General features: G+C 39.9%; 3 protein-coding genes across 8 annotated transcripts; 1 reads left to right on the forward strand and 2 right to left on the reverse strand.

Annotated features, from left to right (window-relative positions):
• Window positions 1-847: 847 nt before the first annotated feature.
• ubr2 (ubiquitin protein ligase E3 component n-recognin 2) lies at window positions 848-91,455 on the forward strand. Of its 6 annotated transcripts, none has more exons than XM_052011090.1 (47): window positions 848-943; window positions 5,535-5,794; window positions 9,584-9,662; window positions 11,010-11,120; window positions 14,358-14,488; window positions 15,625-15,763; window positions 16,821-16,883; window positions 16,991-17,111; window positions 18,177-18,284; window positions 29,356-29,444; window positions 30,721-30,819; window positions 36,327-36,493; window positions 37,786-37,885; window positions 41,459-41,587; window positions 42,582-42,765; window positions 45,590-45,651; window positions 48,368-48,478; window positions 50,054-50,119; window positions 50,730-50,852; window positions 51,021-51,084; window positions 51,383-51,507; window positions 52,753-52,805; window positions 52,897-52,999; window positions 53,405-53,453; window positions 55,773-55,927; window positions 57,798-57,900; window positions 58,611-58,720; window positions 60,600-60,680; window positions 61,501-61,682; window positions 64,048-64,247; window positions 64,595-64,688; window positions 65,765-65,926; window positions 67,518-67,627; window positions 69,250-69,319; window positions 69,856-70,004; window positions 70,445-70,500; window positions 71,777-71,873; window positions 74,007-74,077; window positions 74,942-75,077; window positions 75,294-75,384; window positions 82,149-82,279; window positions 84,054-84,162; window positions 84,639-84,695; window positions 84,836-84,913; window positions 86,345-86,515; window positions 86,843-86,944; window positions 87,433-91,455. In XM_052011090.1, exons 1-47 carry the CDS (start codon window positions 866-868, stop codon window positions 87,572-87,574), a joined length of 5,271 nt encoding a protein of 1,756 aa, XP_051867050.1. In that variant the 5' UTR covers window positions 848-865; the 3' UTR covers window positions 87,575-91,455. The 6 variants fall into 6 exon arrangements, 4 of the variants coding, with proteins under 4 accessions (XP_051867050.1, XP_051867049.1, XP_051867051.1 ...); XM_052011089.1 differs by lacking the exon at window positions 30,721-30,819 and adding an exon at window positions 30,890-30,988; XR_007955957.1 differs by lacking the exons at window positions 30,721-30,819; window positions 86,843-86,944; window positions 87,433-91,455 and adding exons at window positions 30,890-30,988; window positions 85,090-85,147 and having other exon boundaries at window positions 86,345-86,429.
• Window positions 91,456-97,895: 6,440 nt separating this feature from the next.
• Window positions 97,896-107,488, reverse strand: LOC127568006 (peripherin-2-like). The gene is made up of 3 exons (XM_052011252.1): window positions 106,908-107,488; window positions 106,467-106,713; window positions 97,896-98,123 (listed from the first exon to the last, which is right to left on the reverse strand). The coding sequence occupies exons 1-3, from the start codon at window positions 107,486-107,488 to the stop codon at window positions 97,896-97,898; spliced, it is 1,056 nt and encodes a 351-aa protein (XP_051867212.1).
• Window positions 107,489-110,188: 2,700 nt separating this feature from the next.
• Window positions 110,189-112,854, reverse strand: tbcc (tubulin folding cofactor C). The gene is made up of 2 exons (XM_052011934.1): window positions 111,763-112,854; window positions 110,189-110,527 (listed from the first exon to the last, which is right to left on the reverse strand). The coding sequence occupies exon 1, from the start codon at window positions 112,809-112,811 to the stop codon at window positions 111,774-111,776; it is 1,038 nt and encodes a 345-aa protein (XP_051867894.1). The 5' UTR covers window positions 112,812-112,854; the 3' UTR covers window positions 110,189-110,527; window positions 111,763-111,773.
• Window positions 112,855-119,388: the final 6,534 nt, after the last annotated feature.

A 119,388-nucleotide genomic window follows, 5' to 3' on the forward strand; every position in this document is an offset into this window, starting at 1 on the left:
CTGAAAGCATTGTGAGAAGAATTGAATGCAATATTCCAGCTAAGGCCTAACCCGTACAGAGTCAGTGACTGATGCTGGGTCTCAACCCAAAACATTGACAATTCCTTTCTCTCCACAGCTGCAGCTCGACTCGATCAGTTCTCCAGCAGTTTGTTTTTAGCTCTGTCTGCAGTCTCTTGTGTCTCGGGTATCTGTGAAGAGAGTGCTTTTTATCAGTTTTCCTCTTGATTCCTATAAACTTAATTTTGCTAGTTCCCCTTAATAAAACAGTTAAATGTTGCTTTGATGTCAAGAATAGCCACTCTTACCTCACGTGCAGATTACTCTCTCGACTATGCTTATATGAAGGCTGTAATGAGGTCTTTAACGCTGTAAGGCTGTAACTCAGAGTTAGCAAGAGAATTTATTGGTGAGGAAGTGCCACAATTGCACTTTCGGTGCCATCTTCCATCACTTTGATTGAGATTATATCATAGAAGTAGTAACTAGCCAAAAAATTAGTGCTGGGAATATTCAGCATATCAGGCAGCATCTGTGGAGATGGAAACAAAACTCGCGTTTCAAGTGAAACAAGAACAATAACATAGAGATTGATCTATTAGTAAAGGTGCAATCAACTGAAAAAGCAACCTCATCAAAACGATACACTCAACAAAACAAATCAGTGAACAAGAGAATTCTTTTGCAAGTAAGACATTTTGAAAAATATGAAAGAAAGTAGTTTCGTGCAGGGTGGTGGTATGAGAGTGTAACTGGGGCAGAGAGAGGAGCAGATGTTGGACGAAGCGCCTGGGTCGGTGGAGCGGATGTTTGGCCTTGGTGACGATCATTTCCGGCGCTGCCGGCCTTGGGCCTAGGATCCAAGATGGCTGCCACTGAGTCGGAAGAGGTTCCGTCTATCTCGAAGTTTTTAATGGACTGTTCGCCGAAGGACATCGCCTTGGTACGAAACTTAATATGCGTTGTATTTATCTGTCTCGATCCGACACCCTCGAATCCAGTGTTTCCTCTGTTTTTCCCTCCTGGTCGGCGGTATTTGTCGGACCGGGCAAGGTTGCTAAGTTCAGACCTATCCCGGGCCTGCAGCGCTGCCCTCGGATTTGCTGGGAGATGCTGCCCGCTGCGGCTCAACTATCCGTTGGTGAAAATCCGGGCAGCTCTCCAGCGCTTTCCTGTGTGGACCCGTATAACTCCTAAGGATGACCATTATTAATTTTAACTACATGTTTCAGCAGAAGGGCCTTCGTGTTATTAACTTGCCGGCCTCAGCACTTCCTGCTATTGACGTTAAGTTACAATTAATTTGTTGACATCAATCTCATTAAATATAATTAGTTCACGAATCCCGGGGGTGAAGAAGAGGTTACTTCTCAGCCAAAGACCGTTGGAAGTCACAATGTTAATGAAGAAATGTCATCTTGTAGATTTCGTGTCAGTTGGCTGCACTCCAAATATCCTTAAGTTGTAATCATCTTAAGGCATTCCCTGGGGATCGAGGATGACATAAGTTGTGGCAGTTTGGTGATGTGCAAGATGATTCTCTTCCCCGTTTCAATAGCTACAAACTTCATTCATGAAGTAGAGTTTATTTTTGAGGTACAGTTCATGAGCATTTCAATAGATTCAGGCCTGCTGTAAAATTCTGTCAGCTATCTAAATTACACAAAGTATGTTTCATGGGAAAGGGGAAATTTTAATATGTTCATTAAATTCATCGTGTTTATTTGCTGAATTCTCACTCCAAAGAAGGAAGAAAAAACAGACAATTTGCTATAGTTGGCTGATGGACAAATGTTGGACAGGAAATGGTCTGCTTTAAAGCAGGTATTAGTTTCCCATATGTCGGTTTCTATATTTTCTATGTGTCGTTTAAGGGGGCCATTTGGCCCATCAAACCTGTGGTGACTCGCAGTGCAATCCCATTCCCTCCCTAATTTTCCCTGTAAACTATTCTCCCCGCCCGTCCATCTACTCCCCCGAGTTTCAACTGTTCACTTGTGCACTAGAGATTAATTTACCTACCAACCTGCACATCTTTGGGATGTGGGAGGAAACCGAATGATTCAGAGAAACCCATATGGTCACAGCAAATGTGCAAACACCACTCAGTCAGCACCTCGGGTCAGGATTGAACCTAGGTCACTGGTGCCATGAGAAGATATCAGAAGGTTAATGAAAATACTTTCCAAAATGGAATTACTGTTGTAATGCAGGAAACTGTTGCAGTGAGTTGCTTGAAGGGGTTTAAGGTTTGGTCCAAAAGACAGTACCCCTGATGCCTTATTACTCCTACAGAGGTTTAGTGCTTAGCTTTGGAGTGGGATTTGTATCTTCAACTTTTCAGATGTAAAAGTGCTACAGAGGTAGGATCTGAGTTTAAGTACTCATCCAAAAGACAACAACTCTGGTAACTAGAAATGCTTCCTCGAGAACAGTTCTGGCAGTCAAGATTGTCAAAAGTTTCATTAATGGAACGTTTAATTTTGAGCTGTCATATGTTATGCTCAGGATTACTGAGACTTGTCAAATGCAACATAAATATCCCTGAATAAAAGTAGAAAAAGTTGGAGGTATTAAGCAAGTGAGATGCGATTTGTGTTAAAATAATAGTTTGGGTAGGTGGAGGGGTGATGGTTTCAGGTCAGTGTCTGGAAGAGAAAACATCTGATCTTGAGATTCATGGTTAATGTGTGTACAAGATTGGCATGACTGATGTGGTTGTTCATTTGAACTGTTCGTGATCCTAGATAGAATTTGAAGGCAAATTCCTGTAAACCTGTTTCAGTGGTCAATAGCCAGGTTACTGGGAGCCAGATCAATTGTTGCTAAATTAGTTTTGTGGGCAACTATCAAATCGGATATAATACATAATATCCTGGAAATAGTTGCAGGAAGATGCTTTTCAGACTTCCATCATCTGCCTGCTTTGCCTTTGTTTTAGAAATATATCTTACAATTTCCAGCAGAAGTAAACTAGTGGAAAGGTTGTGTAAGGCAGTATTTAAATGCATTCTGAAAGATTTTCTTAACACAATCTAATTTTTATTCCATGGAATCGTATCTTTGTCGCCCCAATTGATGTGTAAGGTAAATAAAAAGTGTTTAAAGATAAGGGAATGATTTTCACAGGCTGGCCCTTTATTTTGTAGTAGTAAGCATACATACAACATGCCAGAGTTATTTTTTATGCTTGGAAGAGTCCCTAAACCAGAGAAGGGAAAATTCAATCAAGGGCCCAACTATTAGCCAATATACAAGTAGTCTTGTAGGGTGCAGACATCTGTTGTCAGAAAACAAGGTTATGAGAAACTATCATGTTTACCCTTCTGATACTCATGGTCTTGTTTTCATCCTGAGTAAAATGTTTGTGTGTATAAGGTATTGAATGCCAGAAAGTGAAAATTTAAAAACAAAACTGCAGAAGCTGGAAATCTAAACCAAAAACAAACAATGCTGGATATACTCAGCAGGTCATGGTGTCATCTGTGGGAAAGGAAACATTGTCAATGTTTTGGGTAACTGAAACGGGGACAAAAGAAACTTGTAAAGCTGCAGGGGATTGGTGGTGGAGATGGCTCTGATTGGGTAAACCTGGGGTGACCATGGAGCTAAGCTGCAAACGAGGTTATCTGGACAATGAGTGAATGGGAGCAGGTAGAGAGTGAGGACATAGACAAAAGAATCTAGGAAAAATAAAACGTGGGAACTGCAAAATGCAGAGCCAGAGGACGTGCCCAGATGGTCAGCAGGGCATGTCCTTCACTCCCAGAGATAAAAAGAGGAAGGAAACAAAAAAAAAACAAACTGAGCTAATATTAAAGATGGGTTCATAGGATCCAAATGTCCAAGGACAAGTTAGCCCGTTTTTATCATCATATAAATCCTATATGTGACACATGTAATTCGAAGGTGGCTTCCCTGACACATATGTTTTGGGCCTGTCCCCTTTAGGAAAAATATTGGAAAGACATTTTTAACATTATTTTATCTGTATTGAATATTGATTTACAACCTCATCCTATTACTGCAATTTTTGGGTTACCAATGATGGAATCTCGCCATTTATCTGCTTCTGCTTGTCGTATGATCGCCTTTGTCACATTAATGGCCAAGCGATCCATTTTGTTCAAATGGAAGGATCCAATACCTCCCACCACTTTTCAGTGGTTTTCTCAAACTATAGCATGTGTAAACTTAGAAAAAATTAGGGGTGGCACTGTTGATTCTTCACTTAAATTTGAGGAAGTTTGGAGTCCATTTATTCAATATGTCCATATGATATAAGCTGACTTTTTTCAGATCCCTTTCAATAACCCTTGAATACAGAGGAGTGGAATTGACGACATAATAATGTTTTTTTTCTTTTTAATTGAAGAAATATCAGTCCAGTTTTTTTGAAGTTTTTGTTTTTTTTTTGGTTTATTATCTTTTTTTTGATTTGGGGGTTCTTTCATATAATTAAATTTCATTTCTTTTCAATCTTTCCTTTTGTATTTGTTCACTTAATAAGAGAACGGGAGGTCTAGATTACTCTTTTTTAACTCCTTGTGATTATATATATTAACTGTTATGATTGTTATCCTGATCTCTTTGCACCATATGTATAATTACTAATATATATATATTATTTTGTACTAATTTGAAAATTAATAAAAAGATTGAAAAAGAAGTAAAGATGGATGACCGACACAGACCAAGAAATCAATTTACCTGAAGTTGTAGAATTCAATATTGAGTCTTTTGGGTTATTTTTGTCTCTGTTTTCACTCTCCAACTGCTCCCATTCACTCATTGAGCAGATAACCCAGTTAAGCTTGCTTAAATATTTTTAATTGTTTAATAATGTTGACATTTGCAGTCTTAATTTGTTTTAGTATTTAATAATTCATTTACTTTTTAATAATTTTTAAGCATTGGTGACAAAAATATTCAGTCCTTTGTAGATTTGATAGTTGGCTGAGCTTGGGTGTGACTTTGACAGTTGCAAAAGATGTTACATTGGCAGAGCTTGTCCTGGACTTGAGGAAAGAATGACAATTTAGAATGCATTTCCTTAATAGGACTGATGTATGCAAAATAGTCTTCAAAAGATAATTGGCCAAATAATTGAAGGAGAAAAGTTGTAGGGATTTGAGGAGAGAGCGGGGTATTGAAGCTATCTATCTATGTTGGTATTCAGAAGTAGTTGTACAAGCTCAGTGGCCGAACGGACTTGTGCTCAATGATTAACGATTCTGCGATTTGATCGAATGCCTTCAACTCAGAAAAAGCTTATTCACAAAGATGTAATTAGCGAAATCAATTCAAGGATTGGGCAAGTATTCTTATTGCAGGCAAGCACCATGCTGTTTTGACCTTTCCACTAGAGCTGATCTTAAATTGACTTTGGTTGTATAATCAGTGCATTTGTGTCAAAAGTTGTAAACACGGGTCTCTTCATTATTGATCATGTTACCTTTGAAAATAATATTGTATATAGATATTTTTAAATGTTTTCTGCCAAAATCAACTATTTTTGATATCTTTCTTCTTAGAACTGGCTTCAAGCAACAGATTTGACCAAGGATGTGTACCATCACCTTGCCTGTAATGTACCAAAGATTTATTGCAGAGACTCTAACCCTAATCCACTTAATGAAGAAATGTTAGCTCAGCATATTCTGTTGGGACCAATGGAATGGTACCTGTGTGGAGAGGATCCAGCTGTGGGAATGACCAAACTTGAAAAGGCAAATAAATCATCACAGCTCTGTGGACGTGTTTTCAAAATTGGGGAGCCTACTTACTCTTGCAGGTACCAAAATTGTGACAAGTTAAATTCTGTGAATTCTGCTTGTGCCCGCTTGGCCATCGTCATTAATTTCTTTGAACAGGAATCGCACTCAAGTAGCAATGTTGTTTAATTTTGGCTGCATGATCACCCGAGAAGGAATGGGCTCTGTTGACAGCTGCTCTGTTGTTTTTGAGGCAGAGACTTGCTGTTTCCAGTTATCAGATCCAGCTTGATGCTCTCAAGATTTGAGGTGCATGTGACCAGGGAAAGAAACAACAAGGATTTTCAAATGATCAGATTGATGAATTGTTACTGAGGCGTACTGAGTGTAAACTAGGATATTTGAATAATATACAGAAAGGTTAATTGGGATTGGGAAAGAAAGCAAAGGTGGAGTTGGACAGAAAAATTAATTAATTGTCATCCTTGGGTATGCAACACAAATTAGATTCTGAAGGAATGAGACTCCATGCATAAAATGGCATTTTCATGGTTACACATGTTTGGTAGCATGGAAACAGTGGTCGAATTTATCAGACCAGTTGTCCAAAAGCTCCAACTAACAATCCACAGAACTAATTCAATTCCTAATTTGGCATTATTGTAAAAAAAAATGCAAGTCAAGAGTAATAAAGGCCCATTAAGCATCCAAACTCTTATTTTAAAAGAAAAAACAAATGATTCATTAATATCCTTCATAGGAGGAAATCTGGTCTATGTGTAATTCTAGCAACATTAGTACTGTTGACACTTAAATGTCTTCTGAAATGGCTGAACAAGCCACAAAGTTTAAGAGTAATAAATGCTGCTGTATCTGGTGATTCCCAGTTCCTTAAAAGTGAATTTAAAAAACAAAAATTATGACTGATGCCATTAAAATTCGTTTGCCCTTCAGTATGCCGGTGACGATATTGATTTCAGTGTGGGGTCATTGTCAAGGTACAGTTGTGGAATAGCTTGTAGAGATGGTGAGCATCTTCAACTACAATTTTTGGGTTTCTATGGTTAATTGTACATAAATGGAGCAGCAACTTCCATTATATGCTTATCAAATATTAAATTATTCTCCCTATATTCCCTATTGATGGTGGGGGCCACTGAATCCAAAGGTGGGTAGTTAGATTCTCTGTTGTTGTACATAGTCGTTGCTGGACACTTTTGTGGTGAGAATGTTACTTGATGTTTATCAACACATGCCTGGATGTCGACTAGCTCTTGCTGCACACAGGTATAGATTGCTTCACCTGCTAAGGAGTTGCAAATGAAATTGAATGCCGCAGTCATTCACAAGCTTCTTCACTTGAATCCTTATGATGAAAGGTAGGTCATTAAAGCAGCTGAAGGTGGTTGGATCTCGGTCAGGATACTGAGGAACTCCTGCTGTGTTGTCCTGGGGCTGGGATGATTGACCTTGAACAACCACAGCTGTTTGCAAGACATGTCTCCAGCCACTGGAGCGTTTTCTCTTTGATATCCATTGACCAGTTTAACAGAGTGCCTTCATATTAAGGGAATTCACACTTGTTTCACTCTGCAGTTCAGCTCTTTGGTCCATGTTTTTACCAAGACTGTGACAAGGTTTCAAGTCAGGTGGTTGCTGTGCAAGTTGATAGGGTGGTTAAGTAGGTGCATGGTGTGCTGGCCTTCATTAATCGTGAGGTTGAGTTCAAGAGCTGTGAGGTAATGTTGCAGCTCTATAAAACTCTGGTTAGGCCACACTTTATTGTGTTCAGTTCTGGTCACCATTATAGGAAGGATGTGGAAGCTTTAGAGAGGGTGCGGAGGAGATTTACCAGGATGCCGCCTGGATTAGAGAATGTCTTATGAGGAAAGGTTGAGTGAGGTAGGGCTTTTCTCTTTGGAGCGATGCACGATGAGAGGTGACTTGATGGAGGTGTATAAGATTATGAGGGGCATAGATAGAGTGGACAGTCAGCACCTTTACCCCAGGGCGGCAATGGCCAATACCAGAGGGCATCATTTTAAGGTCAGAGGAAGAAAGTTTAGGGGAGATGTCAGAGGAAGGTTTCTTTTTTATACAGAGAGTGGTGGGTGCCTGGAACGCTGATACAATAGGGACATTTAAAAGACTCTTAGATAGGCACGTGGATATAAGGAAAATGGAGGGTTATGGGTTGTGTCGGAGGGAAGGCTTAGGTTGATCGTGGAGCCGGTGTTTACACTGGTCGCCACACATCAAGGGCCGAAGGGCCCGTGCTGTACTGTTCTGTGAAACCCAAACGGGAGATCAGCAAGTTGATTATTGGTAAATAACTGCTGCTTGACAGCACTGATAATGACAGCTTCATCACTTTGGTGATGATTTTCAGAAAACACTGGTAATTGTGACAAAATAGTCAGGCATATTTCGTCAGGTATCCAGTCCTGATGTAGGATTTTGACTCGAAAACATTGACAATTCCTTCTCCCCTCCCTCCCATCCATAGATGCTGCTCAACCTGCTGAGTTTCTTTCTCCAGCAGATTGTTTGTTGAGGCATATTTCATAATTTGCTGTTGATTGTTATATTTTGAGCAATTTTGCATATGCTTTTCCTTTTGTGAACAGTTTTGCTGTGTTGCGTATTTCTCCTACCCAGATATGTGATGTGCTAAAGCTAAATATGCAATGAGAAGTCTGCTCATGTGCAGTACACCTAATTCCAAAGATATACAAGTTCTGATAAGCTATGCCTAGTTTTTTCCCTAAGTTTTCTGCAAACTACTTTTTATGAATTAAAGAAAAAAACAATTGAGCAAATCTCAAAAGCTTTACTGCAGAATTTTTTTTTGAAAGGCAGTTGGTTTGTTTTCTATAAACTAGAAATGTGGAGGTGGGTATTGGTGAGGTGCAGGACCAAGAGACATATTGTGTTAATTTTCTCCTCTGATCAACTTCTTCTAACTTATTTTCTGACAATTATTGAAATTGTTTGTGATGAAAGTTAAGAAATAAATTGGTGGCTAGTCTCACTTAATAAATGATGATATGTGATGTCAACAACAATGCAATAATTCAGTCTAGATCTGTGCTCAAGTGGGACTTGAGAATCACACATTCTTGATGCATTAAAATTATTCTCTGCTTGTGTGAAAGATCATAAAATGCTCTGCAATATGACTTGTCCTTTTGATTTCTCCAACTGATGAATTGGTATCAAGGAATCATAGTCCTAGTATCAGCATGTAAGGGACAAGGTCAGGAGCATTTTTTCAGAGGGCTGCAAATAATTGCAGGTGAAAACTTCATCCGTCTATCCACACTAGCCCACATTGCCACAATATCTTGTGTATCACAGTATGCTCCCCCCATCTCATCCAAAATCATGCAGTCCCTGGCAGATTTGTTAAATCAGCTGTGCATGAGCAGGATTAAATTTATTTTGCCTGATATTAAAGTGTTAATTACAACAAAATAATAAAATAGGACAAATTGACGTCGGAACCACATCGATGAGATGGTTAGTGGCTTCCGGAGGGAGAGTCAAGAAAATGCAGAATATTATACTCGTTAGGAATCTCTACCTGGTATGACTGCAGGAAAATTGATCTTCATGTTGCAAACGTTGGAACCACCTTTTGGAATTTTTTTTAAAATGTTTTTTCCACCAACTAGAAGAGTGGCATTTTCAATCGTATATGATCTGTGATTTATTTCAAAAAGGTGTGTTAAAATAGAGTGAAGGATTTGGTAACAATCCTCCTCCTGTCCTGATTGTTCTGAGTCTTATTCTGGAAGAGAAAGCTCTTTTTGTATAAAATGTCTATGATGCCCAAGCATAACACGACTGTTTTTGCCTTTTTATTGAAGGGACTGTGCGGTAGATCCAACCTGTGTGCTATGCATGGAGTGCTTCTTGGCCAGTGTGCACAGAGAACATAGATATAGGGTAGGTTGTTCTATTTTGGCCTCACTATAATTATTTTACTGTAACCTTAATTGAAGTAATACATTAAAATTTTGCATTTAACAACATATAGATATCATATAAACCCATTTATGCATTAAAAAACTGTTATAGATGAATAAGAAGCCATTAATTGAGGAAGGGTTTTGCATTTGATTGCTGAATTGTTTGACATCGTAGCTTGAGTGAAGCAGCCAATATGATTTTGTTCTGGAGCACAGAGAGCCCGATCTCTTCATGATCGGGGATTGCACAGCTAAGTAGATTGCAAAGAATGAACATTGGAATGAAGTATTTGAAGGGTTGTGATTTCAAGAGCATAACTCATTGCCATTCTCCTTATTGCTTTCTCCATTTTTCTAGCACACTGTTATTTGCCCTCAAAATCTCCGTTCTCATAATTTCCAGAAAATCTAGCACTCTGCAAACTGTGTTCTTTTTTCACAAAGTCGTTTGCACATGGCTTGTGTATGTGTCCAAGCCTAGATCCGCGCATCAGTTTCAATTCCTTATTTTTTCCTTGCGTACATTCTTCTATGACTCATCCGCTCTGCATCCCTGCACTTGCAGTTTGCTTAGAGTTCCCCAGCCTTACTACCAGTAATCCAAGCTTTGACTTTATTTTTTTAAGAGTTGAAAAACTGCAGGTGAAAATATAAAATTAGAATAGAAAATACTGGAAATATTAAGCAGATCAGGCAGCAGCTGTGGCAAGGAAACTGAGCTAATGTTTCAGGTCGGGGATCTTTCTTAGAATTATTAATAACTATGTACAAAAATTATGTTCATGATGTTTCAAAATGGCCTTGATGAAAATGACGGTAAGAAAATTTCGGCTTGTTAGCATTTACAAAATGGGATTCTGATGAGAGATCATTGACCTGATACATTAAGACTTTTTCTCTCCACAAAGCTGTCTTTATCTGTTTTCTATATGTTCTGTTTTCATTTCCTCGATTAATCTCTCGAGGTTTGTTCCTTTTTCTCACCACCTATAAAAGCCTCGAAGATCCTTTTGGAGATGTAGGTTTTGTGCTTTCTCTTCTAATCTCCTCATGTGAGGTTCACAGGGTGGTAGATTAATTACTCAAAATAATGAATGAATTTGAGACATTTTGTTAAAAGTGGCAACATAAATATTTGTGGCAAAGCAGTGTATAAAGTTGGGTTGTGTTGCTTCTCCTGCCAAACTGCATGCTCATTTAATAAGTGATGACTATTAATGAGAACAAAAATAGCATAATTGTGATGCTTCAACTTGGTCAGGAGTGATGGTAGGAATTTCTACTTGCTTCCTATTTCCTAATTTCTAACTGCTTTTTGATCCAGATGACGACATCAAGTGGAGGGGGTTTCTGTGACTGTGGAGACACTGAAGCGTGGAAACAAGGTCCATATTGTCTAAAACATGAACCTTCTGGCTCTGACGCACTGGAGGAGGTATAAAGCATTTTCATGATCAGTTATTTAAAATGACAATACATTTTAATGTATAAAATAAAGTATTTTTTTCAAAGTATTATTTGGAATATGGGTGCTTTTGGCCTTGATCCCACAGCTTGCTGGGCCATTTCAGAGGTCAGTTGAGCTTGACGGTTGAGAGAATAGTCAAACACATTGGTGTGGAATTTGTCACAAATTGGCCAAATTGAGAAGGGCAGCATTTTCCTTCTCACGATGGTTTTCAAGAACCAGCTGAATTTTTACACCAGTCAAATGGGTTCATGATTTCTTGCACTCTTAGTTTTTATTATCAGCTGGTTTATAAACTGAATTGAAATGATCAAAGTGGCAGGGAGAGAATTGGACTTGTAGATTTTTGTTAATGAACTGGATTACTAGTCCAAGAATTTGCTCTCCAAAACTGTTGGCATCATAGTATTTCCCTGTTGCATTCAAAGGTCTTTTGGAATGAAACAAAATCACGTGGTACAAGTTGGTGAGATGTATACTGATATTTCACTGCCACACAGATTGTTACTCTGATTCCTGCTGTTGGAACTTTCCTTCACACACACATGTAAGCTACTGGAATAACGTGTTTTTGAAAGGAACAATTTTCAAGTTTTATTCACATATAAATGTATCCATAAGGGTGTAATACATTTTCTACTAAGATCATATAGTTCACAAGACCACAGAAGCAGTCCCATGAATTGCATATGTTAGTTCTTCATGTCTAATCTCAATGCTTTGCAGTTTTTTTGTCTTTATTTCAAATATTTATCCAATTTCCTTTTATTGTAGTCTTAAATAACTACATGTGATTTGTGATTTCAATTTTTGCTTTTCATCCTTTCAGTAATGATTCAGAAATAAATGCCAGTATTATATTTTGTCTCAGAGCCATTCATAATCTTGCAATTTATTCGATCATCCTTACTTCACTCTTGTGCAAATATCCCAGTTTTTCAGCCCATGTAGTGCCCACTTAAATTGCACAATGTACTCCCAGTTTTTGCTGAATCAGTTTATTGTATAAATTCAAAAGTCTTGTTTTGCTTGTGTGAAAAAAAAAGTAATTCTATTTGCTGCTTATAATGTTGACAACTTGTAAGATCCACTTGTGCGTTCCCATGTTCTTCATAATGCGTTTAGCATTTACTTCCTGTCACTTTTTCCCAGAATTAACGTACTCAAATTTTTTGGCATTGACATGCACTTGGCACTTATCTGTCTACTTATTAACTGACTTTTATCTTTCTTCTGCATTCTTCTTGCAGAATCCCCTATTTCAGTATCAAGAAGTTTCACTATATACAGTGACCCTTTGTTGAAATTGTTTTATGTAAATAGAAAATGCAAGGTTCCATTACAGATCCCTGAAGTACTGAATTACTCACAATTGTTGTTGATCTCTTTCTCATGGTCGTGACTTTACACTCTGGCACCAGTTACATGTAATCAGTCTTGTAAGGCATCAGATGTCTTGTAAATTTATATTATCATGACAAAGATACTGTGATCTTGAATATTTTTGTAAAAATGTTCATGCTAATCTGCCCATTACAGATTCCTGCAGACTATGTCTGATATGCCGGAATTAGAAAGATGCGAGCTAATATCCCATGGTGCACATTCTAGGAAGCTACCCACAAATGTAGTGAGATTAATTGGCCAAAACTCCCTGGTATTTCCCTATCTATTTCTTGAATGGGATATAAAGTTTTCCACTACAGAAGATTCTAAATTCCTAGTTTTCCTGTCAGGAACTGCTGTGGATCTTACACTGAAGATGTTTCCAGTGGTAATTTGGGTATGCAAGTGGAGAATATTTCCTCACTTTTTGTAATTCATTTAAACTTAAGGTGGATGTCAAGATTTGTGAGGTAAACCACTTGTTACAGATAATCTCGGTTCTTCCCTCTCTCCCAGGCACATTATCTGTTTGATTAATTTACTATTAATTTATTAAGTTGTTTCAGTTAAGATTCTGTATAGTGATGCCCCTCGAGATGTTATTTGAAATTCAGGGATGAGTAGACTTGTTGGAAATTATTAGCTATCACATGACCAGGTCTTGCTATTGGTAGAGATCAATATAAGTGGGTGATTGATGGTTGCTGCGTTCTTGGTGAGCCAAAGAGCCTGTTTCTGTGCTCTGATTCTATGACTTAACAAAACCACACAATGTCATTACCTTGAATTTATTATAAATGGACATGGAATTGGAGAATTATAATTCATTGCTTTGCTCCTGGCCATGTAATGTCAGGAAGATCATTGAGGGAGCAATCAATGGGGTTTTCCCCTGCTCTGCCATTAGATTGTGGCAATATTCTGCTGCTGGAAGGTACCTCAAAAGATGGCTTGATTGGAAATCAACTACACTTGTTAGCTGTTGTTGTGAGAAGAAGAACAGCTCATATCCCAACTGGGTGGTCTGCAATCCAATGGTATGAACATTGAATTTTCCAATTTTGGGTAACCCTTACCTCCTGTGTTTTTTTTTCCCCACCCCTTGCAATCCAGCTCCAGTTCTCCCATTTTTGTTCCTTTTCCCATACCCACATCCAGCTCCCCTCCCCTCCCCCATCTGGTTCCATCTACCCTTCACCTCTCCTGCATGGTGGTTTCCATTATCACCTTCCTTATTTATCAGATTCCAACACTTGTAGCCTTTGTGACCCCCATATATCACCTTCCAGCAGCTGTCTCCACCAACACCCTCCCCTCCTCCTGCATGGCTCTGTCTGCTGTTTTTTCCTTGTCTGCCCCCACCTATTGCCCATCTGCTTCTGTTTCCCACCTCCACCCCTCCCCATTCCCCACCTGGCTCCTGTGCCCATTATCCTCCACCTTTCCTCGGTCCCTCCCTCCCCATCTCCTCTTTATACTGGCTACCTTCCCTCTCCACTCTCAGTCCTGATGCAGGGTCTTGATCAGAAACATCGACGATTCGTTTCCCCCATTAGATGCTGCTTGGCCCACTGAGTTCCTCCAGCAGTTTATTTTTTGCTCCAGATTCCAGCATCTGTGGTCTCTTATGTCTTTACTTGTAAGCTTCTGTGACAAATAGGTTGTCCTTGGAGTCAAAAATGAGTTGTAAATCAAATTTTTCAGCCACTGTTAAAACTCTTATCATGTTAGAATACATTTTTGTTTGCCTTGTTAATTATTGTGCTTTGTTGATGCATTTGGATTGAGTTAAACTTTAATTCACCCTTATTCTTTTAGGATCCACTGGCACATTTATCTGAGGACATGATTGGACGTGCCTATAATATTTTTGCAATTGTATTCAAATATGCAGTAGATATGCTAACGTGGGTAGAGGAAGATAGACTGCCTTCTGGATTAGAACCCCTGTAAGTATTAATTGTAAATGTGAATGCATATAGCTGAGTTGATGCAGAATTGCAGTGAAAAGTTGGTTTGAAAATTATTGCTTTTTATATTTTTGCTACAACACACATCCTGACCCCTATTCTTAACAAGTTATTTATCCTTTCATGCAAGATAATTGGACTGAAGCAAATTACATTGAATCTGTTTGAATGCTGATTAAAACTGAATTTCAGTGTTTTAATCAAAAATAGTTGATTTTGCATCTAATTTTCAGAGACCTGTTTGCCAGTGGGATAATTAATGCAATCATTGTATCTCCTGGTCCCCCCCACCCCACCCCCGCCTTTGCCATCTTTAGAAAAACAGTGACAGCAATTACTGTGTCTAGTTTCTTTACTCTTACCAGCACTTTGCTAAACACCATACCATAAGTCAACCAAGCTGAAAACAGCATTGCATCTTTGCTGGTTTATTTCCTCCCTAAATGCTCATCGCCGAGGGCTGAAAACATTGTCTATTCAGACCCACTCTGCTCCCCTCCACTCCACACTCCCCATGGCCCTTCTCTCCTTATTTCACTCCAGCTGTTTGCTGAAGTTATGACATTATCTGGACCGTTGGCAGCTTTAGTAGTTTTCTGGTAAATCATCAATGTATTGTGTATTTGCTTTTGTGCCTGATTAGTTACTGCTTACACATTCAGATTAACTGTGGGTTTATGACAATTGAGTCTCAGATTTTTTTCAAATGATTGACTGAATTCCAGCATGGGTTTTCAAGATGGATCAGCAGGTGAAACCTTGTTTTCTTACAACAAAACACACAGGAAGGATCCCTTACTGATTGCTCTGTATTTTTGTTCATTTAAAATGTAGTTAAAAATGGGCAATTTAACTGTAGAGAATTGCATAATCCTTATCAAGACCATATAGGATCTCTCAAAAGTGCAGGACCATAGAGGAAAATTAGTAAATCTGTAAATATTTGCCTTAGCAATAATTATTTTTACAAAGTAAGTGATTTGCTTTATTGTGTAGGTTTTGTGTTCTTATTCTTGAAAATACTTGCTATCTGGTGCTCATTTTGAAATACTTGTTTATCTTCATCAATGAAAACCAAAAGACAAATTTAAATACAAGTATTATTTTCTTTGTAGGGAAAAGGAAGATACTTATTATTGCATGTTATTTAATGATGAAGTCCATACTTACGAGCAAGTGATTTACACCTTGCAGAAGGCTGTGAACTGTACACAGAAAGAAGCTGTCAGTTTTGCCACCACTGTGGATAGAGATGTGAGTTTTCATTTTGGTGCTATTTCCAATTTGTTATCTTTGAATGACATGTAAGCAGTTGCAATTTGAAAACTCTTCTCTGAAAGTGTTAATGTTCTTGTAATTCAATGAGGAAAAGTTCAATAATAAAACTGAAAATTATTAATAAAAGTTATGTATTCCATTATTCTGTTTGTATGCCTGCTTACATTGCCCAATTTCTATCTTTTGAAGCCATGGCATATAATGCTACCACAGATGACAGAATAAATTTGAAATAACTACTGTCACCTTTTTAAGTACAGTAGAACACCAGTAATCCATTCTCCAATTGTTTGCTGATCCTGATAAATTGGCATCTGGCTCACTGGTGGCTGCTTCCCATGCTCCCTTTAAACTCACCTGGGCCTTGTTTTCCACGATCCCTTTAAACTCACTGGGTTCACAAGAAAATTTTTGCACCACTGTGTAATTTAAAAAAAGAAAGTGAATTTTAAAATATTGGCTTATTAATAGAAATAACATCTTATAGTCTGGAAAATGTGCCAGTCCAGCACTACCAAAGTCCCAGGGATGTTGATTGTCTCTGCAATTTAGTTTAGTTGATGGTTCGTGTTCACTAATGGGACCTTATTATTCAGAGGGAACGATGAACTCCACTTGCGTTTATTTTATCTTCTTTTTATTACATACTCTAAATTTACTTTATCATGGACTGATACCAGCTTTTCAAAATAGCAAGTACCAGAAGTCCAAGGTATGATGCTATCTTTCTTTTCCTATCTGTCCAACAGAATCTTAATTATTCAGCTGAAGCTTACAGCTCATCATATGGCAAGTTACAAATACAAGCCACATTCTAACATTACACAGCAGTGCACCTCTTTATCTTCAAGCGCAATGTTGCGGAATCCAAAACTCTCCATAAAGGCACTCTATGTCTATTGGAAGTTCGACATCTTGATATATCCAAAATAAAAACTGAGCCAAAATCTTTGTTTGTTATACTGATGAATTCTTTTGGAGTTCTAGTTGTGAAACGTTCACAATTAATTTAAATCTTTTCTGGTATTTTCAGGGCCGTAGATCAGTTCGATATGGTGACTTCCAATATTGTGAGCAAGCAAAAACCGTAATTGTGGTGAGTAAAAATATAGTTTTCCTTTCAAGATGTACGTACGTATTTATTAAAATATCTTGTATAGATTATTCTGACTGAGAGTTTCTCCTATGTTCAATTTACTTTAGAGGAATACTAGTCGACAAACCAAGCCACTAAAGGTGCAAGTAATGCATTCGTCTGTTGTTGCACATCAGGCATTTGCCATAAAGTTGTTACTTTGGCTGAGCCAGGTGATTGGCTACTCGGGTAAGAATTATAACAAAATTGTTATTTTTGGCACTGGAATGCATTTCTTCCTTGCTCTTGTACTGAATTTTCTGAACAATAAAAAGATCACGGTGTAATTTGCTGTCTGGAAGTAATACATCTGTTGGCAGTGACCTTTGACACTTCAGTTTACCTAGATTCTTAATTCTTTCACATGGAAGGAGAGAGTGTTAGTTCCTATATTTGTGGAGAGTTTTAAAAATATTCCAGTGTATAAATGAAGATCTTAATTGGAATGCTAAGATTAGTGCTTGATGTTTACGACTGAAATCCACAAGGTGTTAGTTACGGAAAATAACAAACTATTCTGATTTTTATTGTGAAGGATCATATTTGTAAATAATGTCCAGCTAGTTTATTTTGTAAATGCACAGTATTATACAAAGCTGTCACCTGATGAGAGATCCACATGGCTGGATTTTCATGGAAGCTAATGCTGGTATTGATTGAATCTTTCCACAGTTGTGTACTAGCCAGCTAATACTCATTGTCTTGGCTCATTCAAGCTCCTAGCTATTCAGTTGGGCAAGGAGGAAGACAATGGTCCCAGTAAAACTTGACTCATTCAGAGAAAGAATTAAAAACAAAATCATCTTGAAGGTTGTAGTTATTCAATGGGATATAGGGAGTTTTAAAATTCTAGATGTACAGGTTCAAACCATTTGTTAAGTTGGTATGCCTATCCCACCAGGTTAAATTTCTGGAAGACATGTGGAAACACTCAAATTGTCTGTGCTTTAGAATTTTTTTTGGTCACCACAGCTCTCAGTGGACTACTGTCAACTATTTATCAGTTGTTCATCTATGCTTTATCCAAGCTACCAAGACATTTAATTTTGTGCATGTAACTCAGTTTTGTATTTAAACTCATTGGTTTGAATATGTGCATTGCACTTGAATGGCAAAAATATTCAGAAGGGGAAATACTTTCAAGGAAGTTATAGATTAACTTGTGTATTGGGCTCTACCACAATAGATAGCACAGTGACTTCTTCATAGAAATGGTTTATTTATTGAAAAAAAATTTTGCTCTGTCTGATGAAGGTGGATTAAGGCGAATATTGTGCCAAGTAGGATTACAGCAAAGACCAGATGAAGATCATTCTTCTCTCGTTGATAAATTGATGCTGTGTGACTCAAAACTATGGAAAGGTAATACTATTTATGTGATTGATAGATTTTTCAATATAAAAGGAATCGAGGGAGGTTGGGTTTGTGCAGGAAGGTGGCTCTGAGGTATAAGATAACCATGATCTTATTGAATGGCAGACTGGTTTATTCCTTACTTGTTATAAGATCCTCTGTTCTTATATTTTTATCTGATGCTTTCTAATGTGATGCAAATTACTTGGAAACCTGAAATAAATACAAAGTGCTGTGTGCACCCAACATGTCAAGCAGAATCTGTAGAAAGGGAAACAGTTGATGTTTTGGGTCCCAGAGCATTTGTCAGAATTAGAAAACAGTGAAACCAAGTTAGTTTTACGTTGCAGAGAGGATTGAGGAGGGACCAATGGGACAAAGGAGATATCCCTGATTGTCTCAGGCCATGATTACTATGGTGATAAGCTGTTAATGAAGCTATTGGGTTAATAGATTAATGAGAGCTGTTGGAGAGAAAATATTGGGGCACATAGAAGTTGGGAAATGCAGGTCAGAGGTACAAGAAATGCCCAGCAGATCAAGCAGTACATGTAGTGAGATAAACAGAGTTTGTATTACAGATGGATAAACTACAGCAGAACTGGCCAATTCTAATATAAACAGAGAGCAAGTTACCCGAAATGGTTAAATTCAATGTTGATTAGTAAAGGCTGCAGTATGCCCAGGCAAAGATCCCAATTTTCAAGATATGCCCTACCTGGGAGATTAATGAGTTTTTGTTCATTACTGAATAAATCTAATGTGTGGTCTCTTGGAGGTTCTGAATATTTTACTGAATACATTCTGGAAATTCATTGCCTGTACCACTAGAGCTGTTTTTCCTGGTTCTGAAAACAAAAACTCCTATTGCAGCTGTTGTTTTACTACAAGCTTCCATGATCTCCATTGTTTTAAAACAAAAATGGGATCACTTCTGTCTGCCCTGTGCATAACTCGAGCTTGGAGTTAGAATTTGTTGTTCCTCTACATCTCTTTGCATTCATTGTCTGATCAAATCCTTTCTTTCTACTGCAGTGAGTGTGCCCGCTGTGAATATTTTGATTTCCTTTTCTAAGTTCCTTGTTCTTTATAAAGATCTTATAGCCTTGAATATTTAGTTCCCAGTGATGTCCATCATAAAGTCAGTCTCTTTTATGCTGTTATGGCTTTTTAGTTAAATTTATTTTTTCAAACTGTTACGTACCAGCAACGATAGAAACAACAAGCCATGTATAAAACAGAAACTATTTTATTAATAACTACTTGCAATAATAAGGAAAGTAAAAATGTTAGATATTAAATATTGACCCCAAAACTAATAAACTCAAAGTGTGTGTGTGGCAAATTCCCAAACCCCAAGTCTAGGAATGGTTTTCAAAGTTCATTTCAGCAAGTCATAAGGTAGAACGTGAGCAAAGGCTTTTGCAAAACCACCGTTGACTGAAGAGAAAATGCAGAGAGAATTTACGAAATCCACATGTTCCACGATGGAACCCATACAATACCTCAATCACCGAAGATCTCCATTACTTTGTTCCGAAGTATCTGCCACCCCGAAGGCATTCGATACGTGGCCGCCCACAGAAATACCTGCTTTCCAGTAGAGGTTAACGACAAAGCGGACTCCACTTCATTGCTTCAAAAATCCATACATGGATTTCAGTGACAGACACAGTTATTGTTCTTCATCCATCGAAACAGAGACCGTCAGTCAGTCAGTCTCTCTCTCTCTCTCCCCGACTCTCTCTCCTCCGACTCTCTCTCCTCCGACTCTCTCTCCCCCGACTCTCTCTCTCTCTCCCCCGACTCTCTCTCTCTCTCCCCCGACTCTCTCTCTCTCTCCCCCGACTCTCTCTCTCTCTCCCCCGACTCTCTCTCTCTCTCCCCCGACTCTCTCTCTCTCCCCCGACTCTCTCTCTCTCTCTCTCTCTCCCCCGACTCTCTCTCTCTCTCTCTCTCCCCCGACTCTCTCTCTCTCTCTCTCTCTCCCCCGACTCTCTCTCTCTCTCTCTCTCCCCCGACTCTCTCTCTCTCTCTCTCCCTCTCCCCCGACTCTCTCTCTCTCTCTCTCTCCCCCGACTCTCTCTCTCTCTCTCTCTCCCCCGACTCTCTCTCTCTCTCTCCCCGACTCTCTCTCTCTCTCTCCCCCGACTCTCTCTCTCTCTCTCTCCCCCGACTCTCTCTCTCTCTCTCTCCCCCGACTCTCTCTCTCTCTCTCCCCCGACTCTCTCTCTCTCTCTCTCCCCCGACTCTCTCTCTCTCTCTCTCCCCCGACTCTCTCTCTCTCTCTCTCCCCCGACTCTCTCTCTCTCTCTCTCTCCCCGACTCTCTCTCTCTCTCTCTCTCCCCGACTCTCTCTCTCTCTCTCTCCCTCTCCCCCGACTCTCTCTCTCTCTCTCTCTCCCCCGACTCTCTCTCTCTCTCTCTCTCTCCCCCGACTCTCTCTCTCTCTCTCTCTCTCTCCCCCGACTCTCTCTCTCTCTCTCTCTCTCCCCCGACTCTCTCTCTCTCTCTCTCTCCCCCGACTCTCTCTCTCTCTCTCTCTCCCCCGACTCTCTCTCTCTCTCTCCCCCGACTCTCTCTCTCTCTCTCTCCCCCGACTCTCTCTCTCTCTCTCCCCCGACTCTCTCTCTCTCTCTCTCCCCCGACTCTCTCTCTCTCTCTCTCCCCCGACTCTCTCTCTCTCTCTCCCCCGACTCTCTCTCTCTCTCTCCCCCGACTCTCTCTCTCTCTCTCTCCCCCGACTCTCTCTCTCTCTCTCCCCCGACTCTCTCTCTCTCTCTCCCCCGACTCTCTCTCTCTCTCTCCCCCGACTCTCTCTCTCTCTCTCTCCCCCGACTCTCTCTCTCTCTCTCTCCCCCGACTCTCTCTCTCTCTCTCCCCCGACTCTCTCTCTCTCTCTCTCCCCGACTCTCTCTCTCTCTCCCCCGACTCTCTCTCTCTCTCTCCCCCGACTCTCTCTCTCTCTCCCCCGACTCTCTCTCTCTCTCTCCCCCGACTCTCTCTCTCTCTCTCTCCCCCGACTCTCTCTCTCTCTCTCTCCCCCGACTCTCTCTCTCTCTCTCTCCCCCGACTCTCTCTCTCTCCCCCCCGACTCTCCCTCTCTCTCCCCCCCGACTCTCCCTCTCTCTCTCCCCCCGACTCTCTCTCTCTCTCTCCCCCGACTCTCTCTCTCTCTCCCCCCGACTCTCTCTCTCTCTCCCCCCGACTCTCTCTCTCTCTCTCCCCCGACTCTCTCTCTCTCTCCCCCCCCGACTCTCTCTCTCTCTCTCCCCCGACTCTCTCTCTCTCTCTCTCCCCCGACTCTCTCTCTCTCTCTCCCCCGACTCTCTCTCTCTCTCTCCCCCCGACTCTCTCTCTCTCTCTCCCCCGACTCTCTCTCTCTCTCCCCCGACTCTCTCTCTCTCTCTCCCCCGACTCTCTCTCTCTCTCTCTCCCCCGACTCTCTCTCTCTCTCTCCCCCGACTCTCTCTCTCTCTCTCCCCCGACTCTCTCTCTCTCTCTCCCCCGACTCTCTCTCTCTCTCCCCCGACTCTCTCTCTCTCTCTCCCCCGACTCTCTCTCTCTCTCTCCCCCGACTCTCTCTCTCTCTCTCCCCCGACTCTCTCTCTCTCTCTCCCCCGACTCTCTCTCTCTCTCTCCCCCGACTCTCTCTCTCTCTCTCCCCCGACTCTCTCTCTCTCTCTCCCCCGACTCTCTCTCTCTCTCTCCCCCGACTCTCTCTCTCTCTCTCCCCCGACTCTCTCTCTCTCTCTCTCCCCCGACTCTCTCTCTCTCTCTCTCCCCCGACTCTCTCTCTCTCTCTCTCCCCGACTCTCTGCTACTCTCTCTCTCTCCCCCACTCTCTCTCTCTCTCTCTCCCCCGACTCTCTCTCTCTCTCTCTCCCCCGACTCTCTCTCTCTCTCTCCCCCGACTCTCTCTCTCTCTCTCCCCCGACTCTCTCTCTCTCTCTCCCCCGACTCTCTCTCTCTCTCTCCCCCGACTCTCTCTCTCTCTCTCCCCCGACTCTCTCTCTCTCTCTCCCCGACTCTCTCTCTCTCTCTCCCCGACTCTCTCTCTCTCTCTCCCCCGACTCTCTCTCTCTCTCTCCCCGACTCTCTCTCTCTCTCTCTCCCCCGACTCTCTCTCTCTCTCTCTCCCCCGACTCTCTCTCTCTCTCTCTCCCCCGACTCTCTCTCTCTCTCTCTCCCCCGACTCTCTCTCTCTCTCTCCCCCGACTCTCTCTCTCTCTCTCTCCCCGACTCTCTCTCTCTCTCTCCCCGACTCTCTCTCTCTCTCTCTCTCCCCGACTCTCTCTCTCTCTCTCCCCGACTCTCTCTCTCTCTCTCTCCCCGACTCTCTCTCTCTCTCCCCGACTCTCTCTCTCTCTCTCCCCGACTCTCTCTCTCTCTCTCCCCCGACTCTCTCTCTCTCTCTCTCCCCGACTCTCTCTCTCTCTCTCTCTCCCCGACTCTCTCTCTCTCTCTCTCCCCGACTCTCTCTCTCTCTCTCTCCCCGACTCTCTCTCTCTCTCTCTCCCCGACTCTCTCTCTCTCTCTCCCCGACTCTCTCTCTCTCTCTCTCCCCGACTCTCTCTCTCTCTCTCTCCCCGACTCTCTCTCTCTCTCTCTCCCCGACTCTCTCTCTCTCTCTCCCCGACTCTCTCTCTCTCTCTCTCTCCCCGACTCTCTCTCTCTCTCTCCACCCACTCTCTCTCTCTCTCTCTCCCCGACTCTCTCTTCCCCTCTCTCTCTCTCCCCGACTCTCTCTCTCTCTCTCTCCCCCGACTCTCTCTCTCTCTCTCTCCCCCGACTCTCTCTCTCTCTCTCCCCCGACTCTCTCTCTCTCTCTCTCCCCGACTCTCTCTCTCTCTCTCTCCCCGACTCTCTCTCTCTCTCTCTCCCCGACTCTGTCTGCCCCTCTCTCTCTCTCTCCCCGACTCTCTCTCTCTCTCTCTCCCCCGACTCTCTCTCTCTCTCTCCCCCGACTCTCTCTCTCTCTCTCTCCCCGACTCTCTCTCTCTCTCTCTCCCCCGACTCTCTCTCTCTCTCTCCCCCGACTCTCTCTCTCTCTCTCCCCCGACTCTCTCTCTCTCTCTCCCCCGACTCTCTCTCTCTCTCTCCCCCGACTCTCTCTCTCTCTCTCTCCCCCGACTCTCTCTCTCTCTCTCTCCCCGACTCTCTCTCTCTCTCTCTCCCCGACTCTCTCTCTCTCTCTCTCCCCGACTCTCTCTCTCTCTCTCTCCCCCGACTCTCTCTCTCTCTCTCTCCCCCGACTCTCTCTCTCTCTCTCTCCCCCGACTCTCTCTCTCTCTCTCTCCCCCGACTCTCTCTCTCTCTCTCTCCCCCGACTCTCTCTCTCTCTCTCTCCCCCGACTCTCTCTCTCTCTCTCCCCCGACTCTCTCTCTCTCTCTCCCCGACTCTCTCTCTCTCTCTCCCCGACTCTCTCTCTCTCTCTCCCCCGACTCTCTCTCTCTCTCTCTCCCCCGACTCTCTCTCTCTCTCTCTCCCCGACTCTCTCTCTCTCTCTCCCCCGACTCTCTCTCTCTCTCTCCCCCGACTCTCTCTCTCTCTCTCTCCCCGACTCTCTCTCTCTCTCTCTCCCCGACTCTCTCTCTCTCTCTCCCCCGACTCTCTCTCTCTCTCTCTCCCCGACTCTCTCTCTCTCTCTCTCCCCCGACTCTCTCTCTCTCTCTCTCCCCGACTCTCTCTCTCTCTCCCCCCCCGACTCTCTCTCTCTCTCTCTCCCCGACTCTCTCTCTCTCTCTCTCCCCGACTCTCTCTCTCTCGCTCTCTCCCCGACTCTCTCTCTCTCTCTCTCCCCGACTCTCTCTCTCTCTCTCTCCCCGACTCTCTCTCTCTCTCTCTCCCCGACTCTCTCTCTCTCTCTCTCCCCGACTCTCTCTCTCTCTCTCCCCCGACTCTCTCTCTCTCTCTCCCCCGACTCTCTCTCTCTCTCTCCCCCGACTCTCTCTCTCTCTCTCTCCCCGACTCTCTCTCTCTCTCTCTCCCCCGACTCTCTCTCTCTCTCTCTCCCCCGACTCTCTCTCTCTCTCCTCCCCGACTCTCTCTCTCTCTCTCTCCCCGACTCTCTCTCTCTCTCTCCCCGACTCTCTCTCTCTCTCCCCGACTCTCTCTCTCTCTCTCCCCCGACTCTCTCTCTCTCTCTCTCTCCCCGACTCTCTCTCTCTCTCTCTCCCCCGACTCTCTCTCTCTCTCTCTCCCCCGACTCTCTCTCTCTCTCTCTCCCCCGACTCTCTCTCTCTCTCTCTCTCCCCCGACTCTCTCTCTCTCTCTCTCCCCCGACTCTCTCTCTCTCTCTCTCCCCGACTCTCTCTCTCTCTCTCCCCGACTCTCTCTCTCTCTCTCCCCCGACTCTCTCTCTCTCTCTCTCTCCCCCGAACTCTCTCTCTCTCTCTCCCCCGACTCTCTCTCTCTCTCTCTCCCCCGACTCTCTCTCTCTCTCTCTCCCCCGACTCTCTCTCTCTCTCTCTCCCCGACTCTCTCTCTCTCTCTCTCTCTCTCCCCGACTCTCTCTCTCTCTCTCCCCGACTCTCTCTCTCTCTCTCTCTCCCCGACTCTCTCTCTCTCTCTCTCTCCCCGACTCTCTCTCTCTCTCTCTCCCCCGACTCTCTCTCTCTCTCCCCCGACTCTCTCTCTCTCTCTCTCTCCCCCGACTCTCTCTCTCTCTCTCTCTCTCCCCCGACTCTCTCTCTCTCTCTCCCCCGACTCTCTCTCTCTCTCTCTCTCCCCCGACTCTCTCTCTCTCTCTCTCCCCCGACTCTCTCTCTCTCTCTCTCCCCCCGACTCTCTCTCTCTCTCTCCCCCCGACTCTCTCTCTCTCTCTCTCCCCCGACTCTCTCTCTCTCTCTCCCCCGACTCTCTCTCTCTCTCTCTCCCCCGACTCTCTCTCTCTCTCTCCCCCGACTCTCTCTCTCTCTCTCCCCCGACTCTCTCTCTCTCTCTCTCCCCCGACTCTCTCTCTCTCTCTCCCCCGACTCTCTCTCTCTCTCTCTCTCCCCCGACTCTCTCTCTCTCTCTCCCCCGACTCTCTCTCTCTCTCTCTCCCCCGACTCTCTCTCTCTCTCTCTCCCCCGACTCTCTCTCTCTCTCTCTCCCCGACTCTCTCTCTCTCTCTCTCCCCCGACTCTCTCTCTCTCTCTCTCTCCCCCGACTCTCTCTCTCTCTCTCTCCCCCCGACTCTCTCTCTCTCTCTCTCCCCCGACTCTCTCTCTCTCTCTCTCCCCCGACTCTCTCTCTCTCTCTCTCCCCCGACTCTCTCTCTCTCTCTCCCCCGACTCTCTCTCTCTCTCCCCCCGACTCTCTCTCTCTCTCTCCCCCCGACTCTCTCTCTCTCTCTCCCCCCGACTCTCTCTCTCTCTCCCCCCGACTCTCTCTCTCTCTCTCTCTCCCCCGACTCTCTCTCTCTCTCCCCCCCGACTCTCTCTCTCTCTCCCCCCCCGACTCTCTCTCTCTCTCTCCCCCGACTCTCTCTCTCTCTCTCCCCCGACTCTCTCTCTCTCTCTCCCCCCGACTCTCTCTCTCTCTCTCTCCCCCGACTCTCTCTCTCTCTCTCTCCCCCGACTCTCTCTCTCTCTCTCCCCCGACTCTCTCTCTCTCTCTCTCCCCCGACTCTCTCTCTCTCTCTCCCCCGACTCTCTCTCTCTCTCTCCCCCGACTCTCTCTCTCTCCTCCCCCGACTCTCTCTCTCTCTCTCCCCCCGACTCTCTCTCTCTCTCCCCCGACTCTCTCTCTCTCTCCCCCGACTCTCTCTCTCTCTCTCCCCCGACTCTCTCTCTCTCTCTCCCCCGACTCTCTCTCTCTCTCTCCCCCGACTCTCTCTCTCTCTCTCTCCCCCGACTCTCTCTCTCTCTCTCCCCCGACTCTCTCTCTCTCTCTCCCCCGACTCTCTCTCTCTCTCTCCCCCGACTCTCTCTCTCTCTCTCCTCCCCCGACTCTCTCTCTCTCTCTCCCCCGACTCTCTCTCTCTCTCTCCCCCGACTCTCTCTCTCTCTCTCCCCCGACTCTCTCTCTCTCTCTCCCCCGACTCTCTCTCTCTCTCTCTCCCCCGACTCTCTCTCTCTCTCTCTCTCTCCCCCCGACTCTCTCTCTCTCTCTCTCTCTCCCCCGACTCTCTCTCTCTCTCTCTCTCCCCCGACTCTCTCTCTCTCTCTCCCCCGACTCTCTCTCTCTCTCTCCCCCGACTCTCTCTCTCTCTCTCCCCCGACTCTCTCTCTCTCTCTCCCCGACTCTCTCTCTCTCTCTCCCCGACTCTCTCTCTCTCTCTCTCCCCGACTCTCTCTCTCTCTCTCCCCCGACTCTCTCTCTCTCTCTCTCTCCCCCGACTCTCTCTCTCTCTCTCTCCCCCGACTCTCTCTCTCTCTCTCTCCCCGACTCTCTCTCTCTCTCTCTCCCCGACTCTCTCTCTCTCTCTCTCCCCGACTCTCTCTCTCTCTCTCTCCCCGACTCTCTCTCTCTCTCTCTCCCCGACTCTCTCTCTCTCTCTCTCCCCGACTCTCTCTCTCTCTCTCTCCCCGACTCTCTCTCTCTCTCTCTCCCCGACTCTCTCTCTCTCTCTCTCCCCGACTCTCTCTCTCTCTCTCTCCCCGACTCTCTCTCTCTCTCTCTCCCCGACTCTCTCTCTCTCTCTCCCCGACTCTCTCTCTCTCTCTCTCCCCGACTCTCTCTCTCTCTCCCCGACTCTCTCTCTCTCTCTCCCCGACTCTCTCTCTCTCTCTCCCCGACTCTCTCTCTCTCTCTCTCCCCGACTCTCTCTCTCTCTCTCTCCCCGACTCTCTCTCTCTCTCTCCCCGACTCTCTCTCTCTCTCTCCCCGACTCTCTCTCTCTCTCTCTCTCCCCGACTCTCTCTCTCTCTCTCTCCCCGACTCTCTCTCTCTCTCTCTCTCCCCGACTCTCTCTCTCTCTCTCTCCCCGACTCTCTCTCTCTCTCTCTCCCCGACTCTCTCTCTCTCTCTCTCCCCGACTCTCTCTCTCTCTCTCTCCCCGACTCTCTCTCTCTCTCTCTCCCCGACTCTCTCTCTCTCTCTCTCCCCGACTCTCTCTCTCTCTCTCTCCCCGACTCTCTCTCTCTCTCTCTCTCCCCGACTCTCTCTCTCTCTCTCTCCCCGACTCTCTCTCTCTCTCTCTCTCTCTCTCCCCGACTCTCTCTCTCTCTCTCCCCGACTCTCTCTCTCTCTCTCTCCCCGACTCTCTCTCTCTCTCTCTCTCCCCGACTCTCTCTCTCTCTCTCTCTCTCCCCGACTCTCTCTCTCTCTCCCCGACTCTCTCTCTCTCTCTCTCTCCCCGACTCTCTCTCTCTCTCTCTCTCCCCGACTGTCTCTCTCTCTCTCTCTCCCCGACTGTCTCTCTCTCTCTCTCTGCCCGACTCCCCCCTCTCTCTCTCCCCGACTCCCCCCTCTCTCTCTCCCCGACTCCCCCCTCTCTCTCTCTCTCCCCGACTCCCCCTCCCTCCCCCTCCCTTTCCCCGACTCTCTCTCGCTCTCCGACTCTGTCCAACAGCCAGTATGCTTCAGTTATAGTCTTGCTGTTTTGTAGATAACACCTCACTCACTCACTCACTCACTCTACTACTACTACTACTACTACTACTACTACTCTACTGTCCAGGTGCCTTAAAGGGACATAGGGACATCCACCAAGTAGCAACCTGGCTCATAACAAAACTTGTAACGCTTCTTATAAAATTTCTTGTGGTACAGGCATGAGAAGATGGAAGTGATGTTTGGGTGGCCTTACCCATGTGCCCTGATGTTTTTGCTACCTTTTTGATAAAAGGATTTTATTCATCTGTTGATCTGTAAATTGCTAAATAACCAATGTTAATATTTCTTCCCTATTTATCACTCTCTTATTAATGGTATTTTGTTATTGACTATTCTTATAAGGTCTTTTGTTCCTGGAATATTAAAATTATCTTTATTGTTTTGTTTTCTGAACCTTGCTCTTACACAATCTTTGTTGTATCTGTTCATTCCACTTCCCCCTTTGTGGGTTTAATGTCTTTATGACAATCATTTTGTCATTTTTCTTAGCACCTTGGTTCCACCCTAAGTTTAGGTACAGCTATCTAAAAGTAATGCTGCTTCTTTTCCCGGTACTGTTGCTAATATCTCAAAGTAGTAATTCCTACTTTACATAGAAGTATTTAAACCTTGCAGTTACTCTCCCTGATGTGTTTACCTCTATGCCAATTAGTGCACGGCTAATGTAGTCAACTGGATGACCATTAATGTCCTCTATTTTAATTTACTGAGAAGCTCATAGAACTCCCTTGGAAGGATTTTCTTTCTGGTTGCTTACTTGTGATTTATTGCAGCATGGATGGCAATAGCCTTTTATAAAATCCTTTCCAAATATTTCACTGTAAAGTAGGTGTGCAACAACTGCAAATTTCCCCAGAAAGCAACCAGTGTGGTGGTGATCTCAGCTTTTATATACAAGTTCTGCTATTTCAAAGATATTTTTGTACTTGGGTTGCATAAATGTTTATCTTTGTGATAACAGCCATGAATTCAGGCAAGTTCTAGATTTAATTCCCACTTTGTGTTGATTTGATTGGTCTCAACCCTCAAAAACAAAAACTCGTGGAACAAAATTAAGGTCAATGCTTTTGGAGAAAAATTGGACATAATTCACAATTCTGATGATCATCTACTGAACCATGATCAACTGATTCTAATCAGAAATTTCTGCACATGATTGAAAGATGAGATCTTGGTTATCAATGTATCCTCAGAAGCTGTTTGCAAACATTCCAGTACAAATTTCATTCTTTAAATATGGCTGAAGGTTGAAGTACAGTGGGTACTAATACTCTTGGAATTTTAACCCGGCAAAGACTTTGACTTCTCACTTGACATCATTTTCTGCAGGAGATATGTGAAAGATGAATGTATCTAATTAATTATGTGTTGGTGTGAGTTGCATCAAAATAACTTTGCCCAAGATAATATAATTCAACAGTTGTAATCATGTGTGCCATTCTGGGTGAATAAATTTCCCTTTATTACTGGAATATTATGTTTCTTTTTCTCTGCATGCTTTTCCCTAAAGAACGATTTAATTCTTTTACTCAACAGGAGCACGAAATATCTATCACCAGTTATTTATGAGCAGCCTTCTGATGGATCTGAAGTATAAAAAGCTATTTGCAGTTCGATTTGCAAAAGTAAGTGAAATATTGAATGATGTTAAATATTGACAATTTATGTGAAGATTCATTTTCAGTTCATTCTCTGACAAGACTAAATTGTTTCTAATGTGAGAATTTAGTATGTCATATTTGTAGTGTTAACTATTTTCCTGATCCTTTTAGTCTGAAATTACAGGCATTTTAAGTAATGCAGCAAAAAAAATTCATATAGATTGCCTTGTTATTTACTGTGCATCTCATCTCATTCAAATCCATCTAAAGAATAGTTCTGTATGAGGATGCATAGAAGCTGATAGTTAAAATGTGTTTGCTGTGAATTGCTGACTTAGAACTTGCATGTTAACTGCCTCATTCGCGTTATGGAAATTAAACTTGGTCACTATAGTTTATGGTTGGGATACCATTTGTTTTCATATGGAATTGATTTGAGAAAACATTGATGCAGTTCGCAAAAGAATTGCATTTGTCTTGTATTTAGAAATAGCTATTCCCAGGATTAATCTGTAGAGAAACTAGATGTTGCATTGTTTTAAAACCCGCTCTATTATCTTTCGAATTTGAAATTGAAACAAGACAGAGTGACAGAATGAAATAATCGTTATACTCAGATTTGCAGTCTGATCAATTCCAGGCTTTGGTGTAGCACAAAGTTTGATTATTGCCCACATTTACAACCTTCTTTTGGAGGTCACTATGGAGGTATATGGAAATATGTGGGGTAAGGAGTAAAGAGCCTCGATTGCTGTGGTATATATACCTCAGCTTGTGTGACCCTTGATTTTGGGTCATACTCTATTAAATGTGGCATTCTTAGAAATGCTTTCAGCTGGGTCAGCAGGTTAGACCGAAGATCTTTTCAACATTAAAGGAGATTGGCAGGTGGTTGAAAGATGACAAGGATATCCAGTCCTGATAGTTGAACATGCAAAATTTGACTTGTGCTCTCAAACCCATCCAATAACCATGTACCTGGGGTGGCTATTTATTAAATTGATTAATATTACTCAAGTTGAAATTGAGACGTTTGAAAATGAGTATCCAAAGGTTTGAAGCATTGTGTGAAATTAATGCAAAGGAGTATTTTTTTTAATTTGCAGTGTTTGAACTCTCACTAAATCTGTTCTTGATTGTACTCGACTGAAAGTTTCTTCAGCCATTTCTAATTAAACCTGTAGATTTTTGTCCTCTACACTTTTTGCCATTTGAATCTTAATAAATAGAAATGAAATCGGCATTTAATTTTGAGGACAGTTTGGACATGACCTGGAGGTGAATTTATCTTGTTGTTTAGAATTACCAGCAGTTGCAGAGAGATTTTATGGAAGATGATCACGAGCGGGTAATGTCAGTGACTGCTCTCTCTGTCCAGTTCTTCACTGTCCCAACATTGGTGAGTACAGTGTATTTTCATTCAACTCATTTTTGTCCCCCTCCTTGCCTCTTCTCTGCCTTTTCATTAGAACTATGAGAGGTTGCAGACTGACTATGTGAATGATGACCACGACAGAGAGTTCTCGGTTACCGATCTTTCAGTGCAAATTTTCACAGTACCTTCCTTGGTAAGTAGTAATTCCAGTTTGATCAAGCACAGCAAGATGTATTGGTGGTATTTACTGTGTAAAAATTGGTTTGCATTGGTGCTTCTCATTTGAGTTCTGACACACAGATCGGATTATTTCTGTTTTAACATTGTACCATTTGAGGTGGCAGATTAGCCAGAAGACACCAACTTGAAGGGTTTGATGGTCTTGGGTGGGAGTGGATGGTGATGGATAAAAAAGTGATGATGATGTCTTGATGGTTATGCAATGGCATTTCGTGTGTAGAGTTTTTGAGTGAGGAGAGGATCAATGTCATGTATCTATAAATTCAATCTTTTGGTGGTCATTGTGTTCACATCTATTTAAAAAAAAGACAAGGACTAGTTGGGTGTCATGCCCTCCAGTTGTGATTCAACACCTCAAGCAGGAGAAATGTGGAAGAGGAAAAAGTTGTTCTGTATGTTGTTCACTTGATTTAGTCATAACAGCTCTCTCAGATTTTGGTGAACGCTGGTGAGGTTTGCCACCATCTTCTTTGTCCAAGAAATATTTAAGGACTTTTTTTAAAATTTGAGACACCTTTAGTGATGCAGTGTATTGCTACATGTATGCTCTTATGAACCTGGTGTAATGCATCAGTACTCTGAGGACTGGAAAGCAAAAAGTTTTAATGAACGGGAAATTTGTATTAATTTATAATGGACTGAATGGTAATTGTTATGTTGTGGAATGTTTTATAATTATTGATCCACTGTAATGTCTGGCTCGAATATAAAAGTAACAGAATGAGAAAGATCCATCAGTGCACTTGTTCTCTGACAGCTCTCTATTCTTCTCAACCCATTTGTTTTCTTGAGGTGTTTGTGTTAAGTTTCTTGTTCCTTTCTTCAAAGGTGACTTGTGCAATTCTTGAAATGTACACTGTGCATTATTTATCCGTGATTATTTTGCATGTGGTGGGAGGAGAAAATGCATTTTTTTTGTAGATCACAGAAGATTTGAAAATTGTGAGCCTCAGTGATACAAAATTGTTGGAGAAGATGATATAGGAAGTCTGAATGCTGCAGCAGGTGGATTACTTGGCCTTTCTCAACTGGATGTTGTAGCAGTGGGTTAATTGTCCTACATACGCTGGAATATTGAAACCAGGCAAATCAATGTCGCCTGTGAGTGCACTTTGTAAATTAAGTTTGATCGGCATTAAAAGATCATTGTCTCGCCGCACAAAACTGCCCTTTTTAGATTTAGTTCTCTATCTTCCTTAGTGACTATGGTGTGGGAAGTGGAACAATATTCAGTAATGTGATCAAGGATCCTCTGTGATTGGAATAACAGCATATTGCAAGAAATTGGCATCCTGCACCTTTATCTCTGATTTCTTGATAGCAAATCTTTTTGAAAATATTCACCAAAGCTAGTATGTGCACCTGACCCCCTGATTTACTGCTACCTCTCTCCCTTGAAAGGGTTGCAATCTATTGATGGTACTTTGACAGTGCTGAAAGCTTTTGGTGAAACTAACTGGTGTTCCCTCTCAAAAAAAATTATATTCTATACTGTATGACTTGTGTGGTTCCCTTGCTAGTAACAGTCAGAATCACTGAAGAGAACCATAGGACAAGGTTGAATCTAGTAAAGATGCTCCTATTAGTATAGTCTTCCAGGTATTCCAGCCAGTCAGGACATACAGTTTTGCATTTTATATGACTTGTACGTATTCTAGAATTTTTCAAGTATTTTATATCAATTTGGCAATTTGACAAATTAGGATGAAAACGTGGAAAGTTAACCGTATGATAGGTAAAAATGGACTTGTAAAGGCAATGTCAATGCAATGCAATTAAAATACTTTCTTTAGCACAAAGTTCAATGGGAATTTAAAAAAAACTGAATAATATAATGGGTTACCAATGGTGAACTCCCTACTCTCATCAATATATATACAAAGTATGGCCTTTATCTAGTTCCATCATATTTTGACTTGCTTCCTAAAATTGCCGTAATCCTAAATGGTGAGTTGCTGCACAGTGGCAAGGTCTTGTGCAGTGTTGCTCTCATGTGGGCAGTCCACACCGAGGCCTCTTCCAAGAAATGGTTTGCAAAACTTTGGTCTCTGGCCATGCCTCCGACTTCACCTTTGACATACAGAGACATTTGAGAACTATTACAAATCATTAAGCAGAGAGTGAAAAGTTGAAGACAGAGTCAATTTAACACAAATGCAAGCTCAATTAATTCAAATAAATAGAAATCTTTGCCCTCCCAATTATTCTTTACCATTTCCAACAACGAACTTGGGTGTTTCTGCACCAAATCTTGTGCCTGAGCGCAGTCAGAATTATTGGTGAAATTTGGCTGCCAAGCTTCTGGAAATAAGGGAGGATACTGCCTGTATTTGTGCTGAGAAATTGCAGTAGCTCTGTGGAACATTGGGTGTTTCGGAGTAAGTACAAGTCCAATAGTGACTGTATTTGTATTGTATTATTTTGACTTTAAGTTGAAAGTTTGCAAATAGTTCCAATATAAAAATTATTTTGCACATCCATGCATATGTGGAAAAGATGAGAAGAGGCCTGTGCTGAATACAAGTACCAGCGTGGCTGTTTTGATATTTAACATGTTTTTTTTGTGATTTAAATTCTTTTTATTTGTAATTTTGCACAAGACATCAATTGTATTCCCAATTGGCCAGGAGATGTGTGTCACTGAGCTGGATCTGGATAAACTCCACATTTGCATGCTTCCTCAGTAGTTTTTTGGGTATCCACCAGTAAACTTCTGACATCCTGACGCCTTTATGCTGTATACAAGGTACAAGTCAGACACAAGATGGAATACTCTCCAGTTTTCTGGATGAGTGCAATAACAATGCCCAAGAAGCTTCACACAATCCAGGACAAATCACCCTGCTTGATTGGCACCCCATTCACCACCCTAAACATTCATTCCCACTGTTGCACTGTGGCTGCAGTGTGTGCCTGCTGCAAAATTCATTGCAGTTGCTTACCTAGGCTATTCCAGCATTACATCTCAAACCCATGACCTCTCCAACAAAAGAAGATAAAGGGCTGTGGCTACATGGGGCTCCCACCAACTGCAGATTCCATGCCAAGTTGCACGCTGTCCTGACTTGCGAATATATACTCATCCATCGTTGTCGTTGCATTTAAATCCTAGAAGGACTGCAAAAGTTGGATAGGGTGCCACGCTGCCACCTTCCCAAATACAGCTGGTGACAGGTAATAAATACAGGCTTTGCCAGTGAAGTTCACATCCTGAAAAATGAGTAATCTGTGGAGGAAGGAACAGAATTAGCATTTCATTTTGATGACATTTAATCAGAACTGGTTATAAAGATCATCCCTCCATGGATGCTGCCTGACCCTGCTGAGTAGATCTTTTCGGATTATTTGCCTCATTTGCAGTAGTGGTAGGAGTGGACATGCTTGCATTTTGCAGTTCCAGTGAAGCAATTTACTTGCTATGGACCTTGATGCCAAACCTTTGTGAGTAGTCTTCTACTTTTCATCGGGTTAGTCGCTCTCCGCTGATGATGCCAAAAAACTCTTGGATTTAAGGTGAATTTCCCGAGAGGACTGTCTTATGCCCAATCATCTTCAGTTGTGAAACCAATGACCTTCCTTCCATCATAAGGTCAGAAATGGGAACCTTTGTTGAAGATTGCACAATGTTCAATTCCATTCACCATGCCTCAGCAAATAAATCAGTCCATGCCTGCATCCCTCAAGATTAGGATAATGTTCTGACACAGGCCGATAAGTGGTAATTAACATCCATGCAACTAGAGTGTTAGCAAATACCCATCTGCAACAATGCTCAGTCCTGCAATGCAGAAACAGGTCCTTCAGCCCATCAAACCCATGCTGACCGTCAAGCATCCATTTACACTAATCCCAGTTATTTCACTCCCCACTGTAAAGAGTCGAACCATCTCTCCTTGATATTCAATGGCATTAGTGTGGCTAAATTCCCCCACTATCAATATCCTGGTATTCATCATTGACCGGAAGCTCAACTGCACCAACCATGTAAAACTGACACTACAGAAGTAGGTTGGAGGCTGGATATCCTTTTGTGAGTGACTTGCCTCCAGGTATCCCAAAGCCTTTCCACCATTTACAAGTCACAAATCTGGAATACAGTAGAATACTCTCCACTTGCCTGGATGACTGCAGCTCCAATAATGCTCAAGGAGCTTGATACCATATTGGACAAAGCATCAACCACCTTGCATGTTCATTTCCTCCACCATCAGTGCATTGTTACTACAGTGTGCATCATCTACAAAATGCACTGCAGTTACTCACTAGATGATTCCAACAGGATCCCAAAGCTGTGTCCTCTGCCACCAGTTAGGAAAAAGGGCTTTGCCATTTGAGAATACCACCTGCATGTTCTCCATGTTGCACAACAACCTGACTTGGAAAAATGTATCTATTTCTTAATCATTGCTGGGTCTAAATCCTGGAACTCCTTCCCCATCTGCATTGTAGGAGTACCTTCATCAGAAAGACTAGCAATTCAAAAACTGGCATAGCACTGCAGCTTGGCAATTAGGACCATACAATAAATGTTGGTCTTGCCAGCAATGCCCCAATCTTGAAAAAGGAATTAAAAAAGATGAGAGCTACTGATGTTGATCTGATATTTACTTTTATAATCTTTATTTACATATGTGCAAAGAACCATCATTTCTCCAGTAGATTTCCATGTAAAAGTTTGGGCAACTTGGCACGTTTAGTATTTTTATTGCAACATTTCTCTGCCCACGTTTGTACTTTCATCACTACGTAGTCACTGAAATCAGTGAATTCCCCATTTTATGCCATCAAGAGTTTTTTAATAACTTGTGTACTTTGCTTGATCCTCTATTTCTTTTGGTTAGGTTAGGGTTGAACTTCCAGTTAAGAAATGCACAAAATCAGCAATAGATGGCCTGAGATAATGTGTGTATGTTTGGGTGGTGTAGTGGGAGGCCTTCTTTCCCTGCTTTCTGCATGCATTTCAAAAATCTCATGTAATTGAGATTGCTTCTAAATCTTGACTATCTATAACAATGTACAACAAATCTTCTACTTTGTCATGCCTTCAGTATTGTATTTTACTTCTGCACTTGTTTTTTTTTAAAATTGAGGAATCTGAAGTTGTATCATTCTGCTTCTAACTTTGCATTGAAGAAAGTAGAAGCTGAAAAATGTCATTATTTGCCACGGCATTTCCATTTCTCATCACTTTTTGACGTACAATTTCCCTTAACTTACTGTGCTTTTGTCATGGTTTTTGACTACTATTGGAAAACCTTACCATTAAAATTAACAAGTCCGTTGCATTTCAGGCTCGCATGCTGATAACAGAAGAGAACCTTATGACAACCATAATTCAAACCTTCATGGATCACTTGATGAGACAGCGAGATTCTCATGGTAGATTTCAGTTTGAAAGATATACAGCCATACAGGCCTTCAAATTTAGAAGGGTACAAAGCCTGATTGGTGATTTGAAGTAAGTGTGAAAATGTAACCTTATCAGAAAATATTTTAATAAAAATGCCTGCATGAGAATTTGGTGAATGCTTTAATCTATCAGTTCATTGATAAATTTGTAGTGTTTGAATAGAATTTAATTAAGAAGGGAGCAAGTATAGTGAAAAACAATGCAATGATTTTACTCAGATTTTTCTTCAAAAGTTATTAATGCCATTAATGGTGCATTAATGTTAAGTAATTGTCAATGGCAAGTTGGTGGGACCTTCTAGGAATTAATGTCTAATTATCATGGAATAGTATGGCTTTTAGTTGCAATGTTAATTTACTTTCCTTGTCCTACTGTATAATTCAAGAGCTTTTAAGATCCAGCTTTACATCAGTTCATCTCTATGTCCATCTACCTCTTCAGTATAGTTCCTGGCAATTGGAACTAATGCAGTTAACAGTTGATTGATGTTTGTGTTGATGTTTATTTAAAAATTGCCATATAAATGCAATATTGCTACTTCTTACAACTTGATTGTTGAGGAATTCTCCACCTTCTGTTTCAAAATGTAGGTGGGCTAATGTTCAGCTCCATTTCCCAACACCACTATTTGACTGTGTTACATTAATTTGCCTGGTATTTTCCTTTGGCTAAATATTACTGTAAGGATTTGGTTGAATATAGGAACTTTAAATGATCCTCTGAACAAAAAATGTTTTGTGATCAAATTGATGGAAGTATTTTAATTTGTGACTTTAAAAATGTTCAATAAGATTTTATCTGTCAAGACTAAATGTTGAAAGGACTTCGGATATCAGGCAGCATCTGTGGAATGTTTCGAATTGATGACCTTTCAACACAAATGTCCAGATTCACGTCTTTGAAATAGTGCAATTTTTTATAGCCACCTGAGAAGGCAGATGATATGTGGATTTAATGTCTCAACCAAAGGAAGGCACCTCCAAAGATGTGTCACTCTGCATACAACACTGGAATGTCAGTTGTGATGTTCTGAAGCAAACGTTAACCCAAAACCTTAACTCTTTCCAGAAATGTTGCCTGATCTGCTTTCCAGCATTCTTTTTCAAATTTCCAGTCTGCACTATTTTGCTTTTAAATTCAAGGAAAATGTTCATCAGTTTTACTTTGTTTACAATTAATAAAAGCAGTCTTTTTGCTAAAGATAGAAACACTCAATTAAGTGTTAATATTTGAAAAATCTTGTTTGTACAATTGACATTGTAATGAAGTAGATGTATCTGTTCTTTTGAAAAATTGTGAAATCAATTTTTATTTAAAACGCAGCACTCTTCCCTTCACAGGTATGTATTGGTTAGCAAACCAACAGAGTGGACAGACAAACTAAGAGAGAAATTTCTGGAAGGTTTTGAGGTCTTCTTGCAGCTTTTAAAACGCATGCAGGTTGGTTTAGAATTTTTCCATCCCATAAAATTGTAGATCTCAATATGGAAATATAAGATTGTTTGCATCATTGTATATGCGAAGTACGAGTAGAAGGAAAGCAGATTTTCGGTGGTCATGTAACTCGTCATTCTGCATGGCTTCAAAGTAATGTGTGGGAAGTTCAAGGGAGATATCAGAGGAAGGTTTTTTACCCAGAGAGTGGTTGGGGCATGGAATGCGCTGCCTGGGGCGGTGGTGGAGGCAGGTACATTGGTCAAATTCAAGAGATTGCCAGATAAGCATATGGAGGAATTTAAAATAGAGGAATATGTGGGAGGAAGGGGTGAGGTTTAAAGGTTGGCACAACATTGTGGGCCGAAGGGCCTGTATTGTGCTGTACTGTTCTATGATTCTATGTATGGAAATATGCATTCATTTATGCAGCACCTATCACAACTGTATGACATTGCGCAGGATTTGGTAACCATTTACATACTTTTATATGTCATGATCCAGGAAATGTCAGCTGATTTGTGAGCAGTAAGATCACACAAAAGACAGGATAATTTTTTTTTAGTGAAACAAGAACAGAAATGCTGAAAGAGCTCAACCAGTTAAGCCACATCTGTGGAAAGACAGCCATATAGGCCTTCAAATTCAGATTCCAACATCTGCAGTTTTATTTGTTTTCCAGTCTTTTTCATCCAAAGGAAGACACTTCTAACAATGCAGTACTCCCACAATGTGGCACTGAATGTCAGTTAATATTGTTATACTCAGTACTCAGGAATGGCACATGAATCCACAACCTTTTGTGAAGCAAAGTTTTTTCAAATATTACTTTGTACAGTAAAGTGTATGGGGAGAATAAGTTTTAGGTGCATCTTGGATGCGCTTTCTGAGTAGAACTGACCATTTTTGCACCTTTCTCTCCTCTGTTTCAATTTAAAATCATGGCCATTTTTTATGGATTATGTTGCAATGAAGAATGAAACTACCTGTAAAGATAGAAACACGAGAGATTGCAGATGCTGGAAATCTGGAGCAACACGCACAAAATGCTGGAGGAACTCAGTGGGTCAGGCAGCATCTATTGGCGGGAAATGAGCAGTTGACGTTTTGGGCCAAGGCCCTTCATCAGTTATAATGATGGAAACAGCCTTTACTATAACCTGTGTTCATCTAACTGGCTGCTTGTAGTTAATTATAGTTAACAGAAATTATAGTTCTGAGATCTTACTTCATTCTACATACAATGGTTAACTCATGGGAAAGGTGGCTTTTTTAATTATTACCTGATGCGACAAAGCATTTTGCAAAAGGTTTTTGTTGTTAAATCCTTGGTTGATTCATTGGTCTATTCTAATGCTGTGGGAGGTTTTTTTTATTCATTAAAAGTATGTGGGTTTTGCAGGCTGAGTCAGCATTTAATTGGCCTTCCCTAATTGCCCTTGAGAAGGTGGTGGTGAGCTGCCTTTTGAACTGCTGCAGTCCTTGAGGCGTGGGTGTTAAGGAGAGAGTTGCAGGATTTTGGTCTAGCGATGGTGAAAGAACAGCGATATATTTCCAAGTCAGAATGGTATGTGACTTGGAGGGCAACTTACTGGTGGTGGTGTTCCCATGCTTTTACTACCCTTGTTCTTCTAGCTTTTGGGGATTGTGGGATTAGAAAGTGCTGTCTAAGGAGTCTTGGTGAGTTGCTGCAGTGCATCCAGTAGCTGGTACAAGCTGCTGCTATTGTGCATCAGTGGTAGAGCAAGTGAATGGTTGTGGATGGGTTAACTGTCAAGCGGGTTGCCATGTCCTGTATGGTATTGAGCTTCTTGAGCATTGTTGAAGCTGTATTCGTCCAGGCAAATGGAGAGTATTCCATCACACTCTTGACTTGAGCCTTGTAGATGGTGGACAGGCTTTGAGGAGTTAGAAGGCAAGTTACTTGCTGCGGGATTCCTAGCCTCTGACCTGCTCTTATAGCCACATTGTGTATACGGCCGCTCCAGTTTAGTTTGAGGTCAATGGTAACCTCCAGGATATTGACAGTGGGGGATTCAGTAATGGTGATGCCATTAAATTTCAAGTGGTGATAGCTTGATTTTCTTGCTGTATATCATCATTGCTTGGCACCTGTGTGACACGAATGTTACTTACCACCTATCAGCCCAAGCCTGGATATTATCCAGGTCTTGCTGCTTTTGGTTATGGACTTTTTTCTTGTCTGAGGAGTCACAAATGGTGCTGAACATTGTGCAATCCTAGCGAACATTCTGACCTTATGATTGAAGGAAGGTCATTGATGAAGCAGTTGAAGGTGGGCCAAGGATGATACTTAGAGGAACTCCTGCATAGATGTTCTGTGGCTGAGATGATTGACTTACAACTACCACAACAATATTCCTTTGTGCTAGGTATGATTCAAACTAGCAAAGGGTTCTGCCCCAATTCCCTTTGACTCCACTTTAGCCAGGGCTCCTTGATGCCATACTCGATCAAGTGCTGCCTTGATGCCAAGGGCAGTTACACTCACTTCACCTCTGGAGTTCAGCTCTTTTGTCCATATTTGGACCAAGGCTGTAACGAGGTTAAGAACTGAGTTATTTTGGCGGAATGTAAACCGAACTTCTGCAAGCAGGTTGTTGGTAAGCAAGCATGATCCATTATCCCTTCCATCACTTTGCTAATGATTGGGAATAGGCCTATAGGGTAGTGATTGGCTGAGTTGGATTTGTTCTGCTTCATGTGGACAGGACATACTTGGGCAACTTCCCCCATTGTTGGGTAAATGCCAGTGTTTGAGCTGTACTAGAACAGCTTGGCGACGAGGGCGGCAGGTTCTGGAGCACCAGCCTTCAGGATTTGGAGCTTTTGCTGCATTCAATGCCTTCAGCTGTTTCTTGATACTGTGGAGTGAATCAAATTGGCTGAAGACTGGCATCCGTCATTGGAGGAGGCCAATTCTATTAGAACAATAAAAATAAACTTGCTATTTGTTTTATAAATATAGTATACTTTCAAGCTTAACCTGATCGGTAACTTTGGTGTGGTATAGAAATATTTCAGCTGCAGGTTGCCTGTTGCAAAAGTGCATGTTATGATTTTGTTTAATTTACTTAGTAGAGAGAAATGAAGTGTTATGAATATTCGTAGTGCTTCAAGTTAAAGGTTATGAAATATTGCAACACTCTGTCACTGCCCTTGCATTCTATTGGTTTCATATAATGGTAATCAATTGATGACTTCTTTTATAAGGCTTTTAGCCAGAAGGAATTAGCGTTTTCCTCATAAAGGCGCAAGTCCTGATGTCAGTTATGACTGCTGTTTCATGAATGTTCGGGGTGTGTGGTGAATATAATTAATATTATGTAATTTTTGCAGTGAAAAATGGAAAATTTATTGGGTTTTTTTGTTTAACATTCTGAGGAAAGCCTCCATTTGCTTAAATAATAATTGAACAAATATTAATCCCATTTCATGTTTTTCAAATATTTTACAAATATTTCTTAAAAACAGAATCTTATCTCTTTTATGTTGAATAATTCTGTTGTCGTATTTTAGCCCAATTTGTCCATTTTAACATTTGCACTTCCTTTGCAGGGAATGGATCCAGTAACAAGGCAAGTAGGTCAACACATAGAGATGGAACCTGAGTGGGAGGCAGCATTTACCTTGCAGATGAAGCTTACACACATTATTTCTATGATGCAGGAATGGTGTGCCTCAGATGTAAGTCTCCATTTTTATTCACTTTTTAGCATGGGAGCAGGGCCTACATTGAGGCATAAATTCAGTATTTAGCTTTGTAATATTTATGCAATAGAATAAGTTGGTGGACTTGTTCAAACCAAAATTTGCTTTGTCAGTTTCAGGTGGGCAACTAGACTGTCCAATCAAGTTAATCTCATCAGTTTAGATTTTCATGGATTGTTTTATTAGCCTTAATTAGTGTAATGCAAATGTTGTAATTCAAACTAGAAAAATATTTTTTCAAATTTGTCCTAAATGTTTCGCCCAAAAGCTACATGTAATATTCAGCTGTGGAAACATTGATTCATTACTTACCCACAATAAACACTTGATCATAGTGACTGGTTCCAAGAAAACTAGCAAATATTTGATGCTTTGAAATGAAAACAAGCCTTTTGCCCACCGTAAATTGATCAGTTTCTACTGTGCTTCTCTTAAGGATAGCATCAGATATATTCTTCTGTCTAAATTATCATCCCTTGGCTCAGTGTGTTTCAAATTTCGCAAAGTTGATTCTGCGATTAAGGAAAGTCTTCCACGGGACCGTGCCCTCTCCCAGAAAAAAAAATTGCTATTTTGTTTTGTATTCAGAAGTTTTGGAGGCTGCTATTTTTGCTGTTAGTAAAGAAGTTCATTAATCTCTGTCTAAATTTAGGATAGAGTACATCTGCATAAATCACAACTTGTAAATATTGCTAGCATGCTCAAGTCTAATATATAATATTCTGCAACATCTTGGGAATTTCTTGGCTGCAAGTTCACAACTATTCCATCAGCCAATTCTATTTGATTCTTCTGCTTATTCCTGAAGTTAATTTTTGATTAAATTTTCATATTCCTTACCAAATTCCTCTTGTTTCTACTAGGAATCATTATTTACTGTACAAATGAAGCTAAAATATCATGATTTGTTTCTTCAGTCTGCCTTATGGTCTTTTATCTACTAAAGGTAACTTTTACTTTTTCCCCCCAGGAAAGGGTCCTTATTGAAGCGTACAGGAAGTGTTTGATTGTTTTATTGCAGTGTCAAAGTGGGCCTTGTGATGGTGAACAGCCAATCACATTGAATATGTGTGGCCATTCTTTGGATAGTATACAGTATCGTGTATCTCAACATCAAGTCAGCATCCATTTGCCAGTTTCACGTTTGTTTTCAGGTAACTATGCATTTTCGGGAAAGTTCTGGAAATATTCAACATGTCAGGCAGCATCTGTGAGAAAACAGTTACTACTTCTGGTTGATGACCTTTTATTACTAAATTATTAAATTGAAAGATGTACAAACAAATTGCTTTTGTTTGGAATGAAGATTTGTCATGTGGTTGATGAGGGATGACTGCAGAATGAGCCATGAGCTTGGGGAGCAGTCAGTTCTTTAGGAATATTGAAAGGGGAAGAGAAATGAGGGTTTGTTCGGTGCCAACATGCCAGGTAGAAATCGAGCAAATGATACTTGGGACATAGAGGCAGGTAGATTGGAATGAGAGGTCAAGTTAAATCCTATTGTGGCTCTTGGAGGGAGAGCAGAAATACAGGAACGGAATGGACACATTTAAAGCCCTTGTCCTTAACCATGGAGGAGAATCTTCATTTGAGGATAAAGGAATACCTGACAGAAGCATTGGTTGGGAAGGTCATGTGATCATAACAGATGTGAGGTAAATGGAAAAACAATGAATCGTGTTCTTCCCTGAGGGTGGGTTGGACAAGGCATAATTGAGAAATCTGTGCGAGTCATTGGGCATAAAGTTGAGAGTGGTTGACAACCGATCTTCCGAAATGGAGTTGGAGAAGTTGAGGAAAATAAGAGAGTCATAGGCTAAACAAGCAAAAGTTAAGGATGGATTAAAACTGGAAACTAACTTGATTTTCCATTTCTGAGTGAAAGCTGTAAATGGTACTGAAATAATAATCAGTATGGGAAGGAAACAGTGTGTTTTACATTGTCATCGAGAAATGCAGCACGGAAATGGGCACTTTGGCCCACTGAGTCCATGCCGACCATCGATCACACATTTACACTGATCCCATTTTGTGTTCTCCACGTTCTCATCAACACCCCTCACATACACACTAGGAACAATTTACAGTGACCAGTTAACCTACCAACTCGCATATCTTTGGGATGTGGGAAGAAGCTGGAGCACTCAGAGGAAACAAGGAGAATGTGCAAACTCCACACAGATAGCACCCAAGGTCAGGATTGAACCTAGGTCTTTGTGGCAGTGGCTCTACTAGCTGTGCCACTGTGCCACCTCCCTGCCTCTCAGTCACCCTTCTCAGTTTCCATACACTGTCTCAGCTTGATTGAGCTGCCCTCACTCTTTGCTTTGGTATAATACACACCCTGACTCCTCAGCCCTGCCCCTCAGTCACTCTGTACTCGGATATAGTACACTCACGGCCTGTAGAACACAGAACAGTCCCTTTGGCCAACCATGATGCCTATCTAACTAATGCCATCTGCCTACATATGGTCCATACCTCTTGTTTTCATGCCTCTTGATATGTCTAAGTGCCCCCTTAAACATTGCAATCATATTGGCTTCTACCGCCTCCCCCAGCAGCACGTTCCAGGCACCTACCAATCTGTGTTTAAACAAAAACTTGCCTCACAAATCTCCTTTAAACTTTTCCCCAATCGCCTTAAGCCCATGCCCTAGAGTGACATTTCCACCCTGGGGATAAAGACTCTGACAGTCGACTCTATCTATGCCTCTCGTAATGTTATATACTTCTATCAGTTCATCCCTCAGCATCTGACGCTTCAGAGAAAACGATCCACATTTGTGCAACTTCTCCTTATAGCGAATACACTCCAATCCAGGCAACCTCTTCTGCATCCTCTCCGAAGCCTCCAAATCCTTCCTTTTGTGTGGTGACCAGAACTGCACACAATACTTCAAATGTGGCCAAACCAAAGTTGTATACAGCTGCAACATGACTTGCCAACATTATACTCAGTGTCCCAACTGATGAAGGTAAACACACCTGCACCTTCTTTACCACCCTTTCTAATGATGTTGCCACTTTCAGGGAACTCTGGACTTGCACCCCAAGATCTCTCTGTACATCAGTGCTTCTAAGGGTTCTGCCATATCAGATGAAAAAGCAGGGTTTAATTGTAGAAAATGAATGGAGTCAAAGTAGAAGTGCTCAGTGTATTTTGAACAGGCAGAGGGTGGTGATGTCCCAGTCTCTCTCGAAGGAAGAATTGGGTAAGCCTTTCACTTGTACTAATTGGGCATGGAGGTGGAGAGGCTGGAGGTTGATGGTTTAAAACAAACTGTTCAGGTCAAAACCAGAAGAAAACTCAGTGGTAGAAGGAGTTTTCAGATTTGCAGATGAAGATGGGAAAAAGAATGAACAAGAAAGAGAATTGAGATAGGAAGAAGTAAATTCTATGGAGTGAGAACAGGCTTAAATTATGAGTCAACTTGGGCATTTCTTATGAATTTTGGGAACGAGGTTAAAGCAGATTATATTGGGCATGGGGGGAGTTATGGTGTTAAACTCCAGAACTGAGGTCATTAGTAGTCTGGGATATGATGGTTTGATGTTAACGTGTTCTGGGTGAGATGGTTGATGGTCAGAGAGTTAGTTTTTATCTCTTCTAACTGAGCAATCATTCTGCCAAACAGCAAAGTCAACCTTGCAAACAGTCATTTTCAGGTTTATATGTCATATCAATACAAAGTATAATGATGGCCCTTTGTTGTTACAAATTTATTTCTGGTGCAACCCCCATCATTTAGCAATTTGGAGATGTTTTGTGGAGGAATCATACTTGGCCATTTTTGGATTTGAAATAGTTGTGAGATGGAATTTGTGTGGCAAATTAATTTGGTAAAGAAAACTGAGATAAGGTTTCTAAATCACTTGGGAATTTTGAAACACTAAATTTCATTTCGAGCCAAGTGACATATACAGATTTTTTTCATGAATACAATAATTCAAAGTTGTTTCATTTTTTCCTTTCAGGATTGCATGTACTTTTAAGCAAAACAGAAGTGGCATACAGGTTTCCAGAATTATTGCCTCTTGTGAGTATGATTATTTTAAAATGTTCTAAAATTAAAAGTATTTTCAAGTTCCCTGGTTAGGGACTTCAGTACCCAAAGGACTTGTCTATCATTTCAGAGATGTTTGGACCTGAGGTGATTTCAAATATAGTATTTCCCTTGGGTTAAACTAAAATGGATAGTTTATGTAATAATTGCAAATTCTTTAAAAAAATGTGTGGATTTTGATTAAATTTCAATTTATAAGCAACCCCTCTGGATATTTTGCCACATCGCCAGAGAGTGAGGTTTGAAACTGAAGAAGTAGTGGATGTTCACTTAATGCTTTTCTGATGAATATTTTGTATAAAATTCACTGGGAGATTTAAAGCAGAAAATGCTGAAAATATTGAACAGGTCAGACAGCATTCGTGGAAAGAGAAATGCAATGCTTTGGGTCCACACTTTTTATCAGAAATGGTTTTCACTAACCTTCCCCACCCCCCCCCCCCCCCCCCCCAACAATTAGTCTTCAGCAAAGGCCTCCCGTCACATTTAATTCTGAGCCTAATCTCTTGTTGAGCTCTTTTTCTACTGTTTTTGCCTCTGTGCGCACTTCTTTGGCCAGCTATCTTCATCCCAAGCGGTAGATATTTTTAAGATTGTTAACCAGGCTGATGTTTTTTTGGCAAACTGACCATAAGTTCTTTTGAAAGGTCATAACCCTTAGATATTAACTCTGCTTCTCTTTCTGTAGATGCTGCCTCACCTGCCGAATATTTCCTGTATTTTCTATTTTCACTTCAGATTTTCAGCCTCTGTAATTTTTTTTTGTTTTCTCTGCTTTTGGCAGGAAACCAAGACGAGGACCTCAAACCTTCTTTTTCCTTTTTCAGCCTCCATTTCAATATGCAAGTGTGCTAAGGCCATTCGTAATGTTCTGTTGCTGCTGCAGTTGAGATTAACCTTTTTTTTGTTTCAAACTGAGTATTCAATTGGGAAACTTCTTTGCCTGCATTCATTAACAACTTATGAGTGCTATCATTTGACTTGGAAAGGAATTGAGTAGATTTTTTTTTGAGTTCAGTGAACAATTCATAAACAAATAAAATTCTACCAAGCCAGAGAAATAGCAACAGGAAACAGTCACCCTACCATTCAATAAGATCATAGCGTCAACTGCCTTTCAACATCATTCCCTCTTTTGCATTCATCCTCATATTCCTTGATGTGCTTGGTATGCAAAATTCTGTTGATCTGATTATTATGTATACTTGGTGACTGTAACTGTGACCCTTTGTGGAGTGAATTCCAAAAGTTCACAACACTTCGAATTCTGGAATTTCTTTTTGCAGGAATCTTGCATGAATGGCCCTGTATTTTCAGGCCATGATAGCTCATTCTAGGCTTCACCACAAGGGAAACATCATCCCTGTATCAATTCTTTCAAGTCTTAAAGAATTTTATTTTTCAGTGAGATCACCCCACTGTTTTCTGAACTGTGAAATAGAACCTTTCCTCAGCTGTGGAGTTGTGCCCTCACCAACTCCTCATAATTTAATCTTCTCCACTCTCTTCATATCACCCCCAACAATCCCAAAAATCAATCTATTTCTTTGCACTCTGTCAAAGGCAAAACCTTGATACCCTGGGTAAGGAGGCTAAAAGTGCATCATTCTACAGGTGTGCTTTCTCAAAGGGTCCTACATCAGTGCAGCAAGACTTCATTATTCTTAAACTCCAATCATTTTGTAATAAAGGCATGCTATTTACTTTCCAGATTAGTTATTGTATCTGAATGTTAAATTTCTGTTATTTGCATTTAAGAATGCAAGCCCCACTGAATACTGATCTTTGTCAGTTCCAACCATTTAAATAACATTCTAATACTCATTTTACAATCAAATTAGATATATTTTTCAGTAATAGGTTTTGTTCTGTTTGCTAGATTACCCACTTACTAAACCCAGCAATGTTCCTTATCACTTTATTTCTGACATTTTGCAGCTTGGTTTTCCACTCAGCCTAGTAATGCCATCAAACTAGAATACATTACATTCTTATTGTATTGGTTTTTATTGTCACTTGTACCAAGGTACAGTGAAAAGCTTGTCTTACAAACCGATCATACAGGTCAATTCATTACACAGTGCAGTTACATTGAGTTAGTACAAAGTGCATTGATGTAGTACAGGTAAAAACAGTAACAGTACAGAGTAAAGTGTCACAGCTACAGAGAAAGTGCAGTGCAATAAGGTGCAAGTTCATCTGTGACATTCTGCATTTTGATTTTGATTCTACCCGCACAAAATCTCTCGGAGAAGCTTCATTACTGATTATTTTTGTGTATTTGTTCTGCCTGTCAATGATGACTAATTCTTCCCACCTACTCCAGATTCTTCCCTGGCCATGAGGATGATAACAGACATTTGGAACTGCTCACAGCTGCAGAGAATTGCATGGACTTCTACACAGCTTTGCCACCTTCCCAGCTGAATGACTTTGTTGTTCATTTTGCATACTTTTCCCTTGTTCACAGACAGCACAGATCTGATGCTTCCTTGAAACTAAAAGCTGACTCTCCCACAGCTCTGCCCTGGAATCCTCTTGCTCTACTTTCTTTGCTGATGTCTATTGTTTTTCTACATGTTTTACTTCATTTTAATCAGCAGGAATTTGTAAAGGCAGACACTTCAGCTGTTAGTTGTTTACTCTTCAGGCATTGATCTACATTTTATTTTAAATTAATTGTCCACAGAGTGAGTTGAGCCCACCATTGCTGATAGAGCATCCACTTCACTGTATGGTGCTTTGTGCACAAGTTCATGCTGGAATGTGGAGGAGAAATGGATTTTCCTTAGTCAATCAGGTAAATTGCAGTTATACAATATTTATATTATTTTAGTTGACAACATGTATAATATTTAGCAATAAAACTCTAATGAACGCTTGTGTTTCTCTTGTTCAGTTTTTTTAGCTACCTGATCAGGTGTATTTATAGCAAGGTTATTTCAGACTGCCCATTGTAGCTAAAGTTTTTGTAAAATGTTCTGGATGCTTTCCAGGACTTGTACAGGAACTAATTTTTCTAAGATCTTTGACAAACATAGTCTTTCTTAAGGAGGAAAGAGATGATCTTAATAATCTTAAGTATCATAATTGTTGTCCATTCTTTCATATTTGGCTGTGTGGCCATTGTAAAGACAAATTCCCCTCTGCACACTCTCCTGTGAAATCACATCCTTCCTATAGTCTACCACCCAGAACTGCATGTGGTACTCCAGCTGTGGCCTAACTAATGTTTTCTGCAGATGAACCATAGCCTCCCTGTTCTTGTATTCTATGGCCCGATGTAATTAAAGACAAGTATCTTTTATGTCTTCTTGACCACCTTATCTACCTGCTGCTGCCTTCAGAATGTACACAGAGGTCCTTTTTTTCCCTCAGTGAAAGGACTGCTCCTCACTATCAACAATACCGCCAATTTTCACATAATTAATGAACTTGCTAATCATAACCTGTATATTCATGTCTAGATCATTATTGTATATAACAAACAGCAAAGGTCCCAGTATAATTCCCTGTGATACACCACTGGTCACGGGCTTCCAATTGTAATATCAGCCCTTCACCATCACCCAATGCTTTCTGTCATCAAGCAAAATTACCCTGAATCCCAGGAGCTCTTTTGGGTCAGTGTCCTACATTGGACCTTTTCAAAGGCCATCTTTAAGTCCACGTAGACTAGATTTGCCACATTACCCTCATCAACACATTTTAAAAATTAAATACCTGCATAGACTTGCTACCTCTGCTGTTTGTTGCTCAGTTTTTCTTGCACTACTAAATCTTACTGCAGGGAATCTTGAGCCACTCTGCAGTCTAGTCTCAGATAGTGTCACAATTCTCTCTGTGCTTTCTGTTCAGCAATCATGGTTTTCTTCTAACAAATTTGTAAAGTTGAATTGAAGTTCTATGCTTGAAGTCAAAAGTTCTAGATTTTAGGTTTATGTTATGTTCATAATATGAATAATCTTGTGTCTTTTTATGTATTGACTGAAATTTTAATACGGGTGCCATTTTCTCCTACATTTTGTTTGTGGTTTCTCTTGCCTGTCGCTCCTGTTTTTTCTCATTACCTCTTATTCTTCTTTCTTTGGCTTCTTGCTTTTTTTCATTTTCATTTTGCATTAGATGTCCAATTGGGTGGTGAAATTACTTGGTAATTTAACTGTAATATGGGCATGGCAATAAATGAAGTATATAATAGAAAAAGTTAACAGTGTCTCTTAAGGGAAAAAAAATCAACATTTCAAGATTACATGAAGCAAAGTTTTTTCCCCTGAAGATAAAAGTTTAATTTTGTTATAGATATAAAAGTATGGCTGTTATTCTCAAAGGTTAGGAAATTTCACAATATTTCAATTTCTTTCCTCCCTGCCAGATCTACTATTATCACAATGTAAAATGCAGAGTTGAAATGTATGATAAAGATTTAATAATGCTCCAGGTAAGCGTCCACTTCAGCTAAATGTCTGCACTCACTGTACAAAGATATCATGACATTTTTAAATGAAAATTGAAAAGGATTTTGGGTTTTCTCTTCCTTGCAGCTTGAAATGGAACATAACTTTAAATGTATAAACTGCAGAACAGTTGTTGGTTATTTGGCTCCTCATGCCTTACTACAACTTATCAAGGCCACAGTTGCTTTGTCTTTCGTACATCTAATCTGATTTTCCGACATCTCGAGTACCTTTGGTTAATAAAAATCAAACAATCTCAGATTTAAAATTGATGTTAATTTTTAGAACAGCATTTAAAGTTTCTATCATTTTTTGCCTGTGGAAGTGTTTACTAATTATGTCCCGAGTTGTTCCCCTCTGTCGACCTGTCAGTTTCCCTTTTGAAAATTTTGATCAAAACATCTTGCATCTACTTTACGTTGTTGTTAGAGACTGCCAAAAGAGTTAAATCAACAACACTAATACGGCATGATTTCACATTTTTTGAGTGATTCTGATCACATTTATACATGTCATTATTACTTTTCATGAATAATTGTGGCCTGAGAACAGAATTAATGTCACTCAACTATTTAACAATACCATATTTTGCAGGCAGGAGCATCTATGATGGATCCAAATCATTTTCTAATGACCATTCTTTGTCGATTTGAGCTCTTCCACATATTTAATAATCCTGACTATGGAAAAAGATTTGGCTCTGAACACACCAACAAGGTGAAGTAGAAAATGTGTGGTTTCGAAAAGAATTGTGTCTTTTTTTTTTCCCTTTCATGGTATTGCGCAAATTATAAAATTGACAATTTCTCATTCGGATTTTATATTGTTAAAGTTAATCATGTAAATTTAATGAGGCTGTTAATTGTTTTAACTTTACATTTTCAGGATATTCTTCAGCAAAACAACATTCTGATAGAGGAAATGCTTCACCTTATCATGATGGTAGTTGGTAAGGCATTGTTAATTGTCATGTTTTTGAATTACTTCTCCAGATAGTTTATCAAGTTATTAATGGATCAATGTTACAACGTCAGCGGCAGGAGGAATAAGATGGAGATGACCATTCACTCTGCTGTTAGATTAAAATAGCAATTGTAAAGGCAGAGCAAAATACCTGCCTGCCTTCTCTTTAAGGGAATAGTATTTAGCTTGAAGCTGCAAGAGGATGAGGAGTATTGTTTTAATTTTTAACTGTTTCTTATTTCGTATTTTACTGTTTTAATCCACGTGTTTTGTTTGGGACTCAGGAGAGCGATATACTGCAGGGGTTGGCCAGGTGTCACCTGACGATGAAATCAAACGTGAAATTGTACATCAGCTATGTATAAGACCAATGGCACATAGTGAGCTGGTCAAAGCTTTGCCTGAAGATGTGAGTATACTGTGTATACAGAAGTTGACATTATGGCCCATGCATATAGAAAGATATTGCAGATGCCATTTCATTAGAACTGTGTAGTAGGTTGATGTCATAGTGTAAGTGGAATGCAGAGATGAAGCTATCTATCCTTTTAGCCCTGCTACACTGCTCCAGTTATGCTCAATATAACCTTGAAGAACTAGGTTATTAAAAAATCTTTCATGCTATGAAAGATTTTCATCACTATTAAAAACATTTCATGTAATGATATTGCTTCTCCCTTTTGTACTTGTTTTAGGCCACCTCCTTTTGCTTTATTTTGTTGCAAAATGAATCTTTTGCCTGGTGGCATCATCGCTTTTGTTATTTCTTTCCTGCCTTCCATCACAGAGCATCCTGTTATTTAGAACATAACATAGAAAAATACAGCACAGGAACAGGCCCTTCAGCCCACAATATCTATGTTGAACAATATGCTAAATTAAACACATCCTTTCTACCTGCACACGATCCATATCCCTCCATTGCCTGCACATTCATGTGCCTGTCTAAAAGCCTCTTAAGTGCCACTATTGTATCGGCCTTCACCACCGCTGGCAATGCATTCTATATACCTCCCACTCTGTAAAACAAAAACTTACCCTGCATATCTCCTTTAAACTTTCCCCTCTCACATTAAGCTATGCCCTCTAGTATTTGGCATTTCTACCCTGGGAAAAAGATTCTGACTGTCTCCCCTATCTATGCCTCTCATAATTTTGTAAAGTTCTAATACGTCTCCCCTCAGCTTCCAACGCTCCAAGTTTGTCCAACCTCTCCTTATAGCTAATACCCTCTAATCCAGACGGCATCCTGGTAAACCTTTTCTGTGCTCTCTCCAAAGCCTCCATGTCCTTCCTGTAATGGGGCAACCAGAACTGCACACAATACTTTGTGCGGCTTAACCAAAGTTTTGTACAACTCTTAAATTCCCTGGTGCAACACGCACAAAATGCTGGACACCGATCTTGATGAAGGGTCTCAGCCCGAAACGTCAACTGTTCATTTCCCTCCATAGATACTGCCTGACCTGCTGAGTTCCTCCAGCATTTTGCACATGTTGCTCCAGATTTCCAGCATCTGCAGTCTTTCTTGTGTCTTAAATTCCCTGCCAACTTTTTCAACAATCATTTATTACTCTTATTTTTGTTTAAGTTCTGAATGAGTGATCATTTTTCTAAATGGACTTTATTTTTAATTGGTGGTTCTTTTTCTTAGGAGAACAGAGAAACTGGAATGGAGAAGGTTATTGAATCTGTAGCTTATTTCAAGTAAGTATTGTTCTTGATGTGAAATATTGCAATAGTTACATGGAGCTTGGATGTCTGCTAGCATGTAAATTCATTTATTTTTCCATCACAGGAAGCCAGGTTTAACAGGAAGAGGCCTTTATGAGCTGAAACGAGAATGCGCCAAGGAATTTAATGTTTTCTTTTACCATTATTCAAGGGCTGATCAATCTAAGGTAAGCCTTAATTAGATGAATATGGAGTGTCTTTGGATCTGAACTTCAACTATTATGCACCGTAAGTATTAAATTATGTTTGGCAAGTTATGTCTTCTCTTCTCGCCCCTTCTTTCTGTTTCCTCTTCTACCTCCTGCCCTGTATCCAGTTATCACATTTCTTTTCGATCTGTATGATCTAAGCAAAGAACTTGTGCATTCTCTCTGTGTAATGCCATAACTTTTTGACAAAAAGTTTCTTTCTCAAAGCTGGTTATGACAATTTTTGGATATCCATGTGCATTATTTCTTCTCATTCTTTAGTTGAGGTTTTATATCCATGTTAAATTTATATGAATATATTTTGTGAGGTTTTAACAACAAATTGGACTCTTGTGTTTCATTTTAATGTTTTACTTTCTTTAGGCTGAAGAAGCTCAGAGAAAGTTAAGGAAACAGAATGGAGAAGACACAGGTATATTAAAAATAATTTCCATTCCTACAGAATTTTTCTCCTATTTTGAAGCTCATTTTCAGTCTCGAGAATGGTCTTCACTAGTGCTGAAATTAATCTAGTTCCATGATTTTATTTGCTATTCTGCCTTAGCTTCCAAACTGAACAATATGTAGCATACAGATAAATGGTAGGAGCATTAGATGCATTGCCAAATTGAATAATATACATCTTATGAGGAACATATTAGGATTAAGAGAAATGTAGACTGGCATATTTGTTCATTTTTTTGGATTAATTTCATTTTTCTGGGTGGGGGAGAGAGACGAGTTTTCCATTCATGTTCCTATTTAACCAAAAAAGTTTTCTAAAGCAGCAACAGGTAACGCGTGGATTAGGATAGGGTAAGGAACTTGCAACAACCTGACTATAAACAAGACAGGAAAGAGGGTATTAACAAATTAACAAAAGAAAGAAGAGAACTTTGAGTCTAACAAATGGTTGACCTTAAGTTGAGAGGAAATTCAATCAAGAATGAGTTAAACTTCTGTACACCAATGTACACCAAAACACAATAACTAAAGATAATCATATTTCCTCACAAAACAATAATAGACATTACTGAGGCATGACAATAGAAAAGTCAAGACCCAAACATGAAAAGCTATAGGATTCTGTATACCTAGAAAAGATAGAGGAGAAAAGAGTATTTTAAATAGTAGTCCTCATTAGGGATAACACTGACAAAAAGAATCCAAATACATGGAGGTAAGAGCATCGGATCAGTCTGCAAATGGGCTAGTAGTGGAAAGGGAGTGGAGGAAGAAACCGGAAAAGCTAGGGAAATAAGTAAAAAAAAACATTGAATAATAATCATGGAGATTTCAGCTACTCTGATATTATTTATTTGCTACGACACAGTGGAGGCGATTCAGCCTGTTTGGTCCATGCCAACTCCCAGCAGAGCAGTCTCATCAGTCCCTTTTCCCCCTTGTATTTCCTTGCAGCCTTGCAACGTATTTTCTCTCATTTGCCTATCAGTTTCCCCTTTAATTATTTTGCTGTATAATTGCACCAAGGGTTAATTTACAGGAGCACCCAGCAGAAACCCATAGGGAAAATGTGCAAACTCCATACAGACATTGTCCAAGGTCAAGATTAAACATATGTCTCTGGAGCTATGAGGCAGCTGCATTAACTGCTGTGCCGCAGTGCTACAATATTAATTGGACGTGGTAGGTGAAGGGGAAAGGGGACTGGGAATTCCTGATATGTAAACTGGAATCCTTTCTAAATTAAGATGTGGAAAGCCCATCAAGGGCAGATTCACTATTAGATCAAGTAATGGGGAATGACCCAGAGAATGTAAGGAAAGTAAAAGCAGTGAGTACCCAGGCGATGGTGACTATAGCATAATGCACCTTAAGAGGATAGAGGAGGACATAACTGACAAAAACTGATTTAATAGATTGGAGGAAAGTTAATTTTGAGGTACTGAGAATAGAACTTGGGAAGATGAAATGTGCAACAATATTGATAAATGATGTAGAACGAAAAATGGGAGACATTCTGGAATGGTGCTCAGCTGAGTGCAAGAAAAATATATTCTGCTAAAAGGAAGCAACAAGCTAATACTCATGAGACTCCATGGGTGAATAATTATGTGAAGGATCAATTGAGAAAAAGGAGAGAGAGCTACTTCAAGTACATAGCCAGCAGACGTGCATAAGAAAAAATACAAAGGGGCTAGGAGACAAGGCAGAGAAGATCAATGAAACTATCAGGCGCATAAAGGAAATAAAACATTTAAAAAAAGCAATAATTTGAAGAAGATGTCATGGACAAGAATAGAACCTCTAAGAAATTGCCATGAAAATACCACTGGTAACATTGTCAGAAATATGAAATGATTATTTCAGGGTCTCATGGGGCATATGATGTTGGATGGCATGATTAATGAGTGCATTTAAAGCAGAAAAAGGGATTATATTGAATAAATTAAGATGAACTTAGGTCTGGATCTGGATCATTGCATCCAAGAATTTCAAAAGAATTTTAAGGAATGGATCATCAGGAAGAAATTGTGGTGCTAGATGGCTGCTATATGCATCCATTTCAGGGACCTAGATCTTCTCCAGGATGAGATAGTCCAGTGAGATTAACTTTGGTGGTATGAAAAATGAAGAATATGTGAACCTTTGCAACGTAATTATTGAAATCTTGAGCCATGTTCAGAAATGAATCATTGTTGGATCGCTTTTTTGTTAAATCAGCAACCCATGCTAATTTGAGTACTGCTTCAAATGATAAACATGTTCATGAAACTGTTCTTTATTTTAGCTCTTCCACCTCCTGTACTTCCTCATTTTTGCCCCCTGTTTGCCAGCCTGGTAAACATCCTTCAGTCAGATGTGTATTTATACATTCTGAGAACAGTGTTGCAGTGGGTTGTGGAACCAAATGGACATGCTTGGACTGAAAGCATGTTACAGAGGGTAAGCCTTGCCACTTTTTTTCCTGAAGTTACATGTGGTTATTGTTGTATTTTTATCACATGATCACTTCAACTCAGCTAAAATATAATTTATTTAGTTGGGTCTTTCTGCCTCAAAGTCAGAAAATTATTTGGCGTTTTATTTTTTCCACCTGCCATTTCTTTCTTAACATTGGAATAAATATGTAGGCAGGCAGAAGTGCACAACTGCACAATGTGATCAGAATTGAGGACATTCCTTTTAAATCACTTATACCATTATGAAAAATTAGCTTTTAAAAGTTTTATTTTTGTCTTCACTCTGCCTTTTGCACATCATTGGTCTCTGAGAGAATTTGTTGCCTAATAACCAAAAAATCTAGCATTGCCAGTACACAGGATCACTCATTGATTGCCTGCTTTTCAGTGCAGCAGTTTTTGCCTTTTCTAGAATCTATGTGCTCTGGCAATTTAAAGTGCATGCAAAGTTAGGCAACTGATGTATCTAAAAGCCTTGAAGGAATTTCTGGCACCAAAGAATAGATCTGTCTACTGCATCCAGAAGTATCCTTAATGTAATGGTTCTCAAGCAAGACCTCGTGTGTGTATTTAAATTTAGTTTAATTGTGTATTTGGAGGTCATTACAATTCAGGACAGCTCTTTCAGTGTTTTGAAATTGCCCACCAGCAACAATCAGAACTTCATTTATGTAGCAGGCTTTAGTATTGCTAAACATCCCAAGGTGTTTCACAGAGGTATTTAAATTTAAGAGGAGATACTACGACAAGTCTAAAGTTTTATCAATGAGAGAGTTTAAGGAGCATCTGAAAGGAGAAAGGGGAGGGAATTCCATAGTTTAGGGCTGCGCAGTGGTTGAACAATCACATTCAAAAATGATTTACAAGCCAGAAATTGGGAAGCAGAAATAATGGGTCTTTTTGAAGCAATGCAAATTATGGCAAAAGAGATCAGATAAGAGGGAAACAAAGCATTTTTCACACAGTCTCATAAGAATCTGCGAAAATTCACAGCAAAGTATGCTAAATTGTATTTTCAACACACAGATAGGTAAAAAAAATGCAAGTCAGAGGGATTGACTCATTACTCAGAACTAATACTTAATTGAGGTGTTATTTCTGTGCCATACACTGCAGTTCTTTAATTTTAAAAAATGAAATTTCTGCATTGTTGCCTTTTTCTGTTTCTATATTATTTTTAGAAAATAGGAGCAGGAGTGGGCCATTCAGCCCCTCTGGCCTTTTCTACCATTAAATGTGATCACAGCTGATCATCCATTTCAGTACCCTTATTCCTTGATGCTTTTAGCATTAAGGGAAATAGCCACCTGCTTTTTGAATATATTTCATGATTTGACCTCCACAGTCTCCTGTGGTAGAGAATCCCACTGGTTCACCACCCACTGGGTGAGTCTTTTGCTCGGAATGTTCTTCCAATGCATACTTTGGTGTCAAGTTTGCAGGATAGTTGTAGATGTAATACCAGATTGTTTGTGATTATAATTGTTAAGACATTTTCTAAATTTAAAGTATATTTATCATTGTTCATTTTTCCAGGAACTCAGCAGGGAATTTGCTATGAAATTCAATCAGTGTCACCAGCTGACAGCTGTTTGTAGGTGCCTGGAAGTGCATTCGCTTGGTTCTGTAGAAAAGTGTTGTCTGACACCCGGTAACATCTATAATGATACCACTGAGTTTGAGGGATCAATGGAAAAGCTTGTGCATGAGATGACATCAGACAACTCTGGCATGTAGATCACACTGTAGCACTAGACAGTTGGTTCCTCAATAGGCGTTCAATGCTGACTTATTTGATTTAGATTGTCTTTGTACAGATGGCTTTTCATTGTGTCATAAACGTGTTCATGTAGGTTTTGCACTTGATTGGAATGTCTTTACTTGAAGAGAAACAACAATTAGAGAGTGCGAACGAAGACAGTGATTTTACTTTTAACTTCACATCAAAAGTTTCACGTATGTATCCACTGTGTGGTAAAAATTTGTGCAACTTTGTGGAATTAACTATTGCAGGGAGAAAGGTGCTATTTTTCTACTTTGTCCTCTTGTTCAGTTTATTTCACCTTCCTGCTCTAAATGAAAAAATAATCAAAGTTCTTGTTTAGTTCCAGTGCTGAATCATTATTCACTTGTGTAAACTGATTTGTCCAGGAATGAAAGCTTTGGTCTTTATTCCAAATTTACACGTATTTTCAGTTGTCTGTCTTTTGTGTGGGATACGTCTCTGTATTTGCCTGTATCAAATTGTTATCTCCAAAGCTTGGATTGTACTCTTTACAACTTGTAATGCGAATTCAGTAATACAGCTTCCTACTTTTTGATCACAAACCATACAAACCTGTTTTTCCCCTACCACTATGTGCTGCTACATGCAGGCTCCCACCCACCCACAACATGCACACACACCCAAGTCCACCACCTTGTTCTTTTCAATTCCTTTTACGTAACTTGTTAAGAAGTGTCCAGGTGTGATTTACAGAAGCCTGAGGAGAGTTTATCTAACTTAAAGTTTCTAAAGTGGCTGTTGATCTTTTTCTTGGACACACCAGTAAAATTATCTTGAAGTTTATCAATATTTTTAAGAGATTCTGTATTTGACTTAAGTTTTGCCTAAACGTGTGTAATTTGCACATTATCATATAGCTTACTTTGACAATATTTGGCAGGTCCTGGGGAGGCTCCAGAAAACTCACCTAGTATTTTGGCAATGCTGGAAACCTTGCAAAATGCTCCCCATTTAGAGGTTTATAAGGACATGATCAAATGGGTACTTAAGGTATGTTCTAGCAGTGTTAATCCGTTAAATTTGTTTCATGTGGATTTGTTCACAGTTAATCAGATGCAGATTTGAACAAAACTACTTTAGAGGAGGACATGTTAACTGTTAAATAAACTCTCCTATTTCCTGAAATGCAGTTTCCTCTCTGCTTCTATCTCTATATGTTTGGAAATTGCACTCTGTTTTATTATGCACCAATTTTAATAATATTTTTATTGTGCATTTTCAGCACCCAGAGAAACTTTAATCAGGTGCACACTTATGTAGAATTGGCAGTGTAACCTAAGAATTAGGTCCTTACTTACTGGAATTCCATTCAACTGAGAAATGGGAGACTATTTTCTCATGTATTCTCATGTTGCTTGGACTTTGTACCACGTGGCATAACATCAATCCATAATGAAGTGGTGTTTCAAATATTGCTGCCAATGGATTAGATAGTGGTCATTCACCCTTTGGGGTCTTTATTCAGATCTAGTCTAGAATAGGATGAAAATTTGCTCTGTCTTGTTAAGTACCAGCAACAAAAGAAACACACCAAGTCATGTGTCAGTGCTAGAAACTTTCTTTATTAATAACTACTTATTTATTAATAACTAATAAGAAAAAAAGTAAAAATCTTAGAATGTTAGACGTAAAAATGTTAGATATTAACCATATTAACCCAAAACTAAACCCAAAGTGTGTGTGTGACAAATTCCCAAAGTCCAGGAATAGTTCTCAAAGTTCATTTCAGCAAGCCATAAGGTGAAACATGAGCAAAGGCTTTTGCAAAACCACTGTTGACTGAAGAGAAAATGTAGAGAGAGAATAGAGACATTACAAAATCCAAATGTTCCACTGTGGAACCCATACGACACCTCCGTCACTGATGATCTCCACTGCTTTGTTCCAAAGTATCTGCCACCCCGAAAGGCATTCGAGACGACGTTGCCGTGCACACAAATACCTGTTTCCCACTACAGGTTAATGACAAAGTGGACTCCACTGCTTTATTACAAAAATCCATACATGGATTGTAGTGACAGACACAGTTATTGTTTTTCATCCATCGATACAGAGACCAGCAGGCAGGTTGTCTCTCTCCCCTCCTCTCTTTTCTGACTGCCTCTGACTGAACTAAAACGTCATCACGTCGTTATCTCCTGTTGTTGTGGCAATGCCACACACGCACGCACACACACTACTGTACAATGTCCAAAAGGGACATTCCCCAAATAGTGACCTAATCCGTAACAGTCTGTATGTGGACCTTAGCCCCATATCTTAACTAGTTTGCTTCATCCTGATACTGCGAGCAGCAGTAATTGTGAAAGAAGACAATGATCTACATTCTGCTTTCTTGCACACAATCACGTGCTGCAGTAACTTTGTTATCAGTATTTATCCGTTCAGCCAGGTAATCAAATTGTCATAGTGTGACTAGGAGGCCTTACAAGAATACGTGTTGGAGCTGCCTAAGTGACTTAGATGATGGGATAGGCAGTCAAGTATGCCAATCACACACTAATAAGTGATGCTGTGAGCAGTGTGGACTGAAGCATTATATTACAAAGGGACGTTAATTGTGTGACATTGGGGCTGCTCATTTTACTGTCCCTCACACTTGAGCATCCTAAATCACTCCTGTAAAACTGCAGTTGACATTGACATGAAAAGATGCAATTCAATTCGGGAAGTGGCATGGTATACTCTGGCAAACCAATCTCTTTTTAATTTTACAAAAGGTACCTGTTTAATTGAGCCTCCAAACCTGAATACCAGTGTATATGTTTTTTTTGCACAATTTTTGGAAATCTGTAAGAAAATTTATTAATGTAACAACATAATAATTCATTAGTGATTAAAATATAACCTAATGAATTTTGTTCTGAAGCTTTTTGGAGTTATTAAAAAGATGAGAGAACGGAGTAATTCAACCCCTGTCGTGGAGATAGAAGGGCACAGTGTGGAGGAGGTAAGAATGAATGCCAGACCATTTAACATGTACCTTCCTGATGCAGAATGTGACTGCATAATATAACATATTTAAGTCTTAAGAGGGTGGATAGACTTCCTGAGATATGTGCACTTTTTCAGAATATTCTAGTATTTTAAATATTATTAAAATAATTGAGTTTTTAGTGCACAAAAATATTTTAGTTTTAGCATATTCTTGTCTAACATTTCCCTTAAATTATCCATCAGACCAAATAATAAATTAGTGTTTTCATTTGTCTAAAGTTATTTCAGTTTTAGTTCTGATTTTTTGTTTTCATCTACTCAGTTGAATCTACATGAGTATTTATTTCACTTCCTCTGGCCAGCTCTTCCCTCTCCACCTTCTCAAAACCTGAATATTCATTGAATATCCTGTTCTACCTGTCTGAATATTCATTGAATATTCAGTCGACTTGAATTTGTAACATCCATATAATGTCCTTGAGCACCATCCACAGGGCAAGGCCTATGACAGTTCTTCCTCTGGAATCTAAGGTTATAAGACCATTCTACCATTGATGTGGCTATTTGAGTAAAAGCCCTGAGAATGTCAGACTTGACTAGTGTTATTGGACTTCCATCGTTAACCTACTTTTTTAGATAAGTTGGGTAAATTATCATTATTTGTATTATTGATGAACATTTTTAGATATGTTTAATATAGTTTATAGGTTAAAATTGTAATTTTTCAATGTAATAATATTAAATATTAACAAAAAGCTTGGAAATAATGCAATGCTTTTGCTGTGTAACCAAACTATTTAAAAAAGTTAATAATATAACTGTCCTTTTTATAGTGTTTACGAGATAAAGACAAAGCAGATCGAAAGCGGAAAGCTGAAATTGCTCGCCTGCGTAGAGAGAAGATAATGGCCCAGATGTCAGAAATGCAGAGGCATTTTATAGATGAAAATAGGGAATTATTTCAACAGACGTTAGAAGAACTAGAAGCTTCATCTTCCACTGCACCTGACAACAAGTAAAGGGACAGGATTTGTATCATGTACAGCTGTGTATATTTTGTATTCAAGCAAAACGTGCCATTAAGCAGATAATACATAGGAATTACTTTGAAACTATCATAAATGAACCACATTAGCCTTCCCCCAACTAAACAATTTTCCAGTTCAACATAGTTGCTTATGTTGATACATGAACAATTTTTCTTTTTTTCAATTCACAATGACATTACTGCAGCTCAGTCATGCTTTCACCACCAGTTTCAACACAATAATCACTACCAAGTTGATTACTCTCTCGCATTTTGTCTCTTGTGTTCATTTCCAATCACCCAAGTAGGTCCCTGGGCAGTCCTCATCTCTGATCTCAAGTCCAAGGTAGAAAAGCGTGAATGTTTGTCTAGGACACTTCGAGTCATTCATCACATTGCTGGACTATGGATTTGGAAGCTAACAAAAAAACACCTCCAAGCATCTTGAGTTTCTTGCTAACTTCCAAATCTCTTTTCATCTTTGATGCACCTCGATGTTTGATGCCTTCCATTGTGTTTTTGGCCTAGATGCAACATTGAAAAAACTCAGTGCAACTGTCATTAGTGTAAACTATCCCCATCATCCTGTTCTACCTGTCTGTGTTTTTGACATGGCTGACTACATCTGATTCTTTATTCCCCTCCAAAGATATCGCCTTCATTTTCGAGCTGAAAGGGATTCTCCTTGCCCAATTCCTTTCTTGCTGCAAAGGTGCTCTTCCATTCACTCAGTTTTATCTCTAGAATGACATGTACCAATATTTCCTTATCTCAAGGTCTTAACAGTGTAGTTACAGGGTTGATGTTTCTCCTGGGTTGGGTGCCTAGAACTTGGGGTCATTGCATCAAACTAAGGTGTCAGCCATTCAAGACTGAGATGACAAGATGTTTCTTTGCGCAAGGTATAAACGGTCTGTGGAATTCTCCATCAAAAAGGGTTAGGAAGACTCAATTGTTGAGTATATTCAGAACAGAAATGGATAGATATTCGAATACTAAAGAAATCAAGAATATGGAGTTTGTGCAGAAAAGTGATGCTTGTAAAAGATTAACCATGATCTTAACGGTGGAGTAAATGCAAGGGGACAAATTGTCTCCTTCTGCTTCTATTTCTGTGTTTTGTTCTTAAGAGCAAGAAATAGAAACAGTAATAGACAGTATAGCCTCTCGAGTCTGCTCCACTCCATTCATGACTAAGTTTGTACCTTGAGTTTGGGTTCTTGCCTCATCTGTATAACCCTTGAACCCCTTTAATGTCCATAAGCCTGTTGATTTCATTCTTTTAACATGTACAATGAGTGAGGCTTGTCAGCCAATTTCAGTAGTAAGTAACCAACCCAATATTGTATAATTTTGCTGATTTCAGACATACTGGTCAAAAGAAAGGAACTTCTCAGTATGTCTAGTCAAGTCCTTCAAGAATTTGATCATTCTTATTTCTCTAAATTCAAGGGAACATAACCTATAGGAAAGAGAATGGACTTGCCTCCCTTCCCAGAAGACAAATCTACTATATTTTATTCAATATTTTTATTTCAATATATTTTATTGGTATTTTATTTTACTCAGTTAAATGTATCCCTTGATAGATTAAAAAAAAGCTCTGAATAGTATTTATCAATGGCTTATGCAATTGCAGCAAGAATTTTTTACTCTTACATTCTCATTCATGTGTAATAAAGGCTAATGTAATACTTCCTATTTCTACATTCCAGTTACTGTGACTTCTGTGTCAGGACATTAAATTGTACATTTACTTGCATCTGTCCCTTTTAAAATAAAATTTGCCTATCCATTTTTCTTAATATGGCTAATTTTATATTTCCATGCATTATTTCCATTTGCCACCATCTTGTCCATTCATTTGACTTCTTTCTCCTCTTGCAGTCTCTTTGTGCCTTCCTCTCAGTTTATTTTCCTGTTTGCTCTGTACTCTTGGTAAACTTGTTGCTCTCAGTCTCCTCCCATAAATTGACATGGATTCTTAATAGTTGAGAGCCAAGCACTAATCCTTCAGCAGCACACAAGTTGCCATCTATCTAATTCCTGACTTGCAAACACAGCTCTGGAGAAGTGTCTTCACCTTGTAGAAGACTGCAGCAGTTCAGGAGGTTGGCTTATTATCACATTAGTAGAGACAATTAGGAGTGGCTTATACATGCTGGTCTTGCCAGTGACACCAAAATGAAAACGATTTGGTTATTCCATCCTCTTATCTGTTTTAATCAATTTCTGCTTGTGTGTTGCTCACAGTCAAATGAGCCCTAAACTTGTACAATAATCTCTCATGTGGCACCTTATTGAATAATAAAATTCAGGTATACTAATTTTATCATTTTGTTTTCCCCTCCAGCCCAATAGTTCCTGATGCAGCATTGATTGCTTTGGGCCCCAGACAAACAAAAGTTTTTGAGAAGAAGCAAGTTGTAACATGCATCTTGTGTCAGGAGGAACAAGAGATTAAAGTTAACAATAAAGCAATGGTTTTGGCATCCTTTGTTCAAAGGTCAACAGTCTTATCTAAGAACAGGACGAGAACCATTCAGGATCCAGGTGAATTTTCGCATTGGTATTTTTGAAGCTATGAATTATCCGTGAAGGAAAAATTCTTTATTGGGATCTCAATGATTTTATTTATATTTTCACTCCACTTTATAGTAAAGAAAATGGCAGATCTTAGCTGTGTTAGGCTATTCTTTAAATTAGATTGCTATTCATAGGGATGATAAGTGGCATAATATCGCCTGTTTGCCTAAAATATTTAAAATTGGTTTATTTTATTTGCTTGAAGGCAGTCAGTATTGTTTGAAAATCATGCTCATTGGAAACATTATTTTTAAAATTTAGCAGTTATTAAGTGTTGAAATCATTTTCAATGTGCTTTTATTTCTCTTCATTAGAAAACTATGACCCGTTGTTCATGCAGCCAGATTTGGCCTGTGGCACTCATATAGGTAGCTGTGGACACATCATGCATGCCCACTGTTGGCAGAGGTTAGTGCAAAATCTTAACAACAAATGCAATTCCCTTCACCACACAAACTGCTAATATTCTTTCTTTCAGTTATATTTCTACAAAAGATATAAGAGCAAATTGTAAAACTGAGCAGGTAATCCAAATACTGGAATCTTAATTGCACGTGATGCAAATCCAAAATAATTTTGGAGACTACAGGAGATACTGTGCAGGTTAGGCAACATCTGTGGAAAGGGAAACAGTTAAATTCCAATGATCTTCTCAAATGGTGGATCAGAGGAATTTTCAATTCTGAAAGAAATATTTTTTGCACAGCTAAAATCTGATGAGTTATTGTCCTGAAAAGTTGGTTCTGTATCTCTTTTCACAGATGCTGCATGATCTGCTGAGTACCTCAAGCATGTTCAGTTGTTATCACCGGAATCTTTAATTGGTCATTATCTCTTGTTACTGCCTGGAAAAATGCTTCAGCAGTATAAATAAATTATCATAAAAATTGATTAAGACATATTTCACATAAACTGCTAAAGTCATATGAGTATGTAACATTTCACAGCAAACCATTTAAATTTTTGTCCTCCTGCTTAGCTTACAGCAATTTTAAACCATGTTGTTACCAGCTGGAAACAAAAATATTCTTCCCATTCAGTAATGATATTTAAATACTCGTGACTACATTTAATGCCGTTAGTCCTATCTACTGTGCCTTTAACTTTTTGCGTGCCAAGCAGGATCTTGGGTCAAAGATTAAATGCAGTTGATTATCTTTTTACAGTTCTGCGCTACATTTTACTAATCTCTTCAAATGGTAGACCAGTGGAATTTTCAATTCTGAAAGCAGTATTTTTATTTACACAGCTGCGTGCAAAATGTTCAAATGCAAGAGTTAATTTCTCTTGAGCTTCATTTACAGGGGGCTATGTGGGAGGGAACGGTTAGACAGATCTTGGAGCAGGATAAAATGTCGGCTCAACATTGTAGGCCAAAGGGCCTGTACTGTGCTGTAGTGTTCTATGTTCATTTGTATGCAGAGTACTATATAAATTATTTGTATTTGATTAAAAAAAATTCAAATTAAGTATTCTTTTTGCAGCTACTTTGATGCAGTTCAAGCAAAAGAGCAACGGAGACAGCAGAGATTAAGGGTGCACACTAGTTATGATGTGGAGAATGGAGAATTTCTTTGTCCTCTCTGTGAATGTTTGAGCAATACTGTAATTCCTTTACTTCCTTCATCTTGGAGCCCACAGAGCAGGTTAGATTATATTATTATGTGTCTAGTATTGTGCAGGCTGAGTAACTCTATTTCTCCCCATATGCCCATTTTACTGATAATGAGGAAGCACAGACTATGGACAACAGCTGCAGGTGTAGTTTAAAGTCTGAATATGAACAAGTATATCCATATACCCGAGTCTTATGCAAAATCCTAGATTCCAGGAGCTGTACTATTGGAGGGGGCAGGCTTGAAGGGTCTACTCCTGCTATATTCTTGCACTTGGAGCATCAGTATCTTTATCTTGTTCCTTGACCTACTGTTTTTAGATAATGAGTAGAGTGCAACTGATGACGAGGTGAATCTTAGAGCGACGTGCTCCACAGTAATTCCAGAATATTGGTACACGCTCTACTATGTGCAGGGTCTTTTCTACCATGGTGCAGGGTCCTGACCCGAAACTCCAACCATCCCTTTGCCTCCATAGATGCTGCTTGACCTGCTGTTCCAGCATCTGCAGTCTCTCGTGTCTCCGTACCACTTTTTTATCATGAGTTGTTTAACTTCAAATTCCTGTAAACAAGCAGCATCCAATAACCATTCTACCTTTTTTCTCAGATCATTTTAAATAGGTGGAATAGGAACTTCCAATGTTTTTGATGTTTGACAGTGTAATTTTAACTGTGCCAAAAATATCAATGACGTCCTTTCTTTTTACAGTAGCTCATTGTTTCCTCTTTGGTCATCACTGCATGCTGATTTAAAAAGTCAGCTACATTAATCTTTGTTACTGCTTCTGTGTTCTTTGAAATTGATATTTTGTGGTCCACTCCGACCAGGGTGAATATTGTGAATATATCTCCAGCATTAATCTCTCTTGTTATTTTGAACAGTCACTGCTACAGTCATGCTCTTTTATCTACAAGCTAGCTCTGACCTGTTTTGCTCTATACATGTAGCCATGACACCAGCTTTTCTCAGAAAATGGCCATTCAGTCTGTTGATTGTGTCAGTCCCTCCTTACCAAAGCTCCATCTATTTTGTTTATAAAATCTGTCTCTCTACTACTTGTATCTCACTCACTGCATGCCCTTGCAAATAAACATTGATTCCTGGAATAGATAACAAAAATATGCTATGTTTGCAGATTCCTCCACATTTCCACTCTACCACATTTTTGAAATCGTCTCCAGCTTTGTCATCCACATTGAATGTATGAGGCTTCTGACAATGGCTTTTTGTGGTCTCTTTCTTTGTCCAACCCAATACAATAGATTCTTCCAATTATTCGGAACCCCTCAATTTTTCCTTCCATATGAAAGTTCCTAGCTGTCATCTCTTGCAGTATTGTATTAAGGAAGCTATAGAATTACAAACTTGTTTAAAAAGGGCTACTGAGTTTATCAAGTGGGAACTCAGAAGATTCTATGCCAAGAGGTGAAAAGCTTATAGTTATGCCCTCCTGTTAGGTGTTTTTGGGGATTAAGTATTCTACAGTAAATCTATTTTAAAGACCGGGAAAGGTGATAAAAATGTTAATCTCACTAAAAGTATCATTGAATTCTACAGCTGACTCCATGGGGAAGCATTACTGAACCAAAACATCAGATCTATGTTTTTGTGTTTTCAGTGACAATTCAAAAAGCTTTTCAAGCGTTCCTACTTTATCCCAATGGTTAAAATGTACTTTCCAACAATTGAATGTCCTGAGAAAAATCCAGGAAAAGCAGCCAGCATCCGGTAAGTTCTTAAAAAAAAAATTCAATTTATGCATGTTTTCTTTTAACAGAAACACAATTTATGATCATGGAAATGTACCTTACTGTGATTATTATTAAAAGCTTTCATAATCAAGACAATTTATATGTCTGTGATACAATTTTGGCCAGAGCAAAGGTTATTGAAAACTTACTGAGAGAAAAAGTTCACAATCCCTATGGACTACTTTATATATAGACCTTTAAGAATGGCATTGTTATCAGATAAGTTTAACTAAAGCAAACTTCAAGCTTCTCCTAACTCTTCCCTCATACTTATCATAAGAGTCAGCTTGCAAATCTTGCACTGCTTGTGCCTAGTGAAAGGGACTACTATTTATCCTTTTACCACTGAGTTACAGTCAGAAATATGGGGACTTTAATCTCTCCTTGACCCAATTTTCAGGTAAGCTACATATTTTGTATTAAGATAAAATATGTCAATGGAGTTGATATGCTAGCATATTGTTTAATTCTTTCCCGTAAATTAAACTTTTTTAAGACTTTTAAAAACTTCTTCATTTACGTTGTATTTTAAAATCCTGTGCTCTGAAGAAATTTGATACAAGGTGTGAAGTCAAGGAGCACCTGTAGTGCAAAACCAGCCAGGACTAAACACCCCATTGGATTGGCACTCTGTTATCCGAAGCATTTGTTTTCTGAAACTCTGCAGCACGAACCATCTCCAAAATTCACTACATTTACTTGCCTACTCCCAAAATATCATGGTCCTTCAATGTCTTTGAGCATGAATCTTGGAATTTGCAAACTAATAACTTTCTGGTTGCACCTTCAATTAAAAGCAGCAGTGCGAGGTGGCTCACCGCTACCCGCTCGAGGGCAATCAGGGATGGGAAATAAATGCCGGCACAGCAATGACCACAACCTGTAATTGAATAAGTATTTTTAAAATATGTCTTTGCAATTATTTCTGCCCTGTCGCAGACCAGCTAATGTTATTTTTTTTATCTGTAATGCAAAATTCCATTTTTAATTTTGTAGACTTCAGTCCATAGCATTTTCAAAGTGTAACACCTGTCCAGTTATATAAATCTCTCCAAATATTAAACTCTAATAACAACAGGGAAAGTTGGAAACACTAATCAGTTGAGATTTTAGACTTCTATTTTGATCATTTCTTGCTTCATTAGTTTTTATACTGAGGATGCATTTTTTCCCAGTTGTTTTACGTTGTATCCACTTCCAGGTTAAAATAGCTTTTTATGATTATCGTAAGTGAGACAAGCTATAAGCAATCTACTGTTGTCCCTTCAGTGTAAAATAAAAAAAAAATTTGGGCTGATTCATACATGTTTCGCTCAATTCTCAAGTCTGGATGGTTAGCAATTGCTATATCAGAAATAATTGCAAAGACATAGTTTTGACATATTTACTCATTAGAATCAAGTCAAAGAATATTGTAGAAGCGATTTTCTTAAATAGCACTCCAAGCTCTGCTCCATCTTTTTAGCCAAGTGAGATTTTGAATACATATTGTGAGCAGTTTTCTGCAGATTTGTGGATGCCTTTGTTTAAAGTAAAACATTTGAGTGTTTTAAGAAAGTTGGGTGTATAACAACTGTGTGTTATATCCTGGTTGAGCAGATAATCCCTCCAATGCCAGTCCAGAAGGAATTGAAACCCCTGAGGGATTTCGACCTGACATAAAGCCAAAGTATGTATTTTGAGCATTATAATATTCTCAAAAAAATCATTATTTTTCTTCAGTGCTCTTATAGAAAATTTGTTCCACCAGAATAGACTGTTTAGGCAAATAAAAATGTAAATTAAAACTAATTTACTCGGAATGGTAGTTTTGTCTTTCCAGAATACACTTGGGTTATTTATATTGAGCATTAAGTTTAAGTTACCAGTTAAATTATCATTGTCGGCAGGTGTATGTTTAAGTTCATTTCAGCTGATGCAAGCTCAAAGTCCCATTTCTGGCAGGTACCTATTGGTATCTCTGTGACATATGATAAAGGTGCTGGCTACTTGATTCCTGAAGAAATGTAAACATTAAGTACTGTTTGCAACTACTTTGTTCAATTTTCCTACCTAATGCTTAGTAAGCTCAGTGCTAGGTTAAAATTCACTTGGGCAGATTTATATACTTGCTAGTTGTTTCTCTATTACATGTAACCTGTGGTAGCTGGTTGAGACACATTTGTTGTTTCGATAATTCTTGCAATGGTGCCTTATTTTTGTTAGGAATCCTTATTCAGATAGTATCAAGGAGATGCTCACAACCTTGGCTACAGCAACATACAAAGTGGGGCTGAAGGTTCATCCAAATGATCAGGACCCACGCGTCCCTATAATGTGCTGGGGAAGCTGTGCATACACAATTCAAGCAACAGGTTAGTCATGGTGAATGCAAGCATAGAGACTGTTTACTTAAGTGCCATTTTTGCAGGAAGCTAAGTAAAACGTTTTTGAATATGTGTTCAAAGCACAAAATGCTGAAAGTAGACAGCAGGCCAGGCAACTTCTCTTGAGAGAGAAACACCTAACATTTCATCACAACTGGGAAGGATTAGATATAAAAGAGTTTAAGTTTCCTTAAATAAAAAAGGAGGGGTGGAAAAAATTAAAAACAAAGTCTGTGATAGGGTGCAAATTAACATGTGCTTTTTAAAATGTTGTATTTGATGAATAAATAATTGTCTGGATGTTAGCCTTAAACATGGTTAAATTTATTTTATAAAGTTAACATTAACTCGTAGTACATTACAGAGACAACTGAAATTTATGTTGTTCAAGACCACAGTAGCATGTAAACTCTTCCATATTTTTCCAGAGCGTTTCCTGGCAGATGAAGAAAAGCCACTGTTTGGTCATCTGCCATGTAGACAGGTAGGAATTATTAAAATGTACAAACGCTATGCACAATTATAGAGTAAAACCACAAATCTGGATCTGAAAATGGTATCTGAAAAGTCAAAAGCTAGATGCTAGGAACAGAAAATGCTGGAAGTGCTAAGCAGTTCAGGCAACATCTGTGGAGGGAAAAACGGAATTAACCTCTCAAGGATGAAAGTTCATTGACCTAAAATTCTTCCTCTCTGGCTGACCTGCTGAGTATTTCTGGCATTTTTTTTCTTGTTACTGGAGACTCCCGCATTATGACCATTAGGGATATGGAAATTTACCCCGACAGAATTCACAAATTCACAAAAATTTGAGATGTGGAATAAAATTTGCACTTTTGGAATTTGTGTAGGGGAATAAAAGTAAATCAACGCAAGATTATTTTTCAGCTCTCATTTCTTCACGCATGTGAAGTGATGTGGATTCACGTTAAGGAAACTTGCAATACGGCTCGTTTCCAAGGCATGCAGCCCTTCTCCCATAACCGCAGGGATTCCCTGTATTTCTGGAAATGGTATATTGGGATTGCAATACCCAATTTCTGCTGGATTAAAAGTATTTTATTTTTTAAAAAAAAGAAATAGCATTCTTTAAAAGTAATGGCAGGAGTTCTCAACTGAGGAAAGAAAGTTTTACATGACTGAGATGTAATTTAGCAGAAGGGATTTTAGGTGCACATCCCTAGATGGCTGAACTAATAGGACTAATGGACAAAATGGTTATGCAGGTTAGCTGGACACATTATTCACCAAAGTATAGCATATAAAAGCAGAGAGACCAAGCTAGAAATGTAGAAAAACAGTAGTTATACCATAGTGGATGTGCTACATCAGTAAGGTATCAGTACTTGAGAAGATATGGAGCAGAGGATGTTGGAAACAAAGGCTGTGCTGGGTTTGTTTATTTTGGAACAGAGTAGGATGAATTGGGGCATATTTAAAAAAAAGTGAAAGGCACATGAGAGATTGAGTAAATGATTTTTCAGCCACAAAATAATGGGTATCAAGAAAGCGATTCTGAAAGGTTGCTAGATGCAAGAAAAAAATTCTTGTTTAATTTCTTGAATGATCTAGCCTACAAGGCTGTTGACTGAGAGCAAGGAAGTTGGGATCAAGTTGGATAGCTGGCATGTACAGCAGGCCATGTGGCCTCCAGTGTCATAAATTTCAATGTCTATGAAAGGCTCTGAACAGATGTGAATTATTTCATTATTGTTGGCATATATTTTCACTTGTTATAATGAGCTATCCTTTTATTGTAGGATGACTGTCTGAAGACATTAACCCGATTTGCTGCATCGCACTGGACTGTGAGTTTTCTCTCCGTAGTCCAGCAACACTATACTCGACTGTTATCAGGTTTGTATATTATGGCTGTTGAGTACTTAATTATAACTGGAGAGATTCTTGTTGAAGAAAAGCAAAAATCTGCAGATGTTGGAAAGAAAAACAGAAAATGCTGGAGATATTCAGCAAGCCAAGCACCATCTGTGGAGAGGGAAACACAGATGTTTCAAGTTAATGACTAGTTAATGTTTTGGATTGATGACTTTTCATCAGAACTGGAACAAAACAAAAGATTTGCTTCTATGGAAAAATGAACAGTTAACATTTCAGGACCTCCTATCCAAGGATGAATGCTTGTTTAGCACAGTTGATCTGTTCAGAGGAGTGCAAATAGAAGGAAATGACTGAGGGCATTTACAAGAAAAACTTGGGTATTAAGATGCAAAACACAGATACTGGAAATACTTAGCAGACCAGGTAGCATTTGTGGAGAGGGAAAAAACTGAGTTAATGTTAGAGAGCTGGATGACTTCAATAGAATTGGCAGCTCTGACACAAACTAGAAAGGTTGGTTATCTGAAATTGTTGAATTAAATAGGAAGCCCCAAGGGATGCAGTATGCCTAGCCAGAAGATGAGATGCTATTGCTCAAGCTTACGTTGGGCTTCACTGGAACAGTGTAAGAGGCCAAAGACAGAAAGATGAGAATGGTATACAAAGCATTCATCCAGTATTTGCAGAACACCTCTTTTTTATTTGCCAAGGTGTCTCTGAGCTTCCATTTGGCTGTCAACTTTAATTCTTTATCCTACTATGATCTGTACATAAAGCTATATACTGTACTCCAAATGCACGATAGTTATAGTGAAACATTTTTGCTGTCAGAAGACATTTTTATTTCAGTTCCTGTTAAAATTCAGTTTGTCAGGTTTTATATTAAATTAATGAAGACAAAAATCGTAATTGTGATCATTTGTTCTGTAGTATTTGACCTTTCAGAACAAATGAATGAAAGGTCCTTGATTTCTACTGTATATTTGGAGTACTCTCTCAATACCTTTAGCTGTCTCCAATGACAATAAACTCATCCAATAATCATCATGTGCAAATCACAATTTCTAAATTTGCTAGTGACACAAAACTTGCTAGTTTTGTAAACTACAAAGAGGATGGTGCTAGATTGCAGCAAGGTACAAGCAGGCTGATGGTATGGGCAGACACATGGCAGATGAAGTTCACCGCCGAGAGACATTAGTAATACGCTTTGTTCTGAAGTTTCCTTTAGAATAAAGGATACTTTTTCTAAAAGGATGCAAGAATAGAACCTTAGCAGCATGTGTGCACAAATCATTGATAGTTGCAAGGCAGATTGAGAAAGCTGTTAATAAGGCATGCACACTTCTAGGTTTTATTGATAGAAGGCATAGAATATCAAAGCAAGGAATTAATTTGGAAGCTGTAAAATACTAGTCCACTTCTGCTGGAATATTATGTTCACGTGGTTGCCACATTATAGGAAAGATGTAAAGGCATTAGAGAGGGTCCAGAAAAGATTTCTGAGAATGGTTCTTGAGATGATGGATTACAGTTTAAAGGATAGATTGGAAAGCTGTGGGAAAATTCAACAGAATATATAAAATGATATCTGGACAGAGTGCATAGTGGGAGGCTATTCCTTTTGGTGGATGAGTTGAGCACTAGAGGTGACAGGTATAAAATAAAGGGGAAGGGTGAAAACTGTTTTACACAGCATGTGTATGGAATCTGGAATGCATTGCCTGAAGATGGGATGGAGGCAGATTCCACTGTGGCCTTGAAGAGGGAATTGGATGAAAATATGATGGAAAGCTCGTGAGAAAGGGACAGTGAGTGGAACTAAAGAATAGCTCTGGTGGAGAGCTGGTATGCACACAATGAGCCAAATGACCTTCTCCTGCAACCATTCTATTTTTCAATGATATTTTCAGTCCCTATCAGTCCAGTGCATTTTGAAATTTCAGAAATGATAAACGTCAGCTTGTGCACAGGAACAATTTCACTTATTTTAAGATATTGCCTGTGCTGCTTAATGATAAAAAAATAATGGCATCAATGTATATGATCAAACCTCAGATTTTTGTCGGCAGGTCTCCCTCCCCTCTCCCTATGTAAATCTTGATTTGAAGTAAAAACTGTGTCATTTTTTTTTCTCCCACCCCTTTTCAGTTCTGGTCCCTGATGATGATAAGACACAGATTCCTCCATCTATTCTTGATGTTGACATGTTCCACTTGTTGGTAAGTGACCAATCTATTTTTATTCTTCTAACATTCTCTTATTTTTGGGATAGTTTCAATTTGTTCAGTGAGAGAAGTCTTAACAAGTGAAGAATATTGCATTAGAAGGTTAGTAAAAGCATGTAGAACTGGCACTTTCATATGCTTTCATGTTCTCCAAGAGAATTTGTAGTTACAGTAAATAAACTGGAATTTGAGAGTGATTGCATTGCATTACATTTCAAGGGACCTTTCAGCTTAAAAATACAGACAAATTTAAGTTGTAACATCCTTTTTCAGAAAAAAAGTTTTTATAACAAATTCAGAAAAATGTTTCTTCCATCTTGTGAAATATCACCATAATGTTAATGTACCTTCAAATAAAATTGTATCCTAAATTGTAAGGCCCAGACCTTTTGTATACCCATAAAATAGAATTCCATAACACAATTTATATTTGCCAAGGTTTGCAGTTGTTGGATGTCACACCCCCCTCCCCCCCCCCCTTTTGCAGTGCTATTCTGCTGCAAATTCAGTTAATTGCTTGTAATGAATATTTGGCCTTGTTATCCACATGTATATTTAAAATGACAGATTGGTGGCAGTAAATATGAGGGAGAATTGCAGACCTCAAATTTCCATTGAATTATTTGAAATGTTTTTTAATCACTTTAATGATTCATTCCTTCAGTGTTCAGATGTTTACTGGCATGGTAAATTCAAGTATTGATTGATGACATCCTTGTATTTGTCTCATATATCATATTATTTTATTGGTTAAATTTATATCTCCCAATTTTTCAGGAATTACATATCAAATAAATTATTTCTGTGGCATTTGTAAGTGGCCTGATCAGAATGACAGCCCTCTGATTCTCCCCACAGGTGAGCTTGGTGCTCTCATTCCCAACTGTGCACTGTCATGACTTCACAGGAGTCAGCTTAGCTGTTGGTGTCCTTCATCTTTTTCATTTAGTTACCATGGCACATATTGTACAGATTCTGCTTACATCTTCTACAGGTATTTTATTAATTATCCTACTTAAAAAGAATGAATAGCAGTGGGGAAAATATGTTTGATGGTTAAATCTAACATGTGGGTATCATATCTTAGCATTATGTGTTTCTGGGAGCAAGAGAAGTCTGGTTTAATAAATAAGTTACATTGGCTGTACTCGAGAAACTTTCCTTGGTATGCTTAAATGAAGGTTTTAACTCCAGTTATTTACTGCTTTAGAGGAAAATAATATGGACCAGGAGAGTACCGATGGAGATGAAGAAGCTGCTGCCTTTACTTTGTATGACAAACTCAGGCAATACTCAGGAAGGTAAGATGCAACGCATGCAATAAGTAATTCTTTTGGCTTTTAAGTCATCTGGGAAATCTGCAATTTGAATGGATGCGGGTTAGCGTAACGCTATTACAGCGCCAGCGGACCAGGTTCAATTCCAGCCACCATCTGTAAGGAGTTTGTACATTCTCCCCGTGTCTGCGTGGGTTTCCTCTGGGTGCTCCAGTTTCCTCCCACATTCCAAAGACGTACGAGTTAGGAAGTTGTGGGCATGCTATGTTGGCGTTGGAAGTGTGGCGACACTTGCAGGCTGCCCCCAGAACACTCTACTCAAAAAATGCATTTCACTGTGTGTTTCGATGTACATGTGACTAATACAGATACCTTCTTGGAAAGTCACTGCAGGTCATCTTGGAAAAGAAAGGCACCTTCAATGATCTTTGTTTTATTCAACAACCCTTCCATATTTATTTTAATTATCTGTATTTATTTTTCTTGAACTTTGCATTTACTGATATTTTCTTGGATTGCTGATCGTCCATCATGGTAGTTTAAAGATTTGCATTCAATTTTAAAAATAATTTCTAAAACAAATTCTTGTCATTAAAAGTGATCATGAGGTTGGGCTGCTGGTCTAAAATTGATATCAATCTCAACCAATTAAGTTCTCTTTTAACTGACCAGCAATCTACTCAATTCTATCAAACAGCACAAAAGAAATATACCATTATAATTTGAAGCTTCATGGACTATAGTAATATAGTAACATAGGATGGAATATAGTATTAATGGTAAGACTCTTGGCAGTGTGGAGGATCAGAGCGATCTTGGGGTCCGAGTCCATAGGACGCTCAAAGCGGCTGCGCAGGTTGACTCTGTGGTTAAGAAGGCATATGGTGTATTGTCCTTCATCAATTGGGGAATTGAATTTAGGAGCCGGGAGGTATTGTTGCAGCTATATAGGTCCCTGGTCAGACCCCACTTGGAGTACTGTGCTCAGTTCTGGTTGCCTCACTACAGGAAAGATGTGGAAGCCATAGAGAGGGTGCAGAGGAGATTTACAAGGATGCTGCCTGGAATGTGGAGCATGCCTCATGAAAGCAGGCTGAGGGAACTCGGCCTTTTCTCCTTGGAGAGACGGTGGATGGGGGGGACCTGATAGAGGTGTATAAGATGATGAGAGGTATTGATAGGGTAGATAGTCAGAGGCTTTTCCCCAGGGCTGAATTGGTGGCCACAAGAGGACATAGGTTTAAGGTGCTGGGGAGTAGATATAGAGGAGATGTCAGGGGTAAGTTTTTTACTTAGAGGGTGGTGAGTGTGTGGAATGGGCTGCCGGAAATGGTGGTGGAGGCTGATACAATAGGGTCTTTCAAGAGACTGTTAGATTGGTATATGGAGCTGAGTAAAATAGAGGGCTGTGGGTAAGCCTAGTAATTTCTAGGGTAGGGACATGTTCGGCACAGCTTTGTGGGCCAAAGGGCCTGAATTGTGCTGTAATTGTTCTATGTTCTATGACTAGGAATGCCCTCACTCCTCCTCAATGAAGAATGTTGAAGAGTGTGTCAAGAACAACACAATTTTTAAAAAAAATTGAGGTCAACTTGAAGTTACAACATAGCATAGTCATAGTTTTACAGCATGGAAACAGGCCCTTCGAACCAAGTCATCCATGCAGCCAAGGTGCCATCCTGATGTTCATATTAATTGGCAAAAGTAGCATCAGCAGATCAAATTGAAGTTCTGAAATCATTCCACATCGAGCTATGAGTGGTGATGGAAGTAAAGCATTTGTATGGAAGGAGATAGTTTTATGAGCATTCTCATTGTTAAAAGTGATGGAACTCAAAGTGTGAGTGTTAGAGTTGCAGCTGTTTTTGCAGTAAGAAATGCCAATTTAACAACCCTAGTCAGGTTGAACCTTCAGTCTCAGTCATCAGATTTGTCAACCAAATCAATCAATTTGATTAGCTGCATGTGTGAGTCATGAATGCTGAGCATATACAATGCAGCAAAGGCCATGGACCCTGCCTATAATCCAGCTTTGCTGCTAAAGACCTGTACACCAGAAAAACTGTACCTTCAGCTAAGCTCTTCGAGTTACAGCTGCAACATTGACTACTCAACACTGAGTGTGTGGAAAATCAATGCTCAGTCCACAGCAGGGCAAAGTCAACTCACGCAATTATTGATCCATCAGCCTACTCCAAATGATTATTTGCAGAGTAATAGAAAGAGTATACCTCAGTGCATTGCGCACTCACCAGTAATCTGCACACTAAGTTAAGGTTAGATTCTTCCAGGATCGTTTGCCTCTGGCTCTCAATACAACGTTGGTTCAAGCATGGAGTTGAGTTGAATTCTGGTGGAGTAGTGAGTGTTTCTACCCTTAATAGCAAAATTGCATTTAACCAAAAGTGGTTCTAAACAATCTTGGTAAACCTAGTCAGTGAATTGCGGGGAAAATTTTCAGTGACTGAAGCAATATCTGTCATGAAGGAATATAGTTGAGGATGTTGTAGGCCATTTATCTCAGCTGCAGTGCTTTCAGCAAACTGCTCTCTACCCACTCATCTTTTAGGAAAAATAATTTTTCTATTCTTTGTGAGGTAGTGCATTGCTTCCACCACTTGGGGCTTTTGAATGCTCCCCATTGATGTTCTTGGTTCTCAAATACCATCCTCTATGTACCTTCCCCACTTGGAACAGTCATGGGCCAGAGATTTCTCCCTACCCCAGAGTCAGTACAGATGTTGAACTTTTTCCGGAGAAACTTTAAGTATGTCCTTAAATCTTTTTCTTTGTCTACCTGGTAATCTTATATTGCAAGAAATGACTTGGAATAGTGCCTGTTTTTGGGAGTCTGGTATTGGGCATGCAAGTGATGTGGCTAGCCCAAGGTAGCTGACTGAGAGTAACTAAGGACTTGATGCTGGGTTGTTGGCTGGGAGAGGACAATGCTGTTAGTTCACTTATCTTACCAGTGAATCTGGAGGATATTGTGGAAACAGCTTTGGTATTTTATCTGTGCCTTGAGATGCGTTTTGTATACAGACCAGGTCACAGAAGCATATGGGAAAGCAGGAATTACTGCTGCCCAGTAGGCCTTGAGTTTTGTGCCAGGTCTGAAATTTTGATTTTCAAATATTCTCTTTCATCAATCAGCATTGAAGGTGGTGAATTTCATCATCTGCGCTTGGCTATGCTGAGCGGTACCCCTTAAGATATGAGAAGTGTTCTGTGTTTTCCAGAGTGTTGTCATGAACCTTCATTGTCCAAAGGCAGTATGGTGCAACAGGGACAGGTGGTTGGAGGACCTAAGTCTTGTGGATGTTGAATGCAAGTCCATCCTCCTGTGTGCTTTATGAACAAGGTGGCAGTGATACCTTGTAGCTCCGCCTTCACGTGTGCATAAAAGCAAATGTCAACAGTGTATTGCAGCTCAACCAGTGGTTTAGGGGATGGGTTCTGAGTATTGTCACTACAGGTTGAATAGTTCTCATCAGGTCTGAAGATGAGCTCCATTCCCTCGAAGTATTTTGGAGATGAGGCACAGCATTGCACTGAGAAAGATTGAGATAGTGTTGGGGCAGAGATTCAGCCTTTTTTGACACCACTCTTCACTGAGATTGAGTATCATGGCTTGCATTGCTGTTGTAGAGACAAATTTTTCTGAACAGCTGAATTTAAGAAGGGCATTGCACAATCTCTCCGAAATGATAAAGGTTTTATAAAGTCAGAGAATGCATGTATAGCGGCCAGTGCTTCATTCTGCATTTTTCTTGAGTTGTTGTATAGTAAAGATGTTTGCTGTGGCAGACCCATTTGTAGTTATTGCAGTCAGACTTGCCTCCTTTCATGAAGAAGTTGAGGACTACAGTATCTCTGAGGTCCACTCATATAATCTTCTTGTCCCAAGTGTGGGCAATGAGATTGTGAATTTGTGAGTTGAATTCTTCACTGCCCAGTTGTTTGATTTCAGCAGAGATAATTTGTGCTCCTGAAGTCTTGTTTTTGAGTTGAGATATTACTTTCTCAACGAGTTGTCAGTAAGGGATGTTAGTAAGGCTGGCCAGAATAGGTGCTGTGAATGGAATTCAGGGTGTTCACGTCAAGGACAGAGTCCCAGCTGAGGAGGTCTTCGAATTGTTTCTTTCTGTAGTCATTGACTGTCCTGATGAGTCCATTCCCTTTGGGCTTTGGACCATATATGGCTTTTACATTAGAAGAACCCACATGTCATGGTTGTCAGCAAGTTGCTGAGCCTCCTGCACACTCTGTCTCCCATTGTGAGGTCAGATTTTTTTGCTGGATATCTGTGTTCAGGTGTTTGTAGATCTGTTTGTTTACCCTTGAGTAAAAGTGGTTGATGTTCTCCTTGTCATTCTCATCAAACCAGTTCTTCAGGGTAGCCCATAAATTCTAATCTGTGTGGCACTCTTTAAGAAGAGTTGTTTTTGTGGGATCGAAGGGTCCTTTGGAGCTTTGACATTGATCCTTATACAGCAACACTTCTATTGACATTGATGTTTTAGGGACAGCTTGATGGATGTTTTAGAGTGGATTGCAAGGTCAAAATATCATTGGTGCCCGTCATGGCGTGGGTGATGTACACATTGCAGTTCTTCACTTTGATGATATAATCTAGAGGTGTTGGTGTTGGGACTGGAGTATTGCCATGACATCTTGTGCATGTCACTTTGGTGAAACGGGGTGTTCATTACAAAATGATCCTGCTTGTCTTGAGAGAAGGTCCTTATTGGAATTAGTCTTCCATACTCCTCCTTTGCCAATCATGTCAGAAAATTGGGTCTCTTCTCACCCTGCCATTGAAATTGCCCAGGAGGATTATTTTGTCTCTCCTTGGGATGCAAAGCAGTATTTTTCCAAGATTGGAGTAGAAGTCATCTTTGGCTTCACTGAAACCTTTAGGATTGGGGCATATCTGCTGATGATCATAGCATGTTGGTTCCATTTTGGAAAGAACCACAGGTTCATAAGGAATTTGCTAATTTCATGGGGGAAGTCACTGAGATGACCGACTAGATCATTCTAGATGGAGAAGCTCACTCCCTTCCAGTATGTTCCTCCAGAGGAAGGTGTACCCACCACCTTGTTAGTATAACTGGCCACCTTCTCCTCAACATATTTAAATCAGTGCAGCAATGTTGATGTCAAAGAGTCTGTGTTCCCAACCTACAGTAGCAGGGAAGCATTCTGGTCTGCCACTGTTGGGATAGTCCATGAAGATCTTGACATTCCAGGTCCAGAACTTCATACTGTGGAATGGAAGTTGCCTATGTGTAACTTCTTTCAACTTTGCACACCAGCACCACTTGGGCTTCATGGAGCAAGATCTCGATCCAAAGGCAAGGGGGACTAAGATAACTGGAGACCAGGCTCTGCTGCTTGGGTATTAATTGGGTATTAGACTTGTGTTTCCACATGTATGCACGTGTACAGTGTATGGACTCTGACACAGCAGTTCTTAGCCATTGCTTCCTTTTTCACTTCTCACCTAGTCACCAGCTTCTGAACCCAGCTGCATACTGGGTCCCCTTCCTGGTCCCTGGCTCAAGCCATAAAACTGGTCTACATTTGTAAGTAGTCTGAACCAGGGCTCAGGATGTGGGCTAAAACATGTAACAATCTTATTATTAGCAGAACTCTAATTTGTACTTTCAAACCAAATGCATTACATTTTGTAAAACCAAGCCCAAAGTGTGGCTTTTAAAAAAAAATGGTGATGTTCCTCATGGTATTTCCCACCTGTGCTTTCTGTTGTTTCATTCAATGAACTTCCACTCCGTACTGTAATAATATTGATACTTGAAGCAAGAAGTAATGTTGCTTATTGTCTGTCGAGAGGTCTGGAGTACACCATCTAGTGGCTAAGATTAGGAAACATGCATTTTATGTGGAAGGCTTGAGGCAAGGTAAAGCCTGGGACACAACTGATTGGGAGGCAAACATGAAAATTTGTTAATTTAGGGCAGCAAATTTGAAATGCAAAAATAAGCTATTTATGAGGAACAAAATGTAAGACTTTTGTCTTTATATAATGTTGTTGTGTCTTCAATATTGTCATGAAGTCGATTGCATGCCTTCACGTCATAATCTAGCATGGGTAATGGCTGTTCATTCAGTTTTTAATTTCATGACAATCAAGAATATAGTTTAAGGGAATGTCCATAATAGCTCAGTGGTCTGAGTGTTGAGTTGGTCTAAATTGGCTAAGGTGATGGTGAAGGTCCAACAGTTTTTTTTCTGGAGTGAAAAGAAGGAAGTCCCCCTGCAAAGCTGCAGCTTCTCATTATTAAGTGACCCCTTGCTGATATGTGTAAGCATGATGTCCTTCTTGAGGCCATGCCATTATTCACCATACAGGCCTATGAAGACTGATCATATGGACTAGCTACTTGAGGGCTTGTATCTTCTGTGGAACATAATATGAAATGGGAGAAAACTTTATGGTGCGATCCTGTCATTGCAATTGGCATCATAAAGTTTATGAACAGAAATCTGTCCTTAGTATTTGAGCTAAAGTTGATCTTTAAAACATTTGGGGACCAGATGCTCTTTAATATGAACCAGTATAATTAAACCTGTGAGAAGCTGTCTGAGAGTTTGAAATTAGTTTGAGGCATCACAATAGAATGGCTATCAAAAAAATCAATATAAACTAAGATTTAGAATCATGCACTGTTGGGACTTGATGAAGTGCTGCAGATTATGAAATTATTTTTTGGTGTATTTCTTGTTCATAAAGAATAATTGCTTTTTTGTTTTATTTACAATAGTGCCTTGAATTTCATGGCCTCAGGTTGGCACCTTTGGCAATATGTCAAGACTGGAATTATGCCCTATCTACGATGTTCTGCTTTGTTCTTTCACTATCTTAATGGTGTCCCAGTACCAGTTGAACTGCAAGGTAATTTTTGAGTATAACGTTTTATTTTGTTGGTGTTAGTTTTGGAAACCAAGCTTTTCACCTGCATATTATGAGATAAAGAGTACTAAAATATCTTGCGTATTAAGCTTAAGTAGGTACTATTTTCCCCAAGCTTTTCAGTTTTGTGCTGTGAATGAAGTAGATTTAACCAAACAGACAAGTGCTATTTAGTTGGTATTCACACTTTGTAGCCCAATGGGCTAGCTGCCTTGAATGCAACCTATTACTTGCTACATCCTGAAACTGCAGTCCAATCGTACAGTCATAATATGTATGTCCACAAAATCAGTGAAATCACATGATAATTTTTTTCAGCTAAATATGTTCAGCTTTAGTGCAGGCAGGTAGCAATTCAAATCACTCTTAAAATAGACAGTGGAATCACAACACAAAAAGAATCTCTCATGTTATTGCAACACCATATTGGAATCATAGAAAATCTATGACACAGAGTTATATGAAGTCAATCATGTCTGTATCAAATCAAGAAAAACTGATCACATCTTCAGGCACTGGGTCCATAGCCCTGCAGGTCATGGCTCTTCAAATGCATATTCAAGTATTTTTAAATATGATGAGTGTTTCTCCTTTTACCACCTTTTGGACAGTGGTTTGCACATTCCTACCACCATCTGGGTGAGGGAAAATTATTCCTTTATCCTTTCTTTGATCCAATTACTTTAAATTTGTGTCTCCTCTGCTAAGGGAAAAAAAATTGGAGAATTCTATATTGAGTTCTACAACATGCTCAGACAAGATGAGGTGTTGTTCCTTGTAACACTGAGATTAGAGTGGGATGGGGAAATTGAAGTGCCTGGCAACCAGAAATCCGTGGTCACTCCTGCGGACTAAGCGCAGGTGCTCTGGAAAGTGATCGACTGATCTGCACGTGCAGATGTAGAGGAGGCCACGTTGTGAATACTGAATGCAGTACACTGTGCAAGTGAATCGCTGCCTTACTTGGAATGACTCTTTGGGCCCTGGATGGTGGGAAGGGAAGAGGTGCAAGAATGGGTGTTGTACCCCCTGTTGTTGCATGGGGAAGTGACAGATGATGGGGAGTAGTAGGCAGGGACAGAAGAGTGGATCAAGAAGTTTCAAGGGAGCAACCCTTTCAAAATGCTGAAAGGGAAGGAGATTGGAATACAAGTCCGTCGGTGGATTCTTCTTGGAGCTGGCAGAAATTTCAAAGGATGATCGATTTGTTGAATCTGGAGGCTGGTGGGCTGGAAAGTAAATATAATGGAGCTCTCTTATTCTATCCAGGAAGAGAGGGGCTGAGAGCAGAGGTGCAGGAAATAGATGAGATGTAGTTGAGTGCTCTGTCCACTTTGTCAAAGAGGAAACTAGGGTTAAGGAAGACATTTCAGAGGCGGCTGTGCGAATTTACATGTTTTAGCACTTGTGTGTTAGTTCTCCCTACCTAACCATGGTGTTTTGAAAAATGTTTTCCAGCAATAAATTTCAAATAATCCTCTTTTGAAAAAGTCCTGCTTTTGCATCTGTACCAAATTCAGAAGAACTTAAATTCTCTCTTTTGTTTTGTACAAGTCGTCCATTTGTTGATAGTCTTTTTTGCATTGCATTTGTTTTATTTCAACTATTTCACCAATACTGTTAAGTATGGTATTTCATAGAACAAAAGAAATGTTTGACACTTGGATCTGAGTGGAAAATTATGTTGAACTAATTGAAATTTCGTGATGTCTGCTAGCAGGAGATCTATATTGATACAATTTCTCTTCATTAACAGAGAATGGACCACACCATTTTGAACTGTTGTGTCGTTATCTTTCTTTACCAGTAAACCTAATGAGTCTTTTCCAGACAAACAGTGATACTATTGAGCCATTGATGCAAAGGTAAGGTTCAGAAATTTGAATTTTCTTTACTATGAAGATATACAAAGAACATTTGCTTATACACTGGATAAACCAAATGGTTTTGGTGTTGAACAAAATGTTGCATGTATGGGTTTTCATTAAGGAAATGCATTCACCATTGAATTTGTATAGTACTTCTAAAATTAGCTGTTTTTAGTAAAATGAACAATTCATTTTTCAAAGGATCACTTGATCAACTATTTTTGGCATCAAAAATTATAAAATGTAATAATATAAGTAACTGTTAATGCAAGAGAGTGAAAGGTTACCGTGGTAGACGAGAGAAGCTGAAGTTAGAATCAGGTCAGCCATGCCATTAAATAGTGAAGCAGGCTCAGGGGCTGCTCAGCTCATTCCTGCTCCAAATTGCATATATTTAATAGGGTTCCATTGATTCCATGAATACATAGATACTTTGGAGGCTAACATATCTCAACGTCACTTTGAATTTATAGATGGTGTGGAGCTGCAGAAGTGCAGAGCTTTGTGAAAGGGGAGAGAACAGCTATTAGGTAGGCTGATACCTTATGGTTTTGTGATAATTCATTTTCCACAGTGACTTATTTATTCTTCAGATTTACAGTCTGCAAAAGATTAACACTTTCTCTTCCCTTCCCCACCAATACCATCCTTTTCCCCCGCTTATTTCCAGTTATCCCAGGGAGTCAAATAAATTGATAGACCTTCCCGATGATTACAGCTGCCTCATAAACCGGGCATCTTGTTTTACGTGAGTAGATAAAGCATTTTCTAAATTCTATTGCGTTTAACATTGACCTGATTTTAAACTAAGCTAATGGCTGGCAAGTTATTAAATGTAAAAACATCCATCTCTATTCTAACGCTTGCAAAAATTGAAGGGCAAGGATTGTGTACATATTTCAATTTTTAAATCTCTTAATCAAGGCAGTGAACACTCGGATTCAGGGGAATGCATGACAAAATCAGAAGGACGTTCTTGACTGTATGTAGTTTCTCAAACCTATTTTGAGCCCTAATTTTCCTTTCTTCTGTAGAATGCTAATGCATGCACAATACCAATGATTTATGGGTAGCTGGCCTTACTAGCAACATCTACATCTCCAAAAATTAGTTAACTTCATTGTCTGGCATCATCTTGTTTGTTACTTATTTAGAATTTCCTTTTAAAAAAAAGTGATAAAATTGGTAGAAAGGTATCAGGTGGTGAAACCACTAATTGCTGTCACAGTTGTATAGCTGGTAGAACCGCTGCCTCACAGCGCCAGCGACCTGGGTTGAATCCTTACTTCTGGTGCTGTCTGTATGGCGTTTGCATATTCTTGATGTAGCCGCAAGGGTTTTATCTGGGTGCTCTATGTTCCTCCCACATCCCAAAGACATGCGGGTTGGAAAAACGATGGAGTTGTATAGCATGCCAGGAATAAACAATGTCAAAAGGCGGCAAAGACTTGAAACTTCCCGGTATCAGTAAGTTTGAAAATAGTTCCTTTTTTTAACAGAAAGGGAGCAGTGGGGTTGAAGAAAAATGTAGCACAGATTTCACAGGGAATGTCACCAGCTTCACACAAAAGAACCGATGTTTCTCAGGATGAATGCAAGTTTCAGGACTCTCATAATATTTGGCCAAGTTCTGCTGGCTGTTTCCCAGCTGTGCTCCATCTTACTGAGATTTTCCAGCATTTAGACCTGACACAGGATTTACAAGCCTGTTGATTTCAGAGGGATTGTACTGTTGCAATGTTATCAGAAGATGGTACATATCTTAATTTTAATATTTTTACTTATAAATATTTGGTTAAATTTATTGCTTAAAACTTTTCCTTTTTGAATTATTTCATTGAAATAAATTAAACAATATCAAATTTTGTTCACATTACTATGGGGTCAGATTTGCATGCAGTAAGCTTTTTTCTCCCTTCCTGTCTTTGAAAGACCATTCAAAGTTTGGAGCAGACTAGTTGCACTCCTCAACCATGAACAGTGGAGCATCAAAATAAATCAGTTTGTTGACATAATAGAGGATTGTAAGCTGACTTTAAAATATTGACAATTTCCTTCATAAAGGGCAAATAACTCTTCACCCTCCTGATCTGAATTGCTTTATTATGTGAATTTTATCTGTTTTGCTCATGATTGCAATGCCAGGTTTGCCTTTTTTTTTCTTTGTAATGTCAAATAGATGTCCGAAATCTGGTGGTGATAAAAGTCGTGCACCAACTCTTTGCTTGGTGTGTGGAGGAATGCTATGTTCTCAGAGCTACTGCTGTCAGACAGAGCTAGAAGGTGAAGATGTTGGTGCTTGCACTGCTCATACTTATACTTGCGGGTGTGGAGTTGGAATTTTTTTGCGGTGAGTTTGGAATCTTATTGCTGTAAACCTTTAGAACTACAGTCTTAATTGGGTCCACAAATGGCATTTGTGATTATATATAAATCATAGTGTACATGTTGATGAGTTAACCCAGAATTGAGCATGTCTGAGTGGCTGTAGAGAATGCGCACTGAAAATATTTGCTGTTGGACTAGGCTTTCATTATTAGCTGACTTTCAACTCTTATCCTAAATTAGATCATCTGACTAATTCTTGATCAAGAAATGAGATTATAAAGGTCATCTGATTTTTTTTCTCTCTTGAGTCAAGATAAAATGATCTGTTTGTACACTTGTATATTTACAGAGTTCGAGAAAGTCAGGTCCTCTTCTTAGCTGGAAAAACAAAAGGGTGCTTTTATCCACCACCCTACCTTGATGATTATGGAGAGACAGATCAGGGACTGAGGTAAAAAATTTAAAATATTTTTTCCCCTAAATACAAAAAATGCATTTCAGTGAAAGAGTACAAATCAGTTGAGATTTTGTATTAAATCCAGTAATATGTAGAAATGTTCATGTGATTTGTTTAGGTTACCTGTTTTTTGATTGTTGTAATGGCAGAAAAATATCAGATTCTAAATTTTCTGTCCTAATTTTTGAGTCTCGTGGGATGAATTGTTGTTGTTAATCAATGCAATAGTTGTAGCTGTATTGGTTGATGAAAATTCTTGCCTGTTCTGAGAATTAAAATTGAGTATTTTTGAATATGGTGGATATGTGTCTGGAATAGCATTATGTAGAATAATTTTTTGCTGTTTTCCACACCAGCTTCAATGTGAATGGACTTAGTACACAATATAACTGCTTGTTCCTTGGACAGGTTGTTGTAGATTATTTTGTTGTAAAAAAGGTTGATGTTGAAAAGTAAATACTGATGTGAATTATATTTTACAGACGAGGAAACCCCCTTCATCTGTGCAAAGAACGATACAGGAAACTACAGAAACTGTGGCAGCAACATAGCATCACAGAAGAGATTGGTCATGCACAAGAAGCAAATCAGACACTAGTTGGCATTGACTGGCAGCACTTGTGATTTATTTTCAATAGAACAGTAGACACTTGGCACATCTGAAGCAAAAAAAAACTTCTCGAGGGAAGTCAGAGGATCAGGTTAAATGAAATACACCTCAGGCTACCCATTTTTGGAACACTTGCTCCTGAATTTCAGTAACTTAAAATGTTACATAACTTTTCACCTGTCATTAAGAAAATGTGGATCGCATGTCAAGTGCATTATTTTAGATGTCATTCGTTTTATTTGCACTTAAATTCTCCTCAACAGTAAAGCATTTTGGGGTAATAAAGCCCACATTTTCAAAATAGCTGAATTTTTTTTTAATCCAGATTATTTATCAGGTTTTGGACTAATACAATATTGACATCCAAAGTGTGTTTCTGTGCTCTATATAGTTAGTGGTGTTTAATGAACAATGTTGGGTCAAGTGAGAAATAGGTTGCTAGACTTCAATTGGAAACTTTTTTTTTAATTCTTGCTTTTCCTCTCTATCCTGTTTTCTTTAGTAGGTTAAATCAGTTTGCACCAATTTGTGATTGTGCATTTTTAAGGTGTGCATCTGCTTTCAGTCAACTAATCTAAAATTTAGTATTTTGGTCAGTAGTACCTGTAAAATCTCCCTCCATTGAAAAAAAATTAGTTGTCACTTCAGAGTAAGAACCTTACTATTTAATAGTCCATGAAAAAGTATTCTAAAATGCATTTAAAGGATCTGTAGAGCTATTTTATAACTTGTGTTTTATAATTATTTTAAAAATAATAGCCTCATTATCAAAGAGATGGCTGAAATCAGGATAGTTGATGGAAATTTTTAGTGACAAGAATTGATCACCTTGAAATATACAATTATTAGCAATGGTGAAGAGAAAATGGTTCCATTTTTATTTTTTTATCTTTGCATATCTAAAGCATTCCATTATTAAGTATTTGCTTATGAGGAATGGATTAAGTTCTGGTTTACCAGTAGAGGCAACTAGCAACAACTACCATGCAAGACCCTAATTCCTTTGTTCTTTTGTTGGAGTAGATCATGAATTATTTCGGACATTGCTTTCTAGAAAGCAATCAGAAAGAAATAAAATAAAATGAAAATGGGTCATATAAATGGTATTTTCCTGGTTGGGTGGGGGGAATGGGGAAGCATTCAGCATATCTTTAAACATTTTATCCCATCGATATCACTAGTACAAGATTTTACTATCCATTAAAATGGTTTAGTAAAATAAGGAAATGTTAATAACTTTTTAAAGATTCTTTCATTCACGCAGACTATGGCAGATTGTGCTTGTTAATTTGCACTTTTATGCCTTTGTATACTAGGGTAGATGAACGAGCATACAAATATGCCATGTACCATTTTAATCCGAGTTCATAATTGTAAAGTCATATGGTTAAAAGGTAAGCCAAGTGGTCAAAAATGGGAAGACCTTCCCGTTCATAACTATAACCTAAGGGTTTATCAGAACTTAAGGAGGTGAGGAACCTGATACATTTGTCTAGTCCAGAATGATATTTCGTCAGCTTTTCTGAATTAAGTGAAAATCCTGAGATGCAGTAAAATTGAAAGGAGGAAAAAGCAATACTGTGTCTTTTAATAGGTAACTCCTGATAACCATGGTATGTTGGGGTTTTCAGCACAAAATATGCGATTAATCTTCAACAACACTGCTTAGAACCATCCTAAATCAAATAACGGAGACAAAAGTCCATTCCGGACTGAAAATACAGTGCAATAATAAATAATTTTGTGTTAGTGAATAAGGATCAACAAAGGATGCAGAAACTTATGGAATTTTAACTAACCAGTGATAAGCTTGCTAAAATTCAGAAAAATTATTCCTGAAAGATCATTTGTTTTCCATCATGCCTCAGGTGAGTTCTTATTTCCTTTAATGCTGTTGTCAGTTAACTTAAGAGATGATGCTTTGATTGTGTACCTATAACAATCCTAGCTCTTTCCATTCTGGCTATCATTTTTTCGGCAGATGGAGATGGATGAAAAAAGCCATTTAGCTTATGCACCTCAAAAGATGTCATTGTTCTGACAGTATCCATTCGCTTCTGTAGAATTTTTTCATTTTCTACCTGACTAAAACTCCATTTAATTACTTGTTGCTCTGATATCAGATGTGTTTCTCATTAGTTTGATCATGTAAGCCTAAGTCCTACATTCATGGTTTGGTTTGCTTTTTATTAATACCAATTATCCAATATACATTTGCTATTAATTTTATTCAAGCTTGAAAAGCTCAAGTACCTCCAGTCTTTGCTGAGAAATCAGCCTGTGAATACTAAAGAGTACTTTAGTGGCTTTTCTCTGAGTCAGTCCCTTTCAGGTTGAAATAATTACAGACCATGCGAAAATATGAGAATCAACTTGGGATCTTGCAATTTTTTTGCCTCGCCCTATGATTTTAAAAAGGAGCCATTTTTGGTTTGCTGTTTCAAATAGTGACTACCAGAAAATGGATGCATTTATCAGTCAACGATTTTTATGGCTACATTGATGAAATTGGAGTATATTTTACAGTGCTTGAAATGAAATTGTGCTTTAAAATATTAAACGCTTTAAACTTGAAGAATACCATGTAAATTTGGTGCATTTTGAGATTTATTGAATTAAGTTTTGAGGATAATATTTTGCCATTGATTTTTCCTCTTGTATCATCGTTTCATCCAGACCTTGTCATTCAAGTAATGCTCCTCACAAATGTATTCTCTTGTTGAAGTTACTCTCATGCTGCTTGGTACCCCATCTTTGCTAATTCTATACTGACTGCAAAAATATTTGATCGTTCCATTGCAAACAATGACAGGCTGCAATAATTAAAAAATCAGCAGGACACTTCACTAGTATGTGAAGTAAGCATAACTGAAACTGCGTATGAGTTGTTTTAAAGTGGTAGATCCAATCCAGCTTGCAGTACTATATCTTTTAAAAATGGCTATTTTTCTGTTTTTGAATGGCATCAAGGAATGAAGATTTTTCGTGTTTGAATAAACATGAAAATTCACAGGTGCTGCAATTTGAGTATAACATAGGATGTACTTGGTCTTCCAGATAAATTTGTTTTCATTTGACTTAAATGCAGTTTAATGTGAAAGTGAGGTCATTTCCATTTCCCTACTGTTGGCTGACACTGATGTGGATATAGACGAAAAGTCTGACATAACTGAGTAAATTTAAATCTTTTAATTTTAAAGTAATGTACATATTTGCTGAAACAGAAAGCACACCCATTTCTTCCTTTCACTTGTCCTGTTAAAACCTTAAATTGACCACATTCTCTTGTATTGTGCAATTTCCTCTCATGGAATCATTTAGCATGCATTTACATTCACTGTAGAAATGTTTATAAAAACAAATACTTTCGATATTTGGGAGAATTCTTGTAATAAATGGGCTGTTAATATATGTTGAATTCATGTATAATTGGTACTATGTACTATATGTAAAAAGCTGAAGATTCAGAATAAATGCTTTAGGTGTTGAAAGATCTTTGTCCCTCTTCATAATGGATAAACTTGCCAAATGGGTATTTGTCACACAACATTTTTGATCATTTTTAACTTCAGAGACTTTATTCTTAAGATCATTCAGGTAAGGATATTTTCTACTGAGTTTTAGCTTTGGTAGTGAAGAAAAATCAGACCAAGGATCCCATTCCTGATCACCATTGAAATTGAGTTTAAATAGTAATTGTGCAAAAAATTGAATTAAAGTTAGTTTTAGGTTGCCTTAATGTCAAGAGTTTGCAATGGCAATTTAAACAAGTCCTGGCTGGTATCTGTGGTAAAGTGAATACGAGTCAACATCTTTCGGGGAAAGGATAGTGTTAAGATGGCAAACTGATGTGGTTTGTATCTGTTCCTCCTATCTTAATAAATTTTCAGGTGAATTGCTGAGGTTTGATTTTTTTTTTGCGGGAAACATTTACAAAGTTAGAAGCCAGGTTGTCCTGGTTTTCCCTCCATCCCTTTTTAAAGGTTTGTTTTATGACACGTAATTACACAACATTTGATCATTTGAATCATAATGCTTTAAAATATTAATATGAAAATAATGTCCCCATACCAGCTGTTAAATAAACAGGAATTGACTGCTTTGTAAAGGACATCACATTAACATTAAACACTTAGTTCCTTAAAGTAAACAAGTTCTTTGAAAAGCAGGGGATCCAAAACTGCCAGAGAAGTACCAGATCTTCTGCAAATGAAATCTTCATGCACCTGAACAACATTTGCTTCAAATATTTTAAAAATTGAATTTTTAAATTGTGATTCTCCTTGTTATTTTTAATAAGAATGTGGTCTTCACTCAGATTCTTGAATGGTTTGAAATGTTCACTTTAAAGGAGCTTTATTTGCTAAGTTTCCAACATTAGTTTATTTATCTTAGTTTCAACAACCCTCCTCTCCCCCCCCCCCCCAAAAAAAAATCTGACCCTCTTGTTTTACTTTCATCAAGAGGTACTGACTGAAATTGAAGTATTTTTCCAAACATTTTGCACATTGCTGACAGAGGGGGATAGGAACTGAACCTGACTGTCACATCAGAGGCACACCGCACAACTATGAAAAGATGGATCCTGTTTTTCCCTGTCCCATTATATGGCCACTGAAATCAAATGGAGAGCAAGTTTATCTGTAAAGGTTTTGTGCAGGATAGGGTCCAATGTTTGGTTCAGCACTACACAGGGTCTGCTTTTGTCTCTGAAACCATTGCGAGTATCCTAGGTGTATTGGGCAAACTTCTAAGTCAATCTCCTAAGGTTAACTTGAGATGCAGTGATGCTGATACATTTCTGGTCTGTAACTTTCTACATTATCTTTTGAATAAAACTTGAAATAGAAATATGATTTATTTTTGTCCCTTTGTTATAGTTCTTTGTTAGAATTATCCAATTAATCTCACTCCCTAACCTTGGACATTGGACTGCAAATTATACAATTTTGAGTTTGTACCTAAATGCCTGTTAATGTTACTGTTCGGTCTCTTTATTTAGCCTGTGCTTTCCGGATCAAAGAAAAATCTTGTCTCTGCTCTGGTCCTTTTAACAATTATTTTAAATCTGTCTCAACCCTCCTAATGGAAACAACTTGTTATTTACATGATAATTTTGAATATGTCTTTAACTTGGTCTTTAATCATCCCTGCTCTGTGGATCAAAGTTTAATCTTCCCTCATTGTTTCACATAACTGAAGTTGCAGGAATACAATCTTAATGGCCCAGATATGTCAAAATGAACTATAGTATTTCTATTATTCCTGCATAGCTTGCATTTGCAGATTTTAATAGAGTATTGAAATTTAAGATGATTATCATATTAGCCTTAATCTTCTGTACTCATCCTTGGAGTAACATTTGAGGGCATTGCAAATACAAAAGGTAAATGAAAATTAACAGCGTAATATTAATCAGTCTTATTTTTAGATAATCTGAAGACGCTTAATTTCTGCCTGTAAAAGCTAAGGTTGTACTTTGTTATTCATAAAATGTCTTGTGAGAAAAGTAATTTTATCAGCTAGCATCAAAAAAATCAGTTGACCATTTCCTCCATCCTCTGGACTAACTTTCACTGGTAATGATCTCCATTTTGACATCCATATTTTGAGTATTTGTATTACCTTTCCAAATTTTTTCTCAATTGAACTCAAACTTACACTTCAGATAGGTGAGAAGTATTACAAATTTATCCACTGTAACTTTGAACAGTCCCTTAACTATACAAGAGTTGCTGTGTATGGCACTGAATTTTTCTTAACACGTTTTTGGTTTTGAGAGGTTGTGATGATTTTGGTCATTGTCGCTGAAGTTTGATGAGTGCTGCAATTGACCTTTTTAGGAGGGTTACAGAGGAGAAAAGTGATCAGAGCACTTTTTTGTAGTGTTTATCTGCTGGATGCATGTGGGGTTTCCAGTTGCGAGGGGATAAGGTTTGACTGATTCTGCCACAGATCAGTTAACCTACAAATGCTCAGGATTAGGTTCACATTAAAAATAGCTCCATTCAGGCAAAGTCAAGCAGCACAGCTTCCATGGAATTCCTTACCATGAGTTCCCTTTAGGAGAGGAAAAATTGAAGTTGCAAACTTTTTTTAAAAAACTTTTTTTGCACAACTTCCCTGTTCCATTATTTTCTGTGCATTTTTCTTGTGTATTACTTTTGAGAGATGAAATAACCACAGTAGTTTTTTTTAGATTCATTACATCTTCTATTCACTTATAGTACAGTACTTCAATACAGTATTCTTTGGCTACTATTTTCAGAACAAAAATACAGAAGTGGAAAAGAAAGCTGATTTAAGATTAGTGACTTTTTCTGAGTTAAACAGGTAACATATAGGGTTAGCATAGACTATCGGTTTTACTAACCAGTTATTAATTTGAAGGCTGATCGTGAATGAATACCAACCTTTGTTCTTTCAGATACTGCACAGTTCCACCTCAAATTATGGTATACATGAAAAAATATTTTGCTAAGTGTTTGAACTGTTCATTTATCTAAAAAGAAAAAATAGGTCCTCGAGCTCTAAATATTTTGGGTGAAAGTAGAAGTGGATAACATTGATGTTTTGCCATCCCATTGAAAGCAGTAAAACGTTTTTCTCCCCAGCCCACTAATGGAAACATGTTAACTTACTGTAATTGAATTTCAATGAATAAACCTGACCTTTATTAAATAATGAGTTAATATTGGACATCCAGATACACAAAATGGCAAACTATTTGTTTACAACCCCACTTTGCTGCTTCATGATAATGAGAATATTTTGTCAATTTTGATACAGAATAAATGTTTTTAATAGAAAACTTGTTTTTGTGTTTTTTTTAATAGAATGCTATGTAGAAAAATTGACCTGACAATGAACTGTGGTACCAGTTAAATTTTATTTTTTTTCACATGTTACTGTTGCTCACAATCCCAGCAATGCCCATTTTTAATGGTTCCTGAATCAAAGTGGCAGTTAAAAGTCAACAATATTGGTAGGTCTGGTATCGCACATAAGCTGGACTGGAGAAGGAAGACATATTCCTTTCCTTAAAGGATATGAGTAAACCAGTGGATTCATATAACAACTGGTAGTTTTATGGCTACTGCTGCCATGATGGAATTTGAACACTTCTCTGGATCATTGGTCCAGAACTTTGGCTGCTTGTCCAAAAATGTAACCACTGTACTACCAGGATGCAGATTATTCAAGCCAATGGGGGAAAAGTTGTTCAAATATTACCTACGACTACAAGAGTATTTTGCAAGCTGCAAACATACATAAATGTACATTGATTCAATTTTTAAAAGGTTTGCTGCAGATTGGATGGACAAAATTAATATGCTCCTTGTTCTCTATATCTAAAGAACTTTAGTTAGACTTTATTTGATTTAGTCTGGGGGAATTCCAACAGGGTAAACACTTGAAATCCCAACACTGCTTAAATTACATCTTTAGTGAGGTGCTTACTTAATACTTATGGCTGGACTTTTCTCATTTAGCCCTCTTTATCCATTTAATTCAGATTTTATTAATTTTGATGGTATGAAAGACAAATTCATACTGCATCTTAAAAATGTAATTCTTTGTGTTAAGCATTTTGAGATGTTTTAACAACATGATCAGATGCTACATAGTAAGACCCACTGTCAAAATAGAAGTATGGAACTATCTTGTCTTCCATTCCCACAGCCTTGTTCAATGATGCCTGACTACCTTTGCTGTCATTATCAATAGCTTATACTAACAGCTCATAAGAAAGCAGTTGAGTAACACAAATTTAACAAGAAACAGACATTTAAGCTGCTGTGTTAAAGAGCGAAGATTAAGCTTCTCTGTTAAATACCTCTAATTTATTAGACAACAGCATTGTTTATGGATTTTAAGTTATAGTAATGCACAGGCATTAATAATTTAAGTTCCAAAAATGAAGTACTAGCAATTTTATCTGTAAAGAATTGTGTTTTAACACAACTTTGTGAGCCCATCTGCATGCAATTTACTATTTTATGAAGTACTTTTCATTATATTATTCATTTATAGGATCAGGCAGAATTTACACAAATTTGTACAAGGGAAGTTGATGAATTTAGGGATTTTTGAGAGTGTAGCTAATAGGGTAAATGAACCAGTGGATTCCTGTATTCGGATTTTCAAAATGCTTTTGTTAAGGTGACACCAGGTTATCCTATTTGCGATTTAGTAGAGGGGGAAGAAGTGTAATGTGTCTCAGGTTACTGGGAAAATGAGTCATGAGAAGGAGACAAAGGGAGAAAAGGGATATGGGTAGTTAAATGAGTGGCTAAGATATGGCAAATGGGACATAATGAGAGGAAATGTGAAGTTAGCCACTTTATATGGGAAAAACAGAAAAGCATAACACTTTTTAAATTGTGAGAGATATTGGTAATCCAGGGGTACCTGTGTTTCCTTGCACACTAATCGCAGAAATTAACATGCAGGTACAAAAAAGCAGATAGGAAAAAAATTGTGTTAGCTTTTATTACAAAATCATTGGAGTACAAAAATAATGCAGCTTTACTGCATTTGAATAGGGGCTTATTGAGACCATACCTTGAGCAAGGTGTCAATTTTTATAGTGCAAAAAGGATTCATGCACTGTTTTCCAGAATGGAGAATTATCCCATGAGATATGGAGAAAACTATACTCCTTGACATTTAGAAGCATCAAATGTGATCTAATTATCCTATTATTAATCGCTTGGTCAGCTAGCCCCACGTTGTTCTTCAACAATTTCCAGTTTTTGCAGAACAATCTTCCTAATCTGATGTGCCACATATTTCTTTCCCTCCTAATATTCCTCAGTTTGATGATGGAGCTTTCAGGCATGTTGGTGCCCAACTCTATTACTATGCCTGCTTGCTTTTACTATTTTGCTTTGGAAGTCTTCTCAGAATGTATCCCTTTCTCAGTACAGGTTGATTCTTACATCAATCAGATATTTTGAAGTGGAAATGGGAAGTTTAGGAGTGAATTGTAGGAAATGGTAAAAGGAAAAATGGACAACCGATGTTTTCACTAGACTTGTATCCACGACAATTTCACAGAATATTTGGGGGAATTTAATATGCCAGTATATGGGACAATGTTTATCCTCTCTTTCTTCTTATATTTATCACAGATTTGCGTGACAATTTAGATGTCATGATGAATTAGTTTGTCTCTCCATTTGAAAAGAATTACAAAAGTTAATCCTATAAACTGGCATTAAGCATACTTAGGAGTTTTATCCTTGAAGCCACTATAGACAGTTACATCTCAAACTGCTAACATATATATTTCAACTGATCATGAAAAGTTTGCTTTATGATACTTCCTTTAGAAGACATTCCAAATTTCATTATCTGTACAAAGAGATGTTATATTGTCTGAATTGAAATACTATGCAGAAATATTTAAACTTGTATCCTGTAGATAATTTAACTACATTTGGACTCTGACCTAAATACAATTCAAATGTTGGCAGCAATACCAAAGCTATTAAAAATCTCACATTTAATTAGCAAACCATACCACGGTTTAGTTTTGATTGGATGTGAATATGTGTAATTTCTGGTCAAAAACACAAAAGACTCTGCTTGGACGTTGGAGTATTTTTGTTTCCTATTGAGTAGCTGAAAACAGGGCTACCTTGCATGTTTTGGCAGAAGGTATTTTGATTCTGCTTTAGTCGTGTCTTCTGAAATTGCAGCCAGTCTCGGTGAGCATTTCTCATCCATGATATCTTTTTCCCTAAATGGCAACTCTGTTTTAAACATAGAACATTCCAGTGCGATCCATAAATTCATTTTTCTCATTTGAATTTGTTCTGAGCTTCTAAGGTACAGTTGTTGAAATGACATTAATGACAATCTTCATTTAATAAGTAAATGTCCTTTTTTCTTCAAAGATGCTTTTAATATTTGAACCCTATTTAGTAGCAGCTTATATACTATGTAATTTCACACAGCAATTGAGCAACATTAAAGATGGCTGGAATATTTTAAACATGCCTTTATCACATCGTTATTTCCAGATTCAGAAGCAATACACTGTTTGTAGTTAAAATTTTATACAGTACGAAGCATTGAAGAAGACTGCTGCCGACTGCATAGTGTATCAATTGTCAAAAAGAGTTTAACACAATTTAACAGTTCTGGTTCATGTTTGAATACAAAATACAGAAGAATAAAGTTGTTACCATATATGCTTTATATTTTACACAGTGAAGGGAATTATTTATCTGATCTTGTATTCTACATTTATTCAATTTTCATTTCCTTCTGTTTTCAACTTGTTTCTATACCCACACCTTCCCCCGAACATGTTGTTTTGCCATCTCTTCAGCTGACTGTGGCGACAGTCGTACCCTCTTGTTTTTTCTCCTCTTCAGCTGTGGTAGCTACTTGATTAAACTTACCGAGCTCTTTAACGCTTTCCAGCAGAGATTTAATTGTTTCCTTTAGGCCTTTCTCCATTAACCAACCTTCACTTTCACACTCAGGATCCTCAGGGTTTGCAATGCTATCAAGGGCTGTGTGCAAATATTGCATCCCAACCATCCCTGTCACCTAAAGTAAAGAATATAGAATGAGTTTACTTGTACATGAACTCAAACCCTTTGTAGTCACACAAAATGAAGATATCTCTCAGGCAGATTAATGTTTAACAATAGGAAATAATCTGCCATTGCAGTCTCCAAATAATGATCGTTGCAAACTGAAAATGGATTTCTTATCTGAAATCAATAAAATCATACCACTTCCAGGTGATCTTATTGAAATATTCTGAGCTGGCTTTGAGATGGTAGATACTGAGAGGATGCTGCTTCTCATCGTGGGGTGAGGGGGACATCTGGAACTTGAGTGCATAATTTCAAAATGAATCTCTAGAAAGCTGTGGAGGCTGAGGTGTTGAATAGATAAACCAGGGCTGTTGAGGGTTATAGGGAACAAGCAAGGAAGTGGAGGTCAAGATCTGATCATGAAGGTGGAGCACGTTGAACGTCCTCTTGCTTGACCATCGGTTCTATAATGGCAAATCACAAGAACATAGAAGCAGGAGTAGGCCACCTGGCTGCTCAAGCCCAGCCCACCATTTCAATGTGATCGGCCCCAGGTCTACATCGCCAGTTCCCATAAGCCCTAAATTCTGCGATCTTTCAAAAATATCCCTCTTTAAGTACCTCCAGTAAATCAGTCCCCACAACCCTCTGGGGTTGAAGATTTCAGAGACTTACTGCCCTCATGAGAGACTATCTTCCTTGGGTATGCTCCGCTCTGTGGTTTTAAAGGTTCCATTAGGCCAACAAGACTTGCTAGCTGGTGGGTTAGCAGAATCCAGCATCCTGATATTGAGTCACATAAGTCTCTAGTTATTCTGGCCACTAATATGATTAATTGGACAGCCTGTTAGGCGGACCTTTACCTGCACGTTGAAATGCTCACCTGGCTCTTCAAACCTTTGCTCTAAGTTTTTGGTCTTTGGCTGGGCAAATAATAGTAAACATACAAAAACTCTTTGCTGGTATGGTGCATATTTTTAAATCACACCAACAGATATCCTGAGCACATATGTGAGTCCCTAGGCTTTTGATTATGTCTCTCTACTCTGGATTTAACTAAATGTGGGAAGTGTTTATTCTTTGTGTTCAACATAACTTTGCCATAGTGAGTTTCTCAGTGACTGGGTTCTGGCCTCCCTGATGGCAATGTGCTGGTGTGATTATGAAGTCTGGATAGAAACTATGGAAGTGAAGAAGGAAACTAGACTGCAGAAAAATATCAATGGACCAGTTAGATAGCCAGGAGTCCAGAAAAGCATCAGGTAAAGTTTAGGGGCAGTTAAGAAGATCAAGATGAACAATAAATTATGAAGTAAAGTGGAACAGTGGCAACTTGTACATGTCCATAGATGGCTGAAGAAAGCAGGACAGGAAGACGATAAAGGTCATGGGCCAAGTCAAAGAATTTAAGAGCAGTGAAATCATGAGAGAACTATATAGGCCACAGCTGGGAAAATGCACAAAGTTATTGTCACCACGTTACAGGAAGGGTGTTGTAGCACGAGAGAGAATGCAGAAGAGATTAATGAGGATATTGCCTGAGAAGAAGATTGGTTATGAAGAAAGATTGGCTAGGCTTTTTCTTCAAGAAAAAAAAGAGGTGATTCGGATGGGAGCAGGAGGTGAAATTTAATTAAAGAAATTAAAATTCAGAGAAGCCGAGGTAGATCCTTCCTATCCATCTAATTTGCCTTAGCTAAGATAGTAGGAGTGGAGGTGGTTTCAGAAAATATTTTTAAAATGGTGATCTCGAGTTCACTATGTGAAAGGGTGGTGGAGATTAAGTTCTTTGCCCATTCTAAAGGTATCTGGATGTGCACTTGATCTATTGTGGCCTGCAAGACTGTGGACCGAGAAATGGAACGCAGAGTTTGTCTAAATGTCTGTTTGAGTTGGCACAGACATGATGGGCCAAATGGTCTCCTCCTTTGCCATAAATTTCAGATTTTAAGTTTAATGGTTTTCTCTATTTGTTGAAATCTCAGCTGGTCAAGAGAAGATTTTTTAAAATTAATCAACTGTATTTGAGAGTTTATCTCGTGCTGTTTCCTACTGGTATTTGTATTGATTGTGTTTTTGATCTGACCTTTACATGATGACAGAGACCTATTTTTATTAGGAGTTACTCCACTTATTGGAACAATGAAATCTGCTATTGGATTGCAAAATGGACAGAAACTCTTTAAAATGCTGGTGTCCTTGTTCTGGGACAATCACAATAGTGGACTCTCCTGAGTGTTATATGTCCACAACATACAATTATATGAGTCATCTTGCTGGCCTGTGCCCCACACCTCCACTAGTCTTAAGAAGGCCAATATGGAAACTGCAATAAGGCACCAAAATTACTATCAAAGCAATTAATTTGGGAGAATCTTCCTGGACCTCAGTATACACTTGTTCCTCATCTAGGTTTATGATGTTACCTAAATCCCATGTTGTAATACATGTCAATGAACTGCAGCAAATTCTTCAAATTCTAGTTCAAACACTGTGACCCATGAGACCTCCCAAGGAAAATTCCAGGAAATTGTAAACAACAAATGTGTTGTCCATCAGCTACCTGAATATTCAATTAATTAAATTGAAGTGTAGAACTGACAGTTTCCTCAGTCTTGTTTTCCACCAATTACAGCTACCAAGACATCTTGGCATTCTCTCCAATTGCCTTTGTCATAATGTTATGTAAAGTGAAAATTGTTCATACAATGTTTAATCTGAATCTTTCTAAACAGAAAAGCTTTATATCTTATATACTCAAGCACCTGCTTAGCACTACTCTGCTACATGCTGATTCTCTACAACACTCTTGGTCCTCCAATCCAAACACTCACAGGTAAGTCACTCTCGATACATTGAGAAAGACATCTGCTCAGGCTGCAAGCTGCTGCACTGAGAACCAGGCATGGACCTTCCATTGCAAGTGGCGGAAATGTGGGACTCAGGAATACACTCTGGCCAGTGTAGTGAGTGTGGCCATTGGTACAGACTGGCAGCATTTGATATGTTAAATATTGCTCTCTTGCCCTCTCGGTTGAGCTTGTTAATGAGATAAATGAGTGGGCTGAGGAGAGCTGTATGACCAGAGAGGAGGAGACAGCCAGTTCCATCACATCCTGCAGGTGGTGATGAGAGAGAGACCGTAGGATCCGGGTGGTCACATGGAGCAGGTGCTGCCTGTCCCCAGCAAGTGCCCCCAATAGCCTGCACCTCAACACTGAGTGGCCATAGCACTTGCCCTGCTCTGCACAACGCCAGTCTTCCCAAGCAGCTTCTCCACACCAAGCCATTTCTGGACTCGCACTAAGGTCCCAGCACAGCAGTTGAGAGAGCAGTGGTTTGTGACAGCCCTGTTAGTACACATTCTACATCCATAGTGCTATAATGACTCTTTTTAGTGCTGATTTTGTTCGTGCTCCCACTCCTGGGCACATATCCTGAGTATTGAGAGAGGTACCAGTGCCATGCCTTTCATGAATTGAATGGCACAAGCATTTTACAACCAATTATATTCTGAAGTGTAAACCCTGTGGTAATGTTAGAAACTCGGCAGCCAGTTTGCTCCCAGCAAGGTTCCACAAACAGCAATGATTAAATGACCAGGTAATGAACCACACTAACAACCTGACCATCACCCATTGCTCACTGATTATGGCCACAAGGCGTGTTGCCGACAATCAGTGGCACCCTGGTCCACTCCCACCTGAGCTTTGCAGGTTGATCCCATGGCAGGTTCTGTGCTCTCTAATCATTTGTGATTGGGCGGTCATGTGAGTTGCCTTGAGTGTAATGTCGTCTCACAGCCTTGGTGAAAACTTTTGGCTCTCTCCTTTATTAGAGAGGCGAGTGGCCTCATACTTGCTTCACACCCCAACAGAGGAACATAACTGAGAAACGTCACCAACATTTCAAAAACATCATTCCTTAAGGATTTGAAATAGTTTAGAAATATTAAAGAAAAAGATTGGGGCCAGAATCTGTCTTCATTAAATTGTTTGCCTGGAAGACTACAGTCTTGTTTGCCCAATACACCAGCCAATATTACATGGGCATAAAGGACTTGGCCAAATTGTGGATTTCACAAAACTGCAGTGGGCCAGGACACAGTTGTGAAATTCTGACTTCCATCTCAGCCACCCCTGGATCCTGAATCCCAGCCCCCAGCTTGGCTGTTTCTACAGTGGACCCACCAGACCAAGTCAATTAAATCCTTGAATTGGAACAATGAACTGCAGTGCACGAGGGGATGTGTTGAATAAAATATATAGTTACTAAGCACCCCAATGATATAGTGATATTATTTAAATATTGTTATCAAGTGTTTATTGTGCAGTTTATGCTGCTTCCCACCCCATAAGTAAATGTACCAACCAACTTCTATAAATTACCACAATTCAATAAAATAAATAATATGACTCCAAATTTTGTCTTGTCCATAATGGAGCCACCGTGTTTATTGAAGTTAATCCCACAGTTTAGACGGGGCCTTAATGGGTGCCCAACGCGTGATCCCAGACTGAGCCAGAGGTCCTGATCCTCTCAGGGCCTTGCTTAGCCAGAGACCTCTCGCCACTCAGTTGTCCAGTTGTGCTGAAAAATCTTGATCAAGCTGGGTTGCCAAGTGAGAGGGGCAGCTGACCAGCACAGGGATGGGAGCCTCCAGCTCCCAGTGGCATGGTGAGGGATCAGCTTTGTGGATGATAAGCAGTTAGAAGGTGGCCAGCTCTGCAATTGGGAAACCACCTTTTGATCTGCCACCTTCCAAATGAAAACCAGGGTAATTAGTGGTCATTATTATAGCCATAACCACCAGTCAGTATGTTGGACAATCTGGCCAATTCTCTTTCAGTAGTTCAAGTTGAGAGCCAGATTTTATAGATTTTAGAGTTATGCAGCATGGAAACAGGCCCTTCGGCCCAACTACTCCATGCCAACCAAGTTGCCTATCTATGCTAATCCCATTTACTTATGTTTGGCCCATATACCTCTAAACCTTTCCTGTCTCCATACCTGTCCAAATATCTTTTAAATGTTGTAATTTTGGCCATGGCATGAAGGAAAACTATCTTCCTCTGCTTGAAAATATTACAATGAGATCGGGTTTGTACACCTGAGGAGGAAGGAGGAGCTTTAGTCAAACCACACATCTGAATATTGGTATTGCGAAATGCATAATATTTTCTCAGTTCGACTGGGTTGTATCAGTCTCTGTTTTGTGCTCGTTTGTGGACTGACACTTCACCCCATAATATCTGACTCGGACAAAAGTGGCTAAGCAGATAAATAGACCAACTATGATAAGTATCTCATTGCACTTAGAGATTCAAGGATAATTCTTTAGAATAAATTATTTAACTTGCTTAATTAATCTTTACTTGTTTGCTTGAATCTTGAGATATTTGCTTTTGGAATTCTCCTGGTTTGTGACTGACAGCTGTGCTATCATCTAACCTAGTGTTACCTCTAGTTTTATTTTCATTTGAGGTGAATGGGATCTCTGAGCAATGGTGTGGAATGTGAGAAAACAGTCAAAAAATTACAGTGTGAAAATCTCAAAGTTTGGAATTGTGATAAGTTTTTTATGTTTGAAATGCTGTCTTAAGCCAGAAAATGCTACTTAAACCAGCACTACCTGGAGATCATGAAGGATTATTAATGCCCCCTCCTTCTCAGCCCACCATCTTCCCTGGGGGGTTTCCTCTACTTAAACTCTACATGCTAAATAACATGCATTTACAAGAGTTCATCCAAATATTTGCAAAATTAGTTTCATAAACATGTTTAACAAGAGGCCTTTTTTTAGTCCCAAATAAACACCTCCCTTCTTTCCCTCCTCCTTACCCCTGGTTTATGGAGAGATGATGGGATCAAAATTTGCATATGTGGATTTAGATGCAGGTTATCCAGATAAAGCACTGAGTACAAACTGGACCGTTCAAGGGTTAATGAACGTAGGATGTACTGAAAAAGAAATCAGCTGGTATCTTGCACCTAGTAAAATTTTAGCCATCCAAAAACATAACAGCCAATGGAGTACGTTTGAATTGTAGCCTTTGTAGTAACATAGGGAAACATGGCAGCTTATTTCCAGACAACAAAACCTGACAAACAGCAGTGATATAATCACTGGATACTCTTTCTTTGACATTTGGTGAGGGATAAATATTGGCTTGTGTTTTAAATCTTGGCAGAGTGATGGGAACTTTTATAACCCCTTGAGAAAGCAGACATTTGTTTACAGTCTCGTCTGAAAGATGAAGCTTTCTTAATGTTGCATTGATATATTGCTAGATTATATGCTTTAAAATAGAAATCTAATCTTACTCTGAGACAACAGTGCTACCACTTAGATGGAAAAGCACCACATACATGTTAAAACAGCTTGAATCTATAAAGCAACTTTAAATTGAGTGATCCATCCTAAGCCCACAAATGTAGGCCAAAGAATGGTGGATCAATATTTATTTTAATGTTGCATCTTAGCAGTTGCTCATATTGACCAACAGTAGAATTAACTCCTTGTTTTAGGATACTTTTATCAACTTAGTTCTCTATGTGCTCTCAAATAGTAGAGGATATGTTCATAACCTTTAAATTAAATTAACAAAATAAGTAATGTTTAAAGATTTTGCCTGGATGAAAAGTCACGAAAATAATCAAAGCTTGGGGACTTTGGCTGGATCTGAAATTCACTACAACAGGACATTTTATTGGCCGGCTCATCTATTGAATTTCATTGTTATGGAGACAGGTGAACATAATCTTCACAACTCTTTTCACCAGACATCGCCACCGCTTTAAGTGCAGAGGTTTAACTTCTAACGTGTTTGGCACTACTGGTGCAAACTCACTTTGGTGTAAAACAAAATCTGAAACAAATCTATCAAATATTTTACCTAAAAGACTAGTTTGTGTTTCTCTGTGACTAAGTGTGAACCTAGACCTGGTGAAAAGATATTGCATGCCCCTCAGTCTGCACTACACTAAAAAGTGTCTTATTTGTGTAGATCTAGTATAGACACTAGATAATAATATAATTCTATAATTAATACTATAATAATATACTATAATTAAATCTAGTATAATTCACAGATCCATTCCAGTTTTCTGCCAATTTCCTTAATCCTAGCACCTGGGTCTTGTCACTAGAGATGGTTTCACGTTCACTAAAACACTCGTGGTTAAGGGAAATTTAACAACTGCTCAAAACCATCATTAAGAGAGAAAATATGGTCAGTGATTTGATTAGAGATACGTGCATGTTAAACTTTAATAGGTAATAAGGCAGATTTATCGAATTAACACTTGGGATGCATTTTTGCAGTAGAATCCAAAGCTACAGGTGAGGCTAAAAGGAGATCAGGAAGCGGTGGAAACGGATCCAAATAACTTCATAGCTAGAGCCTGATAAATATGGGCAGGGAATAGATGTCCATGGCAGGAGCACAAGACGAATTGAATGCCTCTTTCAACGAAGTCATCACGGGTACAACGACCCAAGTGACCTTTCTTCACACCTACAGCACTCTGTGATCCTTTGGTTATTATTGAAGCAATTTTGCCTGTCCTATCCACTTAAATTAACTTGTAAAACTTCATAAAAATTGAAAATGCTGGAAATACTCAGCAAGTTAGAAAATATGTGTGGAGAGAAAAACGGAGTTAACCTTTTGGATGAATGACCTTTTATTAATTCATTTGACATTTATATTACTTCATGGTTTAAAACTAATCAGGCTTTAAGATGTTCAACTTCTTAAGGAGAGCAAATTTCTTCTTTTGATCTGAGACCAGAAAATGTATGTTCCAAAATCAGTACTCGGTCTGAAGTAAAACTCAAATTACTCGTGAAAGGTCATATTAGCCTGAACTACCAACTCTGTTATTCTGTCTTTACCCCGCTCCCCCGCCCCATGCTGTTAGACTTGCCCTTTCAGTACTTTGTTTCCCCATATCAGTTTTACTCAACTTGGCGAGAAAGTTATTGTTAAACCTTTACGGAGGCGGGGTTGAGGTTGTCCTCTATGCGGGAGAGTGAAAAGCTAGAGTGTCAGATGCTTTCATTCACGTTGAATTTCTAGGTTACAGGCAAGATCCGCCGCGCAGAAGATTGTAGCGCTTCAATGAAGACACAAGCATTCATGCGGTCAGTGTCCTTGCAAGCGCACACTTGCAAAACCTGTGCATTATATCTGATGCAGCCCCACAGTTCAATTGATTTCTTGAAAATATCAACATCTATAATCGAAAGAACGCAATAAGTATGCAACCAAGCTTAATAGAAACGTCCTTTGATAAAGAGTTTTCTTACTTGTAAGATTTACAACAAGTTTCACTCTAGGCCTCTTACCTCCAGTATCCAACCAAATAAGACTAGAGCTCCCATCGAGTGCATCATATTAACGTAGTAGTTGAGCAGTGCCTGCTTGCAACCTCGTGTCCACAGGTTCAACTCTTCGGACTGGAAGTCGTAGCTGTAATGGGCTGAGCTATTGGTGATCTGCTGCTGGATACAGGGTCGGGGGGAGGCCGGATTGCAGCAACTGAATGGGACCCCGTCCACCAGGTACCTCCCTTCAACATTGCTCTTTACGCGGCTGCAGGAAGAGGAGGCATGCAAAGTGAGTGTTTAGGGCTGAAAACTCAAAAGCAGCGCGGAGCGACCTCCCTCATTAGTGATGGGACCCCCCCCCCCCCCAAAACAAATAAAGCCACGGGCCAGAGCTGGGAGTAAGATCTAGCATAGCTACAAGGTTCAACTGCACTCGTCTCAATTGCCTGCTTTACTCACTCTTTCACCTCCTTGGAGCTGAAGTCCAGGTATCTGTTGCTGATCCACTGGATTTCAAACCAGTCCCGGAAGCCGTTGTTTCCGCAGCAGCGGAACTCTATCTGCAGCTGGTCGATGGTCTTCTTCATGAAGCACCTGCCCGGGGTGTCGGTATCCCGGTAGAATTTCATGCCGTTCTTCAGCCCTTTGGCCAGCGTGTCCTCCAGGTAGACCCTCATCAGGAAGCACAACACCACGGCGATGAAGGTCAGGAAAGCGAAAAATAAACAGGAGGCCAGGTAGAACTTCAGCACCGATTTCCATCGGGCGTACTTCGCCGGATCGAGGGAGTCGTAGCAAAACTTGCCCCCACAGCAGTTGATGGCGCAGGCCAGGAGACCCACCAGGATCAGGAGGTTGGGCACCAAGTGGCTCTCCTCGTTGTCCATCAGCTCGCTCCGTTTCCTGAGCTCGATCTTGAGGAACAAGCCCATTCCGAAGATAACGATTCCCACCATCACACAGAACCAGTTCAGCAGCCACATGCCCTGGGCCAACTTCACCCGTTTTTGCATGTTGAACTTGATTTTCATAATGGCCATTTTTGTTTTGTTCTCTCTTCCTTTAAGTTCCAATGTTAAGGTTGGGGTTTTGAATGAATTAGAAAGACTTGCGTACGGGTGCAGAAAGGGCAGGAAACAGTGCGCCTGAGATTAACTCCACTGTGGGTCCCTCCATACTGACCACCCGAAAAGCAAAGCTTCAGCTGACTCGGGGACACTGAAAACGAAGCGCTTTCCAATTTTCCAAGCCAGCGGGGTTTAAAAAAAAGAAATTGTCCGCGGCTACAGCTAACGTTGCCAGTGCTTTCCCCGGCAAGGGAGATGGTTCTTCCAGAATCTATCTGAGAAAATCTGAAGCTGCAAGACGTCACCTTAATACCAGTAATAGGTTTTACCTCTAATCATTTGGAGAAAGCCTTGCCCCAGATGAGCCATTGAAAGTAATCCGCCTTTTTACCGTGTAATTGCTTTGCCCTCAAGTTGTCAGCGATTGTACCTTCCCCTGGAAAGTTTCCTTGCATTTGAAAAGTCGAGCCAGAGTGTTTAGTAAAACTTCACTCAGGGAGGCGACGTTTGTATTTGATTCGTTTTCCTTAATCTTTTACTAAGTTTGTATCGAATTACTGTCGTGCTGTGTCGTGTATTCTGTGCAGCATGTTTACTCGTAAAATATAATGAATGCAAAAGCAGGTTCAACTTAATAAGCTAAGTAAGCTTAAATGTAGGTCAGAGGCCTGAATGAGCATTGGGATAAAACATGCAGTGTCGGAAAATTCTAAGTGCTGGAAAACTGAGCCACGCACGCAGACAGTAGGACAATGCAAAAGTTTGGCCCTGGAGGTGTTTTCTTTTTTAAAAAATGAACGAGTGGCGCGGAGGTCCAGGGAGTAAGTTCTGGGGCTTGGGGCCTCGGTAGCTGGAAATACTGTCAATCGTGCAAATACTAATTTTGCAGATGCACAGGAGACCAGAATTACACACGTGCCGTACCTCCGAAGGCTTTAATGCTGGAAAGATATTCCACGGCAAGGGTGCAAGTCGACGCAAGGATTTGAATATAAAGGCGCACATTTAAAAGAAATAGGACATCAATGTGGCTAAGCAATCACAGGGTAATGGGTGACTGGGACTTACAGTGAACTGGGACAAGGAGTCAACCAGGACAAGAGCGGCGGACCTCGGGCTGATCTTGGGTGGACAAAGTCCATCAGAAAGTGTGTTAGAATAATCATATCTAGAGGTGAAAAGGAGCACGAATTAGGGGTTCGGAGCTAGATGGGAAGAGGTAGAGAATACGTTGACAATGTTGCGGAGGTGCAGATAAGCAGTCTTAACCCTAGCTTGTACAAATAGTCCAAAGCTCATCTTGGGTCCAAGGTGATCCCAAGGTTATGAGCAGTCCAATCCACGTTATGACATACGATGCAGTCAGGGGTGGCGGGTCAGCAGGAGGCCAGATAACAAAGTTTGTGCCGATGTTTGAAACTGATTTAGCCAACTTAATAGTTACTTGGATGAAATATATCAGAAAGCGGGGAGGCAAAGAGAGAGAGAGAGTGTGTCATAGTCTTGCAACAGGTACGCTGGATGTTGTCAGTGTACTAGAAGAAGTTGTTGCTGTGTTTTGGAAATAAATTTTCCAATGGGCCATATATAGGTGAGAAATAGGAATGGCTGGATCGTCGGTGAACATCAGAGATAACAAAACAGGTGTGAGAAACAAAACCCTAACGGGTATGTTGCACTATGTGACTGGAACTCTTCGTTCAAAGGCGGCGAACCACATGCAGGGTCACGACCCAAAATGTTGACCATCCCTTCGCCTCTGCAGATGCTGCCTGACCTGTTGAGTTCCTCCAGCAATTTGTTCATAACACCGTTCCCGTTTTAACATGCTCTATAGTCAGTCTGAAAGAACTTGTGGGGAGAGGCTGGGGGATTGGGACTGGCCGAATCACTTCTACCAAGAGCCACTATGCCCAACATAGTCCTTTGCTGCTATCGCCATTCTGTGAATCCAGGCCTCAAGGAATCTACAGATTCCAAACAACTTGCCTTGGACAGTCAGTTTAGAGATTATTGAGGCTACGTGTTAAGAACATGCAGACTCCTCCCTCACAATACTCTCAATCTATAGCAATCAAAGATGTTGGAATGAGCCCATGGAACATTTACACACCACATTAATATTAGAATGTACTCCAATCAGCAAAACAACCCCCTAGTGGGCCCCATATTCAGCTGGTGCCACTACATATTAATATGGTCACCTTGGGATGAGCTCAAGTTGAAATTGAAGACCTCATCACTGAATAACATTTCTGGAACCCACAATTAACAACATGTGGGAGCATCTTCACCACACAGCAAAGGTAAAGCCTGGCTCCAGAAGGCAGTTCACACCAACTTCTCAAGAGCACTTACGGATGGGCAATAAATGCTGGTCTTAGCAGTAATACCTTGAATAAATTAAGTGCACAGCAGCCTAGCACATCAGCTTTATCAACTTGTAAAGTATCATTGATGTTTTGAATGACATGTTACAAACGTTGATTGAGAATTAAATCACTTTTTGTAAATATGTATCATTGATAGTGGTGAATTTCTTGATGTGATTTATGGCAGATGTATTGTTTTGCTTTGTAAGGCCACAGTAACTTTTTATTTAATTGTCAACTATTAAAAATTAATCTGGCAGACAAGTAAATGAACTCTTAATGAATGGAACAAAATGTTTTATTTAATTAACAATCAAGGCAAATGGTTATTTTCAAAACAGACAATACATTTTGCAATTTTTTTATTATTCTCAAGCAAGGCTTAATCCACATAGCACCTTGCTGATGGGAATATTCACTCATGTTCAAGGCCAGTTCAAATAACATGAAAAATTGTTCCACTTGTTCATATCCTCTCCAGAAGGTCTATACAACATCTAGCGGCTTCTGTGCAAAGGTCAATCTGTGAAAAATCAAAACTGCTATTTTTCTACTTACACCTTTGACATTTCCTCATATCAACTTCTTAAATCGTAGCATTACACTATGGGATTGCAGACTGTGGGTTCGGAACATAAATCTGAATCAAGACAACAAAGTAGAATGAGTTTAACAGACAGGATGCAAGAAACAATTTCTTAAACTCGTATATTCATATCAAATAATTCTTTGGACCAGTATCTGAAATACTTTAACATAAAAAAAATGCTGTTGCCCAAACATGACTTCTCTCCTGCTTCGATCCCAACCCACTGATAAAGAAACTTATCTATCCACATCTCCATTATGATTGATGTAAAGAAACGCATTGTATGCATATTTATAGCTAAAAGAAACTGTATGTTCCTGTCAGCACGTCCATTTCAAAGTAGGCCAGACCAGGAAAGCATAAGAAAAACTGAAGATTATATTTCATACAATTAAAATTGCCACAAATTTTGATGCAAAATTGTTTTAACTTTTGTGGTTCAGTAGTTTTATACATGCTATTGATTGCGTAGGAGTCTTGTTGGGCTAAGTTTAATGTTCCTCTCCTCCATTCCAGCAGATAAAAACATATCTCCATGTAGATAGCCTGAAGTAGCCAGCAGCTGAAGCAGGAATGGAATAAAAATTCACTTAAATTGCCAAGTAAAAGTGAACTTGCATTTAGCATGGACTACAACCTGGCTAGATAGATTAAAAAAATAGGCCTCACTTTATTTTGTTTGGTACAAGATGAAAGTAACAATGAATAAACTTAAGACATTGTAATGCCATCATTAACTCCTGCTGGAAGGCGGCAGGATTGAACTTTGAAAAGTCGGTTTCAAATGCCTTCAACATTCCCTGGTCGAAGACCACCATCATGTTTTGTGTCTAGCCAGAGTTCAAGCACAGATTGACCCCCTTTTACCAGTACATTCTTCTCAATTAAAGGTGGTTCAATTTCAATCCTATTTATTTGATATTGGTTCTTATTTAAAAAAAAGAAACCAGTTCAAGATTGTCATTTTTATTTTATCCATTAATCTTCTGCATTCCAAAACGTGTTTCAAATTTGTTTCAATTGAACTCTACTTCAGCAATACAAGTATTTTCAGACAGAAGTGCAAACACTGAGAACAAAACATTGACAAAGGTAACAGTGGATGTAACGTTATCTCACACAGATAATATTTTACAAATAACATGCCAACTATTGAAGGTTAGATTTAACCCACACTATCCTTTAAGTAAATTTGGCCAAATATTAAATAACTGAATTTCTGTCCACAAGGCTTATTTTGCTTTTATTCAAGTATACAGCAGGAATCCAGCTCAGTAAACACCGACCTTAGGCACAGTCAAGGAGCTAAGATTTCATCCCAATCAGTTATTCGAGAATCCTCAGGCAAAATACTCCAGTTAGGGGAAGGATCAGACGCAAGCCAGTTAAAATCGTCAATAACGTTCCAGTTGTTTTTTGCTCTGTCTAACCCTGCCTGTTCAAAATCTCTCTCGATGCCTTCATACGTCCAGTTAAACGGTGCAAAAGAAACTCCAGTGCAATCTTCCACCATGGCTCTGCTGGTCACATGCAGATACACCTTGGCATCCTTAGTGCTGTGGGTTCGCAGTTGCTGGCAGGCGAAGGCGAAAGTGCAGCCGGCAGATTGGTCAATAAACACCGAGGTGGAGACAGGCCCGCACAACACCTTGGAATTGGTGACATTGTTGATGTGCAGGGTGTTGGGCGAGCCGAGGAGCTTCACCACGCAGTTGGACAGCCTGGTCAGCAGCACGTCCTTGCCGCTGATCTCGTCTGCCGAGCGGACCAGCAGCTGCGAGTCGGCGTCCGAGAAGCCGCAGAGGTTTTGCTCGATCAGCCCGGGCTGGCCGGCTCTCCGGTCGGGCGGGGAGGCGGGTTTGGTCTCCTTGGGGCCGGCGTTTTCTTTCCTGCGCGATTTGAAGGCGAACTTCTTCTTGGGCAGGCAGTGCTGCCGCTTCTCGGCCGCCGCCGCCTGCAGCCTCTGCAGGGCGGCCTGCGCCTGGCGCAGCTCGTAGGCCGACAGGAACAGCATGCTGTCGTTGACGAACTTCTGCAGCCGCTGCAGCTTCTGGGCGATCTCCTGGAAGCGGGCGGCGAGCTCCGCGCTGTCGGCGCCCCCGCAGCCCGCCAGCAGCGCCTCGATCGCCGACCTCTCCTCCGAGAAGGCCGCGCTGAAGAAGTTGGACTTCTCCTCCTTCACCGCCGCCACGTCCTTGGCCAGCTTCCTCCGCTCCACGCCCTGCTGCCGCTCCTGGTCCCGGCGCTGCAGCGTCTCCATCATCCTCTCCTTCCGCCGGTCGTACTCGGGGACATCCTCCGTTACCCGCTTCTCGCTCTCCCCCACCGCCGCCATTTGGGAACCCTCTCCAACCCGCCGCTCCAACAACAACAACGCGTCTTATTGGTCCGATCGCCCCGCCAGCGCGTCCCCCGTATCTGGCATTCGGATTGGGCTATGCCCTGGGTTCAGGGGCAGGTGGGTGTTGCCTTGCAGCGCAGGGAGACTCCCCTCAGGAGGTGACCTGCTGGGGTACCAGCAGGCTTAGGGACAGCTTCTACCCCACTGTGATAGGACTATTGAACGGTTCCCTTATACAATGAGATGGATTCTGACCTCACGATCTACTTTGTTGTGACTTTGCACCTTATTGCACTGCACTTTTTCTGTAGCTGTGACACTTTACTCTGTACTGTTACTGTTTTTACCTGTACTAACTCAATGTAACTGCACTGTGTAATGAATTGACCTGTACAATCAGTATGCAAGACAAGTTTTTCACTGTACCTCGGTACATGTGACAATAATAGACCAATACCTCACAACCCTACCTCACCTCATCTCACTTGCAACCGCACCTCACCTCACTCACAACCCCACCCTCTTGCCTCTTCACATTGGATATCTCCCCTCTACACTCTCAGTCCCCAAAGCAGGGTCATAACCCAAAATGTTGATTATTCTTTTGCCACCCCGATGTTGCTTGATCCACTGAGTTCCTCCAGCAGTTTATTTCTTCCATCAGGCAGAAGATACAGGAGCCTGAGGGCACGTACCACCAGACTTAAGGACAGCTTCTACCCGACGGTGATAAGACTATTGAACGGTTCCCTTATATGATGAGATGGACTCTGACCTCACGATCTACCTTGTGACCTTGCACCTTATTGCACTGCGCTTTCTCTGTAGCTGTGACACTTTACTCTGTACTGTTATTGTTTTTACCTATACTACATTAATGCACTCTGTACTAACTCAATGTAACTGCACTGTATAATGAATTGATCCGTACAATCGGTATGCAAGACAAGTTTTTCACTGTACCTCGGTACAAGTGACAATAATAAACCAATACCAATACCATCCAGAAGGAGCAGCATCTACTTTTTCCCAGGGCGACCATGGCTAACACGAGGGGACACAATTTTAAGGTGATTGGAGGAAGGTATAAGGGGGAAGTCAGGGGTACATTTTTTTTTACATAGTGGTGGGTGCGTGGAATGCACTGCCGGCAGAGATTGTGGGGGCAGATACATTAGGGACATTTAAGAGACTCTTAGACACATGAATGATAGAGAAATGGGGGGGGGGGCTATGTGGGAGGGAAGGGTTAGATAGATCTTAGAGCAGGATAAAATGTTGGCACAACATTGTGGGTCAAAGGGCCTGTACTGTGCTGCAGTGTTCTATGTACTTTGTCAGACCTTCTCAGGCTCATGCATGTTTCAACAATATTCCACTTATATAGATTCATTAATGAAAACAAAAATCACAACAATTCATAGGATTATCACTGATCAAAAAGGTTGTCATGTTACAAGGAGATATTAGATTCAGTCAAAGTTGAGTTTATTGTCTTGTGCACCAGTACATGTATGCACAGATACAATGGAAAAACTTGCCTGCAGCAGTATCACAAGGCACCAAGCATCTTATAAGCAGCATTCACAAGAAAAATATAAATTATGCACCATTTTCACAAGAAAGAACACAATTAGAGGCACAATGGACAGGCACAGTAGTGTAGCGGTTAGCATAATGCTATTACAGCGCCAGCGACCTGGGTTCAATTCCGGCCACTCTCTGTAAGGAGTTTGTACGTTCTCCCCGTGTCTGCGTGGGTTTCCTCCAGGTGCTCTGGTTTCCTCCCACATTCCAAAGATGTACGGGTTAGGAAGTTGTGGGCATGCTATGTTGACGCTGGAAGCGTGGCAACACTTGCGGGCTGCCCCCAGAACGCTCTACACAAAAGATGCATTTCAATGTGTGTTTCAATGTACATCTGACTAATAAAGATATCTTAGAGCAAAATAAAACAAAGTCCATTTTAGTGCAAAGTGGCCATAGTGTTGCTATACTGTAGTGATTAGGGTTGTGCTGGTCGGTTCAAGAACTGAATGGTTGAAGGGAAGTAGCTGTTCTTGAACCTAGTGGTGTGGGACTTCAGGCTTCTGTATCTCCTGCCCGATGGTAACTGTGAGAAGATGGCATGACCCAGATGGTGGGGATCTTAAATGATAGATGTTGCCTTCTTGAGGCAGCACCTCCTGTAGATAATACTGACGGAGGGAAGGGATGTGCCCTTAATGTATTGGGCTCAGCTTAGCTTATTATCATATACACCAGGGTGCAATGATATTCCTTGCTCACAGAGTAAACAGTATGCATGGTAATAATAAATGACCAATAAGTCAATAGAAAAGATTTAGAGTAAGTACGTCATTTGGATGTGAATGCACAAGGCATGGTTAATAAGTTTGCAGATGATACTAAAATAGGTGGTGTCGAAGATAGTGCAGAAGGTTAAGAAGAATTACGGGGATCTTGATCAGCTGGGTATGTGGGCTGAGGACTGGCAAATGGCTTTCAATCCAGATAGGTGTGGGGTATTGCATTTTGGGAGATTAAACCAGGGTAGGACTTATATAGTGAATGGTAGGACCCTGGGGAGTGTTATGGAACAGAGGGACCTAGGAGTGCAAGTGCATAGTTCGCTGAAAGTAGCATCACGGGTAGATAGGGTGGCGAAGAAGGTGTTTGGCACGCTGGCCTTCATTAATCAAGGCATTGAGTATAGGAGGTGGGAAGTTATGATACAGTTATATGAGACATTGGTGAGGCTGCATTTGGAGTATTGTGTACAGTTTGGTCACCCTATTATAGGAAAGATGTTATTAAACTAGAAAGAGTGCAGAAAAGATTTACCAGGATGTTGCCTCAACTTGAGGGCCTGAGTTACCAGGAGAGGTCGCATAGACTATGACTTTATTCCCTGGAATGTGGGAGATTGGGGGGGGGGGTGACCTGATAGAGGTATAAAAGATCATGAGGGGCATAGACAGGGTGAAATACATAGTCTTTTTCCCAGGGAGGGGGTGCTAAAAACGAGAGAGCATAGGTTTAAGATCAGAGGTGAGAGATTTAAAAGGGACATCACGGGCAGCTTCTTCATGCAAAGGGTGGTGCATATTTGGAATGAGCTGCCAGAAATAGTGGTTGAGGTAGGCACATTAGCAACGTTTAAAAGCCATCTAGATAAGTACATCGATAGGAGAGGTTTAGAGGGCTATGGGCCAAACATGGGCAGATGGGACCAGCTCGCTGGGCAACACTGTTGGCATGGATGAGTTGGGCTGAAGGGCCTGTTTCCATGCTGTATGACTCTATGACTATAAGATTTCCTAAACTGCATTGATAAGCCCAACGGGGGGGGGGGGGGGGGGCGCGGAAATAGTTTGGGGGGCAATTCTGGATTATTTTAGGAATTGAAGCTGGGCAGATGAAAGAAAAGGTATTATAATCCTCATAAACACAGATTTAACATAGTTTTGGAAAAGAACGAAGATAAAATAGTACTAAAGGTTCTAGATTGGGTTAAGGCCAATTTCACTGGACTAAAGTGATTTGGCAAAAGTAGATAGAAACAACTTTTTGAAGGTAAATCAGTCTTAGAGGAAATTCAAGGGATTCAGGGTATATATATGTTACCACAAATAAAAGGGTGGGACTACCAAAACTGGAGCACTTAGCTGACAAGATGAGCAGAGAGTTGGATCAGACAAGAAAGGAAATCTTTTGTTAGACACTAAGAGTTTAATACAGCACAAAACCTGGAAAGGTATAGGTATAAGAACAAAATTAGGAAGGCAAAGAGAGGGTATGAAAAAAGATTGGCAAGTAAAATCAACTACAAGCCAAAGATGTTTTATTGGTAGTTAAGGAGTAAGATAACTAAGAGAAGGACCAATTAAGAACCAAAAGAACAATCTATGTGCTGAGGCAGAGCACGTGACTGAGATTTTTAATTTTTTTCAACTTTTCACAAAAGGGGGAATGATATCAATGTTGTGGGCAACGTGATTGGTGGGATAATGATATTAGGAGAAATAGAATTGAGGGTTTTCGCATCTTTGAAAATAGGGAAATGGACAGTCAACATTTCAGATCGAGACCCTTCATCTGGACCGGAAGATAGAGGGGAGACAGACAGCATAAAAAGGTGGAGGGAAGGGGTGGAGCAAGAGCTGGTGGGTGATAGGTGGATCCAGGTTGGGGGGTAGGGGGAATGATGGGCAGATAGGGCAGGGGGAGAGTGGGAATGGCGCTGGAAGCTGGGAAGTGATAGGTGGAAGTGACAAAGGGCTGAAGATGATGGAATCTGAGAGGACAGGAAGGTGGAGCATGGAATAAAGGGAGGGAAGTGGGGAAGGTAGAGGGGAGTTTGGGGGAGGGCAACCAGTGGGAGGAAAGTGTTGGTGATGGGAAGATGGAGAGGGTGGAGGGGATAGACACATGGTGGTGGAGATCGGAGGGGAGAGTAAAGGGGCAGAGGGGGAGCAGTTACCGGAAGTTGGAGAATTCAATGTTCATACTGCCAGGTTGTAGGCTACCCAGGTGGAATATGAGGTGCTGTTCTTCTAGTTTGAGTTTAGGCTCAACTTGGCAGCAGAGGAGGCTGAGGACAGACATTTCGGTGTGGGAATGGGAAGGAGAATTAAAATGGCTGGCGACTGTGAGATCCATATGGGCAAAGTGGATGGAGAGAAGGTGCTCAGCGAAGTGGTCGCCCATTTTGTGTCCTGTCTCACAGATCTAGAGGACGCCACGATGGGAGCACCAGATGCAATAAATAACACCAGGGAACATGCTAAGAAAAGGGCTCCGATTATGATTTTTTAATCCTCCCTGGTTACAGGAGTGGTGCTGGAGAATTGCAGGATGACTTATATTGTATAAATGTTTTTAAAAAAAGGGATAACCAAATAATTATAAGCAATTAGCTTAACCTTGGTGATGGACAAAGTATTCATATAGATTCTCAGGATAAGTATAAATCTTCATTTAGTAAAGCACAGAACAATCAAGGTCTGCATAGATTTGTTAAAGGAAGTTGTTGTCAGACTGAGCCGATTTAATTACATGAAGGTAACAGGGAAGGTCAATGAAGAAAGTGCTCTTGATACACTTCACATTGATTCTCGCAATGCTTTTTACATGGCTCGTCATGGCACACTGGTCAGAAAACAATCTGTGTGATCCAAGGGAGAGTAGTAGACAGGAAAAACCTTCCCACAGCAGCTTCAAGTCCAGATGAAGGCTAGTGCACATTGCCTCCTTACTCACCTCCATGCCTCTCTGCAGTGACTCTGCTAGCCACAACCCACTTCCTCTAGAATGAACAGGGTTCTTCCTGGTGTCAGTAGGATTACTTCATTTTGAGACCTTGCTCAACCTTGTCACTATTGGCTTTCTTCTGCACTGGAGGCAGTTTCTGAGCACAACCTTAGGCAGACACGAAGTCTGGATAATTTCAAGACAAGACCATACCTGAAGAAATCACCAACTAAAACCTGTTGAATCAGTGAAAATTTACAGTGCAGGATGTTGGAAAAGAGCTACCCAATCAACTTGACCTTCCAATACTTCATTCAATGCCCTGCAGGTCATAGTCTATAACTACTTTAAATGTGGAAGGGTTTCTACCACTCTTTCAGGCAGTGAATTCCAGACCCCTATCGCCCTATAGGTGAAAAAAAATCTTTCGACTCCCCATTTGTGCCAAGTGAAGCTTGTATGCTGGTTCAAATTCCATCATCTAAAAACCATAATTTAAAAGAGCAGAATTATCCACGTTGTTTGTGATCATATAATGATTTGGACAAAATGTAGGTGGGCTGATTAGTAAGTTTGCAGACAACACATAAATTGGCAGAGTTATGGTTAATGAGGAAGGTTGTCAAAGGATACAGCAGGATATAGATCAGTTGGAAGTATGGGCAGAGAAATGGCACATGAGGTATAATCCAGGCAAAGTGGGAGGTGTTGCACTTTGGGAGGTCAAATGTAAGGGGAAATTATACAGTAAATGGCAGGACCCTTGACATCGTTAATGTACAGAGGGATTTGAGGGTGCAAGTCCATAACTCCCTGAAAATGGCACAATAAATAGTTAGGGTGGTAAAGAAGGCAAACGGCATACTTGCCTTCACTGGTCAGGACTCTGAATATAAAAGTCATTGAGTCATATTACAGCTGTATAAAAGTTTGGTTAGGCCACATTTGGGGTATTGTGTCCATTTCTGGTTGCACCATTACAGGAAGCATTTGGAAGCTTTGGAGATGGTGCAGAAAAGGTTCACCAGGACATGGCCTCGATTAAAGAGTTATGAGAGGTTGGACAACTTGAATTGTTTTCTCTGGAGCATCAGAGGCTGATGGGTGACCTGACAGAAGTATGTAAAATTTTGAGAGGCATAGATGGGGTAGATAGAGTCTTTTTTCCCTAGAGTGAAAATGTGAAATACTAGAAGGCATAGCTTTAGGGGGAAGGGGGGGGGGGGGAAGGAGAGAAGTTTAAAGGAGATGTGTGAGGCAAGATTTTGTTTACAGAGAGTGGTAGGTGCCTGGAATGCACTGCCAATGGAGGTAGTGG

This window comes from Pristis pectinata, chromosome 3, assembly GCF_009764475.1.
Source record: "Pristis pectinata isolate sPriPec2 chromosome 3, sPriPec2.1.pri, whole genome shotgun sequence".
NCBI classification, from domain to species: Eukaryota; Metazoa; Chordata; class Chondrichthyes; order Rhinopristiformes; family Pristidae; genus Pristis; species Pristis pectinata.

Excerpts from the sequence above, each read along its gene's own strand:
- ubr2 (XM_052011090.1), top strand. The coding sequence starts at position 866 with ATGGCTGCCACTGAGTCGGAAGAGGTTCCGTCTATCTCGAAGTTTTTA. Across the intron at positions 74,078-74,941 it reads TTGACATGTTCCACTTGTTG|GTGAGCTTGGTGCTCTCATT; the intron begins GTAAGTGACCAA and ends TTCTCCCCACAG. Across the intron at positions 84,696-84,835 it reads GGGGAGAGAACAGCTATTAG|TTATCCCAGGGAGTCAAATA; the intron begins GTAGGCTGATAC and ends GCTTATTTCCAG.
- LOC127568006 (XM_052011252.1), bottom strand. The coding sequence starts at position 107,488 with ATGGCCATTATGAAAATCAAGTTCAACATGCAAAAACGGGTGAAGTTG. Across the intron at positions 106,714-106,907 it reads AGCTCCAAGGAGGTGAAAGA|CCGCGTAAAGAGCAATGTTG; the intron begins GTGAGTAAAGCA and ends CTCTTCCTGCAG. Across the intron at positions 98,124-106,466 it reads TATTTGGTTGGATACTGGAG|GTGACAGGGATGGTTGGGAT; the intron begins GTAAGAGGCCTA and ends TCTTTACTTTAG.
- tbcc (XM_052011934.1), bottom strand. The coding sequence starts at position 112,811 with ATGGCGGCGGTGGGGGAGAGCGAGAAGCGGGTAACGGAGGATGTCCCC.